The sequence below is a fragment of the Kogia breviceps genome, chromosome 4, assembly GCF_026419965.1.
Source record: "Kogia breviceps isolate mKogBre1 chromosome 4, mKogBre1 haplotype 1, whole genome shotgun sequence".
Taxonomy (NCBI): Eukaryota; Metazoa; Chordata; class Mammalia; order Artiodactyla; family Physeteridae; genus Kogia; species Kogia breviceps.
The window spans coordinates 52,391,105-52,535,283 of NC_081313.1; positions in this window are offsets into that span (position 1 = coordinate 52,391,105).

A 144,179-nucleotide genomic window follows, 5' to 3' on the forward strand; every position below is an offset into this window, starting at 1 on the left:
ATCTCTTCAAATATTTTCTCGGGTCCTTTCTCTCTCTCTTCTCCTTCTGGGACCCCTATAATGTGAATGATGTTCCGTTTAGTGTTGTCCTAGAGGTCTGTTAGGCTGTCTCCATTTCTTTTCATTCTTTAATCTGTTCCGCAGTAGTGAATTCCACCATTCTGTCTTCCAGGTCACTTATCCATTCTTCTGCCTCAGTTATTCTGCTATTGATTCCTTCTAGTTTATTTTTCAGTTCAGTTATTGTATTATTCATCTCTGTTTGTTCTTTAATTCTTCTATGTGCTTGTTCTTTAATTCTTCTCGGTCTTTGTTAAACATTTCTTACATCTTCTTGATCTTTGCCTCCATTCTTTTTCCAAGGTCCTGGATCATCTTCACTATCATTATTCTGAATTTTTTTCTGGAAGGTTGCCTATTTCCACTTCATTTAGTTGTTTTTCTGGGGTTTTATCTTGTTCCTTCATCTGCTACATAGCCCTCTGCCTTTTCATCTTGTCTATCTTTCTGTGACTGTGGTTTTTGTTCCACAGGCTGCAGGATTGTAATTCTTCTTGCTTCTGCTCTCTGCCCTCTGATGGATGAGGCTATATAGAGGTTTCTGCAAGATTCCTCCAAATTTTCTACATCTAGGCAGAGACTTAAAATCTCAGAAGTCAGCTGGGCATGAGGGCGGTATGTATGTGCATGTGTGTGTGAGTGTGTGTGCACACACACACACGTGCATACAGCAGCACTGTATATTTTGGGAGATATAGCCTCATGAATAAAGCACTAGTTCAGGAGCAGTGCATGCTGAGAATTCCAGTCTCTCATGTACTCCATTGGTTCAAGAGTGAGAGAACAAGAAAGAAGAGGTATGAAGTAGATACCTTTGCAGAAAATCAAAGATCATTTTATGAAAACCCAGACAAAACTGAGAATTAATTACCCTGGGAGATTGCATATCACATTCTCTGTTGACAAACTCTGAGGCTAGAAGGATGCTTCATTCAAGGAGGAGATAACAATAACATGAGGCATGTGAAAAAATTGTGCCTAGCAAAGGAAAGGAAAGGATCTGGGTAACTCAGAGGAAAAACATGTCTTTATATATCATCTCCCACAGAACCGAGAAGAAAATTTCACAAAACTTTTTGATATTCAAGAAGACTTGACCTCTATCACGAGAGAAAGCCAGAAGTAAAAAAGAGCTGAACTGAAAAGGCAGTTAAATAAGATAAAAAGGGAGTTAGATAAATTGAGAGAGGATTGCTCACAGAAATAATGCAATTGTGGAATTAACAATTACACTGAAGGAAGCAAAAGCAGAATTGATGTTAAAAAAAGCTGAGTGCAAATGTCCCATGATCCTCTTTAAAGAGAATATGTAATATGAAATTAACAATAATCTGGATTTTAAAGTCCAGATTATATGAAAAATAACCTTAGAGTGGACAGAAGAGAAGACGGAATGTGCTTAATTTCTTATCTCAGGTAGGGGCAACTTAAGAGTTACAATATTGTCTTGGTTCTGATGGGGAAATATAGGCTAAAGTATTATATACAGAGGTATTATTTAGTGCAATAAAAGGCAAACGAATTACAGAACCCTGGAGAAAATAAATCAAAATCACCTGAGCAAACATAAAGGAAACAAACAAAAAGAATACACATAGTAAAAGACATAAAAGTAAATTAGCATCAAGAAAGTATAGAATACTGGGATAAAAATAAGAACAACCAGATCAGTTGAACTAAAAAATATAAAAATGGATAAAATATCTTTATTAAAAAAGGTAGACTCTCATATTGAGTCAAAAAATGGCATCCAATTTTATGCTGTTGAAAAGCAGTAGACCTAAAACAAAGTGAAGCAATGTTTATATGTAAAAGGATAAGTGTAGGTATGTTAGATAATGAAAAACAAAACAAGGGATAATGTAAATATGATAAGGTAGAATTTAAGAAACAAATTAAATAAGATTATGAGATCTTTTATTTTGATAAAATAAATTATTTTGAAAACTATATAGCCATAATGAATCCTTATGAACCAAATAACATTGCTTCAAAGTATACAAAGCATATAATGTTAGAAGTAGAAAGAGAATCTGAACAACATCAATAATGAGGGTTACTTTGATATCTATATCTAAATCTAATCTATATCTATATTTATGTATCTTTTTTGTAGCATCTATGGAAATATTATTAAAATTACCTAAAACAGATCTTAAAGAAAAGTAAATAAATTTTCCAAAAAGAAACTCCAACACACCATCACCACCACCACAATATCCTTGTGATCTGGCATGATGCAGAACTTTTTTGAATGCACACCCTTTCCAGGTCTCCAGTTTACATGGTCCCAAAAGTCCCTGATAGTTTTACTTATTTGTCTTACTTGCCTGGCCCTATACATTTGAATTTGCAAGTTTTGATAAAGGCTAAAAGTTTAATAAGAGGTTCTTACTCTCTTTGTTTGGGTTAAAAGCCATTACACAGGAGTTTATACTCACAGAATGTGCTGGGGGCTGGGCTGGGGCAATCTTCCAAAGTGTAAAATAAGTTTAGTTGAAGCCTGCATTAGAAAGGCTGCAGTGGGCTCTGCCAAGTCTAATAAAGTGTGGCTGTTGAACCTTGATTGAGAGGTGAGTTAACTACATCTTCCTAAAGCAAAATAGGGAAATGGAAGGATGATTAAGCAATGACTGATAACAGTTGTAGATTTATTAGAATGGTTTTAACAAGATTTCCTATAGGCAATGGTATTCTGAAATTTCTAAATATATTTTCTAGGTATATTTAGTTCCTAGGTATATTAGCATTCACTCATTTGTACTTGCTTTAACCTAAAAAGGACTTGAGGAAGTTACAAAGACTGTGACATACCAAGGGTGGGAAGCTGTCTGCCTCAGAGACAAGCAGAAGAGGAGTTTAAGACCAATAATAAAACTGGCTAAAAGCCAGATTGCTTTTTACTAGCACTTATACCAGTATTCTAAACAGTATCAGTGATAAAATGCTTCTTGCCATGATGGACCACTCCATCATTCATTCATTTATTTATGTATTTATCTGGCTGTGTTGTGTCTTCTTTGCTGCATGCGGGCTTTCTCTGGTTGCGGCAAGTGGGGGCTGCTCTTCGTTGTGGTATGTGGACTTTTCATTGTGGTGGCTTCTCTTGTTGTGGAGCATGGGCTCTAGGTGCGTGGGCTTCAGTAGTTGTGGTGCACAGGCTTAGCTGTTCCACAGCATGTGGGATCTTCCCGGACCAGGGCTGGAACCTGTGTCCCCTGAATTGGCAGGCGGATTATTAACCACTGCGCCATCAGGGAAGTCCCTCTATCATTTATTTTGAATACAAACTGTGTTTGCATCTATTTAAAGTAGTTTGTATTTATTTTAATTAATTAATGATTAATTAATTTTTCAATTAAAAAAATGGAGTATAGTTGCTTTACAATATTGTGTTAGTTTATACTGTAAAGTGAATCAGCTATACATATACATATATCATCTTTTTTGTAGATTTCCGTCTCATGAAATAGTTTGTATTTATTTTAAATGGTCCTTCAGAATTGTGTAACATAGCCTATAAATTGGAATAGTGTCGACGCTCCATTTGTAATAAAATTTTATTTCAGTGAAAAAATACATGTGCTGTGCCTATAAAATAATGAGTTGGATTTCTATAGGACTCAGCCTGTGACTTGCTTAGATAAATTGCCTGGGCAAGCTGCCTTTCTCTTCAGACCATTGATCAGTCATTACCATCAGCCTAGTCCTAGTTGCTCAGTTTAAGTCAGAGGAACCAAGAAAAAATAAAATTGTTTGTGTGCGCTAGTGTTTCAGGCCCACATTTTAAAAATGATAGGAAACATCATCCCAGTTTATGTTTTTTTTTAAAAAAATTACCATGTATATTTAGCAACAAGTAGAATGGACATTATGATACACTTAGACTCATAGTACCAGACTGACTCCAGCACTGAAGGAAAAAAGGGAGGTTGGTGGCTGTGAGGTGTTTTGACCTCTGAGCCCTGCACAGATTGTTCAAAAGGGCTTTGGAAATCTTCAGACAAAAATGCTGTGAGAAGGATGATGCATCTGAGAAAAGAGATAGGCGGGGCCGCAATCTCTTATTCTACGGCTTTCCTATTTCCTTCCTTATCTTTTGAGAAAGAAAACTGCATAAAAAGCAGCCATTCTATACCTTGCAGAGGATTGAGAGTTTGAAAAGGACCACAAAGGACTGGCTTTGGGGTATAGAAATGGCTAATTCTCGGAAGGAGAAACAGGTCTAATGGTTTTTAAACATCTCTTTAGGGGATAATTATGAATATGACTTGATCTATTCTTGCAGATATATTCAAATCTACAGCAAAGTTTCTTTGGTCATCTCTCCTTTCTTAATGCTCACGTCAGAGCCCTTGAAAAATTGGTTCCCCAGTGTTGTCATACGGCCAATACTCAGGTAAGTGGAACAACAAGGGTTATATTAATGCAATTTAACCACTGGTAGTACAGGCACCAAACAGTCAAAGTGGAACCCCAATGAATCATTACATATGTGCACAGCTGTGTCAGTGTGTGCTGGCTGAGTGTCAGCTCTGGGGCATGGGCTGAACTTGGAAACTTCAGAATGTCTTCATTGGCTGTCCCACCCCAAGAGAAAACACGCATGTGCATACACACACACAGACACACACACACTAGCAGGAAAGAAGTGAGATTTTTTTTTTTTTTTTGTGGTACGCGGGCCTCTCACTGTTGTGGCCTCTCCCGTTGCAGAGCACAGGCTCCGGACGCGCAGGCTCAGTGACCATGGCTCACAGGCCCAGCCTCTCCGCGGCATGTGGGATCCTCCCGGACCGGGGCATGAACCCATGTCCCCTGCATCGGCAGGCAGATTCTCAACCACTGCGCCACCAGGGAAGCCCAGAAGTGAGATTTATTAAAACCAGATTAAGGCATGCCAAGACAAAAATCTATAATTGGCACCAAAACATCACTGGAATTAAAGGGAAATATTACACCAGTTAACTGAAGGATCCTTACATAACTAAAGTATAAATCCATTCCTGTCATTGAAATAAACAGTACCCTTAAGTGGAAGTATAAGGCACTGATCTATTTCTATTGAGTACTTCTGTACAGGGCAAGATTCATTGTGTAAATGTGGATGGTGTGTTTCTCTGTACCAAACTTGGTAACAATGGCCACAGAACTCAGAGATTCCCAATAGTTTGTCATCGGTATGCTGAGATATCACAAATGGGTACTTGTGTTGCTACAAGACATAGTTACTCTCAGCCTTCAGGTGGCAGGGCAGGGGCCGCAGTGGGAGGAGCTCCTGAGCAGCCTCAGGAGCAGGGTCTCAGGGCTGCTCTGTGGTCCCCTTGGGTGGCAACCCTGCTGAGCAACACCCAGCACTCATGGCTCTAGGTGGCTGTGCTGAGTGAGGTCAGGGAACTCTATTCCCCAGAGACCTACTTCAGCAGCCAGCTGCAAAGTACACTCTGCTACCCACTGTGGATAAGTACCTACCCATGGAGCTGTTGGAGAATCCGTATGTTTGGTGCCCTAAAAGTAGGTGGTTGGGGCTTCCCTGGTGGCGCAGTGGTTGAGAGTCCGCCTACCGATGCAGGGGACACGGGTTCGTGCCCTGGTCCGGGAGGATCCCACATGCCATGGAGCGGCTGGGCCCGTGAGCCATGGCCACTGAGCCTGCGCGTCCGGAGCCTGTGCTCCGCAACAGGAGAGGCCACAGCAGTGAGAGGCCTGTGTACTGCGCAAAAAAAAAAAAAAAGTAGGTGGTTGGCAGTGGGGGAGGTACAGAGGCCGGATAGGGCTCCTTGTGAGCCTAGCTCCTGGTCCTGGCTCTACCTCAGTCTAAGTATGTGTGTTAGTTTTCCATTAATATTGTAACACATGACCACAAACTCTGTGGCTTAAAGCAACACAGATTTATTATGTTACAGTTCTAGAAGCCAGAAGTTTGAGATGGGATTCACTGGAACAAAAATCAAGATGTTTGCAGGGTTGCATTCCTTCTGGAGGCTCAGGGAGAGAATCTGTTCCCTAACCTTTTCTAGCTTCTAGAAGCCACTTGCATTCCTCAGCTTGTGACCCCTCCCTTCGTCTTCAAAGCCAACAGCATGGCGTCTTGCAATCTCTCCCTGACTCTTGTCTTTAGTTTCTGTTGTTCGATCTTCTCTGACTCTGACTCTTCTGCTTCCTACTTTTTCTTATAAGGACCCTTCGAATTACATTGAGTCCACATGGGTAATCAGGAGCATCCTCCCATCTCGAGACTCTTCATTTAGCCACTTGCAACGTCCCCTTTGCCATGTGAAGTAACACATTCAGACGTTCAGGGATCACAATATAGGTATCTTTGGGGGACTGTTATTCAGCCTTCCATACAGATGATGGCTCCCTTGTCTGTTTTGCAGGTGGTGACTGGGTCTGAAGGATGACATTCGTGCCTTCCAAGTTAGGGTGTTATTGTTATTTTGAAATGCTTGATGTAAAAAAGTTCATTGCATCAAAAATCTGTTCCCATCATTAAATACGTCTCAATGTTATATTGCCAGTGAAAAGTGGTTGGATTCTTTTTTTATGAATTTATTTATTTATTTTTGGCTGTGTTGGGTCTTTGTTGCTGCACGTGGGCTTTCTGTAGTTGCAGCGAGCGGCGGCTACTCTTCTTTGCGGTGCGCGGGCTTCTCATTGCAGCGGCTTCTCTTGTTGCGGAGTGCGGGCTCTAGGTGTGCGAGCTTCAGTGGTTGTGGCGCATGGGATCAGTAGTTGTGGCTTGCGGGCTCTAGAGCGCAGGCTCTGTAGTTGTGGTGCACGGGCTAAGTTGCTCTGCAGCATGTGGGATCTTCCTGGACCAGGGATCAAACCTATGTCCCCTGCATTGGCAGGCAGATTCTTAACCACTGCACCACCAGGGAAGTCCCTGGTTGGATTTTTAAAGTACAGTTTTCACTGTCATAAAATTTTCAATGGTTATAAAAATGGTTTTAAAATTTGTATTATATGCATGTGAACAAAATTTCTCATTGATGTAACTCTCACAAATTTCAAGGGTCACCACTGAAAACTCTTGATCAGGAATTGTGTGTAGCCATTTCAGCCTCAAAATGTGATATAAGAAAGTTATTCTTGTTATCTTCATGGAAGCAGGCTCAAGGCTCTCATTAAAAAATGTGAAAAGATATTTGGGGAAGGTTTATTCTAGCTCAATATTCCATATCTTCTCTAATATTTTTTATTTTTATCATGATTAAATATAAAACAAATAAAATGTAATGTTTTTACCCAAGTTCCAAAGAGATGTGCCCAAATCTTCCCCAGATTACCTCAGCATGCCATATAAATATTATCATTTTCTATGTGTGGATAATGTGAAAAACGATTGAGGAGAGTGGATGTGGGTGAACCCATCTTTGTGATTGTACAGGACCAACTCAAAACAATTTCAAAGGAAAAATTACAAAATGATAGACAATTCCATTATAAGATCAATTGCAATGTTTAGAACACATAATAAATCCCTTAATTTGACCATAGATAAAGAAGTATATAATTCTTCCTTGCTGTCCACAGGGGATAGGTTCAAGGACCCCCACAGACACCAAAAGCCAAGGATGCTCAAGTCCCTTACATAAAATGATGTAGTATTTGCATATGAACTACGCACATCCTCTTGTATACTTTATTATTTATTTATAAGTTTATTTATTTATTTTTGGCTGCGTTGGGTCTTCGTTGCTGTGTGCAGGCTTTCTCTAGTTGTGGCGAGCAGGGGCTACTCTTCCGTTGTGGTGCATGGGCTTCTCATTGCGGTGGCTTCTCTTGTTGCAGAGCATGGGCTCTGGGCATGTGGGCTTCAGTAGTTGTGGCATGCGGGCTCAGTAGTTGTGGCTAGTGCAGGCTCAGTAGTTGTGGCACATGGGCTTAGTTGCTCCATGGCATGTGGGATCTTCCTGGACCAGGGATCGAACCCGTGTCCCCTGCACTGGCAGGCAGATTCTTAACCACTGCGCCACCAGGAAAGCCCCCTCCTATATACTTTAAGTCATCCCTGGATTACTTATAATATCTAATATAATGTAAATGCTATGCAAATAGTTGTAAATACAATGAAAAGACTGTGTAAATAGTGGCCCTCACGTTCAGTTTTTGGAATTTTCTGGAATTCCTCCTCCTCCCCTGAATATTTTCCATCGAGGTTGGTTGAATTTGTGGATGTGGAGCCTACAGGATATGGAGGGATGACTGTCCATATGTCTATATATATGTAGATATGTATCTATGTGTGTTTATATATGTAGATACGTGTATATGTATATCTGTGTACACATCCTATATGTGTGTGTACATATTTGTATGTATATACACACACACACACACATCTTTAGAAGGTTCCTATTTCAAGGTCCCAAAGTCTGGCGCCTTGAGGGACTCGCCAGGGGCGTACCCAGGCCTCTCTCCCTGTGGGCCCTTGAATGAGCTAGTTAACCTAACTTGAATGCCCTCTTCCGCCTCACACTTGTCCACCTCGTAGGGTTACTGTGAAGGTCAAAGGAGGTAAAAAGGCACAAAAGTGTCCGTCAAAACCCCAGACGCTCATCGTGATCACTCAATAAAGGTTAACGCCCATCTCCTTTGAACTCTTTGGAAAGAAAATGATTCAGCCTCTAAGTCAGGCCTGGTTTGTTTCCTTTAAGTGAAAGAGATCCATTTCATAAATAGATGAGCTGAAATGGCTGAGATTTTGATAGTTAGGTTCGGAAGAAGCGCAGGCCTCACCACGTCGGCAGGCGCCCCGCCCAGGGCAGCCGTCAGAGTTCTGCGCAGCAGGGAGAGGGGGAAGGCTACACCTTCCTCTCTTTATTCTCTCCCACACGTGCCCGGGCAGTCAGTTCAAACATGTCATTGTCCAGCGTGAAGCGCAGCAGACCGTAATGGCTAAAAAGCCCACGCTGCGGAGTGAGCCCCGCCTTCAGCTTTTCTCACCCCGGGAAGGGCCAGGAGTCACGTGGGGTGGGGAAGCCCAGCAGGAAGGCCAAGGGCACCACCTCCTACGGACCCAGCGGGACCTCGGCATCCCCGCAACCCCGCAGGAATTCAGACGGAAACCAGCACCGGTCGTGACAAATATTTAGAATGCCCCACTCTGCGTCTGGCTTCTGCGTGTAATGAATGAGGTGGCAGAGGGTTTTAAGTTAAAAGGCCTAAAATCTATTTAATGCCTTGGATGGGCATCAGAATTAGGTGACAGGTGAATCAGGCAGAAGTCAAGGCAGGAAACGGCCTCTTGCCGGAGTGAATGCAAGCACTGAGATGCGTCCCGGGATCATTTTTTATACTTTATAGTCACCACGTTTCTGGGGATTCCGTGTGTGCCTACCTGGTCAATGCTTGTTAGTTTATTGTGTGGAGGATTTTGGAGTTACATAACCTGTTCTCTGCTCTAGAAACGTGCAAAACAAGTTATAATGTGGATAGTGTATGAAGAGGTCTGCGTTCGCAGGCTGGGGAGGAGTTTACAGGATGGGAGACAAACGTGTGTGAGCCGCCCCTGTAGGTGAGGCGCAAGGGCAGCCTCTCTTCCCCGGAGGACAGAGCCGTCTGTTTCAGGTCCCGGTGACTTGGTGTCCCCTGAGTGCGTCCATGCCTGGCGAGCCCAGGATATTGTCTACCTTCAGTGTGGGCACAAGTCAGCAAAAGCAAAGAGGCCTGGCTTTGGCATAATCTGCCAGAGGACTGGTGCCTGTCGTCAGGATTTCTAGATTCTTTTTCTTGGAGGCAGTGAGAATGGGCGGGGGAGGGACGAGGGTGACAGTGCTGCCTCTGTAAGTATTCTCACCTGCAGAGTGTCGGGGGTGGTCTGTCCAGCTTGCGCTCAATGCCCCTTTTCTTCCCTTCCCAGGGCTACTTCCTCCCTTGGCTATTTCTCATTTATTCATTCAACAAACATTAACTGGTGCTGGGCGCTATGTAGAGCACTGCAGGGCAAGACAGGCCCTGTCCCCCGTTGGCCCTGACCCCCGTTGGCCCTGACCAACGTGGCCAGCAGAGAGTAGGAGAGACATAACTAAGCAGATGGTTACAGTCTAGGGGGGTCAGTGACACGCAGGCCAAGACCTGAAGGATCTAAAGATGCTGGACAAGGGTCTGAGCAGGACTGGAGGAGGGTGGAGAGTATTCCACAGAGGCCCTCGAGTGGGGGCGCAAGTGGGGCACGTTCTCTCAGGGCTCAAGTTCCTTCTGTTCTCTAATCCATAAAACAGGAAAGGGTACGGTGGAGAGCCATAAAAAGAGCCAAAACAGGCAGGAGAGTGGAGGAGATTCTTTTCCTCTATTATTCTTTCTTGCTTCCTTCCCTCCCTCCCTCCCTCCCTCCGACCCTCCCCTCCCCTCTCCTCCTCTCCCTTCCACTTCCTTCCTTCCTCTCTTTCTTTTTTATTTCGAAACCACTCAATCTATAAACACTTCGTCTAGCATGGAAATATAGGGACTCAAAAGAACCAAACACTCCCCCAGTGGAGCCCTCTCAGACATGGTGGGTAGGGGTACCAGGTGGTCCTCCAATGCTTGCAGGCATCAGGATAACCTGGCGGGCTTGTTAAAAAACAGACTGGGCTTCCCTGGTGGCGCAGTGGTTGAGAGTCCGCCTGCCGATGCGGGAGACGCGGCTTCGTGCCCCGGTCCGGGAAGATCCCACATGCCGCGGAGCGGCTGGGCCAGTGAGCCATGGCCGCTAAGCCTGCGCGTCCGGAGCCTGTGCTCCGCAACAGGAGAGGCCGCAGCAGTGAGAGGCCCGTGTACTGCAAAAAAACAAAAAACAAAACCCAAACAAAACAAAACAAAACCAGACTGCTAGACCCACCTCTGGAGTTTCTGTTTCAGCGCATCTGGGTCGAGCCCAAGAATCTGCATTTCCAGCCTGTTCCCAGGGGTGCTGATGCTGCTGATGCGTGGGCCACACTCGGAGACTCTCTGATCTAGACCCTCACTGCCCTAGCTGTAGTCCCAGACCAGCAGCTGGACCACCACCCAGGAGCTTATTAAACATGCGGAATGTTGGGCCTGAGCCCAGACCTCCTGAAGCAGAAGCCGCACTCTAACAAGACCCCCAGGGGGTTCCCAGGCACGTGGCAGCTGGAGAACCTGCTCTAGACGTCCAGAGCCCTTAGCCCCACACTTTGAGATGCTTCCACTAAGCAAAATAGCCCATGAGCTCTCCCTCCACGTCCTGGCCCTGTGGTGCTGAGGCAGGACAGTGCCCCCTCAGTGGCCTTGGGGACAGGGGAAGGAGGAAGGAGATCCTGTCCACGGTAGGAGAGACCTCGGCCACAGCCTCTGAGTGACGTGTAGTATGGGCACATTTCCACAGCCCCCGTGGAGCTGTCTTTTCAGTGGTGCTGCTGGGTTTCATCCTCCTGAGCTCACAGAGAGGCAGAGGCTGGACCCCATTCTGGACAGGGCTTCCCCTGCAGCACCAGCTGGAGACTCCACCCGAGGTCCTCCACCTCTGTTAGGCCCTCTCAGAAATGTTCAGTCTTGGATCCAAAATATATAAAGAACTTTTATAGATCAATAATAAGAAAAGAAACAACCCAATAAGATGATGGGCAAATGATCTGAACAGACATGTTATGATGGATCATATGTGAAATGCCAATAAGCACAGGAAAATGTGTTCAACATCATGAGTCAGTCAATGAGTAAATGCGAATAAAGCCGTATGGGATACCACTGCACTACACCCATTAGAATGGCAGACAAACAAGTAAAACAAAAATAAAACTACAACAACAAAGCACTGAGCACACCAAGTATTGGTGAAGATGTGAGGCAGTTAGAATCCTCATTCACTGCTGCCGTAAATGTAAAATGCCACACTCACTTTGGAAAATAGTTTGGCAGTTTCTTAAAAAGTTGAATGTATACCTACCATATGACACAGCCCTTCCACTCCTAAGTATTTACCCAAGGAAATGAAAACTTCTGTCTACACAAAGACCTGTACACAACCGTTCATGTCAGCTTTATTTGTAGTAGCTCTGAACTAATAGCTCTGAACTGAAAGCTCTAAAGAATAAAGTCAATTATTAAAAAATTTAAAAACCTATGAGATGGGTATTACCTCATTTTACAGGTAAGGAAACTGAGGTACATACAGGTAAATAACCATGTCCATCTATATGAGCATGGATAGACATACTGTAGTACAGCCATATCACAGAATACCAGTCAGCTATAGAATGAAATGCTCTACTGTACACACAGCAACATGGATGAGTCACAAACTAATTACGCTGAGTGAAAGATCGCAGACTGAGAAGAGCACACACTGCAAGACTCCATTTGCATAAAAACTAGATGTAAAGTCATGCATGGCGACAGAGCAAGTGAGTGGCTGCCTGCCAAAAGGGGTGGAAGGAGGGATGGCAAAATGACACAAGGAACCTTGGGAGGATATGGAAATGTTTGTTTTGGTTGTGCTGCTGGTTTCATGGTTGTATAGGTGTGTCAGGCTGATGGATTGTACACTTTTTTTTTTAACATCTTTATTGGAGTATAATTGCTTTACAATGGTGTGTTTGTTTCTGCTGTATAACAAAGTGAATCAGCTATACATATACATATATCCCCATATCTCCTCCCTCTTGCATCTCCCTCCCATCCTCCATATCCCACCCCTCTAGGTGGACACAAAGAACTGAGCTGACCTCCCTATGCTATGCAGCTTTTTCCCACTTGCTATCTATTTTACATTTGGTAGTGTATATATGTCCATGCCACTCTCTCACTTCATCCCAGCTTACACTTTCCCCTCCTCATGTCCTCAAGTCCATCCTCTATGTCTGTGTCTTTATTCCTGTCCTGCACCTACGTGCTTCAGAACCATTTTTTTTTTTTTTAGATTCCATATATATGTGTTAGCATACAGTATTTGTTTTTCTCTTTCTGACTTACTTCACTCTGTATGACAGACTCTAGGTCCATCCACCTCACTACAAATAACTCAATTTCATTTCTTTTTATGGCTGAGTAATATTCTGTTGTATATAACTGCCACATCTTCTTTATCCATTCATCTGTCGATGGACATCTAGGTTGCTTCCGTGTCCTGGCTATTGTAAATAGAGCTGCAATGAACATTGTGATACATGATTCCTTTTGAATTATGGTTTTCTCAGGGTATATGCCCAGTAGTGGGATTGCTGGGTCGTATAGTAGTTCTATTTTTGGTTTTGTAAGGAACCTCCATACTGTTCTCCATAGTGGCTGTATCAATTTACATTCCCACCAACAGTGCAAGAGTGTTCCCTTTTCTCCACACCCTCTCCAGCATTTATTGTTTATAGATTTTTTGATGATGGCCATTCTGACTGGTGTGAGGTGATACCTCATTGTAGTTTTGATTTGCTTTTCTCTAATGATTAGTGATGTTGAGCACCCTGTCACAAGTTTGTTGGCAATCTGTATATCTTCTTTGGAGAAATGTCTATTTAGTTCTTCTGCCCATTTTTGGATTGGGTTGTTTGTTTTTTTGATATTGAGCTGCATGAGCTGCTTGTAAATTTTGGAGATTAATCCTTTGTCAGTTGCTTCATCTGCAAATATTTTCTCCCATTCTGAGGGTTGTCTTTTCATCTTGTTTATGGTTTCCTTTGCTGTGCAAAAGCTTTTAAGTTTCATTAGATCCCATTTGTTTATTTTTGTTTTTATTTCCATTTCTCTAGGAGATGGGTCAAAAAGGATCTGGCTGTGATTTATGTGTTCTGCCTATGTTTTCCCCTAAGAGTTTGATAGTGTCTCGCCACACATTTAGGTCTTTAATCCATTTTAAGTTTATTTTTGTGTGTGGTGGTAGGGAGTGTTCCAATTTCATACTTTTACATGTAGCTGTCCAGTTTTCCCAGCACCACTTATTGAAGAGGCTGTCTTTTCTCCACTGTATATTCTTCCCTCCTTTATCAAAGATAAGGTGACCATATGTGTGTGGGTTTATCTCTGGGCTTTCTATCCTGTTCCGTTGATCTATATTTCTGTTTTTGTGCCAGTACCATACTGTCTTGATTACTGTAGCTTTGTAGTATAGTCTGAAGTCCGGGAGCCTGATTCCTCCAGCTACATTTTTCTTTCCTAAGATTGCTTTGGCTATTCGGGGTCTTTTGTGTTTCCATACAAAATGTGAAATTTTTTGTTCCAGTTCTGTGAAAAATGCCATTGGTAGTTTGATAGGGATTGCACTGAATCTGTAGATTGCTTTGGGTAGGATAGTCATTTTTCACAATGTTGATTCTTCCAATCTAAGAACATGTTATAACTCTCCATCTGTTTGTATCATCTTTAATTTCTTTCAACAGTGTCTTATAGTTTTCTGCATACAGGTCTTTTGTCTCCTTAGGTAGGTTTATTCCTAAGTATTTTATTCTTTTTGTTGCAGTGGTAAATGGGAGTGTTTCCTTAATTTCTCTTTCAGATTTTTCATCATTAGTGTGTAGGAATGCAAGAGATTTCTGTGCATTAATTTTGTATCCTGCTACTTTACCAAATTCATTGATTAGCTCTAGTAGTTTTCTTGTAGCATCTTTAGGATTCACTATGTATAGTATCATGTCATCTGCAAACAGTGACAGTTTTACTTCTTCTTTTCCAATTTGGATTCCTTTTATTTCTTTTTCTTCTCTGATTGCTTTGGCTAAATCTTCCAAAACTTTGTTGAATAATAGTGGTGAGAGTGCACAACCTTGTCTTGTTCCTGATCTTAGTGGAAATGGTTTCAGTTTTTCACCATTGAGAATGATGTTGGCTGTGGCTTTGTCATATATGGCCTTTATTTTGTTGAGGTAAGTTCCCTCTGTGCCTACTTTCTGGAGGGTTTTTATCATAAATGGGTGTTGAATTTTATCAAAAGCTTTTTCTGCATTTATTGAGATGATCATATGGTTTTTCTCCTTTAATTTGTTAATATGGTGTATCACATTGATTGATTTGCATATACTGAAGAATCCTTGCATTCCTGTGATAAACCCCACTTGATCATGGTGTATGATCGTATTAATGTGCTGTTGGATTCTGTTTGCTAGTATTTTGTTGAGGATTTTTGCATCTATGTTCATCAGTGATATTGGCCTGTAGTTTTCTTTTTTTGTGACACGTTTGTCTGGGTTTGGTATTAGGGTGATGGTGGCCTTGTAGAATGAGTTTGGGAGTGTTCCTCCCCCTGCTATATTTTGGAAGAGTTTGAGAAGGATCGGTGTCAGCTCTTCTCTAAATGTTTGATAGAATTCGCCTGTGAAGACTTCTGGTCCCGGACTTTTGTTTGTTGGACGAGTTTAAATCACAGTTTCAATTTCAGTGCTTGTGACTGGTCTGTTTATATTTTCTATTTCTTCCTGGTTCAGTGTCTGAAGGTTGTGCATTTCTAAGAATTTGTCCATTTCTTCCAGGTTGTCCATTTTACTGGCATAGAGTTGCTTGTAGTAATCTCTCATGATCTTTTGTATTTCTGCAGTGTCAGTTGTTAATTCTTTTTCATTTCTAATTCTGATGATTTAAGTCTTCTCCCTCTTTTTCTTGATGAGTCTGGCTAATGGTTTATCAATTTTGTTTATCTTCTCAAAGAACCAGCTTTTAGTTATATTGATATTTGCTGTTGTTTCCTTCATTTCTTTTTCATTTATTTCTGATCTGATCTTTATGAGTTCTTTCCTTCTGCTAACTTTGGGGCTTTTTTTGTTCTTCTTTCTCTAATTGCTTTAGGTGTAAGTTTAGGTTGTTTATTTGAGATGTTTCTTGTTTCTTGAAGTAGGATTTTATTGCTATAAACTTCCCTTTAGAACTGCTTTATTTAATAACATATTGTTTAGCCTCCATTTGTTTGTATTTTTTACAGAGTTGTTCCTGTAATTGATATCTAGTCTCAGTGCATTGTGGTCGGAAAAGATACTCGATACGATTTCAATTTTCTGAAATTTATGAAGGCTTGATTTCTGACCTAAATATGATCTATCCTGAAGAATGTTCTATGTGCACTTGAGAAGAAAGTGTATTCTGTTGTTTTTGTATGGAATGTCCTATAAATGTCAATCAAGTCCATCTTGTTATAGTATCATTTAAAGCTTGTTATTAACCTTTATGATTTTGACTCTCCCTCTTTTCTCTGACTCCTTTTATGTTTTTATTCTTTCCTCATTTGGAAAGAATATAAAATCATAATGAACTGAAAATATATGTGTAGGTGTCCAGGTTTTCCATGGAGACAGATCTTAGTAATTGTTACTTTGTGGGTTGTTAGAAAATGATCTCCAGTATAAAGTACTGAGAATCTCTGCTTAGTCAGTGCATTTATGCAACCAGTCATGGTCAACGGCTCAAGATCTCTCTCCCTCTAGAGTTCACCCTACCATCCTAATTTCTGCTTCCTCTATGTGGGGTCCACACACTGTGAGATGCAGACACATTGTGAGATATGCTGTGAGATACAGATATAGTACCAGGGGAGAAAGTAGATAAGTAAAGGACAAGGGGACTTATAATACAGAGGACAGTGACTGTGCATCAGTCATTATTATTTACTCTGCTGTGCCCTTTTACTAGTGGGGAAGCTGAGACTCAGAGAAGTTAAGTAATGTTTCCAAAATAAGCATTTAAAACCATAAAGTTTTGTCTTTTCTCTCAGTGCCCTGTTGGTGTCCCATGAATGATGATAATCTTAGCATTTTCTCAGAGATTACTATGTACGAGAAATGGTGCTAAATGTTTATATGTATTGGGTTGGCCAAAAAGTTTGGGTTTTTTGTAACATCTTTTGGAAAAACCCGAACACACTTTTTAGCCAACCCAATATTTCTCTCTCAGCAAAACTTTATGCAGTTGGTGTTGTACCAGTTTCCTGTTGCCCTGTAACAAATGACCACAAGCTTGGCAGCTTAAGACAACACCCATTTATTATCTTCCATAGGTCACAAGTGTGGGCATGGCATGTATGTGTCTTCTGCTCAGGGTCTTATAAGCCTGAAATCGAGGTAACAGCAGGGCTGTGTTCCTTTCTAGAGGCTTTTGGGAAGAAGCCACTTCCAAACTCATTCAGGTTGTTGGTTGAATTCAGTTTATAGATTATGGGGCTAAGGTGCCCATTTTCTTGTTGGCTGTCAGCTAGGGGTCACTCTCAGTCCTCAATGCCACCACATTCTTTGACATTTGGCCCTGATAGGCAGTTCACAGCAGGATTGTTCCTTCTTTCAGGCCAGAGCAGGAGAGCATATCTCTCTGACATCTTTCTTTGTGACCAACTACAGAAAATGCTGTTTTTAAAGGGCTCACCTGATTAGGTCAGGCCCACCCAATTACTCTCCCTTTCTTTAAGTCAGCTGTGCCACATAACATCACCCAACCACAGGAGTAAAATCCATTATATTTATAGTCCCAGGGGTTATGCAGGGCAGGTACACCAGGAAGTGTAGATCTTGGGGTCATCTTGGAATTCTGCCTGTTTATTAACATCTGAAGAAACTGAGACCAGAAGGGTTAAGTAAACTGCCCAAGATTACACAACAGTAATTGGAAAAGGCAGGAATCAAAACTGGAGCTGCCTGCCTCCAGAACTCATGCTCGTAGCCACTCTGTTAACACTGCATCCTGCTGCCACCAAGACCTTTCCCTGGAGACCCCTGGGGCTCTTGAGAAGATCCTGTTCTCCTGACCGTGAGGGAATAAGTAGGGCTGGGTTTGCCAAATAAATCCCTGTTGGAGATGGCCAGCCATTTGTAATCACTGAAGTTTACCCAGTAGCAATATTGTGGCCTATGAGTGTGTTTCTTTTCTTTTTCGTGAAAACATTCTGGGGCCCTAAGGGATGTCATGAATCCTGGAAATTTCAGATAACCTGATGGGCTACTGCAAGAGCTGGTTATGTCAAATGGCCTTTTCAGTATTCCTCAAAAGGTATTGTGCAGGTGCTGCTCTATTCTGCTTCCACACAGGGAGCATGTATGCCCCTGTCTACACAGTTGTCTCTCTCCTCCTTCCTTATCTCTTTTAAAGAGTCACTGAGAGAACAGCAGGTGTCTGGACAGGGAGGGAGTTGCCCAAGTGGAGCTCCTGATTCACAATGCCCCTCTTCATGCGGCCACACACCTGCCATCCGCTGCTTTGTGGCCCCTGTGCCCTCCTGGCTGATGGGGTGGGTCTGGACCTGGATGTTGGGGCTGGGGGAATGCGGGAGGCTGGCCAAATAGGGTTTTTTTTTTTTGCAAGGTGATTTCTGTGAAATAAGCAGGGAAGGTATCATGCTTGCCATTGGCCTCTGGAAGAATTTGAGAGTAGAATGAAATATTCATGATAACCCACACATTGGCTTTAGCATCCATTACCTTGGAGGTGAGCCTTGAATAGCACAACTTTAGCACTTTGGCTTAAATTCCCAAACTTTTGTGCAGATATCAGGAAGAGGGATGTTCTTTGGTTGGAACCCACTGCTGACTAGGGACATGGTATTAGCGTGAGTGTGAGGACGGGCCGGACTCTTCCGGGGATGCCTCAAAGCAGCACGTTCAGGGGGTAAGGTGTATGGTTTGAGCAACCTGCCATCTCTCCAAACTTCCTCCAGGACGTTCCCCTCTCACTCCTTGGAAGGTGATCTCAGGAAAATGAGGGGAAAATACAGAGTCTCTGTTAGCTTAGTAACACTTTGTACGTTTGTTGTAAGAACGCCCAGTAGTAACCAGAGGAAGATTTATTTGATTAGTTTGCTAGGAAGGCTCAAAAGACTCAACCCTGCCCTTCTACCTCCACTGAGGGGCATGCGAGGAGGGGTGCATCACAGGACTGGTTAAAAAAGATGGAGAGTTGGGTACTGGGGAGAGAATGGAAGACCGGTGAAAGAAAAGGGAAGGAAGACGTGCCTGAGAGTGGACTGGCAGGCAAGGTAGAGCCAGTGAGCAGCTCCCTGGAGCGCTCCCTTGAACCCCATGCAGAAATAAGTGTGACTGCCTAGTAGGAGGTCATGCACTCTGGCGTGCCCGCTTTGCAGATGTTATTTGTGTTTTGAGCTCCTCTCCTTGTGTTATGTGGTTCCCTTGCACAACAAGCACACCAAATGATCTTGAACATTCCCAGGCTATTTTGTCATCCCCAATGTGACTCTTAATGGCATGGGTGGGAAAGTGCCACACTCACCCTTCCACATTCTGTCCCTTCTACAGGGGCTTGAAGTCTGCAAACCACACTCCCTCCCTGTTGGGTCTGCCAGTGCTCCACAGAAGGGGACTGAAAGTCAGGAGGAGGAGGGGAGCCGTCAACATCAGTGGTGCCTTTGCCAGCGGCACGTGGCTAAGTGCGACTGCAGGCAGCTGTGGCTCCAGTTGTGTGGTGGTAGCTTCTGTGGCACCAGCAGGCGTGGGGGCTCCTGATCACCGCCAGCAGCAGCTTTGACAGCTCCTCCAGCAGCAAAGCCGAGCCTGCAGGTTCCCATGGTGGGGAGGCGGCAGCACCTCTTTGATCTTTGGGTACCACCGCCTTCTCCTTCGGGCTCCTTCACCCTCACCAAACCTTTTCTCATCTTTTCTTCCAGCCCATGTACCGTCTCTACAGTCAGTTCTGCATGAACTGACTGTAGATCTTTTTCTCCTCAAAATATCCCTGGGGGGGGGTCTCGTTTTCCTGAGTGAACACTGATCCAGGCAGTTATTTTGACCAGTCTTAGACCATTCTGAACCAGGGGCGGAGATCTGTGTGATTTTATGCTCTTAGCTTCCAAGTTTTGTTCAGCATCTCTGTGTACTCTTCTTTTGATGACTAAGGACCATTAATATGATTATTTCAGGGTTAAATTTTTTAAGGCAAACAATCCAGAGATTGGACATATCAATAAACTGCAGTAATTAAGCCCGGGAAGACAGCATAGGACAGTGAACAGTGATGGAGATTTGAACCTGATCTCAGTTGTGACATATACCTCTGTCCTATAAGCAGGAGGTTAGCCACTAGGCAAGTTTTGTCAAAATGTGACTGGATCTGTCCGCTGATTTTATTGTGTAGTGAACTTGATGAGCTGACATCAGTTGCTCTACTGATTTTCCTTAATCTGTACTCTATTTCAAAGTCAGACAGGATGGGTGATATGAATACCATTTACTTTTGGAGAATCAAGCAGGGAATGAGTGATTAAGTGGTAGTTTTTGAATGTACATGTATATATATTATTGTGAGTATATGTTCTAGGTGAGATGATTTTTATTATGAATAAGAATAACAGGGCTTCCCTGGTGGTGCAGTGGTTGAGAGTCCGCCTGCCAATGCAGGGGACGCGGGTTCGTGCCCCGGTCCGGGAGGATCCCACATGCTGCGGAGCGGCTGGGCCCGTGAGCCATGGCCGCTGAGCCTGCGCGTCCGGAGCCTGTGCTCCTCAACGGGAGAGGCCGCGACAGAGAGAGGCCTGCATAAAAAAAAAAAAAAAAAAAAAAAAAAAAAGAATAACAGCATAAAGAACTAAAAAAGACTTAAACAAGAAAGATGTTTATTGGGCTATATAACTGGAAGTCCAGAGAAAGGGCAGGCTTCAGTGCTGGCTTAATACAGGGGCTCTTGCCCCATTTTCCTGAGATGCTCTTGGCTTTGCTGGCCTCTGTGGGTGGGCTTCTTCTTGAGTGTGTAGCACTGGGCTATGTCTAGAGAAAGAGAGCAATGATTGCTTCTGGATACTTGAGAAGCCCCCAGGAAAATCTTTTCTCGTGTTTCATAGGTCTGAATTCAGTCATATGCCCCTGTGGAGCAAATCACTGGAAAGGGATGGAAATGACATTACCTTTGCAACATTCTGAAGCTGGAAATGAGATCAGATTTCCTATATGGGTTGCATGGAGGAGAGGGTGTTTCCTTGAAGGAAATCAGGATTCTCTTAGGGAGGAAGAAGATTAGGGAAGAGATACTTGAATAATGAAGACTATGGGACAGCAAAGGGGTATTTACAGTCATTAGACTGCTCTGATACTGAAGAAAAATCTCTCCATGTAGTTGATTTAACTGATGCCTTACAGTTTTTTATTCATTCAGCTAACACTTATTGACCATTAAATCCGTGCTTGGTACTCTGCCAAATGCTGGCGATACAAAGAATAATAAAAGGAATGTCCTATCCCTTGAGGATTTTACAGTCTAGTGGAGGAGACATATAGGTGAACAAAACTATTATGAAAAATATATGAGACAGTTGTTGAAGAGAGTTAAAGCAAAGGTGTATGACAACTCAGAGGAAGGAGCAACCACATCTCTGGTGAAAGAGGCTGAGGAGGAGAGTAGTAGACGTCTGGGAAGATGGGGCATCCTAGTCAGAAGGAGAAGCATGTGAAATGGTACAAAGGCATGGAAGATGGTGAAATGTTCTAGAAAGTATGGTTACCTGTGTGTGCATGAAACAATGAGCATGTGGGAGATGGTGAGGGAAGAGAGGGCCTAGGGTTCAGGTCTTGGAGAGACTTGGACTTCATCCTGTACATATCAGGACTCAGGAAATTTGGTAGGTAGGAGGGCCATGGGGGATAGGAGCAGAGAGGCTGTTCTGACTTGGTGTGGAGAATAAACTGGACGAGGTGAGCCTGAAGGCAGAGAGGTTCTTTCAATAGCCAAGTGAGAAGTAAAAGGCAATGAGAGCCTGAACCAAGGAAGGGATGGAGGGACTGCAGCAGAGGGAGATGTAGAAGGAAGAACCATGAGATTCTGGTGATGGTTTGGATGGTGAGGGGATGGGAGGGAGAGGGGGTGGCAATTCCAGAGGCAGCCAGGAATATGAGTGGGAGAGGGCTCCAACAGTAAGCAGGACAGGGTGGTGTATTTGAGACAGATGGTCAGGAAAGGCCATTCTGAAGAGGAAACATTCAAGCCGATACTTGAATGGAATCACAGAGCAAGGAATGCAGATTTTTCATGCAAGTAGCTGGCCATTTCTCAGGCTGCTTTTCCTAACAGCTATAAGAGCTATGGAGGCAGGGCTGGGAGGAAGATGCTAACCGACAGGTAAAGGCATAACCTCCCCTCTCGTCCTGCGGTCTGTGGGTAGCAATCTATCCATCTGTGAACTCTGGTGAGGCTTCTGGCCCTGATGGTGAGTGTGCCTCCAGCCATGCCTTCTCCTCCCTCCCACCCTTGATTCTGACACAGAACCCTCTAGGTCTTCCTTAAGGCTTGGCTGTACTTGGGATCTAGCCACAGGGAGTTCCACTTGGTGCAGATGCTGCTTCTGAACACTAGGGGGCTCTCTTGAGAACCTGAATCGGCCTGGATGACATCTAGGACAAGGCATACTCTGAGGTGTCCACATCGTACAGGATGTGATGCAAGGGACTGAAGCATTATCAGCTTATTCAAGCTCAAATTATACTTTTAATTTGAGATCAAAAGACACCTCATCCAATAAATTCAATGATCAAGACAAGAAAATCTCATAAAGGTCTCATTTCTCTACTTTTCTTTACTGATCTTGGTCTTGAATTATTTGTTTTGTGAATGAATGGATGAATGAATACTTAGGCAAAATTCCAGGAGAATTTTCAAAAGGGGGTGAGGATGGGAAGTAAAGCAATTGCTCTTTTCCTATGCTTGAGGCAAGTCCCATCTGAGCCTTACTCTCTGTCTACTTAATGGCTCCTTGCTCTTGTCAATGATGATTTACTCAGAGACTTTCACTGGCTTCTTAATAATAAAAGCCTCCTCAGAAAGAGTGTCTCAGAAACTGAAGCATGTGGCCATTTGAACACTTGGAGTTGTTTTTTTGTTTTGTTTCGTTTTTTTTTTTTTTTTTTTTTTTTTGCAGTAAGCGGGCCTCTCACTGTTGTGGCCTCTCCCGTTGAGGAGCACAGCCTCCGGACGTGCAGGTTCAGCGGCCATGGCTCATGGGCCCAGCCACTCTGTGGCACGTGGAATCTTCCCAAATCGGGGCACGAACCTGTGTCCCCTGCATCGGCAGGCGGACTCTCAACCACTGAGCCACCAGGGAAGCCCTGAACACTTTGAGTTTTTGAAGACATGTTGGAAAGGTATTGTCGTGCTACTTCACTGTCCAGGAAGACTTGTAAGACAGAGTTTATGCTAGCAAGGTTTGGATGATATAATATAAAAGAACAGTAAACCCAATGGGAAAAAGGGAGAAAGGCTACTATTTGGGGATAAAAGCATCTTTTAAAAGTCTTATTATTTTAAAAGGGAATATGCTGTTCATTTTTTGAACAAGGTTATTCTTTGGTGCCACTGTCTCTTTAACATCGTGGTGTGCTAAACCAGGCCTGTACCAGGCAACATGTCTTAGATTGTTGGCCTGCAAATGCTGTATTCTTGCTGCTGCAATCATCTACTGTGTCTTAAGGTAGCAGGTTTAAGTTAGCACCAATTTAAATAAAAAAGAAGAATACAACAGTCCTGAAGACAGTCTGTTCTCCATGACAGTTGTTACCATATTTTGCCATCGGATGTAATTCTTCACATCCTGGTCCATGGGGAATGGGCAAGTGAAGACAAAAGTTGCAACCCTCCCCTGCAAAACTGTGTTCTGGCCAGTAGGCAAATTTGGTTAAATTCATTGTTTTGCCATCCTAAAAATAACACCCATGAAGGCTTTCATATGTCATGCCACTAGATGTCACTAAATGTCAAGCTTCTTAGAACAGTTGCGTTGGAAGATTTACCAACCGTTGCTCCCTTCATTCTATTAATATTTTAAAACTCTATTTGTACTGTATACTTTTTCCACATCATTTTTTTTTTCTAAATCTTTTATGTTTAATGTGAAATTCATTCTTAGGAACACAGCTTCATCCTATTTGACAGTAAGCCAGCTTATTCTTTGGGTAGGAATAACTCCTCTAGCCCATCCTCTGTGTGGCAAGTGGATTCACATTTCATTTGCTATGAAAATATTGTGGTAAAAATGTGCATGGTTCTGTTTTTGACATTGGTGGAATACTTGTTCTCCGATGCATTTTGGTTTTTTTTGTTTTTTTGTTTTTTGTTTTTTGTTTTTTTGGGGGGTATGTGGGCCTCTCACTGTTGTGGCCTCTCCCGTTGCGGAGCACAGGCTCAGCGGCCATGGCTCATGGGCCCAGCCGCTCCGCGGCATGTGGGATCTTCCCAGACCGGGGCACGAACCTGTGTCCCCTGCATCGGCAGGCGGACTCTCAACCACTGCGCCACCAGGGAAGCCCTCCGATGCATTTTGGCTGATCAAGCACAATGTGAAAAAACCGGAAGCTTGATTGCTTGCTTATAATTTAGTCTCCTCGGAAAGCATGAGGCTCTCCTAGAGATCATCGTGGCCATCTGTGGCCTTCCAATAGGGCCACCGTGGAAACCATCTGGGGAGAGGAAGAGCCTGTTCTGGCTTAAAGACTCTATAGAAAAGGTCTTTGCTAAAACAAAACTCTTTTCTTTGATGCCCCTTAATCCCTTTATCTTTCTCTAGGCTTCCTTGTCATATTTTCTATGACAGCTCTCAGTGGACCAAGGCCAGCAGAATTTTCTATGCCTTGGGAATATCTATCCCCATCAGTAATTCAGACAGTAGGAAGGAGAACTTGTCGTGTGTCCTGGGGGATGCTTCAATTGTGCATTTGATGTTGACTTTTTTCTTTGTCCTGAAGAATGGAATCAGGGGTGCATGGATCATACAGTCGGATGATAAAACTTGGGAGTTATATCAGGCTTCACAATTTCCAGAGCACTTTCACATCTATCACCTCACTTTATTCTCGCAACTGTCTGTTAAGGAAGCAGGATGGGTGTTTTTATTTCTGTTTCACAGAAGAGGAAACAGAAGCTCAGAGAGGTTAAATGGCTTGCCCAAGGTCATCCAGATACAAGGCAGAGTTGTAACACTCATTTGCATTTCCAGGCTCCTGGCACACCCCTCCCTCACCCCATCACACCCAGCTGCTCCCCACAGTGGCATTGTCAGGGGCAACAAGAAAATGCAATTCTAGCCAGGCTGCTTCCACAAAGCTGGCAAAGAATCAAAGATCGGGTGCTGGAGATTTCAGGGCAAGAGTGGAGGAGTCCTCGTCCCTCTCCTGCCAACTGCCCCCTACCCAAGGCACACCATCCTCTGAATGCTTGACTGGCACTGCTTGCTGAAACTGCTATTTAAGAGATGTGAAAAAGATGCAGAGTACAGAGGAAGCTTATAAGAATACTTTCACGATCGTAGGGTACTTTGGGAAGAAGAGGGTTCACGATATAGAGCTTATTTCATTTAGAAAAGCAAAATTGAAAAGATAATTTGTATATTGTTGTCAAGTCCAAACCCAGAACTTATCCTCTCCTTGGAGTGTAAGAGGAGGTGGAAAGGATGCAGAAGACGGAGGTAATGGAAATGATACCAGGGGCCTGTGGGATGAATTTCCTGCTTTCCCAGACCATGAGGGTCAGGAGTGGGTGTGGGAGAGGCTCTGGGAGACTTCTTTTGTCAATATCAGGGGTTACTGCTTGACCAAAGTATATCTATAAAGCATTTTGCTAACCTGATGGAAAACACTAGCTAATCACTAAAATAATCTGTTAATCTGTTGAGTGGTGGGGTCCCTTTCGTGATGAATAGAGTCTTCGAAATATACTGCTTAATCAATGATGACAACTAGGCTAATTTTCAGTTGCAGCTGATAATTTACTGAGAGTGGAGCTGTAACGTCCCACTTATAAGCCATCGTTGGAACAAAAGGCACCTGCCTGGTGTTATTTCAGAAAGAGTTCCTACCCGCAAAATCCGTTTGGGAATTCCAAAGCAGCTTGCTTTCAGGGTACGTTCTGAAATACTGGTCTTTCCACCAGATACCTAATTATTTCTAAGGTCCAGCCTGAGTGCCATTTGAAGGCAGCAATGTTTGCCTTTGCTTTCCAAGGTTGGTTTTGCAAGACTAGCCCCTCCGTTCTCATTAGAGCTGGTGCTTCTTGATCTTGGCTGCACATGAAAATTGCTTGGTGAGCTTTTAAAAATTGCTGATGCCCAGGCTCTACCCCCAGATGTTCAGATTTAATTGGTTGAGGTTGAGCCCAGGCACTGGTATTTTTAATAAGTGCCCCAGATGATTGTAATATGCAGCCACGGATGAGAACCACTGTGTTAAAGCATCTCAACTGGAGGAGCTCCTATATAGGAAGCCCATCTCAGGTACGTGTAACTGAGAATCCTGGTTAGCATAGCTTTCCATTCTCCTTTTTTTTTGCATTGTTTCAGTGACAGAAACTTTATCCACTAATGAGTAATTATTTTATTTATTTAAAAGTTCAATCACATTTAAGGACTAAATTGAAATATATACCATCTCCTAGAAATAATTTGTTCCACAATTTAATCCAGTGTTTCTCAAAGTATATTATTTTTGATCATTCATATCAGAATATGGGATGCTTGTTAACATGCAGGTTCCTGGGCCCAATTCCAGACCTACTGAGTGGAGCACTCTGGGTGGAAGCCCAGGAATCTGCATTGTGCTGCATTGTGGCAGTTGTTCCAGGGACTCTTTGTGAGAGTCAACAGCAATAATTAACTGTTTTGTGTTTTTTAAAAAATTTATTTACTTTGGCTGCGTTGCATCTTCATTGCTGTGCGCGGGCTTTCTCTAGCTGCGGCAAGTGGGGGCTACTCTTCATTGTGGTGCGTGGGCTTCTCGTTGCGGTGGCTTCTCTTGTTGCGGAGCATGGGCTCTGGGAGCGCGGGCTTCAGTAGTTGTGGCACGTGGGCTCAGTGATTGTGGCGCGTGGGCTTAGTTGCTCCGCGGCATGTGGGATCTTCCCGGACCAGGGCTCGAACCCATGTCCCCTGCATTGGCTGGCGTATTCTTAACCACTGCGCCACCAGGGAAGCCCCTACTTAACTGGTTTTAATTAATATTAACACTGTTTGTCCTGAGGCCATTAATGAATCTTAGTACTTATAGTGTTTTGTTTTTGTTTTTTTCCAATTGCAAGGCTTCTAGCCCTATAGCCCTCCATCACTTCTCTGTCAGAACCGTAAACTATTTTTCTGTCTAGGCTGTTTGCTAATGAGAGGGATTGCCTGATTTAATCTTTCTGGCATTCCTGACCAGCTAAAAGGTCCCTTGTATCTTTCATCAATTCTGTCACAAAGCAGAAAAAGAAAAATGAAGTAGCAGCATGATGTCACTGGTCTGCTTAAAAACCCCATGATTGTCTATTTCCAATTAGCAGTTTCCCTGCCGGCTGGCCTCTAAGTCTTTCCAAGCTTGCCCTGGTATCAGGTATCCAGCTGCTTAGTGTTTGTTGATTTATTTGCATCAAATAGTCCCTTAATAACTATCTCTCACAGGATCAAACACTTCTGTTTTGGGGCACAGTTTTCTCTCAAGAGTTTGGAGTTACAAAGCCAAGCTCTACCCATGATGCTGAAAACCGATTTTAGAGAACGCAATGTAATTGTAAAGTAGCTGTAAAAGGGTTTCTCCACGCAGATGAAATCTTGCAGATTCCTGCTTTGCTGTTGTCCTTCTCCTGGTTCTGGTCTTCCTAATAGCAAACAGATTCTGGGTGGGTGCCTTACTCATACTTCTACCCTCATACTTTTCTAAAATCAAGCTGCCTTGTATCCAATTCCCAGTTACACTGAAGAATTAATGTGATAATATCTAAATCAAAGAGTCAAACTGAGGACATGCTAAGAGACCCTATTCCCATATCAAACATAGAGAAATGCCAGAAAAAAAATTATTCAAAGTCAAATTAAGAGGAGCCAAGCAGAAATCTTGGAAATGAGAAGCAGAGTCATTGACCTAAAAAGCTCAATAGATGGGTTATAGGATAGTTTAGACACAAATAAAGAGAGAGGAGTAGTATTTGGAGGATAGAACTGACATAGTTTTCCCTGCGTACAGAGAGATCAAGAGGTAGAAATATGACAGAAATTAGGAGACATAGGATATGATGAGACACTTCAACTTATATTGAATAGGAACTCTGTAAACAAAGAATATAACAATGATGGAAAACCAAGATTCAAAGAAGCAATGGCCAAGTCTTTTCTGAATATGAAGATATAACATTTTAGAAAGAAAAAGTCAGAATGCCAAGGATTAAAAAAGAAAAAAAATCCTTCAGTAGATTTCAATTGTGGTAGAATGGCAGAGTATAAAATTATAATATCCACCACAATTACCTACAGGGCAGCGGCCATCAGACTGACAGAAGACTTCTCATCAGTAGATGTCTTCTTCTGGAAGACAATGGCTATTACTCTGGAACACTCGACCTCAGAATTTCATATCCAGCTGTTAAGAACTAAACTAAGCCTATTCAATCACTGCTTTATTCTTTTGATAGAGTTTGGTGGCTTCTGGAAATTAGTGGTGAGTGAGGTCCACTTCTGTACAATCTTGCCACCAAGTAGGATGTTATAATGAAAGCAAGTCTCAGATGGAATTCTGTCCCACTCCCAAACATTTTTGGTGAGCAGGTGCAAATAACAGTCATACCTGTTCTTATAAGGTCCAGGAAATTCTAGTTTGGCATCCTTTAGGCATTTCTGCCAATACCTTGCATAAAATATGTCATGGAGGCAGATGTGATATTATTCTAGAAGAAGGATATTCTTGTTGGATCAAATGACAGAGTCCCCATTAAATAAATGGTGGAACACAGGTCAAAACAGAGAAGGTGCTGGGCTGGTCCAGTTCTATACCCTGTTTACACAGGAACAGAGGAGGTGTCTATGCAATATTTCTAACCATTCCAAGTAGCTTGACCACCAATTATTTCAACAATGAAAAATATTTCTATAAAATTATCATAATTAACATGCTCTCTCTGTGGTTTTGGATAGCAGTCTTTACAAGGCTTGCAGAAGCTGCCTCTGGGGAGTCTTGAATGCAACCTTTTAAATTCAAATTCTCACTAACCACTCTTGGAGTGTTTATTATTGATTAGGGTACTTCCAGTCTTAACCAACCGTGACCATAGATTAAAACTAGCGTACATTCATAGATACATGTCATGCTATTCTGCTGAAACATTTAAAAGTAAATTATAGACTGTATAGCATCAGCCAAATAATATTTTTAAGAATGAGGGCAAAATAAGGACATTTTTAAGCATAAAAGAACTTGGAGAGTTTACCACTTACTGATAGAAAGAACTAATAAAGAATGTCCTAAAGCAGGAATGCAGATAAACCCAGAAGGAAGGTATGGGATGCAAAAGCAAAGCAATTTATGTACTTGTTTAAAAGCAAGTACAATTTTGTAACTAAAATTCTGGTCATAAAGACAACAAAGGTTTGAGACTGGGTAAGTTTGGGAGGGAAGTTAAAGCAAGCAAATATTTGGGAGGTAGAATGTAGATATCAAATAACTCTAGATTTAGTTGCAAAAATATGTATTTTAAAATCTAAGGGTGACCACTGAAAAATAGAAATATAAAGTGAAATCAGGAGTGAAAAATAAAGGATTATGAGTATAAAATTGTAGGAAAAATGGACTGAGTATCTGCTAAACTCATGGTAGTAATTTTCTGGGGGTGAAGGTTGGGGGGTGAGACTAAAGATGAGGGAGATGAGGCTTGTGAAAAAACGAGACAGCAAACAAAATGATTAATTCTGCATGGGGGGAATACAGACTTTAAAATATTACTTGCTATTTTTTGTATTGTTTACGAAACTAAGTCTTAAAACAAGAAAAACACACGTTGCAGCTTTGAATCAACTTAGGTGTAACCGATGGGAGGCAATCAAAGGCTTAGGGGCAAAGGCACGTAGACTGAGCCCCTCAAGGGCAAGGACCCAAGGTTTTAATCATTGTATTAAGCTCATAGTAGGTGCTCAATTAATGCTTATAGGTACAGATTTGACTCTAAATGCTCACCCATTTGAATCCTGGGAATTTCAACCCCCCTGAACAACTTTCTTTCTCAGAAGGTCCAAGGTTGCTCTTGTCACTCTCTGCTGTTGCCTTTCTTGATCTGCCCTTTCTGGGGTCCCTGCCCCAGCACACCCCAAAGTGATTAGAGCTCTTTTTAGCTCATCTCAGAATATCAGGCCTTCGAGTGTTTTCAAATGGTTCATGCCCGCAGAAACTTATAAACCCCTGTATTGAGGACTGTAGAACAAATTCCTGGGAAGATTTGAGGAATGCATCCTCAAAACCGTTCCTCTCCAGTGCTGACCTATGCCTGAGGCGAGGGGTGAGCTCCCTGCCTTTCTAGGTGTTTATAGCAGCCCTCATCTCCCTCTGTAAAAGTGTTGTCATCCTGGTGTTCAAGGGCACTGACCAGGGCTTCCAAAATGCCTTTCTCTGTGACTCCAACAGAACCTTCACTACTGGAGGAAGAATTTTCTACTGCTTAGGGTATCCCACAAAGAAATGAGATACTGCAGGGAGTGAGCTTCAGGTAGCTGTAGGTGGTCAAGCTGGTTGGCCACCTGTGGGAGACAGGGTTAGGCTGGAAGTTCTGGAAGTTTCCTTCTACCTCTGAATTCAAAGATTCTGGGATCATTGGTGCTAATCCCTAGAATCAGGTTTACCTCTAGAAAACATGTTTGTATGTTAATAGATCTCTAATCAACAAATGCATGCCTCATGCAAAGAAGAAACTCTGTCGGTAGTGATTCGGATCCTTGTACTGCAAAACTGACCAGGGACTCCTCTGATGGAAAGCTATTTGCTTTGCAGCTAGCAAAGGGAATGAAATCTTTCTGAACTTTTCGTTGAGCTATCCAGAAATTAAATTATTCCACTGTTCCTTGAAATTTAAAGTCACATGGCATCCATCTAGTATTTATTACATATGCCACCTTGCTTTATGAACTATTTTCAGGTGTCCAGATTTTGTCTCAATTCACTTAAAAACTTCTAGAGGGAGGAACTGTGTCTTATGCTTGGTATCATCCACAGTGTCTAGCAGCTTTTTCTACGCACATATGTGCTCAATGATCATTCATTGACTGATTGGCAAGAGCCAATATAGAACTTGATAGAAAGGGTCAAGGTTAGGCTCATTTTTACGATGACAGTCAGTGTGACTCTTCAACAAGAGCTCTGCTTTTATCTGTCAGTGTTTCTCTGCTCCTGTATCTCCACGGTCCACTTCTGTCATCTCCTGTATCACAGAATTGTATACATGGGCCCATGCAAAGTACAAAATGGGATGATATTCAAGAATGAATTGTGGTAAAACAGCCCTACATCAACCAAGAAGGCAAACACAACACAGAAGGAAAAATCAGAATAAAATTAAATATTCAAAGTAATGCCCCCCAAAGCAGACCCTAAGACAAGGATTGAGTACACATAGTGTATCTGGGAGGTCACCCCAGGTGAAGTAGAACACTGGGGAGGTGGCAAAGGAGGAAAGGAGGGGGTGGGTGAAAGCCAGTCACCAGTGGGGGTACCTGGAGCTCAGTCTTGAAGGAGAACGTGGGAGACAGCATAGGACTTCCCTGGAGTTATCCCCAGGGGGGGCGAGGGAGTTGGTCTTGAGTCACCAATGCCCATCCACACTGGTTCAGCCTCCTTCAGGGGCATTAACTAACTGGCTGGTGCTCCCAGCTTCCCTGGGTGCCAGCTGAGCACGCTCCCAAGCTCAAAGGAAGACCCTCTTCAGTCAGACAGACACGGGTTCCCAGTGAGCAGTGTTTGTCGTGTTGCAAGGAGTGCAGCTGAGGGGGCGGGGCAGGCTCCAACTGGGTCCCCTGCAGGTGTGTGCAACCAGGCTGCCCCAGGAAGTGCTAGTGTGAAGGCGGGGTGGGGGACCCCTGTGGTCTCAGCCAGCCATCCACCGCTCCTTGAACACTTGTTTGTCCCCGTGTAACAATTCCCAACCGTAGCAAGTCAGCCTTGGCTCGGAGTCCAGCTCTCTGTGCTGCCTCTTTCCTGAGTCAGGGCCTCCGGCTGTGCACCTGAGCTCAGCACACCGAGATGGCTGAGAGCAGATACCGAAAGGAAGGCGGTGTGCTCTGACTGGTTGTCACCTCTGCTGAAGTGGTATTTGAGGAGGTACAGTGCCCACAGGCATTTGCATTTTAACAGATGACTCTCAGTCCCGGAAAAGTCTACAGGATTCAGGAGAGTATTTCTTTAAGACGAGATCTGGCCACCTTGAGTCCAGGGGGTGGGGCAGCGTTTGTGGCAGGGGCCGCAGGGACGTCACACACAAGCAGGTGGCCCTGGCTTGAGCCCCTCCTTGGTCCTCCTGATCGTAGCCGCCATCTTCTCAGAGCAGGACACTTTAGGAAACTCTGTTCTCAGACGACGGAGGTGCAAGAGTCCTTGTCCTAGCGGCCCTTCCCCTGTCCCATCAACACTACCACCGCTCTTCTGTGGGGAGGAGGCTTCTGGGAGGAGCTAGGCTGGGTAGGAGCCATATAGCCTAAAGGGTCTCAGACTACTTGGGTTTGCACCCCTGTCCTCCTCCTCACCAGCTGTTGGACCCTGGGTAAGTTAACTTAAGCTCATGCTATCTCAGTCTCCACATCTGTGAAATGGGGATAATAATGGTGCTTACTTCATAGGATTTCTGTGAGAATAAAATGAGTTATTTTATGAGGAGGGCTAAGAACTGCTAGGATTTCCTGGTACAGTATCTGCTTGTCAAATATATAGAATAGTAGTGTGGAGTGAATGACAGGGGGATGGAGGCTCTAAGGAGTAGAGGAATCCGACAGAAGGGGTTCAAACTGTACTCTGCTACATATAGGCTCTGTGTCCTTGGATGAGTTGTTTAGCCTCTTAAATCTCAGTTTCTCATATGTAAAATGGAGAGTATAATACCTGTACCAGGTAGTTGTGAGAATTAAAGGAGGTAAGGGAACTAAAATACTTAGCACAGTGTTTGTCATACATAATAATCTTTCAATAAATGTTATATTTGTAGTAAAATGTCTCACTGAAGATATGTTGTGTTTTTCGTGAGAGGTGAAATCCCTGGGGTGAAACTCAGGCGGTAGCTTTGTCCTTTTTGGGGTGGGAAGGGGCAGGAGAGGAGAGAAGATGGAGTTGGCTCTGGGAAGGGGACGTGAAAGGGGAGCTGGCGGAGTAGGTGAGGACTCAGCTCCCTGAAGACAGTCAGGCCAGCCCTCCTCGATTGTTAGGAGATCCATTGGATTTCAAAGCTGAAAACACAACAACAACAACTCACCTTGCCCTTGGAGGGCATAGATACCAGGGAACTGAAAGGGTCAGAGGGTTCTAGCCACATGAGCTAATTCTGACAAAGAGCTCCTGAGAACTTTGATGTCTGGGGAACAGGTGGAAAGGGAAGGGAGACTATTACCTAAGAAGTGCTGTCCTGGGAACCCACGTTGGGGTGGGTATCCTTTGCTGAACTTGACATTGAAGTCCACTGTCCCCTCTCAGGGGACCAAGGGTATTGGATCAGCACATGGTGGATGGGTATCTCAGGCTGTGGACAATCAGATTTTAACAGCTGCTCTGGTGGCAGCAAGAAGCCAGGGCAGGAGGGGACCACCTGGAGATCAGGGCTCTCCTTGCCCAGCGTGGAAGGCAGACTGGCCATTACTTGGAGGGTATAGTTAGAAAAAATACTGGACTTATTGCTATACGGTAGGTGGGTGATTGAGCCAGTTTTGTATTTATTTCAGAAAAGAGATTGAGGGAGGGAGAGAGCGAGAGTGAGAGAGACGGAGAGAGAGAGAGAGAGAGAGAGAGAGAGTGAGAGAGAGAGAGCGAGCAAGAGAAAGCTGTTTCTTGTTAGTACAGCAGGTCTTTCTTCTTACGTCTTTTTGGAGTAAAAATGGGGGAGTTCTTTACTGCTGCCAGAGTTGCCTCTTCCATGGGCCTTAAGTCAGGAAAGGTGACTGTTCTGTGACAAGAGTCTAGGAGCTGCACCCCTCCTCACATGGGGTACCCACAACAGGAACTTGTAACCACTTTGAGTTTCTATTACTTTTCCCATGTAATTATCACAGCAACGCTGAGAATCGATATTTCTGTCCATTTTACAGATGAGAAAACTGAAGCCTAGGACCTTGCTCCAGGTCTTAGGGGAGGTGGTGCTGTCTGATCCAAAATTCCACATTGCTTCTACTACCCCATTCTCCACCCTGCAAGATCTCTGTCTTTGTGTGACACGCTTCTAACGTTGGAATTGAATACAGTTGTAGTTCTATCACATGAATTAATTTTTCTTTATTGCTGTGAGTCTAGGCTTATTCAAGTCCATAAATAATACATAAATTGGTATGTTGAGCTGATTCCCACCTTTTTCAACAGGGCTTCAGTTCTTCCTGAGATCAATAAAGCTTAAGAGAAAAGAAAAAGCCAGCTCAGCTTGTGTGTGGATCCTGGACCCTGCTCTAATACAGACCCCTTCCCTAGAGTTTCGGAAGTCATGCTTGACAGCTCAGCTTTCTTGTCACTAATGAGTTGGGATGTTATTGTGCATTCAAAATCTAATAAGGACTAAGTCAGTGCACTTGGATCCATACCACTGATTAAACATAGTTGAAAAGAAATTTCTTTTTGAGAGGACGTGTAAGAAGAGAGGCAGAGAGAGGAGTGTGAGGTTTCTTGTGTGTGCAATGCTCCCTCTGAACCATGACTGTGCCAGGGGCTGCCCAACTTTCCACAGGGGACAGCAAAATTCAAATTACATAGATGAAATAAAAGAAAAAAAATAACCAAATACCAGGGGGGGAAGGGTGAGGGAGAGGGATAGATTGCGAGTTTGGGATTGACATGCACACACTGCTGTATTTAAAATAGATAACCAACAAGGACCTACTGTAGAGCGCAGGCAACTCTGCTCAATACTGTATAATAACCTAAGTGGGAAAAGAATTTGAAAAAGAATAGATACCTGTATATGTATAACTGAATCACTTTGCTGTACTCCTGAAACTAATGCAACATTGTTAATCAACTATACTCCAATATAAAATAAAAGTTTTTTAAAAATTAAAAAAAGGAAGGACTGGAAAAATAATAACCAAAGAAGAAAAGAGCAACAATTCCGCACAGTGAGAAAAAACAATAACCTAACCTGACCCACTGGCTCAATTCATCATGTGGAAGAAAGTACCCACTAAGAACCCAGAGATACTGCCAATCCAGATGGCGCTTGGTGCAAAGTGGGAAAAGGCACCCTCTCTAGGCACACGCAGCCCTACGTGGGCTGAATTTCAGGTCCACTTACCTCTCAACCAGGCCCCCTCATGCAGGGAACCCCCCTCATAGCTGTGCACGGGGCCCTGAGTGTCCACAGGTAATCATGTCATATTTCCAGCCATTCCTTTTGTCAGGTTTTCATTTTTTTAAAGGTTCAGTCGGTACTTTTTTTTTAGGGCTATGAGGCTGCGGCCTCTGACATAATATATAGATAAAAGATATCACAGGGATAAGAGCTAGAGAAAGCTTTAATGAGAAGAGCTTAGACCATTTTCAAAGCACCTCCGTGGTGCACGGAGGGGCCCCGGAGCTGGCTGACCTCTGGGTGACACGCTGTGGGTGACACACCGCGGGTGACTCGCCATGGCAGTGGACTCTTGCTCGTTCTAAGGCCTCACTCTGATGAGCTGGGCAATCGGAGGACTGTTTGAACAGACCAAAGAAAAATATCAAAAGGCAAATTGGAGTTAGGGAGGAAATGAATAGCCCATGATCTCCAAGGGAGATTACAGAGGTAATGACAAAGCAGTCAGGTTTTAAAAGGAGCTGTTATTCCAAGAAAGGTAATTTTGTTCAACGTTTTTTTTTTTTTAATGAAAAAGAGGATGAAGAGATCAGCACCAGCTAAATCATCAATGTCAGATAAAAGATAAATCTTTCATTAGGAAACATTTCTCTGTGTGTCCTTTTGACATTGAAGAATATATTTGTTGTAAGGATCTGGGGCTTTATCAAAACTGTAATAAGCTAAAATAAACAAAACCACGATGTGTTGTTTTATTGGAGAGGAGCAGCTGTAAAAAAATGGAAGAGAACTTTCAAGATTAATAGTGTGTTTTCCCTATAGGAGCTTTGTTCTTTTTAATCATTTTTTAAGATTTGTACTTCTGAATGTTTGCACATTCGGCAAACACAGGCTTGGATAACGAGAGGGGCTGCCTTGATCCCCTAGAGATTCAGGTACAGACTCCCAACCAGAGTCTTCCACTGCCTGCAAAGCTTGCTTTCCTAAATAGGTTTCTTGCCCCAGACCACTGCTGAGACCTGGCTTCTGCCTTTGGAGGGTCCATGGACCTCCCACCATTCCTCCCACCACCTTCCCAATCCCCCCGCCCCAGCCAGCCTCCTGCAGGCTCAGGGTGTCCTTCATTCTGGGACCAATGAGGAGGGATCAAAGAAACCCTCCCAAGAAGATACAATTGGCCACTAGTCCTGCTGGCACCTGGGGCTTGGGCTGTGTCATGACCCCTACCTCTGATTTCCCTAAGGCTGTCCCCAAATGTCCCCAAATGCCCCCCCCCCCAAGGGCAGCCCGTTCCCATCCCCCTGACAAGAGCTCTGTCACTGGACAGGATCCCACTCATGACCCGGGCCGTAATTCTGTGGTCATCACTGTTTCAGCCCCCAGCTTCTCGGCACGCTGCTGACCACTGGGTGTCCTCCTACAGTCTCTAGCTGTGCTCATGCCTCCGTATCTGTCCTGGTCTCATGGACAAATGTGTTCCCTAGGTTACCAAGCCCCTGGTCTCACTTATAAAACTCTGCCTCAGTCGGGGAGGTCATGGCTCATCGTTTTAGAGCTCTGCCATTAACACAGCACAGACACACGCTCTCTGTGCACCTGCTCCGCTCTCTGGTGGCCTAGACTTCTCAGCCTTCACTCAGTGTGTTTTCTCTACCAGCATCTCCATTGTGTCCTCCCTGTCCCTCTCTGTGTGTCTCTTTCTGTCTTTGTGTCTATCTCTCTCTCTCTGTGTCTGTCTCTGCCTCTGTATGTCTGTCTCTCTGCCTCTATATATCTCTGGAGAGAGACATGTATAGACATTTGTTTATATATTTATATAAATAAAAATATGTATTTACACAGACGATCTATAGAGACATTTCTCTGGTGCTCTGGTACTACCCCTGGGCCTTACCCAGATCCCTAGTACTGGAACCATCCCCCAGCTACCGTGAGCATTGCCTGCTAACTAATAGTTCCCCGCTGCTCCTTTCTCTAGAGCATTATCCAAGGCCGTTAGGACGGCAGATCCTCCCATCCCAGGGGAGGCCCATAGCCAGAGCCCTCCAGGCCAAGGCTAGACTTTTCTTGAGGTCATAGCCTTTCTCAGCACCTTCCTCTTTTCTGTACCGCTTCACTTGCTCCCTCATAAGTTTTTCTTGAAGCACACTCCCTCAGTAAACCATGTGTGCCTGAATCTGTGTTTCAGGCTCTGCTTTTAGGGAACATGACTTAGTCAGAAACCCAGTTTACTTCTTTGTGAAGTCGGAAGCTGGGTTAATGAGCTCTGAGGTCCCTTCCCACGCTGATAATCCTTGGTTCTTTTCCTGTGCATTGTCTCACTTCTATTTCGAAAACAGACAAGGCTTAGAAGAAAACTAGCGATAAAACTGGAATGGCTGTGTTTCTGTGTAGCTTACAAGATAACTGACATACGCTAAGGGATGTCTTAGCCAATTAGATTACAGCACTTACTTTGGTTGCCTCTGGCAATAGGATTTGGAGAAGTTCCAGGGGTGACCACCATGGAGTGTTTTCATCAGCATGGGTACTGTGTGCACATGAAGTTCTTGACTTGCTGAGCCATGCAGACATTTCAGGGTACAAATTCCTGGAATGTGGACTTAGGCAGTCACTGATATCCGCCTGACTCGGTGCCTGGCGACAGCTAGGCAGACATTTGAAAGTCTCATGTAGTCTTCACACGAGCAATCTGTAAATCATTCAGAGCAATAGGCAGGCTGTGTTCCAAATTATTTGTATCTAGAAAATGTTAGTTGCACATGATTGTATTATCAACTATTTTCAGTCTTGGCCTGGGTCATGGAAAAACTGAAGATGAATTAGATCATCCAAGTTATTAACACAAACAACCTTACAAAAGAAAGGATCTTCCCCCAAATTAAAATTCTTACAACATTGTTCCTCCAGTGTGACTGTTCTAACCATACAGTGTCTCCCTTTTTTGTCCTTAAAAGTTAACAACATCTGGAGACTTCCCTGGTGGTCCAGTGGGTAAGACTCCATGCTCCCAATGCAGGGGTTCGATCCCTGGTCGGGGAACTAGATCCCGCATGCGTGCTGCAACTAAGAAGCCCTCATGCTGCAACTAAAAGATCCCGCATGCCACAGCCAAAGCCCAGTGCAGCCAAAATAAATAAATAAACATTTTTTAAAAAGCAGTTAACATCTGCCTGAACTTTATCACGTGACCATTGTCAAGTAGCCATGAGCGACTTTCATTTAGGGAACCTCATTAAACTTATCTATTGGACATATGTTTTTTGGCCTGGAACTAAAGACCTGACTGCTCTCTTGTCTACTGACTTGACCTTATTAGCATACCAGGACACTCAACACTCATGTGGCTGAACAGTCTTGAGTCATCAATGGGAGATAATAATTATTCCCCAAAGGTTCAATGAGAGTTGCTTAGGGAACACTTAGAAGGTGCCTGCCACACCTCCGGTAGGGCTCCAAGCCAGTTCACAGTGTCCCCTGAAACACACACACCTATCCGGGATTATGGCAACATTGAATTCAGAAGTAAGTGGTTCTCTGGAGCTTCTTGCTCCAGATCTGAATACAGTCTGAGGCAGAGACCTCCGTGGGAGATTGTTTTGCTTTGCTCTGTACTTTGAGCTCATGGGCGACTGTGGTGGAAGAGGAAGGACTGTGAAGAATAAATATCTCCTTAAGGGCTTTATGCTAATAGCACTGCCTTTTGCCAGAGGGAGCCAAGGAGTAGACTGCAGGCTCCTTTTACCCTTTGCTATGTGCCCGCTGAGTTCCTTTTCCTAATATCCAGAGCCATCTGTCTCCTAGGGTCCAGGACAGTTGGTCTGGAAGGACTCAGTGGAGCTAGGCCCTGGAGGCAGAAGACCAAGCTCTAAAGATAACTGTGAGCTTGGCCAAGTCAGCCTGCTTCCCAGGACATAGATTTCCTCATCTGAAACAGAAGAGGTTGAGGGAAAATGTCCCTTTGAATCAGAAAATTGTGTCATTTTAGACAAGGTCAAGCTCTGGAACCCAAGACCAACTTCCTTCTTGATGAATGAAGAAACAGAGCCCAGTCACTTCTCCCAAGTCCCACATCTGTGCTGAGAGTCACTCGGCAGTGCAGCCAATTATCCCCATCACTACTTACTGAGCACCTACCAGGCTTGGTGTCCCTGGCCAGCCTACCCACCCTCAGCTTTGACGATGTTGGCAATCCAGAGTCAGTTTCAGGATTTAGTTTGAAGGTCAACTTTGGGGCTCTCTGGACAGTTCCTGGCACCTGATTTGCATGCATTCCTTATGTCCAGTGTGGGTGGAGTCGGGGTGTAAAGGGAAATTAAAAATTTTTAGAGTTCCGAGTTCCTCGTATACCCGATACTGCAATGCTCAGTTGGATTGGGGTGGCGATGTGTACAGGTACCCCGGGACACTTGGCACTGGGCCTGTGCCCTGCTCAGGTCACAGTGTGATGCAGACGAAGGGGGCGGAGGAGTGTGACACCAGGTTGCTGAAAGAAGGGTATTCGGTGTTCCTCAGCATACTTTCTAGTGACACTCTCTTTAAAGGGCTGTAGACCACTTCCTTAAAAGAGTTTGGTGACCTCTAGGCAGAGACGCTAGAGTGAGTTGTCTTTCAGAGATGAGCTGAAAGAATACTTAATAGGCTTACCAGGATGGAGTTAGAACACAGGGACCCAAGGGAGAACATTTCCAAAGCACTTGCTGAACATCTCTTTGGAGTATGGGGGTGTGGAGAGAGGAGAGAAAAATAGAGAAACAGAAACCCAGAGGCAGAGTTTGAGGAGACCTTCCTAAGTGAAGCTTTCCATCATCCCTTGGTAAGTGTGTCCCTTTAAGAGAGAAAGAGGCTAGCTCCCTTTTGAGGTCTGCACACCTCTGGGAGAAAATAGAATTTTCTACCAATAAACCTCGGAATTTGAAGATTCCTAAATTCTAAGTGGGGAAGTGAATTCATAGTCAAACCCTTGAACTGAAACTTGAGTCTGAGTCAGGATGGGTGGGTTGGGTGAGGAGTGAGAATGGCCTGGATGTCTCACCTGAAAAAATGAGTTGTGGAAAAGAGCTTGAATCATCCAGCCCCGCCTCCCTTCCACCAGAGAAACCTCTCACATGACAGCTCAGACAGATGAGCATACAGCTTCTGTTTCAATTCTTCCACTGAAAGGAAACTTTCTCATCATACCTCTTAACAATGATAGACTTGAATATTCCATTGTGGGACAGCCTTAATTGTTGAAAACTGCTTCCTTGTGTGAAATTAAGTAAGTATCCCCTTGGTCATAGTTTTGTTCTCTAGATCTAAATGTTCAAAGGTACTGACTTTCAACATACTGTCATTCAAATTCCTGAAGAGGGCTATTAGCTCTCAGCGTCCACCTTTACTCTTCCCCCACCAAGCGGCTGACTATCTTCAGTTCATTCAATGGTTGATCATATATTACACAACTCTAGACCCCTTCCTGTTTCGCTTGATGTCCTCTGGTTTGTCAGTGTGAGCCGTGGGCTGTCTCCTTTCTTTTCTCTGCAGTCCAGGTGGGTCATAACACTGAGCTTTCCTGTGTGTGGAGTCTGGGAGTCTGCTGAGCCTCTCTGAAAGATTTTCTGGTGTGGTCTGGCTTGCTCTGTGCCTAGCGAAAACCTGTGGCTGCTCAAAGGCAAGGGGCTTTGCCTACGTGGGAATGCTGAGGTCTGGGAAGTTGGATGTTCCCAACAAATATGGGACAAAGGAGGTTGGTAAAGACTTGCCTGTTCTCTTTGAGGATCTGCCCACTCCCCAGATCTCATTTTCTCCCAGATTATGGTCCCCTAAAGCCCAAGGTTATAGCACAAAATTCTTTGGTCCTAAAGAAGTGTGGATAATGATCTGACATCCCTTACCTCTCTCTACCCATCCATCCACCCATCCATCCACCCACCCACACATGTAATCTTTTATCAACATGTATTGAGCACTGACTATATCAGGCCATTTACTAGGCATGGTGATAGCACCCGTGGGATGTTGGTTTGTGCCAGCTAACCTCTCTTCTCTTCCTGAGCCCCACTTCTCTGAGTAGCCGGAGACCCAAAGAAGACTTAAGAATATCCAAGAAGATTAAGACAGTGCCTCAAGAAGGTCACAATCTAAAATAAGTTTAAACTGAATATTTCCAGTTGGGGGACAAAAAGAATTTCCCAATTAAGGACACATTAGAATCTCAGGCAGTGGGGTGGGAATGGGGGTAGGAAAATTGGGGACAGGGAGAAGTAGCGAGCTGAGTTCAAAAAGGATATGCTTAGATCACCATTACGCCTTCTACGTAATCGAAGTTGATGTACTTAATTTACTTGACGTTTATACGACTCTAAAAGAGGATGAGAGGTTTTCATATTTATTACAGTGAGGCATGGATTTTAAAAAATGCCAAGAGCCCCTGGCTTAGAGCATATTTGGAAGGGCGGCCTCTTCCCTTTATATGTTTTCTCTCTTCCTCATGAGATGGATGTAGCTGTTTTTACTCTCACTGCTGTGGCTTAGTTCACTGATCCCGATGAATCGGGAAACTTTTCTTGGCACATCCTATAGATCAACTTCTGGGACCGTCTCTCCTTCGGGCCTCTGTGCTGCTCAGAGGTGGGACTCTTACAGTGGAAGAGAAGAGAGGTTAGTCAGCAGGAGCCTGCATCTCCCTCCCCCGGCCCGGGCACTCTGTCCACTATCTGACCACTCTGCAGACCACTTTCTTCAGGATATCCTCACATTCTTGCTGCTTCTGTGCCTGGGAATGCCCAGGGCTCTTTGGCCACCCCACTCCTTTCCCACAGGGGAAGTGAGTCCAGGCAGATGACACCCCGCACCCCAAACCACCGAGCTGAGATTCCCGAGGACCATGCCTAGGGACGCAGAACACCTGGCAGTAATGCAACTCATAGAGGGCAGGACACTTTTTTTTTTTAATTGAAGAATAGTTGATTTACAATGTTGTGTTAGTTTCAGGTGTATAGAAAAGTGATTCAGTTTATATCTTTTCAGATTTTTTTCCATTATAGGCTATTATAAAATATAGACTTGGGCAGAACAGTTTTTTCTCTTGTTTTTTTAAACATCTTTATTGGAGTATAATTGCTTTACAATGGTGTGTTAGTTTCTGCTTTATAACAAAGTGAATCTGCTATACATATACATATATCCCCATATCTCCTCCCTCTTGCATCTCCCTCCCACCCTCCATATCCCACCCCTCTAGGTGGACACAAAGAACTGAGCTGACCTCCCTACGCTATGCGGCTATTTCCCACTTGCTATCTATTTTACGTTTGGTAGTGTATATATGTCCATGCCACTCTCTCACTTCGTCCCAGCTTGCCCTTCCCCCTCCCTGTGTCCTCAAGTCCATTCTCTATGTCTGCATCTTTATTCCTGTCCTGCACCTAGGTGCTTCAGAACCATTTTTTTGTTTTGTGTTTTTTTAGATTCCATTTGTATGTGTTAGCATACAGTATTTGTCTTTCTCTTTCTGACTTACTTCACTCTGTATGACAGACTCTAGGTCCATCCACCTCACTACAAATAACTCAATTTCATTTCTTTTTATGGCTGAGTAATATTCCATTGTATATATGTGCCACATCTTCTTTATCCATTCATCTGTCGATGGACACCTAGATTGCTTCCGTGTCCTGGCTATTGTAAATAGAGCTGCAATGAGCATTGTGATACATGATTCCTTTTGAATTATGGTTTTCTCAGGGTATATGCCCAGTAGTGGGATTGCTGGGTCGTATGGTAGTTCTACTTTTGGTTTTGTAAGGAACCTCCATACTGTTCTCCATAGTGGCTGTATCAATTTACATTCCCACCAAGAGTGTAAGAGGGTTGCCTTTTCTCCACACCCTCTCCAGCATTTATTGTTTGTAGACTTTTTGATGATGGCTATTCTGACTGGTGTGAGGTGATACCTCATTGTAGTTTTGATTTGCATTTCTCTAATGATTAGTGATGTTGAGCATCCTTTCATGTGTTTGCTGGCCGTCTGTCTATCTTCTTTGGAGAAATGTCTGTTTAGGTCTTTGGACAGGACATTTCTTAACAGCAGGCGGGGAAACATGACAGGGTTTGCATCATCTCATCCAACTGGCTTGCCTGGCTGCTGGAGTTGGAGAGAGCACAGTCCTACGCCTGTGTTCTCATGCCTATTCCAGAATGTGCTCTTTCTTCTCGGTAATAGTTTCTAGGTCAAATGGCCCAAAGATTTATCTTACTCTAGGTATTGGGGAACATTGTTCCTTTAGCCAAGCACCTGTCAGTTCTAGGTGGGGTTTGCATGTGGCCAGGAAGACAGGGTTCAGCTGGGCTCAGCTGAGAAGTGGGTACATGGTAGGTACTCAATAAAGTTTGGTTGAATGGAAGGCTGATGGGGCTAGACACAGGGATGGTGGTCTTTGCCAGGTAGAATTCTTGAATTCTGGAAATGGTTTTCATGGAGGGGAACATTTCCTTGTGTTTTGAAAGTGATGACCTGGTACAGATCTTTTACCCACTCAGTTACCCCCAGAGAAGCTGGGGTGTGTCATGTGGATTAGGAAGTCTGGAGCTGAGAAGGAAAACCTATCCTGCAAACTGGAATGGTAGAGGGGCAGCGGGGTCCGCCCAGTTTGGGAGGCCCTGAGAAGGGGGTGGGCTGCCTCCGAGCTGCAGTCAATTAAAACCCTATCAGTCGGGAGGAGCAGGGCTGGCCACACAGTTTGCAGGGCCTAGTTAAAAATGAAAATGCAAGTCCTCTTGTTCAACAGTTATTAAGAATTTCAAGGTGATGACAGCAGGGCACTAAACAAAACACAGACTCTTCTAAGTGCAGGGCCCCATGTGGCCACTCCGTCGCACACCTGTGAAGCCTCCAGAGTAGGAGTCATTGCCTGTCCCTATTTCAAAAGCAGTTAAGTCTGCTCCCTGTGATGCATCTCTTTTCTCTCTCTCTCTCCCTGGCCCATCCGCATTAAGCCCGCTTTACTCTGGTTCTGGATCCACTACGTTTGTTCTGTCTTATTCCCTTGCTCAGTTGTTAGCTGCCTATGAGTCTGAGGGTCTCCACAGCTAGTAATGCTGTTGCCGTTTATCAAGGTCACCATGCCCCTGGCAGAAGTGCTTTGTAGACATTATCTCTACCAGTTCAGAAACACTTGGTGGTAAGTATTGTTACCCCCTTTAATAAGGACGCAAAATGACTTGGCCAAGGCCACAGAATTTATAATTGACAGAACCAAGATCAGGACAGCTTCAAAAACCCACGCTCTTTCCTCTTACCACCTGGTCTTTGAGGGCACAATTGTGTCTTGTTGATTTTTGTGTCATCTGCAGGGCCTTGTCCATTGCAGGCCCTCAATAGTATGCGTTTTTTTGAGTGCCAGGCTGTGTGGTAGGAGAAGCAGTCACACGTGGACTTGGGAGAATTAGGGGTCTCAACTCCAGGCATTGCTCTGCTTCCCACACCACGGTGCCATCCTGTTCAGGTCTGAGGGCAGTGGAAGAGAGGTGGCTGCCTTACGCTGGGGATTTCTGGCTTCCGGGCTCCATGGATGTTAGGGCTTCCCTGACTCAGGCCTGATTTGCACATCTTCCTGCCTCCCATAGGCCCTGAGCTCATTCCAGCTGAGTGCATCATTCTCCTGGGTCATCTGCCTAAACCTTATCTCTTCTCTGGCCAGGGATGTGGGCTGATAAGGTAGAAGTTAAGCAACTTCCCCTTGTTTCCCAAAGACTCGGCCAGTGTGGGTCTGGAACAGCCACTCTTTGCTCCCTTCCCCCGGGCTTCACCCTGACCGCTCTCAACCTCCCAGAGGGCAGTCCAAGCAGAAGCCTTCCCAAGCAGAAGGCAAGCCCAGTCACTATCGTTTTTCCAGGAAAGAGAGGAAAGAGTGAGCGAACACATGAGCAAGGAGGTTTTCAGTGATTCTGTGATTCCACTCCCCACCCTTGCGAGGCAGGAGGGGCACAGGAGGTGAGCAGTATTCTAGGTGAGGCCGTTTTGCACATGGTTGAGGCCTCATCTTATGTTTAATCGGAACATTTCCCATTGGGGAGCCTGCAGGAAATTGGAATGGTGGATTTGGCCAACACTGTAGAAGTCACGTAACATAAAGCCTCATTGCCCTCCTGCTTTCTAAAGCAAAACTCACATGGCGCCCTTCACTGTGCTTGACACTCATATCCCACCATGGACAGGTAGTGTGGCCTGAGAGCCTTTGCTTTGTCAACCTCCATCGCCCACCCGCCCCAGGCCCTGCAGCCCGGATACCTCATTAGATCTGGCTCTTCATGACTTTGCTCTGATGGTTGCCCTGCCTAACTGAGCTCCCCCTAGTATCTGAGTTTGCCCACTAATTTAAAAGTGCCCGGTTCACCCTCTCATCTTGTTTTCCTCTGGATGAGATTAGCTTAGTGACTTTGTGCAGCTTGGGATCTCACTTAGCTGAGTTCTTTCCCCCCTGGCTTATAATGAAGAATAAATTGAGAGGACTCATAGGGATATTCTGCTGATTCTTACTGTTTGGGGAAAAGGGGGTTGTGTTGGCAAAACTCATTTGGAAACAGTCACTTCTCTGTCTGGAATATTCAGCAGGACAGGTTTTTACATAAGTAATGTGGACAATTGATTGTATGTGCCTGCTGGGCCATAGGGGATTTCCTCTTTGGAATCACAGTTTAAGTGATGAGATTCCGAGAACACTGTGCTAACTGGAGTTTCCGTTTGGAAGATCCTGTTCTCTGAGTCCTTCTGCGTGAGCTGGTTCAGGTTTCATGCTGTTTTGCTCATCTCTGTTCCCAGATTTAGTAGCAGCAGAGGAAGACAAAAACCTCCTCCTCTGATGTTTATGTGACTATTGAGGCTAATTGTTCATTTGCTGAAAGGGTCTCTAAGACGTTGCTTGGTGTGCGGGGGGTGGGGGTGGTGGTGAATATGAGTGTTTTTGTGTGGACATGGATATACACTTGCTTCTGTGTGTTAGAGAATTAGATGTGAGCACAAAACTGAAAATAAGGACAGGAACATTTTGTAAAGAACATTTCCCCTTTTTTTTTTTCCCTTTTCCCCCCAAAGGTGCCGCCTTTCAGCTGTAATTACACCTTCTATTTACCGCTTGCAGCGCATCTGTTACACATGTCCGTGCAAACTGTTGCATCATCATGTTTATCTTTTGATATACAATTGTGGTTGATAGGCACAAGGCATGATGGGATTTTAGGAGGAAGAAGGAAGCTGGAATCTGAGATCACAGCTCTCTGTAAATGTCTGACCAGGGAAAGAGCATTCTAACTCCCGCGGACAACGCCTCAAAACACAGGCTGGCATTTGCGGGCCATTCGAAAAGCCATTTCCCCAGAACAGGGAGGATGAGGAGGGGGTGATAAAAGACTGTCTGAGACGGGGCCACCAGAGGCTGGTGATGAAAACTGTGCATACCTGAAAGAGCGAATCACCCTCATTCTTCAGTGATTGCGCTGGATTTTGGAATTAAACCCAACAGGGAGAACATACCTGCCTGAGGTCAGGAGCAGTGCTGGGCTTGTGGGCTTGTGAGCTGAGAGCATCTATTTTTCAAGCTCTGGAGCTCTATTCCTGCCCTGACATAGCTTCCATGTGACAGATCTCCATATTGGTGATCTCTTTTTAGCTCTACTTTAGGCAGAGAGGAAGCAGATTTTACCTTGGAAGTGAGTTGGGGAGAGAAAAGGGGTGGTGGCTCAGGTAGTAAATCCCAGCCCCTTCTTTTTTAAAAAATTAATTAATTAAATTTATTTATTTTTGGCTGTGTTGGGTCTTCGTTGCTGTGCGCGGGCTTTCTCTAGTTGCAGAGAGCAGGGGTTACTCTTTGTTGTGGTGAGTGGTCTTCTCATTGCGGTGGCTTCTCTTGTTTCAGAGCACGGGCTCTAGGTGTGCGGGCTTCAGTAGTTGTGGCACGAGGGCTCAGTAGTTGTGGCTCGCAGGCTCTAGACGTGCAGGCTCAGTAGTTGTGGTGCACGGGCTTAGTTGCTCCGCGGCATGTGGGATCTTCCCGGACCAGGGCTCGAACCCGTGTCCCCTGCATTGGCAGGCGTATTCTTGACCACTGCGCCACCAAGGAAGCCCCCAGCCCCTTCTTTTTGTTTCCACATCTGGGAGGTATTTGTCCTACTCCTCAGGCTACGCTTAGGGGGGATTTAAACCGTCCAAGCTGGTCCAAAGACCAGCTCTCAGAAAGCCTTAGAAATGTCTAATTCAATTAGAATTTACTCAGTGCTAAACAGACAGGGGTGCTGGGGTGTCTCCTTTTTAGTGAGGCTTGGCTTCCAAAGACAGTGTGGAGGGTGAAAATTGCACGTAGTCAAATTTATGCCTGAGGTTCTCTTAACTGACCTGCAAATATGCTTCAAGATGTTCAGACCAGGCAAGGCTGGGAAAGTGGCCCCGTTGGAGGGACAGGCATGTGTCACCCTCTCCTCTAGAGCTTAGGTTGGGGCCTGTGCTCCCTGATAGAGGGAAGGGAGGACTTGTAGTGTTGAAATTGTTCTCCCCAGCCTCATCCAGCCGGGTGGGCATTCTTGAATTTACTTAAATTAAATCCATGTAGGATGTAGGTTCATTGCACCAATAAGTGGTCCAAAACTATGCATTTGCCTGTGTGGAAGAAAAGAGAAGTGAAAAGAAAGAGAGAGAGAGAGAGAGAGAGAGAGAGAGAGAGAGAGAGAGAGAGGAACATGGGTCTTAATAGCTCCAGGTTGAGCTCAGGTACCCTCTGGTTGCACTGTGACACGTTTACAGGGCCTCTAGTTAATAATAATAGCTAATATATTGTGCTGAAAAATAATAGCTAATATATTGCTAGGCACTGGTATGAGAACTTTTCATATGTTAACTCTTTCAATGCTCACAATAACTCTATAAGGAGGAACTTAATTATCCCATTTTATAGATGAGGAAACAAAGTCCTAGGGCCCATTCACAGTTTTGTCCCTACAGTAGCTTAAGATGAAGATGGGTGCAGGAGCATGTGGGCAGAGCTGCTGAGAGGAGCTGGAACTTTTGTTCTTTCATGGGGAGCAATGAGGGTGCTGCAGTGGGAGGACCTGCCCTCTTGTGCTCAGTGATGCATCCAGATTCAGCTGCCCTGTGCTCTGTCTTCAGGCTTTTGCACGGGCTATTTATTCCCTCTCCTCCTTTTGCAATGGGGACTTTTACTGATGCCTCCCTCGCTCAGGGAGCTGGATTAGGGTCCTACTACCTGCCCCTCCCCCCAGCCCCCACTCACTCTGCTGGCCCTCTGACCCCATTCCAAGGCTCTTCAGGACAGGAACGCTGGCTTCCTCACTGTTGTGTCCATAGCCCTCAGCACGATGCCGGGCTCACGGTACTCAGGCAGTGTTTGCCGAATGGGTGTCCAGTAATTACAGGGCTACAGGGCATCACTTCCTATCCAATTTCTAAAATACAGGCTCCTCCCACTTAACACCAGTAATCTGCTTCTAAAAGTCAGATGTTCTGCACAAAAACGATAACCAGAGCCTATTTCCTATTATCTGAAGTGGAAAAAATTACACTGCATTACATATCAATTCTAAATCCCCATGCAATTTCCTAAAACATAACTGAAACATAGTAAAACACCTACATGGAACTAAAAGACTCTCCTATTAAGATGTAAAATGCTTAAAACAGTCCTTGCTAATCCCAGACTATTAATGTGGTTGTTGACAGGCATCTTCTCTGTGTGCAGTAAGATTTCCTCTTCCAATGTCATGGCTTTCCTCTCCTCTCCAAGTTTTTCTTCAACACTTTCTCAAATTTGGGAGGACTTGTATAACACTAAGCAAAAATCAGGGCAGGTCACCCAAGTCTTGTGGAAATACAATCAGGGCAAGGACACAACAGGCAGAGAATGGCTCACACTGAGTATGAAGTCTTACCAATTGAATTTGGGACGTTACTTAAGCCTTTCACTACACATTGTTTTGTGGAAAATGATGCATTGAGTTTGGGGGATGTAAATATAATTTTTTTTCTAAAATTCATACATTGAATGAAAAGTATTTGATCAGAGCCAGTGCCTACCTGCTTCGCTTCTTTCCTTTTCTCCTCCCTCCTTCTTTCTGTCTAAGTAATTTATTTTATAAAATTTGTTTATGACCTATGAAGGGGTCCAGAATATACCACTGTGGCATAAGGATCATATTGAGCTAAAGGCATTTGAAAATCAACAGATGCAGGAAGAGGCTTTCTCTGCACTCTCCGTATATGCTAAAAAGCAGAGACTTCCAAAAAAAGTCAAATGTTATCAATCCCCCTTTAAGGGAGGCTTCCCATACCAGGTGTAAGAGCAACTCCTCTTGTTAGAGATGAGAAGTCAGTGCTGGATACATAAACAGACCTTAGTAAAACAAACCTTATGTTCCATTAGTTGCCACATGTATTTCTCAGTATTTATTGTCTCTTGGAATCCTAAGCCCCTGCTCTTGGTAAGATGCATGTAAACTCCAAATTCTAACCACTTCTTTGAGCCACTTTCTTTGTAAGCATCCATATAGGAAAGTGAATAAACTTGTCTTTTCTCTTGGTGATCAGTCTTGTGTTAGTTTAATTTGCAGTCTCCCTAATACTGAACCTAAGAGGTAGAGGAAAAGTTTTTCCTTCTTGATACTAAGAAATGTTCTATTTGGAAATTGTAAATCAGGGATAATCCTGCAGTGTGTGCCTTTATTTTCAAACTTTAAAAAGGTCCACATACGCCTGAGAAGGACAGAGCACTGTCTTTTCTGAAGTTTGCCTGAATAGTGATGCCTACATGGTTTAACTGTTAGTCCTCTAGGGGCCCTAGACCTGCACTAACTCTGAGGCCATGGCCTTGAAGTGGGGTCGAATCCCACTTAAATCTTCCTGCATGGCTCTTGGATCCTGGCTATCCCTCCATCTCTCTGGTCTATGGAGATGCCCCAAATTCTTACCTCATCAGTTTGATTAGGACACCAAAGCCTTTGTTATAGAAGCAAATATCTTATGATAGCGGAGACACTAACATTGGTTTTCCCCTTCTTTCAATTGGTAATAGAACCCCTGAATTTTTACTGGGAATAGAATGAAGACTACATTTCCCAAGCTCCCTTGCAGATGTGGCCATATGACTAGTTCTCACCAATGGAACGTGAATGGAAGTGATGTACATCACTGCTGGGGTGGTGATATCGTTTGCAAGCCAGGAGGTCAACAAAGATTCCCAACTTTCTCGTATAAACACTTTTGCTCGAGATGGGCCCTGTGCAAACTACCAAGAGCTCAAAGTTGCACAGCTCACTTTTAGTGAAACAAGGACATGTTCAGCCCAGTGTATGGGAAGAAGTAGGTACTCAACAAATACATACATATTGAGTGAATGAACAAATAAATAAATGACTGGACTACATAGAGATCTAAGTGTTCATGCTGAAAGGTTGTCATTCTTCATTATTCAGGATAGACAACTTATGAGCCAAAGATGGTCTTAGTTCAGCTTTCAGTGCCCCCCCCCCCCTGACGCTACTGCTGTCACCTGCACCTCTCCATCACCTGTCTGAGATCTCTCTAATCAGTCTTGGTAGCACCCTCCTTACTTTGCGTGCCCATCCTACCTCCTCGTAATGTTAGAGCGGCCCATCAAGGAACAGGGTTGAAACCAAGGCATGCTATTTTGTGGAATTTGCCAACCTGCTGTATATTATAGCCAGTTTCTTTCTTTTAAAACTTTATCCCTGGACCCAAGCATATATTATCAAACAAAGGAACAGAAACTCATTTCTTGTGTAGCAAGAGGTGAGCACAATGTCCTGGGGGGGGTGGTAACAGCCTTTTCCCACACAAGATAAAGTCTGCAGGCTCATTTCCAGGGCCAGTTACCAAGAAGTGAGGGAGTTTTCAGATGTTAATTTCCTTATGTCGGCTGGCTGAACTTTGCTCTTGATAGAATCAGGCCTTAGGGTGAGCCAAACCTCCAGCACAGTGGCTGCAGCCATCCAGGGAGGGAGATAAGCCTGATGCTCATTAAAGGAGGCCCTCTGAGCTGCTTGCCTACATCCTTAGCGCTTTGCCCTTGGATTTTTATCTTTTTGTTTGGAAAAATTATCACAAGGACATGGGGCCTAACAGCATTGATTGTCTTGATAGTTTGTTGATTAAGTCCAGGAGATGCTGGCATCTGCAAATACATCTTATTAGGTGTGATCAGGCAAGTAAATTGTCCCTGCCCTCCAGCATGCTGCAATAATTAACTCTAACAACCAAAAGTTAATCACAGCAGGTGCAAAGCTGGGCTCTCGTTGTCTGCATGCAAAACCTCTTTCCCACCGTGGCTTCAAGGTGCTAGCTCTGAGACTTGGAACATGTTCTTTGAAAAAGAGCCCTTCCTTCCAGTAAAACTGTTCCACATATTATTATTTTAATTTAATTAGGTTTTAAAAAGGTTAACCATGACATTTTAATGGCTTAAGCTCACGTCCATATTCCAAGAACACTGTTTAGCCCAACCACTTGTGATTCAAAAGGATGTTTTTCCAGAAAAGGAATTGGCTTTTAGGACAATTACTGAAAAATAACTTTCATTTGATTAAGATGGGTATCTTGCTATTAAAAGACAGTTATTGAAATAAAATACATAAAGACATTGAAAAATGTTAAAGCCTTAGCTTGGCACTCTATATCTAGGAGAAAGGGAGTCTGGGCAGTGTGTTTATGGAGATTATCCCAAAGGTGGCTGATGTCCTTCGGCAATGAGCAAATTAGCAAACTGTGCTTGTGATGTGCTGTGTGTTGTCAACCTAATGTTTTATTTATTTGCCTGAGAGCTGCTATCTTCATTAGGGAGTTTAGGGAGCAAAACGAGATGATATTTATTAGCTTGGCAAGCTAATAAACTCTGCCCATGTTTCTTCTTTTGCCATCATGGCTAATCGCTGGTTTTGAAAAAATAGCATATCCATTCGCATATCGAATGGATCCTGTGGGAACAAGAGTCGACCATCCCTTCCTGTAGAGAGAGACAGCAAGCAAGAGTGCAGTCTTACCTGTGTGCATGGTCGCCGTGTGCCAAGCACTGCACTCGCTCTGGGGGTACAGGGATGCCGAGGCCACGGGCCAGCCCTCCAGACGTTCACCGTTAGCAGGGAGCTGGCATTGATTACACAGCTCACTCTCATTATACTGTGGAATAGGCGCTATTCTCTCTCCAAAGAAGCACAGGGGACAAGTAATTAGTTCAGCTTGGTGGGATTGGAGATGGCTGCAAAAAGTAGGGAGGAGCTGGGGCTTGAAGGACTAGAAAGATTTTGCCAGGAGAAGGGAAATCATGACAGGCAGACTACTGCTTACCATGGTGGTTCTGGAAGTGCAATCTCCCACCAGCAACATCGCCATCACCCGGAACTTGTTAGAAATGCACATTCCCAGGCCTCTCCCAGGACCTGCTGAGTCAGAGAGTGGACAGGAGAGTGTGTGTCAGGAGTCTGTGTGTCTGTGTTTTTTTAAATTTATGTATTTATTTTTGGCTGTGCTGGATCTTCGTTGCTGCGCGCGGGCTTTCTCTAGTTGTGGCGAGTGGGGGCTGCTCTTCATTGTGGCACACGGGCTTCTCATCGTGGTGGCTTCTCTTGTTGTGGACCACGGGCTCTAGATGTGCAGGCTTTAGTAGTTGTGGCACGCGGGCTCAGTAGTTGTGGCTTGTGGGCTCTAGGGCACAGGTTCAGTAGTTGTGGTACACGGGCTTAGTTGCTCTGTGGCACGTGAGATCTTCCAGGACCAGGGCTGGAACCCATGTCCCCTGCATTGGCAGGTGGCGTCTTAACCACTGCGCCACCAGGGAAGTCCAGGAATCTGTGTTTTAACCAGCTTTCCAGGTGATTCTGATCCTCCTAAAAGTTAAGAACATGTATGTTCATAGACCCTCTGGTCCACCATGAGAAGTTGGACTTGACCAGAGCTTTGAGTTTGATGGGGGGGTGGGGGTGGAGAGATGGGGTAATAGGCAATGCAGTTGGAAAAATTAATTGGGATCAATTATGAAGGAAAGAAGGGGGAGGATATTAATATTTGTATTAGCTGTCTTTTTTATAATAATGATGTTTCTCGAGCCAGGTGACAGGACCTAACTTGAGCTAGTTTAAACAAAGGAAATTTATTGAAAAGATATCATGCTATCTCATTGCTATACAAGGGAGAATTCAACAACCAGGGGTCAGGAAAGATATATATATATATTTTCTTTCTCTGTTTCATATTATTTCCTTAGGATAGATTCCCTCCCAGATGTAAGGTTACTGGTTCAGAGAGTGTGAACAATTTCACGGCTCCTAATAAGTATGGCTAAACAGCTTCTAAATGGTTGTAGCAGTAGACATGGCCACCAGCGTGGAGAATAAACACTAGTTTTACTGCATCCTTATCACTTCAATTCTATAGTTTCTAACTTGATGGAGGAAATGACACACCATGGTTGTTGTCTGCAATTAATTGACTATTAATGAAGTCAACTATTTAAAATTGTGTTTATTTACCAATTGTATTTGTTATTTGAAAGGAGTTTTTGTTCTTATTTTAGCAGGAGAGGATCTCTACTCCTGTCCAGAGATTCATGATAAAGATAAGCCTAGCAAAATAAAGAGGAAATCATAGTAATTTTGGTTGCTACAGAGGCTGTCAGCTTACCACTGGGCACACCCTCATTACTGTCCTCACCAGTGGCTGAAAGGTCCAAGGGGTCGAGAAACCGTGTCCAAATCCCAGCTCTGCCACTTGCTGGCCTTGTGATTTGCTGTGAGTTTTTGCACTTCTGTGAGACCCAGTTTCCTCATCTGGAAAATAGGACAAGTCTGTCCTACCCACGTACATGGTATTCCGAAGCACAGAATGAGGTCAGGTCCTAGGAGATGCTTGATAAGCTACCAAGTACTGTAAACATATAAGATATCACTGTTGTAACACTGGCTTCCCTAAATGAATACTTTCCATGGGGTCATGCCGGGTTGGAACTTTGGCTGTTGACTTTTGTTTTTTGAGCCAATAAGACTTTATTTATGGACACTGAAATTTAAATTTCATATAATTTTCATGTTGTCATAAACTATTATTCTTTTCACCTGTTCCTCCATTAAAATAATTTTTAAAAATCAGATCATGGGTCATACAAAACAAGTCAGTGAGGCTCTGGCCATGAGTCATAGTCAAGATTAGTCTGCCTCAAGGTCAGTGGTTCTTTGAAAGTTTAATGGAATTCATGCATAAGCCCAGGTGACATTAAATAATCAAATGTTGCCAAATTTTCTAATTCTTGAGTAATATGTTCAGTAATGTTAGCTCTTTTAAAAACATTATTTTCAGACATTGAAAAGTTACCATAGGCAACTCTGACTGAAAATAATGCATAGAATGAAGCTAAGAGAAGCGGGATATTAGATCAGGAACAGGAGTTTCAAGATAGTCATCGAGGCTTTGCCTATTTTAGTTTAAAACTTGATTCCATAATGTTGAGTCAGTATTGTGGCTTCACATTTATCTGCATAAAGTGTAAGGTGCTGTGACCTTGTTGGTGAGAAAATTACATCTGACAACAGTCTTAGAAAATGTGTAGAGAACATGGGTGAGGAGGCCACCTGGCTGTTGACTTTTAAATAGAAACATCTCTGGTTCAGTTCTAGACTTTTTCACTTTTCACACCAGTGGGACTTAATTCACAGATGCAGATTCGGGAGAGACATGGGTGGTGTTTCAGGTGTTCTTCCTCTAACCAACAGGTAACAGGCATCACAGCCGTGGAGAGGACCTGAAGTTTCATACCTCCTGGACGCATAGGCTCCTTCCTCCTTCCCCTCCTTCCGCTCCTTCCTTCCCTGTGCTGAGTGAGGGGAGTAGGCAGTGAGTTAGAGCTACCCAGCCCTCACTCTGGGGGCACTCGGTTGTTCATACAGAAAGGCACACTGCCCTTGACGGGGGTCTTCAGTGGGCTGAACAGTGCTTTACAGTTTATCAGGTTTGTTTATAGCAAGGCACACATTTGCCACTTCCATCATGAGGAAGGCTGAGAGGCACGATCCTTCGAAGTCGGGGAGGTTAGGTGACTTGATCACGTGGCGGAATAAGCAGCAGGACCCGGCCCTGTGCTGGACCCCTGGGTGCCTCTCTGAGTGCCTTTCTCCGGCACCACACTCACCAGGCCTTTTCGTGCTCGTGTTTACAGTGGGTTCAGCTTAGTTCTGCTTTGATGAGGGAATGGAAATGAGGAGATTCCCCCGCGGAATCATAACTCACCTGAGAACTGGGTTGGCTTTAGTGTGTGAAATGTGGTTCCACACATTCCACACGTAATTAAGAAAAGAAAGCCCGACAGCCAGAAATTAAAAAGCTAAAGGAGAACAAGGTACCGTCTGGGAGGTCCCCACTGACCTAAAAAGCCAGGCAGTGGGTCCACTGGGGTCAGAGTGGCTGCAGAGCAGAGTAGGGGCTGGCAGGAGAGGGGGCAACGGCTCAACTCTGCTTTCTGATGGAAAACAATGTCCCCTCCAGTCAGTGGCAAGCTGGGAAATGGTTCCGAGGGATAAAGGGAGATGAGTGAGCCAGATAGAAAAGCTTGCAGAAAATTGAACAAAAGCAGGAGAAGATGAGATGGGCTCAAAAAAAGCAGCTCAGGGAATCTGGGTAAGAGAAGCCACTGGTGATCCTGAGCTTGTCTTCGTGTGGAGGGAGAGGAAAGGTCTCGTGTTAGCCGGCAGTCTACACAGCCCATCAATCAGAGGGCACAGTCAGTCTGAGACTCAGGCCAGGATGGGCAGTTTCACTCCCCCTCCCGAGCCCCTCTGTACCTGGTGTCTGTACAGCAGGTGAGTTATTCACCTGACCGTCCCCTCCGCTGGACTGGAGGGCAGAGCTGCAAAGTTCAGCTTTTTCCTCCCGCCCACGGTGTGGTGGCCCTGAAAGGCCCAGGTTAGCAATAGGCGTCATGGGACTGTGCTAAGCAGGGACTGCCCCATTCCTGCTTAAGATGCCAATGGTTTCAAGCCCCTGAGATACTTTTCACACAAAATTAAAGATGCTATTATATCCCAAATATTCCCTGACCCACATTAGGTAAGGATCTTGGAACTGGACTTGGGGAATTCTTCTGCAGCATGAATCCACAGGTGAATCAGAGAGGTGGGGCAACTACCCTATAATCCAGGCCAAGGTGATTTTTAAACAATCCAGATTTCTGAGAAATTGCTTCATTCTCTGCCTTAATCTGGAATTAGAATGCTTTAACTGTTGGCTCTTCAGTCTTATATGGGCTGTATCATCCTGCCTTCCAGTGGGCAGAAATAGCCAGCTCTCTGGCTTCACCTTCTGACACCTGAAATAGGAGAAGAAAAGAAAGAACCTCCTTTCTGTACCTGGTTCTCTACTCCCCTCTTCGGCCTTCCCTCTCCCCCAGCCCTATCCATCCTCTCAGGCTACAACGGTAAGACTTTAGAGACCTGTAACCCAGATTGTCAGCTGTCTGAGTGTGTCCTATTTCTTCAGTGTTTTGGGGCCACACTTCTAGTTAGCAGCCCAGTAGAATGATTTGAGCCTCCCTCTCCTTGGGAAGCCCAGTGTTCCCTCATATCTCCAGGAATTGTAGATAGCCCTCTGTTTCTTCTCTAGCTCCAAGTTCCTGCTTCTGGTGAATGTTTTCTTGATCTCTTCTCCTTGTCTTTCCTCCTGTACACACTGTCCCTTATGCATATCATGTCCCCCACATGGGCACCATCCCCTTTTCCTTCAGTTCACCAGGGCAACCATGCACACAGGGCCATGACTTTATTGAAGGACCATGGGTACTGAAGCTGGTTACGTTGACATATCACTTAGATGATTTTCACAAAATCAAAAGGAAAAATTGAATGTTAGATACCCCGTTGTTGGAATGTCCTCATTTTCACTGGCTCTGTTCGCCACTGTGGTCTTCTTTGGTCTTGCATGTTCTTTCTCCTTCCTGACATCTCTCTTTTCCCTACATCTCTCTTTTCCCTGTCCCCATTCGCTTTACTCTACCCTTGCAGATCACCTTTGGAAACCGACTCCCAGGAAAAAGAAGGTGAGAGACATTGAGCTGAGCCAGCCCCAATTATTCTCCTGAAACTTACCCATCATGGGATACATTTGGGAAGAGAAACTCCCAGGAGAAGGAATAAAAACCAGGGTGGGGAGAGGCCAGGATAAATTCTCATCTTGGAAATGATCCTAAGCCTGTTGAAATTTGTTAGTTTCTCCTTCTCTCTTCTCAGCCTAGCCTGACTAGCTTTCATATCTAAATGTAAAACTGTGGCCAAAAACAGTCTGTGGTTCTCAATGCTTCACTGACCAGATAGCTTCAGCGTGTACTTTTTCTGCTGTTTAACTGCCACCGTACTTCTTTAGATGTGATGTACCACATACCAACCAGAAGACATCTTGAACCTTTACTGTGTTTTTTAAAATTATTTTTTATTTTTTTCCTGTTTTTTAAATCTATTTTTTCTTCCAGTTTTATTGAGATATAATTGATATACAGCACTGTATAAGTTTAAGGTGTACAGCATAATGATTTGCCTTATATCATGAAATGATTATCACAATAAGTTTAGAGAATATTCATCATCCCATATAGATATAAAATTAAGGAAATGGAAAAAAAGTCCTTGTGATGAGAACTCTTAGGATTTACTCTCTTAATAACTTTCATAGGTAACATATAGCAGTGTTAATTATATTTGCCATGTTGTACATTACATCCCTAATACTTATTTATTTGAACTTTTACTGTTGACTTTTGTTTTCCTCTTATTTCATGATGGCTGTCATGTAAGATCAACATTTATTGAGTGGTGAAATACATAAATATAATTAAGACATGCTTCCTGCCCTCAAGGAACTCATGATCTAGTAGAAAATAAGTATAAAGTATGCTATAACCTTTAACATGCTTCTGAAAATATTATCCTACAATACCTGTGAAGTAGGGAAGGCAGATGATGATCTGACATGAAGAATGACAGAATATAAACTTGGAGATATTAAGTCCAGACTTGCATAGCTAATAAGTGATAGACCAGAACTGGAACCCGGGATTTTATTCCTGGTCTAATCCCCTTCCCACTTCCTACACCCACACTGGGTACATCATTCCCACTCTAAGCACATTCCCAGAAAGAGGAAGTATTCTGAAAATGATTGGATTGGTTCTAGGAATGGAGGAAACCCATCAGCTCTTGGGAAAAAGAATATGTTGTGTTAGGCAATAGCTTTCTTCTTTATCTTTTCTTTTAAAAGGCAGTGTCCAAATCTCTGTCAGCCCCATAAATTGTATCAGGATGATTTTCAGGAGGATTGTTCTCCAAAAGATGTTTAGGTTAGGTTTCTTTCAGATTAGCTAGATGTAAATTCTTATTTTGTGAAAGTTGTTACCCTATTCTTGGGTAGATTTTTCAGCAAATATTATCAACACTTCTGAGAGCTGAATAACTGTTGACACCCCTAAAGCTCAGTAAATGTTTACTGAAATCACATTGTGCAAATTATATGATAAAATCTATTTAGACACAATTCACTATTTTTAAAAGCTTATGTTGACTTTTCCTGGTAGGAGAAATCCAATGAGGAAGATATGAGACATGAATATACAAAGCCTGCAAGGTGGTGTAATCCTAGAAAATAGAGGCAGCAGAGCAGACCCTGAATTGCTTTTCAGCCCTTCCCAAATCAGGTTTCCATAGCACAGCTTCATTTTCTTTATTCAAGGCTTTGTACACTCCAGAACAGCCATCAGCCATATTGAAGTGTATGTGTCTGTACTTCTGTATCCAGAGCCACAAAACAAAGAAATGGAGAGAAACTTTACATTGTTGGCTGCTGATCAAACAGTTCCTGAAAACTGCCCTACTTCTGGCCTTGCTTCCTTATTGTTGGGTCAGATTGATTTGAAGCTTTCGATTATTTGCACAAAACCCAAAACAGAACAAATAAGAGAAAACTTATCTACTATTTTGGATTATCTGTTTTACTGTACTCTCCCCTTTGTACAAATAATTGAGAGTTGGATGGTTCCAGGATTTCTGATTTAGTTATTTATTTTTAAACATCTTTATTGGAGTAAAATTGCTCCACATTGGTGTGTTAGTTTCTGCTTTACAACAAAGTGAATCAGCTATACATATACATATATCCCCATATCTCGTCCCTCTTGTGTCTCCCTCCCACCATCCCTATCCCACTCCTCTAGGTGGTCACAAAGCACCAAGCTGATCTCCGTGTGCTATGTGGCTGCTTCCCACTAGCTATCTATTTTACATCTGGTAGTATATATAAGTCCATGCCAGTCTCTCATTTCATCCCAGCTTACCCTTCCCCCTCCCCGTGTCCTCAAGTTCATTCTCTACGTCTGCATCTTTATTCCTGTCCTGCTCCTAGGTTCTTCAGAACCTTTTTTTTTTTTTTTTAGATTCCATGTATATTTGTTAGCATATAGTATTTATTTTTCTCTTTCTGACTTACTTCACTCTGTATGACAGCCTCCAGGATTTCTGATTTAGACAGTGCTGAAGTTCTGTAGTGCTGTGTACAGATTATCAAAATATTTGGAGGACCTTTCTCTGCTCTGGTCACAGACAAATGTTTGAACGTTGTGTGTGTGTGTGTTAGATTGTGGCAAAAAAGTCATGGTGGTTGATATAAATGTAACCAGCCCCTGGCACGGTGCTTGGCATGAATGCTCAATAAATATTTGTTGACTGTCTAACTATAGGCTCAATATATATTTGTTGACCAATGATGTAGTTTACATTATCATTTCTGTCTTGAAACCATTACCATGAAATTAAGTACTTATTCCCATATGGCCTGAATATGTCTTGACATATTACTTGGTATTGTTTGATAAATAATAACATTATTGTTTGAGAAGAATATTAATGGTTACCATTTATTGTTTTCTAGGTGCTAAATCTGTGTTAAGTGTTTTATATGTGTTATTTCATCTTGCTAGAATTCTATAAGGTATTATCATCCTCACTTTATAAGTGAGAAAATTGAAGCTGAAAATATTCTTATATTCTGATAAAAATATTGTTAACTTTAATATACTTAAATTAATTTATCTTTTATTTATAAACAATGCTGTATGTGTCTTCTTTAAGAAATCTTTCCCTATTATAAGGTCTAAAATACATTCATCTAAATTTTCTTCTAAAAGTTTTAATGTTTTGTTTTTGACATGTAAGACTTCATCTGAAGTTGATTTTTATGTATGGGATCATTTAGGGATTCCGTTTTATCTTATCCATATGGAAAATTATTTTATTTTCTAGAGCTATTTAGTTGAGTTTCTCTTTTCCCCACTGATATGTCCTGCTAACTCTGACATACATCAGTGATCCACATATGCATTCACATAATGAGGTATCATACAGAGTTTAAAATACATTACCTATATTCAGCAAAATGAATGAATCGTTGCAATATGATGGATTAATTATGAGCGTGTGTCATGAACTAAGGATTGTGATGGACTGAATTCTGTCCATTTGAGGTCCTAGGGGAACAAACAAACAAACAAACAAACAAACAGAAGTTAAATGCTTTGCCCAAGCTCACTTGGCTGGGAAAGTGGTAAAACTGGAACTCAAAAACAGTTCATCCAACTCCAAATGCCAAGCGTTTCCATTAGACAGTGTGGTACAGTCAATTCACAGCCTTTCTAGAAATATATCATTCCTTATTGAGACATCAGCACTTAATCACCTGTTATTCCTATTATCTCGGCACTTGAGATACAGCTATTATTCCTCCCGGTAAACAGAATACCATACAAAGTTAGAAGGCTCTAGGTCTTGCTCCCTTCCTGGGTCCCTGAGGTCCTCAAACCACTAGTTATCCCCACTCTCCCCTGCATATTCTGCCTCTCTCTCTTCTAGGCTCCTTTCCATTAGTGAACAGGCTTGAGTTCTTGAGTTGGCTTGGATATGCTCATGTCTTTGCATCTTGATTGAAGAAGCACAAAAAGGCCTTTGACCACATCCACATCCCCTCTCAGCGCTCAGTACATCCCGCCATAGTCCTCAGCTGTTAGTAGCCCTCTGTACAGAAAGCTCTGCAGGAGCAGGGTCAGGTGTCTCATTCACTGTTGCACCTAGTGTCTAGCCCCCTGACCAGCACATAGTAGGCCCTCAATCAATATTGGTCTAAGGATTGAAGAAAGGTGATATACTTACAGACTTATAATTCAACATTTCTAGTTTCTGTTTCCCCCAGGCTCTTGGAAGAGTCCTGTTTTGAGGTGAGGGAATTTAAAGTTAATTTAGATGGGTAGCTGATGATTTAATAAGCCAGCATTGTTGACAAGCACACTGTGACCATGTTTTCAGTTCCAGTAACTGGGTTCTTGCTTCATTTCTAGTTAATAAGCTTCTGCCTTTGATCTCAGTTCCAGTAAACAGATCCCTGCCCAGTTCCTCTGGCAGCTCCAGGAGATATAAGCCCTGCAATGAGCCGTGGTCCTCTTGACCAAGACCCTGCTGCCCTCACCACATGCCCGTGCGGCAGTTCTGGCTTCAACCTTCAACCCATGGATTTCTCTCTGCAGCCCCAGCACTGACTCCCTGACACGGTGACCTCATCCTTATTCTTGTCTCCTGCTGGGGCCTTGCAGAGAGCTGCCCTACCCGACACGTGTCCAGCCTCTCAGTCCACTCACCCTTCCCCATGCAAGTGCCCATTCTGAGACGTGCTGCTGAGCCCCAGAGGGGCCTGGCCACCATCTAGAATGTCTTTAGAGTCACCTCAGGCAGAACCACGGATGCGCAGATTCTTGTGTTCCATGAAGGTGGAGGGACAGGAAGGCAGGAGAGAAGCAGAGAGGAAAGTCCCAGGAAACAGGCAGTAGCTAGTGTTGCTCTAGGTCCCCCACACTGACTGGAGAGAAGATTCTATCACAGTGGGAGTGGGTGGCCCAGCTGAGGAGGGTATGTGCATGTGTTGGGAGGGGGAGCATAACTTATTTGTCTTCTTATCCCCAACATCTGCCACAGTAGATGTTACGGACTGGCATGAACATGTTCCAGCCCAAGCTGTGTCCCTAACACCATGTGTGACATTTAACTAGTTATTTCACCTCTGAGCCTCAATTTTCCCATCTATTATATGTGGATCATAGTGACACTCATATTTTTGTTTCAAGGAAAAAATAATTTGATGCATTTGGGGCTGTGACATCAATAGCCTCCAATATTTTTTTAGCATGCCCTCCTATTAGTAGGAAGTTAATAAACATGCATTCCATTATATATGTATGTGTGTGTATATATATATATACACATATATTCTGTACACATAAATGACACATATGTTCTATATATTTACATAGTATATATTTTTAATGGATGAGACAAAAATAAATAGATATTCTAATAAATTCTTCCTGTAACACAATAAATAATCTTGTGTACCCTTGGTGTATATTTATCTTCTTTGGAGATCATGACTTTAAAGTCTGATATATACTTAAAGGGGAAGAGATAAGACCTTGAACTGTTCTTACTCACAACACTTCTGACACCAAATGCATGGTCTCTTTTCCAACACGACTTCGACCCTCTGACACCAGCTGGGTGTCCCACAATTCCATTCCATTTTGATAACTGTCTACCTGGAGTTAGTGTCAGATCCCATAAGTTAAGGGCTTAGTCCCTCAAGACTGGCCCCACTTCAGATGCCAGTCACAAATTCCAGACTGTCACTTCTGACCAATCAGCTATAAATTCAGGGGGTGCCCACAGCCCCCTCCTTAGGTTTGATGATTTGCTAGAATGACTCACAGAACTCACGAAAGTGCTTTACTTACTCTTACTAGTTTCTTATAAAGGATACAAGTCAGGAACAGACAAATAGAAGAGATGCATAGTTTGAGGAATGGGGGAAGGGGCACAGAGCTCCCATGCCCCTTCCAGGCATAACAACTTCCCATCACCTTGATGTGTTCACCACCCTGGAAACTCTCCAAACTCCACTGTATAGGGGTTTTTATGGAGGTTTCATTACATAAGCATGATTTATTAAATCATTGGCCGTTGGTGATTAAATTCAATCTCCAGCCACTTTCCCCTCCCCAGAGGTGTTAGTGGAGCTGAAAGTTCCAACCCTCTGATCACATGGTTGGTTCTTCTGGCAATCAGCAACCTGAAGCTATTGATATCTAGGGACCCATCAAGCATCACCTCATTACCATAAACTCCCAGTAAGTTTGGAAGGGGCTTGTTATGAATAACAAAAGACACTCCTATTACCTCTACCATTCAGGACATTCTGAGGGTTTTAGAAGCTCTCTGTCAGGAACCAGGGACAAAGACCAAATATGTATTTCTTATTATGTCACAGACAGCTATGAACTGCTGTTCATATTAGCATTTTAGTGGCTACAACGTAATGTCTACTGCCCACTGATATATGTCTGGTCAATAAAGTACATCATTGCAGTGGTAAAAATACACACCAATTCTTCCTCCCCATAGGATTCAGTAAAGTCACTTTCATATTAAAGTTTTAAATGCCGATCATAAACATTTGTATTTTTCCTGAGTTGGCTGTCAAGCAGAAAGTGTTGCTCACCACTAGTTTAATGTCACTAGTAACCACATGTGTTTCTTGGCGATGTAAATTTTTGGGCTTGTTAAGGCAAAATGTTCCCTAGGGTACTCTAAACAGATGTTGTAGAGGCATTACCCACATCAACAGAGAAAACTTCACTCTTCTTCTTGCTCCATCAAAGAAGTTACCTTGGCAGTAGGCTGGTTCACTCATTCCTTCATTGAATGAATACTTATTGAGTGCCGGGCACTGGGCTAGTCGTTGGAAAAAAAAGATTCAATAAGAGTGATGTGGTTTTTACCTCCACAGAGTTATAACACACTCACTGAGGTGGAAGACAACAATAACAGCAAAGAAATGGAACAATCACAGATAGGGTGAGTTCAGACCGGAAGTCCTCTCAGTGTTGAGACAGAGAACTGGGGGGTAGGAGTAGGCATGGAACCTCCTGGGAGTCGAGGAAGTTTCTCCGAAGAAGGGCTGTGTCAGCCTGTCCGAAGGATGAGAAGCCTTAGGACGAGTGTGTAAGCAGCCACGGGACAGAGTCTTGGAAAGCACGAGGTGGGAGAGGGGTTAGCAGGCGTGAGAATTGAAAGAAAGCTATTGTGGCTGGAGAATGTGAGCTGAGGGGAGAGGGGCACGTTGCACAGATGGAGAGGGAGGTAGAGACTGGACGATGCAGGAAGGTAGGGACCACATCCTGGCTTACCTTCTGAAGTGATGGCAGGAAACTGGGATTTTAGTTTAACCGCAATAAGAAGTCACTGTGCTGTACACCTGACACTAACGCACCATTGTAAATCAACTATACTTCAATAATAAAAAAAAAAGAGGTCATTGAAGGGAAGGGGAGGCAGTATGCAGGGAATATGCTGTGAATAAGGAGTTGCAAGATGCAACTGGGGAGACATTATGCCTGTGATTAGTTGCAGTGGGTACGGGTCAAACCTCGACACGCTGCAGAAATGTAACGTAAAATCTTTTTTTCTTCCTAATCAATTTAGCTTTCAAAATCCCATTCTTCTAGGTAGTGGAAACTTTGCCTAGAGTCTAGACTGTCTAGACAATTCAAGATAAACACAGTGTCTTCAGTGTTTCCTTTGTCATTTTAAGATTTTTGCCCTTCCTCTTTCTCCTCCTCTTCCCCCTGGGGGTGCACCAAGTTCTGGGGTTTATTTCCACACCCTCCTGGCCCCAAGGAACTGGATTCTGCCCCACGGGCCTCATCAGCCTCTGTACCCAGTGGCTTTCTTGAGATGAATAGTCCCTCTTGGACTTTTATCATCTTTTCTCACCCTTGTCAGGTTCTTGCCAATCAAAACTACCTTGGCTGTTGAGACTACCAGCTCTACCATGAAATAAAAAAATACCTACTTAGAAACTCAGTTGAAGTCTGTCTTCTCCTCTCACTGAGGTAGCTGCGAATGCCTGCCACTCAGAGCCATGAGTGAGTGCCGTTGCCTCTTTGGGCACCGGGGTCAGGAGAGGAAGAAAGGCATGGGGCAGATGCAACAAGAGAAAACAGGCTAATAGTCCCACATTTTCTCTCTCTCCATTTTCTTCTAGTAAAGCTTTGAATAGCTACTTATGTCCATTTCCCGGTCACCTCGCCCCAATCTCAATGTCTTCATTGTCTGCAGCAGGCAGCTGGGCCAGAAAACTAGAAAAGACATTCTTTTTGTGGATCCATTCTTTTCATGAAAATGTTCCTCAAAGGCTTCTGTTGCATCAGGGCGATAAGGACATTATACCAGGAATGCAAAGAGAAACAAGTTGCCCAGGTTCTGTCATGGAGTACCAAAATAAGATCCTGACCATCAAGACAAGTGTGGATGTCTGGAGAGAAAAAGATGTTTTCAACATTTATGAGCTAAGATCCTGGACTAACCAAGGGGCAAAGAAGATGGATCAACAAGCTCTCTACCGCCAGAGATGAGGTGTTTTCCAGGCTACAAGAGCAGAGGCGAAGAGTGGACCAGTGGCCGCTCACAGAATATGGTGTCATTGTCTTACAGAAGAAAGCAAGAGAAGGAGGTAAAGAATAAAGCCTAGTTTCCTGTCAGGGGAAATGGTATTTCCTTCATGCACCCTTACACCCTGAAGTACCAGGGTGTGGGGAAAAGGACAAAACCCAGGGGAAAACGAAAGAGGTATCCTCAGGTCAGAGTGAGGTTTTAGTTCAATCAAGAGGCAGAGTGACTATTTAGTGAAAAGGGTGAGGCCTGGGGGATTTGTGTTTCACCGTGTATGTGTTCTAGGAAAGCTTGGGAGTCAGCCTTGTGAGAGGAGATCAGGAGAAATGAAGCCTAAAGTAGGTAGATAAGATAGGTAATCAGAAGGACTTACGTCTTGGGTAGGGACCAGGCCACAGAACTGGCAGGCTTAGTGGGTTTGCGTGGCCAGGCGGCTCCACCTTCAGTAGCTGGGAAGGACTCGGGCCTCCAGACTAAGCCCTGACCAGAGAACCAGGGATTCCCGCCAGCAGCCTCTTGTGACTAAAGGAACATTGATGAGACTGTGGCTCGTGGGATCAAGACAACTGTCACAGGCAGTGTCAAGCTTTGTATCCCTCAGAGCACCTTCTGCTTTACCCAGCCCCTACGAGGTGCTTAGGAAATGTGTCACGAATGAATAAAAGTGTGCCTTCCCATTGCATTGGTTTGCTAGGACGGCTGTACTGGGTGGCTTAAATAACAGCAATTTGTCGCATAGTTCTGGAAGCTAGAAGTCCGAGATCAAGGTGTCCATTGGGTTGGCTCTGTATGAGGGCTCTGAGGGAGAGTCTGTTGTGTACCCTTCTCCTAGCTTGTGGTGTTTTGCCAGCAATGTTTGGCGTCCATTGGCTTGTAGGTGCATCACCCAGATCTCTGCCTTCACGTTCATTGACATTCTTCCTGTTGTCTGTCTTCCCAAGGTTGTCTTCTTATAAAGACACTAGTCATATTGCATTAAGGGCCCACCCTACACCAATATGACCTCATCTTAACTAACTACATCTGCTGTGGCCCTATTTCCAAGTCAGGTCGCATTCTGAAGTGCTAGGGGTTAGGACTTCAGCATATGAACTTTTGGAGACCACAATTCAACACATAACACCCATCTCTTTGAAATCCAACCCATCACGGTGTCCCCAGACTACTGCCTCTGAAATATGACTTAAAGCCACCCACTTCTCCCCAGCTCCTCTTCTACTCTTTAATCCAGGCTGCCATTAGCACTCACTCAAACTACCGCTGTAGCCCACTGAGCTGGATTCACACTTCTCATGCGCGGGAATGTAAGTTTTCCTTTAGCTTTACTGAATTTCTTTCTACCTCGAGTCACCAGAGTGACCCATGCAGGAAGCTCAATCTAGTCACGCCCAGGTCAACTCAGGGAAATTCAGTGATTTCTTGGTTTTCTTGGGTTTATGCTCAGTCGGGTTCAAGTATCAATATTTCTCCCTCCTTACCTCTTTTTGGCAAGGCACGACTGTTCCTGTTGGGGGGGATACAGTGGTGAAGTGACACTAAGGGGGCAGGATTTGTGGTCACTTGGGGCTTGCTCAGCATTCTATAGTGTGGTCTGGTCTTGCCTATTGGCTTCTGGTGAAGACTCCCCGCTGGGATTTGCCGGAGCAGACTGGGCCCACATATCAGGACCATGCTGCCATCTCATCCTCCTGATTGCAATACTCTTCTAGCTCTTTCCCTGGAACCTGGGAGGATTTGTTTGCTGTTCCTACAGCTGCTGGGATCTACAAAACCCTGGAAGGCTGACCCCAGAACCAGTGGCCTGGACACCTTGAGCTGTGCTTGGTCATCTGTGGATTTATCTCCATGGTTTACCGGTGTTCCAGAGCTCCAGGTAGAAAGTCAGCACCAGCCTCTTTTATTCCTGGATTTCCTGAAACCTGTTTGAGGGTTCAATTGTCTGTTTTCAAAGGATGCACTGTCGATTGAGTGTAATTTCCTCGTCTGTCTTTAGTAGGCTATAATCCTCCTGTTCACCTTTGTATCCCCTGGACTTAGCACAATGTCTGACATAGTGTAGGTGCTCAGTAAAATATCTGCTGAATGGCTGATTCTCCAGCTGGCTTCTGGAGAGAATATGTGATACCTCTGGTAGATGACATGCCTTAGGAGTTACAGTGCAGTGGGTAAACTGTGGGCTTTGAAGGCAGAGCAGACCCTCATTCAGGTCCCAGCCCCGCCGTTTGCTGCTTGGGCCACCTTGGGCAAGTGACTTTTGCTCTATAAGCCTGAGCTTTCTCAGACATAGATGGGAAACTACTTCACAGGTTGAGATTGGGTGAAAATTAGATAACGTATATTAAAGCACTTAGCATGCCTCCAGCTGCTTAAGTAAGTGCACTACAAATGGCTTTTATTATCACTGTGCTTTCTTCAGCTTCTGTGAGCCCCTCACAACTTGCAGCTAAAATGCTTTCTGTGAGCTCTGAAGGAGGGATCAGTCCTGCTTGGCCTCGAATCCGTACTTGGCTGATGGTGGGTTGAGTTTTCGAAGGCTCTGGAAAGGAGGATGTGACAGCAGCCAGGACTGACACCTCCACGCCGGGCCCCCTGAGAGGGGTGATTGCCCTGGGTTTGACCCTTGAGTGTCAGCTGGAAGGTTGCATGACTGTGGCAGCTGTTTATGTGTTCAGATAGAGGGATGAAAAGCTACTGTGGTTGAAACATGAAAACCACTTCTTTTTCCTTAGAAGGTGCCAGATGATGGATCTGAACTTCAAGTTCCAGAAACAGAGATAGATCGCGAGGTTCTAGACTGTGAGGGGAGAAAGAGATGTATTTTCTTGGCAGGAGTTCCTTTTGGGATTTAGGGTGGGAGCTACTCTGTGAACATTGCTCATGTGCTCTAATTACAGCAATAAAACGGTGGGATCTTGCCGCCTTCTCTTCTCTCTGTTCTTTACTTCACCAGCTGTGTTCAGAAGGGCCACTGTGGGGCAGGGAAGTGGGGACATCACTGGTGTCTGTCTCTAGGTCAAGTGGGTGCCAACTTGAAGGCTTGCTCCTGTTTTCCACAATTAGGTCCCTCTTCGTTGGGGAGATTTTTCCAATGTGCCATTCTGTTTTGAGTCCTGCACTTTTATTTTTACGGAGGAAACCAAAAGGAGTCTAGCGAGTCTGAAATGTATGTGAGTTGGCAAGGAATACTGACCTCCTTGTTTCAAGATGCACCAGGGGAAAATAAAATGATGCACGAGTAGTAACTACACACCGAAAATCATTCTAATGTTCAGAGTGGAATTTAATGGAATAAGCAGTAAAACAGAGGGTTGAGTTCCAGACACAGCTCCAGCAACAACTAGCTGCCTTGGTTCACTTGTTTGTAAAACGGGGACAATAATAACGATGAAATCATCGGCAATTAACTAAGCTCCCGATAGCAATAATCGATAGCATTTTTTTTTAGCATGATGTGCCAGGCGCTACAGGTCTAATTAGTTTCATTTTACAGGTAGAGGAAACCGAGGCAAAGGGAAGTTCAAAAACTTGCCCAAGTTTGTGCAGCCAGGAAGGGCAGAGCCAGGACTGGGGCCCAGGTGGTCTCGCCAGGTCTGCCTGGTGCTAACGATTCTCCCGTCTGGCCTTGGTCGCGAAGACCTTCACAGGCTGCTGGTGAGCAGCGTGAGGCGGTCCTCTGCTAGGAGCAAAATGAAGTGATGGTAGAAAAGTACATGTTTTGATAAGGGAAGTTTACTCTGTTAGGGTCTAAATCTAATGTTAGCCTTTTTTTTTTTTGCGGTAGGCGGGCCTCTCGCGGTTGTGGCCTCTCCCGTTGCGGAGCACAGGCTCCGGACGCGCAGGCTCAGCGGCCACAGCTCACGGGCCCAGCCGCTCCGCGGCATGTGGGATCTTCCTGGACCGGGGCACGAACCCGCGTCCCCTGCATCAGCAGGCAGACTCTCAACCACTGTGCCACCAGGGAAGCCCTAACGTTAGTCATTTGATGAAGTGTTTCCACAAACATCTCTTTTCCTCTCCTCTTAAATAGAGTCTAGAAAAATGGCATATCTGTTTACACCCTAACATATTTAGCCCAACCTGCATATCATGTGCCAAAGCTGTTGCAAGCGCTTTGCCTGCATTATTGCACGTCAGCCCCCTACCAATAAGAGAGACAGATGCTGAGAATGACCCGTTCTACTGATAATGAAACTGACACACAGAGAGGTTAAGTGACTGGTCCGGGGTCACAGAGCTAGGGCTGAGCCTGGATTTGAGCTCAGGCTCTGGCCCCAGGGCTGCTCTTACCGACCAGGAGTTCTGAGTTACGCCCCAGTGGACCACGCAGGGCCGTATGACAGGAACGGGCATCTTTGTGTTTACTGATCCCCGAGTCTGTGCCACGCACTGTGCTGGGAGATTCACAAGCCTTTGCTCATCCAGTCCGTTCCACAGACCAGGAGTCAGGTGCCCAGTAACCCTGTTGTATAGCTCAGGGGACAAAGATGTAGCGAAGTTAAGTAACTTGCCCAGCGTCACATAGCTAATAAGTGGGAGAGCTGAGGTTCAAATTCATGCTCTGTTGCAGAAGGCCTGAAGTTCTCCATCTGCCCAGTGTGGCCAAGTAAAGAAGTCAGGCTCGTTAGTGGGTGTGTGTATGGGGGGTGTGCTATATTAGGAACTCATTTGTCTGTAGGCCCTTTGCTTTCTCCCACTAGCTTCATCCAATACGTAAAGAAGCCGATATCATGAGCTGCGTGTCTTTGACTCACGTGCATATTTCTCAATCGATTCCAAAATCAGAGGGCAGGGGTGTAATCTGTTGTTTTCCTTAAGTCCTAACACAGGATCAGCACCGTAACAGGGAGCAGTGAGACCAAAGAGGGAGGTCCTAGCAGGAATGCCTTCACAGAGGAGGTGGGACTTGAAGGGAAGGGCATTTGCCAGGCAGAGACCCAGAGGCTCCACCGCCTACATCTCATTGGCCCTTGACCCCGTCTCAGCCTTAGCACAGGGCAGGGCTCCCAGCAGGGTCTCTGCACCTGTCTGAGGGATGGAGAGATGATGAACCCTGGCCCATGACAGAGCTGCAGGTGAGCAGATGCCTGCCAACGGCTGGGAAAGTAGGAAGGCAGAGATAAGAGGATACAATGGTGGGGTGTGAGGAGAATCTAGGAAGAGTTTAGAAGTCAAGAAAACTCAGGAGCTTAAAGCACATGGCGTTTGAGGTTATGTACTTCCTTGGAAGAGAAACCACGACGAGCAGTTCAGTTAGGTGAGGGGCAGTTCACACTTTTTCTAATACAGAGCACCAACTTTGCGAGAGGGTTTTTTCTGTGAGTTGACGGCGGGTAAAAGCATTCAGGGACTCCAGGAAAACCCAGTGCACAGGCAGAAAACCAACTCTAGCTGAAAATAAAGGACTGGAAAATTATTATTGAAGAATTGTTTTTCTGTGGTTAATCATTCCACATCTGAGAGTTGGATTTTTTTCATTGAAATAATTAGTGATTACATTTTCTACAGGACATTTTTCATGTCAAGCAGACAATGGCTCCAAAGAAGAGGGAGGGTGGGCCTTCACAGAAAGAGAAAGAAGTGTCAGGTTGCTGTGAGGGGGTGAAATTGGATGCAGCAAAGGCACCCTGCTTGCACCATGAGTTACTCCCAAAGCATCAGCAAGCATGAGCTAACTTTTGAAGTGTAGTCGAAACCCTGTGATAATGCACCCCTTGAGAGCTCCATGTGATTTGGCTGTAGTGGAGTTTTGCTGCTTCGGTTCAAGTTCACTTAATCTTTCTATCTTGCTCTCTTTCCTTCTCCCTCTCTCCCCCCTTCTCCCCTCCCTACCTCTCCCTCCCTCCTCACCTCCCTCCCTCTCTCTCTATCTCTCTCTCTTTCCCCTCTACTGGGTATTAGAAATACTCAGATGAGTAAGAGATAGCCTCTATCCTTGTAAGAGAGAGAAGTGTGAGTCAACAAGCACAGAGCAGTGTGGTAAGTGTTGTGAGACGAATAAGAACAGGATGCCAGAGGACCACACAGGAGGATCATCTATCCAAGCCTGGAAGAAGGTCACCCAAGGCTTTCAGAGAGGCCATAATGTCTGAGATGAGCTTTATGGGAGGAGTTATCACGGTTAATTACTTGGTTGTGGCTGTTAACATCTTCCTTGGAGCTAATGCTTCAAATCTGTTCTTTTTATTTCACTCTCTCCTTGGGAACCTCCCTTCTAGATTTTCGCTTTGGACCCCTGCCTTCCTCGTCCATTGGAACTTCATCAGTATGTACAACCTCCTTGGCTCCTACCCACTTCCTCACCCACGATGATCCCAGCTGTGACAGCTGACCATGGTTATCTGGTTTGCTCTATGGTCTTGCTGTCCTGGGTCCCTGTGTATCAATCAGGCTTCCCCAGGTTTGAGGATGAAAGCCATGCTCCAGAGTGGGGAGGAACTGCAAAGGTCATTGGAACGAGGGCAAGGCAAATATCTCAGCAGGTGTGCGGTCAGGACTCCTGGAGATCTGGACCATGGTCTGGAGTGGGCAGTGTGGTCTCCCTCTATCATAGGCGTCTGGCTCCCAGCTCAGGTGACTCTCTTGTGATGGACATTCAGCCTCTCTCATCTCTGAGTTATCTACTGCCCCTCCTGCTGCTGTTCTCCCCTGCTGCTTCTTCCCCCTGCCTCCTGCGTTTAAGCATCTTCAAGGAACTTCTTCTCCAGTTCTGGGTCTAGTCGGCATTTCTTGGGTAGCACCTTTTCTTCACACAGATATGACAGTGTATGTGCCAGGAACCACCCAGCATCTGCTTTGCCTAGAGCAGGGCCTGGGCATGACAGAAACGTAGGTCTCCACTGAATGGCTGGTATGGGGGTGAGTTTCCATTCCTGACCATGACCTCAGTCCCAAGCTTCCAAGTGTTCTGATCTTAGCCCCCTAGGGTCTAGCCTGGCACTAGGGTTCCTGCAAGAATCGACCTCATGCTCCTCGTCTTGATCCTACCCTCACTCTGACATCGCAGCTCACTGCCATTCGTGTTTTACCTTCTCAAACTATTATTGCTTTGAATAATGTCATCATGCCTTAAGATGGACCATGAGGGCTATTTTTCTGGGCTTGGGGAGTGACCAGTCCTGCTGCAAAGGCTCAAAGTCTGCAGGTGCATGAGCTCAGCTTTGCCTCTAGGATGCCCAGGGCACTGACTGGCTGCTTAGTGCTTTCTTTTGCCTCAGCAGACTTCATTTTATTCCCATCACTCCACTTGTTACAGGTCTAGATTATATTCCTTTAAAAGTGTTTCTTTTGTGTCATATCACTAGCTATTATTTTTAAAAATGGGGAACAGGATGCCCCAGGTTATGGGTTCAGACCAGGTTCAAAGAAGGCAGACCAGCTCCACAAACACCCTGATCCCCTGTAGCGTCTCCTGACTGATTCCTGGAAAGCCATTGAGGTCGCAAAGCCAGCCCTCTGGGGAAGGTCTACAATTCCCCCACACCAAATGACCCTCCCTTTGAGCACTGTGCAGAGCTGAAGAAGGAAGATTCCCTCTAGAGGACTCTATGTTTGGCCTCAAAATAACCCAGGAGAGCTACTGGGTTAAGGGTTTTTTGTTTGGTTTTTTGTTGTTGATGAGCTAAGTTCTCTCTTTATTAGGAAAATACCAACACTACATTCCTGGAAATTACTGGAAGTTTATTTGCCTCAGGCTTATGACTTGCAACTGAAGACAATGTGCAAAGAAAGCAAAGATTAAGTACACTTTAGGGAGAAGGAGAGGATACACATTGGTAACACAGGAGGTCAAGTTGACAAGAGAAATCCATCACACTGTACATTAATAGATTGCAATATTCAATAGCAATTTCAACAAAACTTTTTTTAAAAAACCAAGAGCAAAAAAATTAGCAATGTTTACAGTAGACGTAAATCTCATACAATTCAAAAAGCATTTTTTTCAGATCATAGAGCATAAAATGGAAAAATGTCTATGTAGGTGAAATCTTAATTACTGTACATCACTGGACATTGGTGATTTTTATGAGGTCATTCAGAGTATATGCTAGTGACCATAATCCAACCTTCTGCTCTTGCAAGATCTGCCAAGACAATATATATTATGAACGGAGAGGGATAAAGGCAGAGTTTCTCTAATTTCAGTCTTTCATATGCTCATCTTCATCATTTTGACTTTATATCACATAGACTACTATTTACTTAACTTCTGTAAATCAACCCAAACAAGTAAACATAAACACCTTAATCTTATCCTAGTCAAGTATCTGTGAAATCATATTTTTGTTTATTACTTATATTTTTCCTACTTAACATTAAATAAATTTAGAATAATTATAATAAAATATTTGCTTGTGTACAAATTAAATCCCCTTACATACCTGCAGCAGCACATATACCACACTTTGTAAAGCACAGACATAGAGGAGATTTAAGTGACTAGAATTCCTTTATGTCACAAGAAACTATTCTATCCAACTGATCCATCTTCGCTCAAGATAGGGCTTAGGATTCTCCTTGATGGAGCCATTCCTGATGCTTTATATTGTGGAAACCAAGGTCACTTTCACCAGGAACTTTAATTCTTCACAAATGACTGAAACTTCAAACTCTCTCAATTCAACAAATATTTGACTACTTCCAGTCCACACAGTGCCATGTGAGTGAGGCACTTTGGGTGGGGCACTCCTGGCCTACCTTTAAGCAGCTCTCTTTCCCCGTGAAGTTACAGAGGATGATGGCAAAGACATGCAAAGTTCCATTGACTATTATGTGGTGTAATGCCAGAAACCCCAGTGAGGAAGTCTCTGGCCTGGGCTGGAGGTCTAAAGGGAACCTCTCCCTCCTCTGAAACCCAAGCCATTTGACCGCTCATCAGTCACATCAGGGGACAGAAAATGAAGCAGATTGGAGAGCCTGGGGAAGAAGAAAAGAGAGAGAGCTGGATGGCCAGACTTCCTCGTACCCATCTGCATCTGCCATGTGCAGAGAAAAACATTCACGGGTAGGAGCTTTGAACACGCTGCAACCTCATCCTTTGTAAACAAGGTCTAGTCACATCCTGGAATCCCTAGTCCAGGGCCTTCTGTGATCCCTGCATGGGGAACAAGAATGGTTAACTGAGAGGCCTATGTAGTGACAGTGGCATCAAGACAGATCCCTAAAGAGTAAGGTTGTCTCCGAATGGATTTGTAGATTTACAGTTCAATTTGGGGACAGAAATGTTGGTTTTTTTCTGCCATCAGCTCTCTATGGCCAGCCTCCATTCTGTATCCAAATACAAATTAAATCCATAACTATCCACAATAGGAAATTATTATGGTAGGGATCCCTGGAATAACCTCCCCTATGGCCTGGGTCCCTCCAACAAAATGCCCCTGTATGATGAAACTTTCTGTGGTCACCAGTCTGTCCTAGAGAGTAGGAAAAGCATATAGTCTTAGATATGAGCCTGGGTGATGCACATTGATTGGATACTGCAGTTTGAATTGAAGTGTCAATGCCGTGATGGACATATTGCTGTGTGGTTGTCTTTTAGCTGTATATATGTTTTGTAAGGCTGTACTTGAAAGTGGCCCTCAGCAAGAGTCAGGACCAAACTCAGCTGGTCCCATTTGATAAGAAGCCCAGCGCCTATCCCATGGGGTCAGCCTAAGTTAGCAGGAACTGTACTGGGTCCCTGCCCCAGCTCTTCTTCCTGCTGGTACGCTATAAAATGTTGAGATGGCACCAGTGCCCCTTTCTGCCATCAGTATGAACATAATTCTGCCTAGAGTGGTGAGAAATTGTAACCCTGAACTCCCCACTTCATCCAGGGACCCGTCCCTTTCCTCCCCACTGGATCTGGGGCCGATAGGAGGCAGAAGAAAAGCTGTCTTGGGTTTTAGCCATGCTGTGAGTCTGGCTCTCTGTGCAAACTCCCGTTAGTGTAGAAGAAAAAGAACCCACTTTATTTCTACCGCAGAAATGAGTAAATTAGTTTTTAAACAGATGAATGCAACATCGACTCTGCCACTAGCTCACCAGGTGTATAAAGAAAGTGGATGACTCTTTAGACAATAGCAACAGCACATGGCACTTCATACACTTGAGAGAGACACCACTTGAAGGCGTCTGCAACCTAGCAATTGCTAAAGACCACTTGAGACATCTGTCTCTTGAAATAGACAGTCTAAGGGGCATGCTCTGTGTCACTTTCACTCCATCTTCTAACCACCCTCTGTATATTACTTCAGATTTCCAGGAAACAGCACACGAATGCTTTCAAGCCCCTTAAAGAAAGGTCTAGCAGGAGAGAAGACTGATTGTTATGTCTTTGTAAGTCCTGAGAATTGATATAGCAAAGGGTCCTTTTTGCAAGTGTTTCTGTATCTTTTGTATGTCTCTCTCTTTTTAAAAAAATATAAATTTATTTATTTATTTTTGGCTACATTGTGTCTTCGTTGCTGTGCACGGGCTTTCTCTAGTTGCCGCAAGTGGGGGCTACTCTTGCGTTGCGGTGTGCAGGCTTCTCATCGTGGTGGCTTCTCTTGTTGCAGAGCATGGGCTCTAGGCATGCGGGCTTCAGTAGTTGTGGGACGTGGGCTCAGTTGTTGTGGCTCGCGGGCTCTAGAGCGCAGGCTTAGTAGTTGTGGCGCGTGGACTTAGTTGCTCTGCAGCATGTGAGATCTTCCCTGACCAGGGCTCGAACCCGCATCCCCTGCATTGGCAAGCGGATTCTTAACCACTGCGCCACCAGAGGAGCCCTGTATGTCTCTTTTTGAAAGTGTCATTCATTATACAATTCATGTAACTTTTGCTGAAATTCATTGCTAGGAAAAAGCTTCTTTGGTCAGATTAATTTATTAATTCTCCCAACAAACCTTTATTGAGTGTCTGTTGTGTGCCAGGCACTGGGCTAGGTATTTGAACACAGGTGAACCAGTATGTTTTCTTTTATTTGTTATAAGCACTATGGAACCCAAGGTATATTCAGTTTAGCTAGATCTGGCAGGAGCATCACACTCAATTGAGTGCTCAAGTACCTTGACTGCTTCTTTCCAAGTGGAACTTTTTTTTTTTTTAACATCTTTATTAGAGTATAATTGCTTTACAATGGAGTGTCAGTTCCTGCTTTATAACAAACTGAATCAGTTATACATATACATATGTCTCCATATCTCTTCCCTCTTGCATCTCCCTCCATCCCACCCTCCCTATCCCACCCCTCTACGTAGTCACAAAGCACCGACCTGATCCCCTTGTGCTATGTGGCTGCTTCCTACTAGCTATCTATTTTACATTTGGTAGTGTATATATGTCCATGCCACTCTCTCACTTTGTCCCAGCTTACCCTTCCCCCTTCCCGTGTCCTCAAGTCCATTCTCTAGTAGGTCTGCATCTTTATTCCCATCTTGCCCCTAGGTTCTTCTGACCATATTTTTTTCTTTTTAGATTCCATATATATGTGTTAGCATACAGTATTTGTTCTTCTCTTTCTGACTTACTTCACTCTGTATGACAGACTCTAGCTCCATCAACCTCACTACAAATAACCCAGTTTCATTCCTTTTTATGGCTGATTGATATTCCATTGTATATATGTGCCACATCTTCTTTATCCATTCATCTGTCAATGGACACTTAGGTTGCTTCCATGTGCTGGCTATTGTAAATAGAGCTGCAATGAACATTTTGGTACATGACTCTTTTTGAATTATGGTTTTCTCAGGTTATATGCCCAGTAGTGGGATAGCTGGGTCATATGGTAGTTCTAATTTTAGTTTTTTAAGGAAGTTCCATACTGTTTTCCATAGTGGCTGTAGCAGTTTACATTCCCACCAACAGTGCAAGAAGGTTCCATTTTCTCCACACCCTCTCCAACATTTATTGTTTATAGATTTTTTGATGATGGCCATTCTGACTGGTGTGAGGTGATACTTCATTGAAGTTTTGATTTGCATTTCTCTGATGATTAATGATGTTGACCATTCTTTCATGTGTTTGTTGGCAATCTGTATATCTTCTTTGGAGAAATGTCTATTTAGTTCTTCTGCCCATTTTTGGATTGGGTTGTTTGTTTTTTTGTTATTTAGCTGCCTGAGTTGCTTATAAATTTTGGAGATTAATCCTTTGTCAGTTGCTTCATTTGCAAATATTTTCTCCCATTCTGAGGGTTGCCTTTTGTTCTTGTTTATGGTATCGTTTGCTGCGCAAAAGCTTTTAAGTTTCACTAGGTCCCATTTGTTTATTTTTGTTTTTATTTCCATTTCTCTAGGAGGTGGGTCAAAAAGGATCTTGCTGTGATTTATGTCATAGATTGTTCTGCCTATGTTTTCCTCTAAGAGTTTGATGGTGTCTAGCCTTACATTTAGATCTTTAACCCATTTTGAGTTTATTTTTGTGTATGGTGTTAGGGAGTGTTCTAATTTCATTCTTTTACATGTAGCTGCCCAGTGTTCCCAGCACCACTTATTGAAGAGGCTGTCTTTTCTCCATTGTATATTCTTGCCTCCTTTATCAAAGATAAGGTGACCATATGTGCATGGGTTTATCTCTAGGCTTTCTCTCCTGTTCCATTGATCTATATTTCTGTATTTGTGCCAGTACCATACTGTCTTGATTACTGTAGCTTTGTAGTATAGTCTGAAGTCCGGGAGCCTGATTCCTCCAGCTACATTTTTCGTTCTCCAGATTGCTTTGGCTATTCGGGGTCTTTTGTGTTGCCATACAAATTGTGAAATTTTTTGTTCTAGTTCTGTGAAAAATGCCAGTGGTAGTTTGATAGGATTTGCATGGAATCTGTACATTGCTTTGGGTAGTAGAGTCATTTTCACAATGTTGATTCTTCCAATCCAAGAACATGCTATATCTCTCCATCTATTTGTATCATCTTTAATTTCTTTCATCAGTGTCTTATAATCTTCTGCATACAGGTCTTTTGTCTCCTTAGGTAAGTTTATTCCAAGATATTTTATTCTTTTTGTTGCAATGATAAATGGGAGTGTTTTCTTAATTTCACTCTCAGATTTTTCATCATTAGTGTATAGGAATGCCAGAGATTTCTATGCATTAGTTTTTTTTTTTTTTTTTTTTTGTGGTATGCGGGCCTCTCACTGTTGTGGCCTCTCCCGTTGCGGAGCACAGGCTCCGGACGCGCAGGCTCAGCGGCCATGGCTCACGGGCCCAGCCGCTCCGCGGCATGTGGGATCTTCCCGGACCGGGGCACGAACCCGTATCCCCTGCATCGGCAGGCGGATTCTCAACCACTGCGCCACCAGGGAAGCCCTATGCATTAGTTTTGTATCCTGCTACTTTACCAAATTCATTGATTAGCTCTAGTAGTTTTCTGGTAGCATCTTTAGGATTCTTTATGTATAGTATCATGTCATCTGCAAACAATGACAGCTTTACTTCTTCTTTTCCGATTTGGATTCCTTTTATTTCTTTATTTTCTCTGATTGCTGTGGCTAGAACTTCCAAAACTAGGTTGAATAAGAGTGGTGAGAGTGGGCAACCTTGTCTTGTTCCTGATCTTAGTGGAAATGGTTTCAGTTTTTCACCATTGAGAACAATGCTGGCTGTGGGTTTGTCATACATGGCCTTTATTATGTTGAGGAAAGTTTCCTCTGTGCCTACTTTCTGGAGACTTTTTATCATAAATGGGTGTTGAATTTTGTCAAAAGCTTTCTCTGCATCTATAGTGATGATCATATGGTTTTTCTCCTTCAGTTTGTTCATATGGTGTAGCACATTGATTGATTTGCATATATTGAAGAATCCTGCATTCCTGGAATAAAGCCCACTTGATCATGGTGTATGATCCTTTTAATATGCTGTTGGATTCTGTTTGCTAGTATTTTTTTTTTTTTTTTTTTTTTTTTTGCGGTATGCGGGCCTCTCACTGTTGTGGCCTCTCCCACTGCGGAGCACAGGCTCTGGACGCGCAGGCCCAGCGGCCATGGCCCACGGGCCCAGCCGCTCCGCGGCACGTGGGATCCTCCCGGACCAGGGCACGAACCCGTGTCTCCTGCATCGGCAGGCGGACTCCCAACCACTGCGCCACCAGGGAAGCCCTCTGTTTGCTAGTATTTTGTTGAGGATTCTTGCATCTATGTTCATCAGTGATATTGGCCTGTAGTTTTCTTTCTTTGTGACGTCTTTGTCTGGTTTTGGTATCAGGGTTATAGTGGCCTCATAGAATGAGTTTGGGAGTGTTCTTCCCTCAGCTATATTTTGGAAGAGTTTGAGAAGGATAGGTGTTAGCACTTCTCTAAATGTTTGATAGAATTCGCCTGTGAAGCTATCTGGTAATGGACTTTTGTTTGTTGGAAGATTTTTAATCACAGTTTCAATTTCAGTGCTTGTGATTGGTCTGTTCATATTTTCTATTTCTTCCTGGTTCAGTCTCAGCAGGTTGTGCATTTCTAAGAATTTGTCCATTTCTTCCAGGTTGTCCATTTTATTGGCATACAGTTGCTTGTAGTAATCTCTAATAATCTTTTGTGTTTCTGCAGTGTCTGTTGTTACTTCTCCTTTTTCATTTCTAATTCTATTGATTTGAGTCTTCTCCCTGTTTTTCTTGATGAGTCTGGCTAATGGTTTATCAATTTTGTTTATCTTCTCAAAGAACCAGCTTTTAGTTTTATTGATCTTTGCTATAGTTTCCTTCATTTCTGTTTCATTTATTTCTGATCTGATCTTTATGATTTCTTTCCTTCTGCTAACTTTGGGGCTTTTTTTGTTCTTCTTTCTCTAATTGCTTTAGGTGTAAGGTTAAGGTGTTTATTTGAGATGTTTCTTGTTCCTTAAGGTAAGCTTGTATAGGTATAAACTCCCCTCTTTGAACTGCTTTTGCTGCATCCCATAGGTTTTGGGTCATCGTGTTTTCATTGTCATTTGTTTCTAGGTATTTTTTGACTTCCTCTTTGATTTGTTCAGTGATCTCTTGGTTATTAACTAGTGTGTTGTGTAGCCTCCGTGTGTTTGTATTTCTTATAGATTTTTTCCTGTAATGATATCTAGTCTCATAGTGTTGCTGTCAGAAAAGATACTTGATATGATTGCAATTTTCTTAAATTTATCAAGGCTTATTTTTGACCCAAGATATGAACTATCCTGGAGAATGTTCCATGAGCATTTGAGAACAATGTGTATTCTGTTGTTTTTGGATGGAATGTCCTATAAATATCAATTAAGTCCATCTTGTTTAATGTATCATTTAAAGCTTGTGTTTCCTTATCTCTTCATTTTGGATGATCTGTCCATTGGTGAAAGTGGGGTGTTAAAGTCTCCTACTCTGATTGTGTTACTGTCGATTTCCCCTTTTATGGCTGTTAGTATTTGCCTTATGTATTGAGGTGCTTCTATGTTGGGTGCATAAATATTTACAATTGTTATATCTTCTCTTGGATTGATTCCTTGTTTATTATGTAGTGTGCATCTTTGACTCTTGTAATAGTCTTTGTTTTAAAGTCTATTTTGTCTTATATGAGAATTGCTACTCCAGCTTTCGATTTCCATTTGCATGGAATATCTTTTTCCATCCCCTCACTTTCAGTCTGTATGTGTCCCTAGGTCTGAAGTGAGTCTCTTGTAGACAGCATATATACAGGTCTTGTTTTTGTATCCATTCAGCCAGTCTATGTCTTTTGATTGGAGCATTTAATCCATTTATATTTAAGTTAATTATTGATGTATGTTCCTATTCCCCTTTTCTTAATTATTCTGGGTTTATTGTTGTATGTCTTTTCCTTCTCTTGTGTTTCCTGCCTAGAGAAGTTCCTTTAGCATTTGTTGTAAAGCTGGTTTGGTGGTGCTGAATTCTCTTAGCTTTTGCTTGTCTGTAAAGCTTTTAATTTCTCCATCAAATCTGAATGAGATCCTTGCTGGGTAAAGTAATCTTGGTTGTAGCTTTTCTCTTTCATCACTTTAAATATGTCCTGCCACTCCCTTCTGGCTTGCAGAGTTTCTGCAGAAAGAAAGAAACCCTACGGGGATTCCCTTATGTGTTACTTGTTATTTTTCCCTTGCTGCTTTTAATATTTGTTCTTTGTATTTAATTTTTGATAGTTTGATTAATATATGTCTTGGCATGTTTCTCCTTGGATTTATCCTTTATGGGACTCTCTGTGCTTCCTGGACTTGATTAACTATTTCCTTTCCCATATTAGCGAAGTTTTCAAATATAATCTCTCCAAATATTTTCTCAGTCTGTTTCTTTTTCTCTTCTTCTTCTGGGACCCCTATAATTCTAATGTTGGTGTGTTTAATGTTGTCCCAGAAGTCTCTGTGCCTGTCTTCAATTTCTTTCATTCTTTTTTCTTTACTCTGCTCTGCAGTAGTTATTTCCACTATTTTATCTTCCAGGTCTCTTATCCATTCTTCTGCCTCAGTTATTGTGCTATTGACCCGTTCTAGAGAATTTTAAATTTGATTTATTGTGTTTTTCATCTCTGTTTGTTTGCTCTTTAGTTCTTCTAGGTCCTTGTTAAATGTTGCTTGTATTTTCTCCATTCTATTTCCAAGATTTTGGATCATCTTTCCTATCATTATTCTGAATTCTTTTTCAGGTAAACTGCCTATTTCCTCTTCATTTGTTAGGTCTGGTGGGTTTTTGCCTTGCTCCTGCATCTGCTGTGTGTTTCTCTGTCTTCTCATTTTGCTTAACTTACTGTGTTTTGGGGTCTCCTTTTCACAGCCTGAAGGTTCATAGTCCCCATTGTTTTTGGTTTCTGTCCCCAGTTGCTAAGGTTGGTTCAGTGGGTTGTGTAGGCTTCCTGGTGGAGGGGACTAGTGTCTGTGTTCTGGTGGATGAGGCTGGATCTTGTCTTTCTGGTGGGCAGGACCGCGTCTGGTTGTGTTTTTGGGGGTGTCTGTGGCCTTATTATGATTTTAGGCAGCCTCTGTGCTAACGGATAGGGTTCTGTTCCTGTCTTGGTAGTTGTTTGGCATAGGGTGTCCTGCACTGTAGCTTGCTGGGCGTTGAGTGGGGCTGGGTCTTGGCGTTGAGATGGAGGTCTCTGTGTGATTTTCGCCATTTGGTATTACTTGGAGCTGGGAGGTCTCTTGTGGATCAGTGTCCTGAACTTGGCCCTCCCACCTCAGTGGCACAGCCCTGACACCTGGCTGGAGCACCAAGAGCCTGTCCTCCACATGGCTCAGAATAAAAGGGAGAAAAAATAGAAAGAAAGAAGAAGATAAAATAAAATAAAATAAAGTTATTAAAATAAAAAATAATTATTAAGAAAAAGAATTTTTTAAGTAATAATAAAAAGAAAACATACAGACAGAACTCTAGGACAAATAGTAAAAGCAAAGCTATACAGACAAAATCACACACAGAAGCATATACATATGCACTCACAAAAAGAGAAAAAGGGAAAAAAATACACATCGCTTCTCCCGAAGTTCACCACCTCAATTTGGGATGATTCATTGTGTATTCAGTTATTCCACAGATGCAGGGTACATGAAGTTGATTGTGGATATTTAATCCACTGCTCCTGAGGCTGCTGGGAGAGATATCCCTTCCTCTTCTTTGTTGGCACATTTCCCGGCGTTCAGCTTTGGATTTGGCCTGGCCTCTGTGTGTAGGTGTCCTGAGGGCGTCTGTTCTTCGCTGAGACAGGACGGGGTTAAAGGAGCAGCTGATTCGGGGGCTCTGGCTCACTCAGGCCTGGGGGAGGGAGGGGTACGGATGAGGGGCGAGCCTGCGGTGGCAGAAGCCAGCATGACGTTGCACCAGCCTGAGGCGCGCCGTGCGTTCTACCGGGAAAGTTGTCCCTGGATCACGGGCCCGTGGCAGTGGCGGGCTGCACAGGCTTCTGGGAGGCGAGGTGTGGAGAGTGACCTGTGCTGGCACACAGGCTTCTTGGTGGCGGCATCAGCAGCCTTAACGTCTCGTGCCCGTCTCTGGGGTCCGCGCTGATAGCCACGGCTCACGCCCGTCTCTGGAGCTCCTTTAAGCAGCGTTCTTAATCCCCTCTCTTCGTGCACCAGGAAACAAAGAGGCAAGAAAAAGTCTCTTGTCTCTTTGGCAGCTCCAGACTTTTTCCCGGATTCCCTCCCAGCTAGTCGTGGTGCACTAAACCCTTCAGACTGTGTTCACGCAGCCAACCCTAGTCCGTCCTCTCTCTGGGATCCGACCTCCAAAGCTCGAGCCTCAGCTCCCAGCCCCGCCCGTCCCGGAGGGTGAACAGATGAGCCTCTCGGGCTGGTGAGTGCTGGTCCGCACCGATCAGAGGATCTCTCTGCTTTGCCCTCCGCACCGCTGTTGCTGTGCTCTCATCCATGGCTCCGAAGCTTACCCGCCCCACCCAACCCCCGCCACCCGTAGTCTCTGCCCACGAAGGGGCTTCTAGTGTGTGGAAACCTTTCCTCCTTCACAGCTCCCTCCCACTGGTGCAGGTCCTGTCCCTATTCTTTTGTCTGTTTTTTTCTTTTACCCTACTGAGGTACGTGGGGGAGTTTCTTGCCTTTGGGGAGGTCTGAGGTCTTCTGCCAGTGTTCAGTAGGTGTTCTGTAGGAGTTGCTCCACATGTAGATGTATTTCTGATGTGTCCGTGGGGAGGAAGGTGATCTCTGCGTCTTACTCTTCCGCCATCTTGAAGCTCCTCCAAGTTGTACTCACTCTATTGTGTTTAATGAAGTCATATCTCTGACGGCATCCCATCATCACCAAAACTGGCCCCAGGTCCCAAGGACTTTCGCGGCTTTGGCTGGTGGGGCCCCTCCAGAGCCAGCAGCCTCAGTGAGGCCGCCCTCCCCTTGTGCTCCAGGGCAATTTAGTCCCAAGTAGACCTCTTTAATACTCTTCTTATTTTTATTACTGATTAAAGCTGTATTATAAAGAGATATATTCTCATTTAAAATTTTTCCTATTAGTACAGAAAAGTTTATAAGTTGTCTGCTCTTCAAACATCCTCCAACTCTACTCCTAGATGTGACCACTATTAACTGTGTGTTGTATATCATCCAGCTACTAAGCGCAAGTTTGCCTGCACGCGCATGCACACACGCATGCCAAGAGCAAGGAGATTGGACTGGTCCACCTCAGGTGCAGACAATAAATAAGTGCATTGTTAGAAGTGTAAAAAATAATGAAGCCTCCTAAAAGTCTGCTTTTTATTAGCACCATATACCAGCAATTCTAAACAATGTTAGGGATAAAATACTCTTCCTTATGGGGTGGACTGCTCTCACCAGCTCACCTTCCCTATTGCTATAACACTGAACACGCACACATGTAGCAAATGTATATGTATACACATATATATGCAGACAGATGTACAAGTATGTATTTGTACAACATATAGCCTTTGCAAAATACAAACGGAATAACATACATTGTTCTTATAATATTTTTCTATTAATTTATTTTGGATTTCTTTCCACGTCATTTCTTACATATCCAGTTCTTTCTTAATGACTGTCAGATATTCTGTGATATGAATGTGTCATAAATTTTTTATCCAAGCCTCTTTTGTTTTCACTAGTAGCAGGCTAAATAGATGAGTTTTGCTAATCCAGACTGATAGTCTTTTTCTTTTATTATGTAAATAGATCTCATTTACATTTATATTTTATAATATATATTTGTTGCACTTAATTTTATCACAGTATATTTGGTTAGAGTATACCTATGTTTTCTGTTTATATTGTTGCTGCAAAATTTATTTTGGCAATTTGTTCTGTGCATTCTTTGCTTTGCTTTGTCTTCCCACTTCTAATAATAATATTTAAAACTTTGATTGTTAAATCTCTTTTTCTTTATAAATGTTGGACAGATTTATACCTCATCATGAAAAAAAGGAAAATTTATATTTCACACTTCCTCCCAGCTTCTTCCCGTCATTTCACTTTTTTATTATTATTATTTTTTGTATTACTGAGATTTATAACTTATATAGAACTGAGCTGTGGGAATGTAATGACACACTCAGTGGTCACCAACAGTCCTTTCATCCATGACTTTACTGTTCATAACATGACTTCAAATATTTTTTACTTATCTTTGGGTTGGTTGGATTTTGTTATTGTGTCTTTTTTAAAAGAAGGGCTCGTAAGTACTATGTTATCAGATTCTTTGCATTATTAAAATTATCTTTAGACATAAAGCATATAATTCTTGAGCCACACATTTTCCCCATCAGAATTCTTTAGATATGGTTCCACCTACTTCTTGCATTGAATGTTGGTATGGAGAAGGCTGAGGTCAGCCATTTTCTCTCTTTGGGAAACATGCTTTTAATTTCTGAATGCCCATAGGAGTTTGTTTGTTTGTTTTATTCTTGAACTTCATGGTCTCCACTAAGATATTGCTCAAATTTGAGACTGTATTTTTCCTTGAACAAAAATTCTATTTTCTGCAGATTTTAATCAGTGGATTCATATTTTCCTTTATTTCAGAAAACTTTTCTTTTTTGTTATCTTGAATATTTGTTTTCCACTTTAGGAATATCAGTTATACACATGATGAACCCCCTCACCCACCTGCCATCTTTTCTATAATCTCTTTTCTTTTTCATTCCTTTGTATACAAATGTCTTAAGCTATATCTCTACCTCCATACCGTAGCTGTGTTTTCAGTATTAGCTATTCTTCTTGCTGCTCCTGTTGTGACTTTCATTCCTATGCTTTTACTGTTATCTTAAATTTTTTCCAATGCTACTTCAGTTTATATTTAAATTCCTTTTGTTGTTTCATACTCTAATCTTTGATTGTCTGGTTTCTTTTCTTTTCTCTATCTGTCTCTCCCCAAAGAGCCTAAGTTCTCTTTCTTTAAAAATAGAGATAAGTATATGAAATTTTCTTCTCATTTCTGAAGTGATTCTCTTTCTGAATGGTTTTCTAAAAATCTGCTGTTATTTGGTAGGTTCGTTTCTTACTTGTTAGGTACTATCTTTTCATGGATCCCATTTTGCATTCTTTGTGCTAATATATGAAAGAGACAAGTCTATACAGGTAGATAGTAATAGGGGAAGTCATGAATGTCAATCTGGGGAACATCTTCTCAGAACTCTTTCCAGATTTCTCTTTTTCTGCCCTGAGGGCTCGTATCTCCTCAGTTTTCTGCTTTTCCTCATTTGGGGAGAGTAGATCACCCAAATGGGAGGTCACTGTGGTTCCAAGTAGAGCCTCTACCTCACAATTGATTGTTCAAAAATTCTTTATAAAAAATTCAAACTACAATAGGATATAGGTTGAAAAACAAGTCTACCTTCATATTTAACCCTTTCTCCTGAGGTAACCACTATTACTAGTTTTGTATATGTCTTCTGGATCAAGAGTCTATGCATATACAACTCTGTAAAATAGTATACACATGCTTGAGTTTTCTTACTTAACAATATATGCTGGCAGTTGTTTCATACTAGCATATATTATTCTACTTCAGTCCTGTTAATAGTTGCAGAGTGTTCTTTCAGACTGACACTCAGGGCATACTGAATAATTCAGGCTCTTTCAGCCAGCACATAATTTCTGATAATGACGAGGGAGTGCTTTCCTTCCTTTTTGTTTCTTTCAAGTGTTCTGCCACCTCATGGGTTGCCTGAGTTGTCAGGATCCCCTGAAGGCCTAGTTAGGACAGGAGACAGAGCCAGAAGGGATCTTGTTTGTTGGAGGTGAAAGGACAATCAGTGATTCCTGCTCATACCTATATCTACCCAACCTTAAAGTACAGGACTAGGAGAAACATGATGGTGACAATTTGATAATACAGGCATTAAAATAAGAAAGAAAGTTATGTAAGTGAAAATGGTATTTGAGATAATCTTCATTTTCTCTCTAGTTCCACTTCCTAGAAGGAATGAAAACCCAGAAATACAAAAGTTGTTTAATTTTGGCCTGTCAGAGTTTGGCTTATACAGCTGGCTTCACTTTACTTAAAATGTTTTCCCTAAAAACAATATAGTTATATCTGAGATTGGGATAAAAAATAAGTAACAATATCAGGTAGTTAAACAAACAGGTTCAAGAAAGGTTGAGATAAATCACTGGAAGTTTTAACCTCAATGAGAGAAATTATTAAAACACAAATCTTGGGTCTGATCTCCCAACTTGTATTTATTATCTTCCATTCATGAAGACAAATAGAGATTTCTCCAGGGGGTTATTTGGAATGCTTTCCCTGGTGAGGTAAGACTCTTTCCTGCGGTGCTTTCAACTGGAGTAGAATTCAGCATAAGCAGAGTTCCCACACAAACCCTCTACACAGCCCTATATATTGCAGATCTGTTGGTTGCAGTGGGAGTGGGGAAAGGGTAGGGCGCTCTCAGTTAAAAAAATCCTTGAAAAATTTATTATATGTGCTTATCACATGCCTGGCACTGTGCTGAGCATTTTATGTGCATTATCTCATTTAATTTTCACAAACCACATCATGAGGAAGGTGAAGTCATATTCCTAGGATCAAATTCCGACTCTGCCAACTCTAATTCTTAGCAAGATCATTTAACTTCTATCTGCCTCTATGTTTTCATGCATAAAATGGGGAGTAGTGATAGCATCCACCTCATAGGACAGTTGTGTGGATTAAATGAGGCAATGTAAGGAAAGTTCCCAGCAGGGTACCAGGGAACTGATCAGTACTCAAAAAATGTCTGATTATATTCATACTATTACTCTTAGTATTCTCATTTTATAAATGAAGAAACTGGGGCCCACAGAGGGTGTGTCTCTTGCCATGTAATCCAACCAATAACGTGGAGCCAAGACCCAGACCTGGTTCTGGCCGACTGCAGAGACTGAGCTTTTAAACATGGAGCTCTCTGGCCTCTTCATCACACCCAATGTTGAAGTGCAAATATGGAGCTCAGAGCTCTTTGGGGATACCAGGTGTTCTAACAGACAAAATGCCTTTGAACTTCCATATATAATAGGTGTATTCCTGAAAACTGTGTTCGTGTCGAATCCTGTTTTTCCTTGGCTTTCATTACAGGAATAATTTTATGATTGTGCCTTTCTTTCTTGCTCAATATTTTCATTCAAGAAAAAGACTCATTAACACATTGAACCCCAATTTACTCTCTGGAATCTTTATAATTCTTTCAGAGTTTTCATCCATTTACTACAAAATTAAGCCCTGGCTAAAGTTATTCATAGGAGGAGCTCAGTAACCATTTGTTAAATGCCATTAAGAATCTCACTAATGTGTTCCTTCATCAATGAGTGAGTGCATTCCTAAAATGTTCTGCTTAGAACAAAAGATTGTTTTGTGTAAGTCCATGTTGATATCTACATGAGAGAGTTGTTTTTGTTCTGCTTTTCAGAGTGTAGAATTATATATGGAATTAAGAATATAGCTTTTGTTATTTTAAAATCTTTTTTAGAAGATAAAATCTTTTTTGAGAATCTCAAAAATAAATGGAAGCACAGTTGATTCTTATTATTTGTGGCAATTATATTCTATGAAGTCTCTGCAAACACTGAATTAGTGAGTATTGAACCATTGCTCTTAGGGGAAATACAGGGTTAGGTTCCTGTGAGCCTCTGGTCACATTTTCATCTGATCAATACATAACCTTGTTTTATGTGTCTGTCTGCTTAAAAACACCTTATTTAATATATATTGTTGACTCATTAACATTGAATTCATGATCAACAGCAGTGTAACTCATTCCTGAACAAAGCTTATGTTTTTTCTCCTTAAGGCACATCACAGCCTTCCCGTGCTTGGGAACACCAGATAGCACTTCAGCACTACACTGGGGGGACATTTTAAACAGTGAAGTCACCAATATAAAGGACAAAAAAATGCCAAAACCTTGGCACTAAACATACCGTGAAAAGGACACTTGCTTGCAGTGTGAGAGCCAAAACAAGAGGGCAGAACATCAACTTGTTCAATTTCAGAGCATCACCTTATTCGATCTCATCCCAGTGCACGTATGCATCTGGCAACTCACAGTTTCCACTGCTCTGTGCATGTACAAGAACGACTATGAAAGTGCCCCCAAGTAATGAGGTTGAGGTTACAAACAAATTTTAGCAAGTAAGCAAATTCTCAAATATAGAATCTGCAAATAATGTGGAACAGCCATGCTTTGCTTTCAAATGTCACTTTTTGCTCATTTTCAGGTTTTAATTTGTGAACTATGGTAGATTGATTGCATTTATGGCCTCCATATTGGTCTCCCAGTATCAGGCTGTCTGCCCTGTAACTCTTGGTCCCCTCCTACATTAATTCCAGGCTTAAACATGTGACTTGGCTTGGCCAAGGGCATGTTACCAAACCTGGTGCAAGCAGAAGCTTGAGAAGCACATGTGCATTTCCTCTTTTCCTCTTGGACCCCTGCCACCATCATGAGAACATAGCCTACACGAGGGCTGTGAAAGATATGTGGAAGAGAGCAGAACTGTCTCATGCAAGGCCACTTAGACCAGCTAGCCCACTAGCTGACCACAGATGCATGAGAGAGCCCAGCTAAGATCAGCCAAACCTGGCTCAGATCAGACAGTCTGCCAACCCAATCCATAGACGATGAGAAATAATCAGTAGGTTTTTTATTTTAAGCCACCATATTTGAGGGTGGTTTGTTATACATCATTAACTAACTGATACAGGGACTTGAGAATCTCCAGTTTTAATTTGGGGACTTTAGCATTCTAGATCCTCTAGAAGAGCATCAGGCAACTACTTCAGCTGAAGATTGATGCCTGCCTGTCTGTCATGTGGAAGGTGGAAAAGGAGATCAGTCATTTCAACATAGACCAGGGAAGAGAGAAGGGAAATAATGATCAAGAGGGAAAGACATTAGACTGGCGTAGAACTGAGAGTATAGTTTTTCACATCTACCTTCCTAGGTCTTGATGAGTATCTTCCAGTTCCTTTAATTTAACTTAGGCTTGGCTAAAACATGACCTGTTAAGCTTCTTTTTTTTCTTTTACTGGTAATGGTGGTTATTTTATTTATTTTGCACTGAAAGGAAAAAAAGAGGCAGCCAGGGAAAAGGAGGGGTAGAGGTGGAAAGAAGGTAGTAAATTATGTACAGAAAATAGTTTCTCCTGTTTCAGTCTCAGAACATGAAGGGATATTCACAAGGGGTACAATACATCAGTAACTATACTGTGTTCCTCCAGAAAAGCTACTGGCCCCAAGGCATAATAAAAGTTACACTTAAGAGTACCATAAACCTTTTAAAAGTCACATTTTGAATCAAAATAATTTTCTTATAAAATATTAATTCTCAAAACGAGTTGTAAAATATGAACACAAAACAGCTTAGGCGATTTGTATTTCTGACAATAAAGCTAAAATATCTTGGAGAAAGTGACAGCTACTAGAAGGTAGTTCTCAGAGTCAATGAATGAAAATATGAGTCTGAAATTCCCTCGGATTCTATTCAGTCTTTTAGTTCTCAGTTACTGGGAAGGAACCAGGATCTGTGCTACGTTCTGTAGGGATCTCTAGGCCAGGCTGTCAGAGGGAACTGTCAAAACACAGTTGGAGCTCAAAATGCAACTTAAGGGTAACTCATCACCCTTTGGTTGGTCTGAACTTATTTCCTGGACACTGGCTCTTTAAATGAAAAGGTAGATCTGAGCTAAAGACACAAATCAAAGGCAATTATTCTAAAATGCAGAAAAAAATTAACTTACTCACTTACTGAAGGACAGCTCTGAGTGGGAGTAAAAATTCTGTAAAATAATTAACTGAAAATTACCTTACGGAAATTTATGCTAATCTAGTACTTTATAGCTAATGTTAAAAGGATCAGTTCCCTGATTTAAAAATTTTACTGTTGGGATTTTTGGTAGAGCAAATATTGTTTTATGACATATTCCTGTGATAACAGGGGTCTCTGGAGTCAGACTCCTTGGATTCAAATCTTAACTTTACCATTTGCAAAATCTGTAATTTTAGATAAATTTCTTGACCTCTGTGTGCCCCAGTTTCATCATCTATAAAATGGAGATAATAATATTACCCGTTTCCTATGTTTGCTTTGTGATTTAAATGAGATGATGTGTGAAAGGGGTCATTCTATGTCAGCTATTAATAAATAAACATTAGTGTCAACTAGGAAACCCAGGCCTTCATCTGACATTTCCCCAATCCATTCCCTGACCCATCCTGAAGGTAGGTTTCAGTTCTACCTACATTCATGCCCTCCTCCTCTTTTCCCCAATACTAGAGGAATTTCAGATATTACTATGAGAGTCCTTTCCCACCAGGAACACTGCCCTCCCCTGAAATGTAAAATCAATGTAAGTACTTCCACATTTGGCTGACTACACCTAATTCAGCTTGTTTGTGTGGGAGATGAGATGAAATGGGGACCAACTTGCCTCAAGACTCTTCAGAGAACACCATTTCTATGCTGAACCCCTAATGCCACTTTCCTGTCCTCCCAAACCCTGCCCATCACCTCCTGCCTCAACTGCCCTGCTCATCCGCTACAACCTAGAAATTCCCTGGGTCTGAGAAATCCCTGCCCTGTCAGGGCTTGGCCCTGGCGATGTCGTTTTCTGAGGCTATTTAAAGCATTTGTTGACATTTTTGTTGGATGTCTACGTGCTGTACTTGAATGTAACTGAACTATAACTCTTTACAAATTTGCTCATTCATATTTTCCCTACATTAAAATGACCTCCTTATTTACAGCTGCCAATCTCTGAGGATTTCCTGCTCAACCCTAGGAAATCCGATGCATCTGGTGGACTCCGAGGCCCAAATACACTTGAGTAAGCTGAATGTACATCCCCGTTTTCCTCCTAACACTTTTTTCAAATCTGTTTAAATGAAATTACAGTCCAGAGCCTCTGGCAACTCCCTCCCAGTCTGCCTGAGCCAACCCCCTGATTGACTGTCGATAGATCAATTCTCATCTTGCATTATTTAACTCATACACTCTCTCCAGCTGCTGTTACACAAACACACAAAGTGCGGGAGATAAGAAATAGTTTAGAGTCCACGACGAGGTGCAATTTGGAACGGCCTGACTTCAGCGGACCCGGCCTCCAGCCTTAATTCCACATCGCCATCCATGCTAACCTTCATCAATCTTCCTTCTTCCAGTTAGCCCCCTTCCCTAAAGAAAGTGACTTGCTCACAGTTACAGGGCATCCAGTAACATAGTTAATTAGAAGTTAGGTCTCTAAGTACCATCTCCTTTCCTTAGGAAAAAATTCCTCCTGTTTCCAGAAAATAGGGTTTGAAACCAAGCAAAACAGAAAAGGCCATGACTGAGCATAATGATGTCTCTGTGATGTGGAGCCATGCATGCAGCATGTTTGCCTGGGGGAGAGAAGACTGAGGCAGACTGTGTCCTATTATTTAACTAATAATAATAACAATCATGGCTAACATTTATTAAGCATATATAGTATATCATGCATCGTGGCAAGAGATTTCCATGTTTTATCTCATTTTGATTCCCATGACACTGCTATTATTCATCAAAAGGCCTATATGCTTACCATGTGCTCAATAAATAAAAAAGAATATAGGTGTGATAGGGATAATACTTTCAAAATATTAAGCCAGTGCATTTTAATTTTTCTCCCGCACAGTGCCTGGCAGCCATTCCTTCCCCTGTTGTATCTGGGAAAGGGAAGCAGGGCTGTGGGATATGCGTTGTGGGTATATGGGAAGGTCAAGTATAGAAAGGGAAAGGAAGTGGAAATCCTGTTCCTGGGGTTGTGGGAAGAAGAAGGGGATAAAATATGGGGGATAATATATGAACCACAACTTGGGGCTGCCAGGCTGCGAAGCAGAGAGGAAGACTGAGTGCGAACTCTAGAGCCTGAATGGGACGGAATAAATATACAAGTTCCTATAGGTCAGTGGTGATGGCTGGCTATGTCCCAGCTTTTTACTCCTTTGTCTTCCAAAGTAACAGAAGCCTACTTTGGGGGCAGAAATTCATCCAGTTGAAGGACTGCATTGTAGCTAGATATGGCCATAGAACTAAATTATGGACAATGAAATGTAAGCAAAAATTTGAGTAGAACGTCTGGCATGGCTCCTTAAAGGAAGCTGACCCATCAGAGAGACACTCCCCATTAGATTTTTTTTTTTAAGTGAGAGAAATGTAATCTTAAGAGAGATTCAGAGCCTGCTTAGTCAGACTGAAGAGATTGTAGGAGCAGATGGGAATGAGGAGATGGATTCACAGTGGTTGGAATGAAGTGAAACTGCAGCTGAGGACTATGAGGCTGGCGGCTTAGTCTGAGGATTGAATGGGAGTCACAGTCAGATTTCAGGGGTTCACAGTTCCAGCAAGGGCCCAACTGAGTTCACATCAGCCAAGAAGTTCCACTAGCCCCTGATTTAGCCAAGAGAATAGCCCAAAACATGAGAGACAGATAGGGACAGATAGCATTGTTGGATGGCAGCAGGCCACCCTGCATCCAGGTAGATAAGGGAGACCAGAGGAGTCAGTAGATGGTACAAGGATGTGCCCAGAGGGATATTAATTACCCAGGAAGTTCACCAAAGGCCAGCTCTCACCATGGGGAGGAGGAACAGGAGGGAGTGAAATGCTGTGAGTTGGGTATTAATCTGGAAGAGACTGAATTAATAAAAGAAACTCCTTTAAGTGTTGGACTGGGCTGATTGTCACTGGATTCGATTTATTTACTTATTTATTTACTTATTTATTTATTTTTCACTTACTACCCAGTTGACAGTGCAGGTTGTGAGGAGGATTAGATCAGATATAGGAAAAAAAAAAGATACTAGCTTTGTTTGCTTTACAGATGCCTGAATTGACTTTATCATGAACATGTCTATTTTTATCCCCATTTTACAGATGAGGAAACTGAAGCTTGGAGAAATTCCATGACCTTAAAGTCACATGGCTCTAATTATGTTTATATCTAACAAATTTTAGGTGTAGGCTCTATTTCCTTCAATCCAAGACAGGAAAGACTGGGTAGCTGCTGCAGCCACAGTTTACTTGTTCTGTGTGTTCAGTGCTGGGGAGTAGATCAAACCAGAACTCATTTTCAGAGCCTTTCCAATTTCCAAACTCCTTTCTGCTGGATCATGAGGCATTAGGAGCTGAGTGATCTTGATCCAACTCCAAAATATACCAGCATATGGATATTAACCTATCATTCTTGGCTACTGAGACTGTCCACATATAATCAGTTTTTGAAATGAAAGCCCAAAGCCTATAGATCTATACATAAAGTGGCAAAACTGAGTCTAATAGATCTAAAGGACACTGATTCACCAGGGTGCAGCTAAAAGGAGATGGAAATGGCCAAACTTAAACCACTGATCTTGGATCCTTGAGCAAGTCTTCATAGTTATATCATTCATTCATGCATGTACTCATTCATTCATTCATCAACTATTTTTTGAATGTCTCTAACAAGCCAGGCACAGATTGAGGGGGGAAGAAAATATTGATTTGACCAAAAAGTTCATTTGGGTTTTTCTGTAACATCTTATGGAAAAACTTGAACGAACATTTTGGCCAACCCACTGGGAATAACTAGGTAAGATTGATCTCTCACTCCTCTGTTGTCCTTTTATTAGTCTGCAACATTTCCTACCTCAGTATTTCAATTATTCCAGAAAATTCTATTTAACTAGAGGCCATCTAAAACACAAACACCTTGAAACTAAAATGTGTGGGGTAAGTAGAAAGATGTGAAGAGTGTATATGCAGCTATTCCCAAAGGATTGATACTTTCACCTGTTAATGCCCGAAGTTTAGCTCTGCAAGCTATTGATAAGATTTATATTTATGATGTACTCTATCTAGCTGTATTTATCTATAAAAATGTTAAATGAGCCTACCTTTGACCCAGCAATTCCACTTCCAGGAATTTATCCTGTGGATATACTTGAATGTGTGCTGAAAGACATATGTATATTCACAGTAGCATTGTGTCAAATAAAAAGAGTCTGGAAACAACCTAAATGCCCAGGAATATGGAACTGATGGAATAAATTATAGTATAAAGTGGAACACTGTGCAGCCATTAAAAAGACTGAACTAGAACTGTCGATCTATTTCTATAGCTCTAACAGGGAACCATTCCAGCATACATTGTTAAGTGAGAAAAATGCAAGGAACAGAAGTATGAATACAATGCTACTATTTCAGTAATAGCCCAGTGGGTAGAAAAAATTATAGAGGAAACCAAAAATGAAAGAAAACATTTCTTCCTCATAATTATTGAAAAGCATGTGCTAAGTGGGAAACCCTGAAATTGTGCAGCGTGCCCTGAGTGTGAGTCTAAGAGAAAACTGGCTCCTTATAATACTGGGTTGGCCAAAAAGTTCGTTTGGGTTTTACCGTAACATCTTACGGAGCTTCTTGGCCAACCCAGTAATATAGATATTTATGTTCACCTGAACGTTTCAATGCTCATGACACGGCGGAGGTAAGCAGGGCTTTAGGTCAGGAGTCAGCGAGACCCTGGGGTGACTGCCATATACTGTCCTTGCTTTTCCTTGGATGAGGCAGGAAGAGGTCTGGGGAAAGCAGAGGGGAGTTAAAATTTGGAAACCAAAGTGGGAAAGGGGACAGGGAGGGGCAGTGGAAAGCCAGGAGTTGAAGGCCCTGCACTCTGGAGGGTAGGTGGGCAGCAGCCTTTCTTTCTCACTTCTTTTATCGTTTCTTTCCCTGATATTCTGTCAGTGGGGAGAACTCCCCGTGGAGAAGGGCTGCCCCATCACCCACGTTTGGAGATGACTTGCTGAAGGAGGGAGAGGAAGGAAGCTGTGACTCTGCACCAGAGCTAACTAAGCAGCGTCTCTGAGGGCGGGTCCCCCTGGGCGTTCCATGGTCCCAGCCATCTCTCTGTACCTGACATGAGGAATTCGTTCATGAGTCAAATGGACAGATTTGTGGTGGGCAAACACCTCTGTGTCACCACTTTCCTTGGGAATAGAATGTGAACAGAATAAAGTATTTGTAAAAGCTGGGTGACAGATGGACTGTTTGGAGCAGTCTCATTTATGGTCATTAAATGGGGCCTTTTGAAGCAGAGCACCTGGGATGTTGGTGGTCCTTTTCCAGGAAGGAATTGTAAACCCCACACTATCCAGTGTCGGGTTCCATATGTCTCCCCAGAGTTCCAAGTGACTTTTCCACCCCCACAACCAGGTCCCTGGGTCTCCCCTTCCCTGGGGATGAAACCACCATGAACTCTGGTGGTTTCTTCCTCTCCCCATCTCAGCATCATCAGGGACTCACCCCATACTGCTGTGGTCCTTCACTGGTGGGGAGCAGTTTTCAGTTCTTGGAGGACACATACTGGGGGGTTATGGCTCTAACACAGATGGAGATGCCTAGCCATCTCTGCCTTAGCCTGGTCCATTCCCAAATCTTCTTTCCTTTCTAATTTTCTTTTAAAAATAAAGTACTAAAGTGGAAATATTGATATGTGTTTCCTGTGCAGAAATTATAACCAACCAGCCCTCAGGAAGGCTGACATGCATTAGGTACTGTGGGTCTAGGGATGCCCCCAGAATCCCGGAATCTGCATGTCCCACTGCAATGGACCATGGAGGCCCAGCCCTACCCGCTGCACGTTTGGGCCCCGAGTACCAGAGTTGTAAAGTGCCTTCCTAGGTCGCAACAGCTGGGTTTCCTCACAGCTAAACTAGCAGCCATTTCTCTCGATTCTGCAGGGTGCTTGTTCCCATGTTGTGAAGGGGCCTCCTGGGGCCAGAAAGTTACTGTTGGACAAGTGCCTTGACTTCCTGCCCCATGACACCTGCTTTCCCTTGGACTCCAGTATTCAGGGGCTCCCCTGAAGCATGTGAGTCAGGCATCAGAAGGTTCAAGGGGAAGCTTGGGTTGTGACATTCTACTGAGGAGCTCTCGGGGCAAAGGGAGACAGGGCTGATGCACTAATTCAGAGAGTGAAGTGCACTAATTCAGGTAGGCAGGGCTGATGCACTAATTCAGAGAGTGAAGTGCACTAATTCAGGTAGGCAGGGCAGGGGCATCTCCCAGGCATACATTGGTGATAAGGAACTTTGGCTGCTTTGGGTGAGCAAGACCATGGACCATGAGCCAGGAACAAGGTCACGGTTCGGAGCTTCTGCCAAATTCCTGCCTACTTAGCATCGTAGACTCTTAGTGTAAAGAAAGAGTGCAGAGAACAAGACCCAATCTCCCACTCAGTATTCCACATCCATGACCTGTTCACTCAGCACCTGCTTGTACACATCCAGTGACAGATATCTCACTACCCAGGGAAGAAGTCCATTCCATACTGGATCCCTCTAGTGCTATCAGCTGAACTTTATCTCCTTGTGATATCTAGTTGATTCAAGGTCTACTCATGGAATAACACGGAACAGTTTCATTTATTTTTCCGGTAATAACACTTTAAATATTCAAAGGGAGACATCCATTTCCTCCCTGTCTGCCTTCAGTCTGAAGTCGGCTCTAGGCTCTGCATTTTTAGTGTCTTAGACACTCTTGTTTAGATTTACTCCATTTATCAAGAGAGTATAATATAGTGGACAAAGCATAGGCTTTGAGTTAAACAAGGGTTCAGTTCTGCTGGTACATTAACTTTGGAAACTCAGCATCGTCATCTGAAAATGGGGAGAAAGTGCTATAATGGGGGAGTTATTATTGTACAAGCTCAGGCGTTCTCCACTGGTTCAGATTATTCCCCACTGGTACAGGCATGTGGGAGCCCTACCCCACTCGTATTATGTCCAGTATGAATCAGCCCTCCCCTGAGTAAGAAAGAATTCTTCTTGCTTAATTGCCTTTGGGCTGGGATATTGGGTTTTCCCCCATTCTTTGGACTCCAATTGAAACATTGGCTCTTTCTGGGTCTCAAGTCTTCCAGCCTTCAGGCTGGAACCACATCATTGGCCCTCCTGGTTCTTAGGCTTTCAGATTCTGATGGAACTAAATCGTCAGTTCTCCTATGTCTCTGGCTTGCTGACACACCCTGCAGATCTTGGGACTTGTTGTTTCCATAATCATGTGGGTTAATTCCTTATAATAACTATCTCTCTCTAATTTATACATGTATAATTTATATATGTGTATGATTTATACATATATAAATTTTATTTGTTTTTCTATATGTATAAATTACACATTTATATACACCGAAATCATATATGTTTGCATACATATATGAATTATATATATAAAATTTATAATATAAATATTTAAAATATATGTACTATCAGTTCTGTTACTCTGGAGAAACTTGACTAATACACCGGGAGAGGTTGCCATCTGCATTGACTGAATTTCATCAGTCAATCCACTAAAACAAGAGTCAGCAAACTATGGCCCTCGCCTGTTTTTGTGAATAAAGTTTTACTGGAGCACAGCCATGCCCATTTGCTTACGTACTGTCCGTGACTGCCTTCACACTACGTAGACAGAGGTTAGTAGTTATGGCAGAGACCATCTGTCCTGCAAGGCCTGAAACATTTACCTTCTGGCTTTTTCAGAAAAATGTTTGCCAACCTCTGCTCTAGGATATAGTTGTTCAGTCTACCTCAACCTACTCACACTTCTTTTCTTCTTCTTAACTTGCTTCTTTTCTAAATTGTCCACCTCTAAAATGTGGGCCATGTCCATCTCTAAACTTGGAGCCTTTAGCTCCAAGCTGGTTTCTGCCATGCCGTCTAGGAACTGCTGCATTAGAGATGGACTGCTTCTAGAGCCATTTGTTGAGTGGTCTAGAAGTCCTAGTTCTGCCACTATCAACTATAGATGGAAATATTTAGGTGAGATGTCAGAAAGGACTTCTCAGTGTTGCTGGTACCTATGGGCATTGGTACCATCAGAATTTTGGGAACTCTACCCAGAGAGCCTAGAGAATGGAACAGGGTAATCTGATCATTTAGTTCAGGTGAAATTCTGTTCTGAGCTGGGAGGATAGATTAGATCCGTGTTTTCCAAAATGTGATATGGTTTGCATCTAATGAAGAGCATATAAGATAACTTTAGAGAATACATGAATCAACATTTCTTATTTTAATATTAATCTCCTAATTTTAATTAATTAAACAAACATGCCCATTTTAATGTGTGTTTTAAAAAAGTATAACCAGCACATCTAAGCTCAATTTTATGGTTATTATTGCTTAGGTTAGGGCTAAAGAAAAGCAAATCAGTATAGTGTTGATCTAAGGAAAATGTTAAACGAATAAAATTACAGATATTATGCAGCAATGGCGGGGAAAACTCTTGACTCAGTGACAGAGCTGTCGCCCTTGTCTCTCACTGCCATGACCTTTGTAAGAGTTTCAACACAATTTAGATCTTTAAGGTCTCTTTCTTCCAACCACCGTTAGTGTGATGGGAGAGATTTTGCCGGGCTAATGTGATTTTCAGGTATTTGGTGTAGAGGCCCCGCAGCCCGACCTGGGTAATGAAGCGTTCCTCTCCCTGGCAGTCCAGGCAGCTTATCATCTACACATGATGCATGGCCACTGATGAAGATGGAATGGCTAGGCCGGCGATGTTATTAACGCCAGCGCCGCATCTGTGAACACCTGCAAGTGAAACAGAGTGAGATAACCTTCACTTAGGCCCACGAGGATAGTGAAAGCCAGCATGCCTCATGGCTGGGAGCCAGCAGCGGGCCTGTTCTCAGAGTAAAGAAATTCATTAGAGGAGAGCTTGTACCAAGGACTGAAGAGAAAAAGGAAGAGGGAGTGGGTGTTGATGGAGCAACAGCAAATTAAAAGACACCGCTCCCAAGACGTGGGCCTTATTTACTTTCTAGAGTCAGAAGGGAGGGCTGCCAGGACACCTCTGTGTAGATGGAAGAATTCTGAATGGGAGGACGTGCTGCCAACAGACGAAGAAGGTCCCTAAAGTCCAGAACAGAGAGTAAAATGGTAGTCTGCGACCTAGATGTTAGATACCTGATACAGAGTTTGCAAATTTAAAAGGGCAAGGCAGGTCACATAAGCTGAAGTGGGCCAGGAGCATGTGGCAATAGGAAGAGGTGGAGCCCACTGCAGCCTGGGAGCCCCATGCCCCATTTAAAGGAGGTGGGCACCAGCCTTTGTTTTGATGAGGAAATCCAGGCCCTTGTTTCTAGGTCTCTGAGGTTTCTAGATATGGATATTTTAAACATTTACAGAATCTCCCAATTTAAAAACATTTAACTTAAATTTCTAAAAGAAGTTTTAAAAATATTTTTTTTAAGAGGAAAGAAAAATAAAACACTAGGCTGATAAAACCCATGGCCTGTGGGTTTCTGTGGTAAGCAGAATAATCCCCCCACAAAGATGTCTATGTCCTAATTCCCAGGACCTGTGAATGTGTTATGTTACCTGGCAAAGGAGAATTAAGGTTGCAGATGGAATTAAGTTGCTAATCAGCTGACTGTGAGATGGAGAGACCAGCTTTGATTATCCTGGTGGTCTCAGCGTGATCACAGTTGTCCTTAAAAGAGGACAGAGGAGGCGGAAGAGTCAGTGTCAGAGTGATAAGATATGATAATGAATCAGTGCAGTGTTGCTGCTTTGAAGATGGAACAGGGCCACTAGGCAAAGAGTGTGGGTGGCCTCTGGAAGGTGGAAAGTTCGAGAAAACAGATCCTCCCCTAGAACCTCCAGAAAGGAAATCAGTCCTGATGACCCTGGATTTTAGCCCAATAAGACCCATTTCAGATGTCTCAACTACAGAACTGTAAGATGAGAAATTTATGTTCTCTAAGCCACCAAATCTGTGGTACTTTGTTACAGTAGCAAAAGGAAACTAATACAGCCTCTATTTTCAAACTCCAATCTAGAGATTGAATGGGAGAAAGGTAAGTACAGTGAAAGTGGAGAAACACTGTGGACCTCTGTTTGCTCTTTTATTTATTTATTTTTTAACATCTTTATTGGAGTATAATTGCTTTACAATGGTGTGTTAGTTTCTGCTATATAACAAAATGAATCAGCTATACATATACATATGTCCTCATATCTCTTCCCTCTTGCATCTCTCTCCATCCCACCCTCCCTATCCCACCTCTCTAGGTGGTCACAAAGCACTAAGCTGATCTCCTTGTGCTATGAGGCTGCTTCCCAAGAGCTATCTACTTTCCATTTGGTAGTGTATACATGTCCATGCCACTCTCTCACTTTGTCCCAGCTTACCCTTCCCCCTCCCTGTATCCTCAAGTCCATTCTCTAGTAGGTCTGTGTCGTTATTGCCATCTTGCCCCTAGGTTCTTCATGACCATTTTTTTTTAAGATTCCATATATATGTGTTAGCATATGGTATTTGTTTTTCTCTTTCTGACTTACTTCACTCTGTATGACAGACTCTAGCTCCATCCACCTCACTACAAATAATTCAATTTCGTTTCTTTTTATGGCTGAGTAATATTCCATTGTATATATGTGCCACATCTTATTTACCCATTCATCTGTTGATGGACACTTAGGTTGCTTCCATGTCCTGGCTATTGTAAATAGAGCTGCAATGAACATTTTGGTACATGACTCTTTTTGAATTATGGTTTTCTCAGGGTATATGCCCAGTAGTGGAATTGCCGGGTCATATGGTGGTTCTATTCTTAGTTTTTTAAGATATCTCCATACTGTTCTCCACAGTGGCTATTATCAATTTACATTCCCAAGAACAGTGCAAGAAGGTTCCGTTTTCTCCACACCCTCTTCAGCATTTATTGTTTGTAGATTTTTTTAAACATCTTTATTGGAGTATAATTGCTTTACAATGGTGTGTTAGTTTCAGCTTTACAACAAAGTGAATCAGTTATACATATACATATGTTCCCATATCTCTTTCCTCTTGCAACTCCCTCCCTCCCACCCCTCTAGGTGGTCACAAACCACCTAGCTGATCTCCCTGTGCCATGCAGCTGCTTCCCACTAGCTATCCACCCTATGTTTGGTAATGTATATATGTCCATGCCACTCTCTCACTTTGTCACAACTTACCCTCCCTCCTCCCCATATCCTCAAGTCCATGCTCTAGTAGGTCTGTGTTTTATTCCCGTCCTACCCCTAATCTCTTCATGACTTTTTTTTTCTTAGATTCTATATATATGTGTTAGCATACGGTATTTGTTTTTCTCTCTCTCTTTTTTTTTTTTTTTTTTTCAGTACAGGGGCCTTTCACTGTTGTGGCCTCTCCCGTTGTGGAGCACAGGCTCCGGACGTGCAGGCTCAGCAGCCATGGCTCACGGGCCCAGCCGCTCCGCGGCATGTGGGATCTTCCCGGACCGGGGCACGAACCCGCATCCCCTGCATCGGCAGGCGGACTCCCAACCACTGCATCACCAGGGAAGCCCCTGTTTTTCTCTTTCTGACTTATTTCGTTCTGTATGACAGACTCTAGCTCCATCCACCTCACTACAAATAACTCAGTTTCATTCCTTTTTATGGCTGAGTGATATTCCATTTTATATATGTGCCGCATCTTCTTTATCCATTCATCTGTTGATGGACACTTAGGTTGCTTCCATGTCCTGGCTATTGTAAATAGACCTGCAGTGAACATTTTGATACATGACTCTTCTGAATTACGGTTTTCTCAGGGTATATGCCCAGTAGTGGGATTGCTGGGTCATATGGTAGTTCTATTTTTAGTTTTTTAAGGAACCTCCATACTGTTCTCCATAGTGGCTGTAGCAGTTTACATTCCCACCAACAGTGCAAGAGTGTTCCCTTTTCTCCACACCCTCTCCAGCATTTATTATTTCTAGATTTTTTGATGATGGCCATTCTGACCAGTGTGATATGATATCTCATTGTAGTTTTGATTTGCATATCTCTATTGATTAATGATGTTGAGCATTCTTTCATGTGTTTGTTGGCAATCTGTATATCTTCTTTGGAGAAATGTCTATTTAGTTCTTCTGCCCATTTTTGGATTGGGTTGTGTGTTTTTTTGATATTGAGCTGTATGAGTTGCTTGTATGTTTTGGAAATTATCCTTTGTCAGTTGCTTCATTTGCAAATATTTTCTCTCATTCTGAGGGCTGTCTTTTCATCTTGTTTATGGTTTCCTTTGCTGTGCAAAAGCTTTTAAGTTTCATTAGGTCCCATTTGTTTATTTTTGTTTTTATTTCCATTTCTCTAGGAGGTGGGTCAAAAAGGATCTTCCTGTGATTTATGTCATAGAGTGTTCTGCCTATGTTTTCCTCTAAGAGTTTTATAGTGTCTGGCCTTACATTTAGGTCTTTAATCCATTTTGAGTTTATTTTGGGGTATGGTGTTAGGGAATGTTCTAAGTTCATTCTTTTAAAGGTAGCTGTCCAGTTTTCCCAGCACCACTTATTGAAGAGGCTGTCTTTTCTCCACTGTATACTCTTGCCTCCTTTATCAAAGATAAGGTGACCATATGTGCATGGGTTTATCTCTGGGCTTTCTATCCTGTTCTATTGATATATATTTCTGTTTTTATGCCAGTACCATACTGTCTTGATTACTGTAGCTTTGTAGTATAGTCTGAAGTCAGGGAGCCTGATTCCTCCAGCTACATTTTTCTTTCTCAAGATTTCTTTGGCTATTCAGGTTCTTTTGTGTTTCCATACAAATTGTGAGTTTTTCTGTTCTAGTTCTATGAAAAATGCCAGTGGTAGTTTGATAGGGTTTGCATTGAATCTGTAGATTGCTTTGGGTAGGATAGTCATTTTCACAATGTTGATTCTTCCAATCCAAGAACATGGTATATCTCTCCAACTGTTTGTATCACCTTTCATTTATTTCATCACTGTCTTATAATTTTCTGCATACAGGTCTTTTGTCTCCTTAGGTAGGTTTATTCTTAGATATTTTGTTCTTTTTGTTGCAAAGGTAAATGGGAGTGTTTTCTTAATTTCACTCTCAGATTTTTCATCATTAGTGTATAGGAATGCCAGAGATTTCTGTGCATTAGTTTTTTATCCTGCTACTTTACCAAATTCATTGATTAGCTCTAGTAGTTTTCTGGTAGCATCTTTAGGATTCTTTATGTATAGTATAATGTCATCTACAAAGAGTGACAACTTTACTTCTTCTTTTCCAATTTGTATTCCTTTTATTTCTTTTTCTTCTCTGATTGCTGTGGCTAAAACTTCCAAAACTATGTTGAATAAGAGTGGTGAGTGTGAGGCACCTTGTCTTGTTCCTGATCTTAGTGGAAATGGTTTCAGTTTTTCACCATTGAGGACTATGTTGGCTGTGGATTTGTCATATATGGCCTTTATTTTGTTGAGGTAAGTTCCCTTTATGCCTACTTTCTGGAAGGTTTATATCATAAATGGTGCTGAATTTTGTTGAAAGCTTTCTCTGCATCTATAGTGATGATCATATGGTTTTTTTCCTTCAGTTTCTTAATATGGTGTATCACATTGATTGATTTGCATATATTGAAGAATTCTTGCATTCCTGGGATAAACCCCACTTGATCATGGTGTATGATCCTTTTAATGTGCTGTTGGATTCTGTTTGCTAGTATTTTGTTGAGGATTTTTGCATTTATATACATGAGTGATATTGGTCTGTAATTTTCTTTTTTTGTAGTATCTTTGTCTGGTTTTGGTATCAGGGTGATGGTGGCCTCATAGAATGAGTTTGGAAGTGTTCCTCCCTCAGCTATATTTTGGAAGAGTTTGAGAAGGATAGGTGTTAGCTTTTCTCTAAATGTTTGATAGAATTCGCCTGTGAAGCCATCTGGTAATGGGCTTTTGTTTGTTGGAATATTTTTAATCACAGTCTCAATTTCATTGCTTGTGATTGGTCTGTTCATATTTTCTATTTCTTCCTGGTTCAGTCTTGGCAGGTTGTGCATTTCTAAGAATTTGTTCATTTCTTCCAGGTTGTCCATTTTGGGGGCATATTGTTGCTTGTAGTAATCTCTCATGATCCTTTGTATTTCTACAGTGTCATTTGTTACTGCTCCTTTTTCATTTCTAATTCTATTGATTTGAGTTATCTCCCTTTGTTTTTTTTTTTTTTTTTTGATGAGTCTGACTAATGGTTTATCAATTTTGTTTATCTTCTCAAAGAACCAGCTTTTAGTTTTATTGATCTTTTCTATCATTTCCTTCATTTCTTTTTCATTTATTTCTGATCTGATCTTTATGATTTCTTTTCTTCTGCTAACTTTGGGGCTTTTTTTGTTCTTCTTTCTCTAATTGCTTTAGGTTTAAGGTTAGGTTATTTGAGATGTTTCTTAAGGTAGGATTGTATAGCCATAAATTTCTCTCCTAGAACTGCTTTTCCTGCATCCCATAGGTTTTGGGTCATCGTGTTTTCATTGTCACTTGTTTCTAGGTATTTTTTGATTTCCTCCTTGTTTTCTTCAGTGATCTCTTGGTTATTAAGTAGTTTAGCCTCCATGTGTTTGTATTTTTTACAGATTTTTTCCTGTAATTGATATCTAGTCTCATAGCGTTGTGGTCGGAAAAGATACTTGATATAATTTCAATTTTATTAAATTTACCAAGGCTTGATTTGTGACCCAAGATATGATCTATCCTGGAGAATGTTCCATGAGCATTTGAGAAGAAAGTGTATTCTGTTGTTTTTGGCTGGAATGTCCTATATAAATATCAATTAAGTCCATCTTGTTTAATGTGTCATTTAAAGCTTGTGTTTCCTTATTTATTTTCATTTTGGGTGATCTGTCCATTTTGAAAGTGGGGTGTTAAAGTCCCCTACCATGATTGTGTTACTGTTGATTTCCCCTTTTATGGCTGTTAGTATTTGCCTTATGTATTGAGGTGCTCCTATGTTGGGTGCATAAATATTTACAATTGTTATATCTTCTTCTTGGATTGATTCCTTGATCATTATGTAGTCTCCTTCTTTGTCTCTTATAATAGTCTTTATTTTAAAGTCTCTTTTGTGTGATATGAGAGTTGCTACTCCAGCTTTCTTTTGCTTTCCACTTGCATGGAATATATTCTTGCATCCCCCCCACTTTCAGTGTGTATGTGTCACTAGGTCTGAAGTGGGTCTCTTTTTTTTTTTTTTTTAACATCTTTATTGGAGTATAATTGTTTTACAATAGTGTGTTAGTTTTTCCTTTACAACAAACTGAATCAGTTATACATATACATATGTTCCCATATCTCTTCCCTCTTGCATCACCCTCTCTCCCACCCTCCCTATCCCACCCCTCTAGGTGGTCACAAAGCACAGAGGTGATCTCCCTGTGCTATGCAGCAGCTTCCCACTAGCTATCTAATTTACATTTGATAGTGTGTATATGTCCCTGCCACTCTCTCACTTCGTCTCAGCCCACCCTTCCCCCTCCCCATATCCTCAAGTCCATGCTCGAGTAAGTCTGTGTTTTATTCCCGTCCTACCACTAATCTCTTCATGACATTTTTTTCCCTTAGAGTCCATATATATGTGTTAGCATACGGTATTTGTTTTTCTCCTTCTGACTTACTTCACTCTGTATGACAGACTCCAGGTCCATCCACCTCATTATAAATAACTCAGTTTCATTTCTTTTTATGGCTGAGTAATATTCCATTGTATATATGTGCCACATCTTCTTTATCCATTCATCTGTTGATGGACACTTAGGTTGCTTCCATGTCCTGGCTATTGTAAATAGAGCTGCAATGAACATTTTGGTACATGAGTCTTTCTGAATTATGGTTTTCTCAGGGTATATGCCCAGTAGTGGGATTGCTGGGTCGTATGGTAGTTCTATTTGTAGTTTTTTAAGGAACCTCCATACTGTTCTCCATAGCGGCTGTATCAATTTACATTCCTAGCAGCAGTGCAAGAGGGTTCCCTTTTCTCCACACCCTCTCCAGCATTTATTGTTTCTAGAGTTTTTGATGATGGCCAATCTGACCGGTGTGAGATAATATCTCATTGTAGTTTTGATTTGCATTTCTCTAATGATTAATGAGGTTGAGCATTCTTTCATGTGTTTGTTAGCAATCTGTATATCTTCTTTGGAGAAATGTCTATTTAGTTCTTCTGCCCATTTTTGGATTGGGTTGTTTGTTTTTTTGTTATTGAGCTGCATGAGTTGCTTATAAATTTTGGAGATTAATCCTTTGTCAGTTGCTTCATTTGCAAATATTTTCTCTCACTCTGAGGGTTGTCTTTTGGTCTTGTTTATGGTATCCTTTGCTGTGCAAAAGCTTTTAAGTTTCATTAGGTCCCATTTGTTTATTTGTGTTTTTATTTCCATTTCTCTAGGAGATGGGTCAAAAAGGATCTTGCTGTGATTTATGTGTTCTGCCTATGTTTTCCCCTAAGAGTTTGATAGTGTCTCACCACACATTTAGGTCTTTAATCCATTTTAAGTTTATTTTTGTGTGTGGTGGTAGGGAGTGTTCTAATTTCATACTTTTACATGTAGCTGTCCAGTTTTCCCAGCACCACTTATTGAAGAGGCTGTCTTTTCTCCACTGTATATCCTTCCCTCCTTTATCAAAGATAAGGTGACCATATGTGTGTGGGTTTATCTCTGGGCTCTCTATCCTGTTCCATTGATCTATATTTCTGTTTTTGTGCCAGTACCATATTGTCTTGATTACTGTAGCCTTGTAGTAGAGTCTGAAGTCAGGGAGCCTAATTCCTCCAGCTCCATTTCTCGTTCTCAAGATTGCTTTGGCTATTCGGGGTCTTTTGTGTTTCCATACAAATTGTGAAATTTTTTGTTCTAGTTCTGTAAAAAATGCCAGTGGTAATTTGATAGGGATTGCATTGAATCGGTAGATTGCTTTGGGTAGTATAGTCATTCTCACAATGTTGATTCTTCCAATCCAAGAACATGGTATATGTCTCCACCTATTTGTATCATCTTTAATTTCTTTCATAAGTGTCTTATAGTTTTCTGCATACAAGTCTTTTGTCTCCTTAGGTAGGTTTATTCCTCGATATTTTATTCTTTTTGTTGCAATGGTAAATGGGAGTGTTTTCTTAATTTCACTCTCAGATTTTTCATCCTTAGTGTATAAGAATGCCAGAGATTTCTGTGCATTAATTTTGTATCCTGCAACTTTACCAAATTCATTGATTAGCTCTAGTAGTTTTCTGGTAGCATCCTTAGGATTCTCTATGTATAGTATCATGTCATCTGCAAACAGTGACAGCTTTACTTCTTCTTTTCCTATTTGGATTCCTTTTATTTCTTTTTCTTCTCTGATTGCTGTGGCTAGAACTTCCAAAACTAGGTTGAATAAGAGTGGTGAGAGTGGGCAACCTTGTCTTGTTCCTGATCTTAGTGGAAATGGTTTCAGTTTTTCACCATTGAGAACGATGCTAGCTGTGGGTTTGTCATATATGGCCTTTATTATGTTGAGGAAAGTTCCCTCTATGCCTACTTTCTGCAAGGTTTTTATCATAAATGAGTGTTGAATTTTGTCAAAAGCTTTCTCTGCATCTATTGAGATGATCATATGGTTTTTCTCCTTCAGTTTGTTGATATGGTGTATCACGTTGATTGATTTGCGTATATTGAAGAATCCTTGCATTCCTGGGATAAACCCCACTTGATCATGGTGTATGATCCTTTTAATGTGCTGTTGGATTCTGTTTGCTAATATTTTGTTGAGGATTTTTGCATCTATGTTCATCAGTGATATTGGCCTGTAGTTTTCTTTCTTTGTGACATCTTTGTCTGGTTTTGGTATCAGGGTGATGTTGGCCTCAGAGAATGAGTTTGGGAGTGTTCCTCCCTCTGCTATCTGTTGGAAGAGTTTGAGAAGGATAGGTGTTAGCTCTTCTCTAAATGTTTGATAGAATTCGCCTGTGAAGCCATCTGGTCCTGGGCTTTTGTTTGCTGGAAGATTTTTAATCACAGTTTCAATTTCAGTGCTTGTGATTGTTCTGTTCAAATTTTCTATTTCTTCCTGGTTCAGTCTCGGCAGGTTGTGCATTTCTAAGAATTTGTCCATTTCTTCCAGGTTGTCCATTTTATTGGCATACAGTTGCTTGTAGTAATCTCTAATAATCTTTTGTATTTCTGCAGTGTCAGTTGTTACATCTCCTTTTTCATTTCTAATTCTATTGATTTGAGTCTTCTCCCTTTTATTCTTGATGAGTCTGGCTAATGGTTTATCAATTTTATTTATCTTCTCAAAGAACCAGCTTTTAGTTTTATTGATCTTTGCTATTGTTTCCTTCACTTCTTTTTCATTTATTTCTGATCTGATCTTTATGATTTCTTTCCTTCTGCTAAATTTGGGGTTTTTTTGTTCTTCTTTCTCTAATTGCTTTAAGTGCAAAGTTAGGTTGTTTATTCGAGATGTTTCCTGTTTCTTAAGGTATGATTGTATTGCTATAAACTTGCCTCTTAGAACTGCTTTTGCTGTATCCCATAGGTTTTGGGTCGTTGTGTCTCCATTGTCATTTGTTTCTAAGTATTTTTTGATTTCCTCTTTGATTTCTTCAGTGATCACTTCGTTATTAAGTAGTGTATTGTTTAGCCTCCATGTGTTTGTATTTTTTACAGATCTTTTCCTATAATTGATATCTAGTCTCATAGCGTTGTGGTCGGAAAAGATACTTGATACGATTTCAATTTTCTTAAATTTGCCAAGGCTAGATTTGTGACCCAATATATGATCAATCTTGGAGAATGTTCCATGAGCACTTGAGAAAAATGTGTATTCTGTTGTTTTTGGATGGAATGTCCTATAAATATCAATTAAGTCCATCTTGTGTAATATATCATTTAAAGCTTGTGTTTCCTTATTTATTTTCATTTTGGATGATCTGTCCATTGGTGAAAGTGGGGTGTTAAAGTCCCCCATTATAATTGTGTTACTGTCGATTTCCCCTTTTAAGGCTGTTAGTATTTGCCTTATGTATTGAGGTGCTCCTATGTTGGGTGCATAAATATTTACAATTGTTATATCTTCTTCATGGATCGATCCCTTGATCATTATGTAGTGTCCTTCTTTGTCTCTTGTAATAGTCTATTTTAAAGTCTATTTTGTCTGATATGAGAATTGCTACTCCAGCTTTCTTCTGATTTCCATTTGCATGGAATATCTTTTTCCATCCCCTTACTTTCAGTCTGTATGTGTCCCTAGGTCTGAAGTGGGTCTCTTGTAGACAGCATATATATGTGTCTTGTTTTTGTATCCATTCAGGCAGTCTGTGTCTTTTGGTGGGAGCATTTAATCCATTTACATTTAAGGTAATTATCGACATGTATGTTCCTATTACCATTTACTTAATTGTTTCGGGTTGTTCTTGTAGGTCTTTTCCTTCTCTTGTGTTTCTTGCCTAGAGAAGTTCCTTTAGGATTTGTTGTAGAGCTGGTTTGGTGGTGCTGAACTCTCTCAGCTTTTGCTTGTCTGTAAAGGTTTTAATTTCTCCATCAAATCTGAATGAGATCCTTGCTGGGTAGAGTAATCTTGGTTGTAGGTTTTTTTCCTTCATCACTTTAAATATGTCCTGCCACTCCCTTCTGGCTTGTAGAGTTTCTGCTGAAAGATCAGATGTTAATCTTATGGGGATTCCCTTGTGTGTTATTTGTTGTTTTTCCCTTGCTGCTTTTAATATGTTTTCTTTGTATTTAATTTTTGACAGTTTGATTATTATGTGTCTTGGCGTGTTTCTCTTTGGGTTTATCCTGTATGGAACTCTCTGTGCTTCCTGGACTTGATTGATTATTTCCTTTCCTATATTAGGGAAGTTTTCAACTATAATCTCTCCAAATATTTTCTCAGTCTGTTTCTTTTTCTCTTCTTCTTCTGGGACCCCTATAATTCGAATGTTGGTGCGTTTAATGTTGTCCCAGAGGTCTCTGAGACTGTCCTCAGTTCTTTTCATTCTTTTTTCCTTCTTCTGCTCTGCAGTAGTTATTTCCACTATTTTATCTTCCAGGTCACTTATCCGTCCTTCTGCCTCAGTTATTCTGCTATTGATCCCATCTAGAGTATTTTTAATTTCATTTATTGTGTTGCTCATCGTTTCTTGCTTCCTCTTTATTTCTTCTAGGTCCCTGTTAACTGTTTCTTGCAAATTGTCTATTCTATTTCCAAGATTTTGCATCATCTTCACCATCATTATTCTAAATTCTCTTTCAGGTAGATTGGCTATTACCTCTTCATCTGTTAGGTCTGGTGTGTTTTTATCTTGCTCCTTCATCTGTTGTGTGTTTTTCTGTCTTCTCATTTCGCTTATCTTACTGTGTTTGGGGTCTCCTTTTTGCACGCTGCAGGTTCGTAGTTCCTGTTGTTTTTGGTGGCTGTCCCCAGTGGCTAAGGTTGGTTCAGTGGGTTGAGTAGATTCCCTGGTTGGGGGGACTAGTGCCTCTGTTCTGGTGGATGAGGCTGGATCTTGTCTTTCTGATGGGCAGGTCCTCGTCTGGTGGTGTGTTTGGGGATGTTGGTTACCTTATTATGATTTTAGGCAGCCTCTCTGCTAATGGATGGGGCTGTAGACCTGTCTTGCTCTTTGTTGGGGATAGGGTGTCCAGCACTGTTCTTTGCTGGTCCTTGATTGAAGCTGGGTCTTGGTGTTGAGATGGAGATCTCTGGGAGATTTTCGCCATCTGATATTACGTGGAGCTGGGAGGTCTCTTGTGGACTAGTGTCTTGAGGTTGGTTCTCCCACCTCAGGGACACCGCCCTGGTGCCTGGCTGGGGCGCCAAGAACCTTTAATCCACACGGCTCAAAATAAAAGGTAGAATAAATAGAAAGGAAAGAAAAGGAAGGAAGGAGGGAGGGAGGGAAGGAAGGAAGAAAGGAAGGAAGAAATGAAGGAAGGAAGCAAGAAAGGAAGGAAGGAAGGTGCAGAGGAAGAAAGGGAGGAAGGAAGAGAGGAAGGGAGGAAAGAAGGGGGGAAAGAAGGGAGAAAGGAGGGAAGGAGGGAAGAAAGGAAGGAAGAAAGGGAGAAGACAGAGTAGTATAAAGTATAGTTATTAAAATAAAAAATAATTATTAAGAAGAAAAATTTCCTTTTAAAAAAAAAAAAACAGAAAAATGGGTCGGTCTAACCCTAGGACAAATGGTGAAAGCAAAGCTATACAGACAAAATCTCACACGGCAGCACACACATACACACTCACAAAAAGAAAAAAAAAAAGGGAAAATAATAGTATATCTTGCTCCCAAAGTCCACCTCCTCAACTTGGGATGATTCGTTGTCTATTCAGGTTTTCAACAGCTGCAGGGCACTTCAAGTTGATTGTGGAGCTTTAATCCGCCGCTTCTGAGGCTGCTGGGAGAGACCTCCCCCTCTCCTCTCTGTTCGCACAGCTCCTGGGGTTCAGCTTTGGACTTGGTCCCGCCTCTGCGTGTAGGTCGTCCGAGTGCGTCTGCCCTTTGCTCAGACAGGACGATGTTAAAGGAGCAGTTGATTCGGGGGCTCCAGCTCACTCAGGCTGGGGGGAGGGAGTGGCACGGGGGCGGGGCGAGTCCGCGGCGGCAGAGGCCGACGTGACGCTGCACAGGCCCAAGGCGCGCCGTGCGTTCTCCCGGGGAAGCTGTCCCTGGATCCCGGGACCCCGGCAGTGGCGGGCCGCACGGGCTCCCGGGAGGGCCGCTGTGGAGAGTGACCTGTGCACAGGCCTCTTGGTGGTGGCAGCAGCAACCTTAGCGTCCGACACCCGTCTCTACTGTCCGTGCCGACAGACGCGGCTCGCGCCCGTTTCTGGAGTTCCTCTACACGGTGCTCTTAATCCCCTCACCTCACACCCGAGGAAGCAAAGAGGCAAGAAAAAGTCTCTTGTCTCTTCGGCAGCTCCGCGCCCGCCCCTGGGGCTCCTTCAAGCGGCTCACTTAATCCCCTCTCCTCGCGCCCAGGCAGCAAAGAGGGAAGAAAAGGTCTCTTGCCTCTTCGGCAGCTCCACACTTCTCCCGAACTCCCTCCCGGCCAGCCGTGGCGCACTAGCCCCCTTCAAGCTGTCTTCACTCTGCCAACTCCAGACCTTTCCCTGGGATCCGACTGAAGCCCGAGCCTCAGCTCCCGGCCCCGCCCGCCCCGGCAGGCGAGCAGACAAGCCTCTCGGGCTGGTGAGTGCCGGTCGGCACCGATCCTCTGCGGGAATCTCTCCGCTTTGCCCTCCGCACCCCTGTGGCTGAGCTGTCCTCCGCGGCTCCGGCGCTTCCCCCTCCGCCACCCGCAGTCTCCGCCCGCGAAGGGGCCTCTAGTGTGTGGGAGTCTTTCCTCCTTCACGGCTCCCTCCCACTGGCGTAGGTCCCGTCCCTATTCTTTTGTCCCTGTTTATTCTTTTTTCTTTTGCCCTACCCAGATATGTGGGGAGTTTCTTGCCTTTTTGGAGGTCTGAGGTCTTCTGCCAGCGTTCGGTGGGTGTTCTATAGGAGCAGTTCCACGTGTAGATGTATTTCTGATGTCTCTGTGAGGAGGAAGGAGATCTCCGCGTCTTACTCTTCCGCCATCTTTTTCACTGATCTCTGAAGTGGGTCTCTTGTAGACAGCATATATATGGGTCTTGTTTTTGTATTCATTCAGGCAGTCTATGTCTTTTGGTGGGAACATTTAATCCATTTACCTTTAAGGTAATTATCAATATGTATGTTCCTATTCCCATTTTCTTAATTGTTTTGGGTTTGTTATTGTAGGTCTTTTCCTTCTCTTGTGTTTCCTGCCTAGAGAAGTTCCTTTAGCATTTGTTGTAAAGCCAGTTTGGTGGTGCTGAATTCTCTTAGCTTTTGCTTGTCTGTAAAGCTTTTAATTTCTCCATCAAATCTGAATTAGATCCTTGCTTGGTAGAGTAATCTTTTTTTTTTTTTTTTTTTTTTTTGCCATACACAATCCTCTCACTGTTGTGGCCTCTCCAATTGAGGAGCACAGGCTCCGGACACGCAGGCTCAGTGGCCATGGCTCACAGGCCTAGCTGCTCTGCGGCATGTGGGATCTTCCCGGACTGGGGCACGAGCCCGTGTCCCCTGCATCAGCAGGCAGACTCTCAACCACTGGGCCACCAGGGAAGCCCTATAGATTATTTTTATCACATAACAAAACAGACTCTATCAATTATGGTCTAACCAGAAAAATAAAAATCCTATAAATATTTAAAGGGAAGAGAATTTAATGCAGGGAATTGATTACAAAGGTGAAAAGCACCCCTACATTGGAGAGGCAGGCCAAGGAGACAGTATCACCAGAGTCACTTAAGTACATGGTTTGTCTGTCTCGTGGGAGCTGAAGCCATGGAGGAGTTGCAGCCATTACAGAGATGCCACAAGAAGCAGGGTGAGGCAGAGAAATAGCTTCGCCTTCTCTCCTCCTCCTACCATCCAGTCTTGCCTTATCATAACTTATTGGTTATATCTACTCAGAAGCCAGGGGGAAAGAGAGCCTGAGAAATGTCGTTCCCTGAAGTACAGAATAGAGCAGAAGAGCACAGGGAGTGGCTATGAAAGGAAACAGGCTGTTGACCTATACACTCTATCCCTTTTGCAACCTGGCATCCATTCTCATCTGCCTGACATGAAGCATGTGTCATATAAGCCAAAAATGTTCTCACCCTCTCAACAAGGGGAGACCCAAAGTCCCTTCATTGTCATTATCCACTTCAAGTGCATAACTTCCGGTTGATATGATCCTTCCCAAAGGTCTGGATGTGGCGTCTCATAGTCTGGTGGTCTACTGATGTAGTTGTAAACTTAAACACCTCTGACCCTTAGTGTAAAAAATAAGAAAAGAGAACAGAAAAAAGGAAAAAAAATTGAACGATAGAAATATACAAAATATTCACAGCTGCTAAAGCTATCATTTCTGTCACTGGTCATGAGACACAGTTGATATTTATCTCTTCCTCCTTCCTCCACCCATTCCCTGTCACTTTGCTGTTAGCCAGCGTTCCACTTGGTTGGGGTTCTTGACCCACTGGGGTGAATAAAATCAATTCCTGGAGGCTCTGAGTACTTAGTGGCTATGCCTTTCTTGGTTCGCTCTATTCTATTGATTTTTATTTGGAAGTAATAAGAGGCACCTAAGATTATCCCTGAGCTCCAACGATGGCCTCTTTGCCTCCACTGTGTAGTAGCAATCCAATTTCCCCTTGATAATTAAAATCACCCCCCTTCTCTGTTGATCCAGTAACATGTGGAAATCCCACTAGCTAGCTGGCAGTCTCGCCTTCCTCTTCCCTGTGGAAGCAATCATCCCTTGGGAACACCTCCAAGATTGCAGGGACGGTAAGCAAATCTTTGAGAATGGGTATCATAGTGAATGGGGCCAGACCTCATCTCTTGGTCCCCAGACCCGTGTGTTCTGACTGAAGAAGAAAGCACTGACCATTTATTTGAGTTTAGAGCATGTATTGCATCCTATAAGATGGTACTTAGCCTCACAGGGTGTGATCTCCCATCTGGTACTGTGATGGGGTCTCTAACAAACCATTTTATCAGGCCAGCTACTTCAGGGCAATTGAGGTATGTGTCAAGGCCAGTGAATTCCATGAGTGTGAAGCCACTGCTGTACCCCCTTCATGATAAAATGTATTCCTTGCTCAGAATGTTGTGTGAAATACCATCACGATAAATAAGGCATTCCCTAAATCCATGGACAATGGTACTGACAGAAATATGCAAAGTTCATTATAGCAGGGAAGTTTGGGCTTCTTGATGTAATTGAATGTAAGCAGTTGAATCCAAGGCTAAGTCAACCAATCAAGGAAACTGTTGAGGCTATTTCTAGCTGCATGAGCTAGAACATTGTCTGGAATCTTGAGTAAGTGTATCCTTATTGACAAATTCAACCTCATCTAATTTTATTTTCTATTCTTAGGCTTAGAATCTGCTTGCACAGCTGTTTTCCAGGTTCCTGCTTATAAGAATTAGCAAGAGCATATACTTCCTTTGGTGTATAGGATGTCTTTTCCCAGAACACACCTTGCAATTCTCCCCCTACAGTGGGATCGGATTCTATTTATTGGTCCAGAGGCAATAAGAACTAGTAGGAATGGGTCTTGAGAATAGTATCCCATTGCAAAAGTTGCCTAAGGTAGGATCATTACATTACATTACACTGACTTTAAGCAAGGGAAGTCTAGTTTCCAGAGATAAGGGAAGACGGACTGCCTCCAAGGTTCTAAGTGTTGTCAGACCATTCAAATATCCCCCTCTCAAGGCTCAGGATCCCACTCCTTTGCAACGAATGCCCTGACGTTAATATATGAGACATGGCTAGGTTTTGTACTAAGCTTACAATGTTATTCTGTAATGTGTACTCTTTGATTTGGGACAAAATCTTCAGACATGTCTAACTAGTGGCTAAAGGAAATAAGAGATGTTTTTAAAGACATCAAAGCAGCTCAGTGGTTCTGTGCCTGAGCTTATAGTTTCCTTCCTGAAAGTTCTTAGAACCTTTAGAAGCAGCTGGCCACCTAACAGCTTACACCAATTGAGTGCAGGAGTCAATTGATTTCCCAAAGCCTTGTCTTAACTGGCACATGATCCCAGGAAATCTTCAGGTGATAATTTAAGTGAAGATGTTGCCACTGCATGTGAGATATGACTTCCATTTGCAAGGAGATCATCAGTATATCCATGCTCTAATAGGCTAGCAACCAAAACCAGAATTCTATTTTGGGAACCTGTTTTTTAAAACTATTCCAAGAGCTATATCAACCAGGAGAATAAGAAACTTCTCTAGAACTTAGAATGAATCTACAATAAGGTGAATATGCTTGATGCTATTGAACTGTACACTTAGAAATGGTTAAGATGATTTTATGAGTGAACCTAGTACAGAGAATTGGTTTCAGGAGATGGAAGAACAGAGGAGCAAACAGAAGACCTTGAGATCATCTAGTCCTTAGCAGCAGCAGGAAGCTGCCACCATTCCTCTGCTAGAGGGACAAGGAGAGAAGACAGTACTGATAGGCCTTCAGAATCAGGGTCATACTCCAGGGATGAATCTGGGAGACTTGTCACGTGAGTTCTGAGACTATGGAGGAGATGCCACAGGAAGCAGACAAAGGCTTCTTCCTGCTTCCTATCCTCCAGTCTTCCACCAGAGCCTTCATTGGCAAAGCTTCCCACAGGTACAGAGGCAGAGCGGGGGAAGAGAAAATGGGCAGTTGATCTGCATACAGGCCTCTTTGCAGGTATGTATAAATGCGCAGGAGAAAGTATGGAAGCATATAGTCCAGTAACAGAGTAGACTGCATCACTCAGGAAGACACAACCACTTCCAGACAGCACCTCCCCTGGAGCAACTCCTGCCTTTGAGGAGAGGACCTCCCTGAACACCAAGAGGAGAGGTAGCTCTGGGCAGACAGATGCAGTCAGCCAACAGCAAGTGGTGAGAAAACCTGGTTCCTCCAGTCAAATGGGTCATGACACTGTCTTCTGTGATCCAGCTCTGCCCCAGGAGGAGCAGGGTGGGCAGGCCAACAAAGCCCAAAGCAGAAAAGGAAGGCGGCTCTGCTGAATGGTGAATAGTGGTTTTACGGGAGCAGTGGCTGGGAGAAGAGTGAGGGCTGGAAGGGGTGTGGGGTGCGAAGGCTGAACATAGACCCACCCCTGTTAGTGCATTGAATCCTCAGGAGGAAACAGGCAGCGGGGAGGCGGGGCAGGAGTCCGGAAACCTCAGAATATTTTTGGCTCACCTTATATTTGACTATGTCAGTTCCAACATGTTCACTTCAATCTGGCAGTCGACAGTGCTTTTCACAGCCACACAAATCAAATGTTCTATTGGGTCGACGCAGAGCAGTTATGAAGGGGCCCTCCTCGGGGAATTGGATGCATCACTGTTGTCAAATTGGTGCTTTCCTGTCAAGTAGGAACCAGTCTGGCCACAAAGGCTCGGTTATTTCATGACCCAGACTCGACCACGAGGATAGTGGCAAAGGTGCCCTTGTAAACTCCAGCCTTTGTTCTGTGTAGATCAGCACTCTGCCTTCATTGAATTACGCAAATATTCATGTTTCTGTATAACAATGAGACAATTGCTTAAATAGAATATATATATATATATATATATATATTTTTTGGTGGCTCTTTGTCTGCTGTATATAAGGGGTCAAGAGCAAGGCAACCCTCAAATACTTTGCAGTCTTGGGAGTGCCCAGTACAGGGGAGGGTCTGAAGAGCAGGAAGGACTCCCCTCACTTTGACAGGCCTGTGAGAGCCCTTCAGGGGCTCAATTACTCTGGCTCTGCACTCCTCTGCTCCTGGCCAGGAGCTGAGGGGAGCGCAGATGCTTACACGGCCTGGAGGTGTGCCTTCCCATCCTAGCCCCACTTTGGAGGGGCAGCGGCTGGTCCCTGGGCCCCTGGAAGACCAGGAGAGGCGTGGCCCAATCTCCCCCAGCGCATAGTGCTGGGCCGCCGAGGCCAGCCACCAAGGCCTGCCCATCTGCCACCCTGCTTTGGTTTTAATGAAAACTGTCCATGTGTTCCTGCTCATTCCTAATTATCTGCCCTGGCCTGGTTGGCTGACATGTTTATTTTGCGGCTGCCAGACTGGTAGAGATGGCCCTTTCATAAAGAATCACACCCCTTTCAAGTTGAGTTTCCTTTTTGCCCATCATTTGTTTTTGCAAACATTTCAGGATTAATTGAACACTCTTCCCCCTTCCAACCAAAACACATGCTCGCCTTCCCTGCGCAATATGGCAATCTTGGCATTTGATCATCTCTGCACTCTTTCCTTTCTGAGTCCCCAGTGTTGACAAAAGACTGGTCTCAAGTAACCTCAGGCCGCTGTCTTGGAGAAAATTGAGTTTCATTTCAGATTAGCCTCTTCAGTTTCTGTCTCTGAAAAGCTCATTTTCCATAAATCTAGGTTTGGGTATCTGCAGGCTTACCTCAAGCCCACAACTGCATATCTTTTGCTCGTCTTTTTAATTATAACTATGGGTTTGGAAGCGTCATAGAATATGTCATGTTTTGAGTAAGGGAAGAAGAAGGAAAGAGTCAGCTCTGGGCAGACTTCAAAAAGTATCAGGTAAAAATTGTTCTTCTTTAACATGATTTCACTATTAAGACTCCAGTAGGAAAAAACAGTTAGGAATTGAAATGATTGTCTTCTTTATTTCTACTACTGCACACCTCATTTTTAAAAGCAAAACAAAGACAAAAAATTCTTTTTTTTTTTTTTTAACATCTTTATTGGAGTATAATTGGTTTACAATAGTGTGTTAGTTTTCCCTCTACAACAAACTGAATCAGTTATACATACACACATGCTCCCCCATCTCCTCCCTCTTGCATCACCCTCTCTCCCACCCTCCCTATACCACCCCCCCAGGCGGTCACAAAGCACAGAGGTGATCTCCCTGTGCTATGCAGCAGCTTCCCACCAGCTATCTAATTTACATTTGATAGTGTATATATGTCCCTGCCACTCTCTCACTTCGTCACAGCCCACCCCTCCCCCTCCCCATATCCTCAAGTCCATGCTCGAGTAAGTCTGTGTTTTATTCCCGTCCTACCACTAATCTCTTCATGACATTTTTTTCCCTTAGAGTCCATATATATGTGTTAGCATACGGTATTTGTTTTTCTCCTTCTGACTTACTTCACTCTGTATGACAGACTCCAGGTCCATCCACCTCATTATAAATAACTCAGTTTCATTTCTTTTTATGGCTGAGTAATATTCCATTGTATATATGTGCCACATCTTCTTTATCCATTCATCTGTTGATGGACACTTAGGTTGCTTCCATGTCCTGGCTATTGTAAATAGAGCTGCAATGAACATTTTGGTACATGAGTCTTTCTGAATTATGGTTTTCTCAGGGTATATGCCCAGTAGTGGGATTGCTGGGTCGTATGGTAGTTCTATTTGTAGTTTTTTAAGGAACCTCCATACTGTTCTCCATAGCGGCTGTATCAATTTACATTCCCACCAGCAGTGCAAGAGGGTTCCCTTTTCTCCACACCCTCTCCAGCATTTATTGTTTCTAGAGTTTTTGATGATGGCCAATCTGACCGGTGTGAGATGATATCTCATTGTAGTTTTGATTTGCATTTCTCTAATGATTAATGAGGTTGAGCATTCTTTCATGTGTTTGTTAGCAATCTGTATATCTTCTTTGGAGAAATGTCTATTTAGTTCTTCTGCCCATTTTTGGATTGGGTTGTTTGTTTTTTTGTTATTGAGCTGCATGAGTTGCTTATAAATTTTGGAGATTAATCCTTTGTCAGTTGCTTCATTTGCAAATATTTTCTCCCACTCTGAGGGTTGTCTTTTGGTCTTGTTTATGGTATCCTTTGCTGTGCAAAAGCTTTTAAGTTTCATTAGGTCCCATTTGTTTATTTGTGTTTTTATTTCCATTTCTCTAGGAGATGGGTCAAAAAGGATCTTGCTGTGATTTATGTCGTATAGTGTTCTGCCTATGTTTTCCTCTAAGAGTTTGATAGTGTCTGGCCTTACATTTAGGTCTTTAACCCATTTTGAGTTTATTTTTGTGTGTGGTGTTAGGGATTGTTCTAATTTCATACTTTTACGTGTAGCTGTCCAGTTTTCCCAGCACCACTTATTGAAGAGGCTGTCTTTTCTCCACTGTATATCCTTGCCTCCTTTATCAAAGATAAGGTGACCATATGTGTGTGGGTTTATCTCTGGGCTCTCTATCCTGTTCCATTGATCTATATTTCTGTTTTTGTGCCAGTACCATATTGTCTTGATTACTGTAGCCTTGTAGTAGAGTCTGAAGTCAGGGAGCCTAATTCCTCCAGCTCCATTTCTCGTTCTCAAGATTGCTTTGGCTATTCGGGGTCTTTTGTGTTTCCATACAAATTGTGAAATTTTTTGTTCTAGTTCTGTAAAAAATGCCAGTGGTAATTTGATAGGGATTGCATTGAATCGGTAGATTGCTTTGGGTAGTATAGTCATTTTTACTATGTTGATTCTTCCAATCCAAGAACATGGTATATTTCTCCACCTATTTGTATCATCTTTAATTTCTTTCATCAGTGTCTTATAGTTTTCTGCATACAAGTCTTTTGTCTCCTTAGGTAGGTTTATTCCTAGATATTTTATTCTTTTTGTTGCAATGGTAAATGGGAGTGTTTTCTTAATTTCACTCTCAGATTTTTCATCATTAGTGTATAAGAATGCCAGAGATTTCTGTGCATTAATTTTGTATCCTGCAACTTTACCAAATTCATTGATTAGCTCTAGTAGTTTTCTGGTAGCATCCTTAGGATTCTCTATGTATAGTATCATGTCATCTGCAAACAGTGACAGCTTTACTTCTTCTTTTCCTATTTGGATTCCTTTTATTTCTTTTTCTTCTCTGATTGCTGTGGCTAGAACTTCCAAAACTAGGTTGAATAAGAGTGGTGAGAGTGGGCAACCTTGTCTTGTTCCTGATCTTAGTGGAAATGGTTTCAGTTTTTCACCATTGAGAACGATGCTAGCTGTGGGTTTGTCATATATGGCCTTTATTATGTTGAGGAAAGTTCCCTGTATGCCTACTTTCTGCAAGGTTTTTATCATAAATGAGTGTTGAATTTTGTCAAAAGCTTTCTCTGCATCTATTGAGATGATCATATGGTTTTTCTCCTTCAGTTTGTTGATATGGTGTATCACAAGCAAAACAAAGACAAAAAATTCTTTATCAATTCCATTATCATCCTCTTTCTCCCTCTAGGGTTGCTTAATCCTGGCTGCTCAGAAATCACTTGGGGTTTAAAATTTTGCCCATATGTGTAGTCATAATAACGGCCTCCCAGAGATGTCCATGTCCTAATCCCTAGGACCTGTTACCTTCCCTGTGATTAAGTTAAGATCTTGAGGTGTGGAGTTGTCCTGGATTCTCCAGGTGGGCCTCAGAATATAATCATGGGGGTCTTTAAAGGTGGCAAAAGGGAGGCAGAAGAAGAGAGTAACTGTGGAAGAAGCAGAGAGAAACAACATTGCTGGCTTCAAAGATGGATGAAGGGGGCCTTTAGAAGCTGCAAAAGGTAAGAAAACAGATTTTCCCTGGAATCTCCAGAAGGAACAGAACTCTGCCGACACCTTGGGTTTAGTCCAATGCGACCTCAGAGGACTTCTGACCTACAGAACTGTGAGATACGTTTGTGTTGTATTAAGCCACTAAGTTTATGGCCATTTGTCCAAGCAGGAAGAGAAAACTATCACATCATGTAAATTTACCCTTGGAGAGGTGGCCCCAGGCATCGGTAAATGAAAGGGCTCTGCAGGTGGTTCTCATGCCGTGGGATGGAGTGCCCACGGGCAATGCTGTGTCCATGTCCTCACACCTCCTTGACCATTGGCCCACTGCAATCTGGCCTCTATTCCCATCAATCCTCTGGACTCTTCTCACACACCAGCCACCTCTTGTTGACAAATCAAGTGGATTTGTTACCTCCTTATGTTACTCAGTGTTTGACAGCACTGGCCATTTCCTCAGACACCACTCATCTGTTTTTCTTTCTTACCTCATGGTCATCCTCGTGATTCTCTTGGCTACTGCTGTTCTTCATCTCAATCCTTAAGTGTCGATGCTGTGAGGGTTCCGTCCTAGGGTCTACTCTCTTCTTGCCCTGTATACTATTCCTGGGATGTTTCACCTATGACTTTGGCCTCTATATGGTGATGGATACCTAACCTAAATCTTTTGGCTATTTATCTTTCCTAACTTTCAAAACCATATATTCAACAATCTACTTCAAACTCAGGATGTCCAACATCAAACTCATTTCCCCCACCTTAATTCCCTTCCTCTGTATGTGGCATTCTTTTTTTTTATTTATTTAATTTATTTATATTTTTGGCTGCGTTGGGTCTTCATTGCTGCGTGCGGGCTTTCTCTAGTTGTGGCGAGTGGGTCTACTCTTTGTTGTGGTGTGGTGGCTTCTCTTGTTGAGGAGCACGGGCTCTAGGCACACAGGCTTCAGTAGTTGTGGCTCGCTGGCTCTAGAGTACAGGCTCAGTAGTTGTGGTGCATGGGCTCAGTTGCTCCGAGGGATGTGGGATCTTCCCAGACCAGGGCTCGAATCCGTGTCCCCTGCATTGGCAGGTGGATTCTTAACCACTGTGCCACCAGGGAAGCCCCTGTATGTGGCATTCTTAGCCATGCAGCAACTAAAGCCAGAAACCTGGGAATCATCCTGTCTCCTCTCGGTTCCTCACCTCTTCCTCTCCTAAGTCTAATTAATCACGTCTCTCTATCTATTCAGTATCATCCTGGTTCAGGCTACTTTGATCTCTCCCTGAATTACTGTGATGGCCAAAGCCACTTCTCAAAAATAAAAATGTCATAACTCTACATAAAACATTTTAACATCTCCCTCATCCTCAGGAATAAACTCCAAGCTTTTCACTTGTCTTCAAGACACAGTGTCACTTTATTCCTGTTTTCCTGTCTAACACCATCTCCTCCAATTCTTGGCCTCTTTATCCCCACCCAACTCTGTGCCCCAGCCATTGTGAACTACTTTAGTCATCTAGATTCAGCACACCTCCTCTTGTCCCAGACTTTGCACATGCCTGTCTCTCTTCCTAAACATACTCTTTTCTCACTCTGAGACTAGCTACATCTTCCCCATGCCTCAGTCTTGGCTTAGCTATTGCCATGGACGTTGGTCATTTTTTGGCTGTGTTCACCCTTCCTTTAGTATCTTGATTGCCTTCTGGAGAATTAACCTTTTTTTCTTCTGTGTATCCTTGGCTAGATGGTAAACCCAAATGTCTGTCCATTATGACAGAACCTAAAGCGTGTTAGCTCCTTTCTCTCATGGCCTTGGTACAATCAGGTAGATGATCTGTGACCTAAGCTGATCAATCAGATGCTTTTTTCCAGGACTTTGAATCTCGAATAAGTAGTGCCAAGATGAAAGAAATTTGGATTCCTCCATGCCAGGAGCAGGGTTCTGACTGGACTGTTCTGGCTCAGAGACCCTGCCTGGGTTCCTATTTCCTGACCCTTCAAAATTGCCCTTATTTCTGTCTCTTTATAAGCCTGTTTCTTCAGCTTTTCCATTGATTCTATTGGTATCCCATATCCTTTCACTAAATTTCTTTATTTTTTAAGTTAGAAAGAGTTCGTTTCTGTCCTTTTTTATCTATAAAGTTATTCTATGGCTCCTCAGCCCTCGTCTGGTTATATTCTTATTATAGTAGTTACTACTGTACAATGTATTAAAATATCACTTCTCTGTTTCTCCTGCTAGATCATAAACTTCTTGAGGGCAGGGACAATACCTTGTTCATTATTCTACACCCAGAGCGAAGCACAGGGTCTGGTACTTAGTAAACATTTAATAAGCAATGGAGGAATGTGTGAATGCAGTTTCATTCTCTGATAAGAATACAATAAATGTGGAAAAGGCTTATGGTCCATCAATTCTAATGTTTCCCAAACTATTGCCAGCTAATATAAATTATCACCAGGAAGTTTCATTAATGCTTTCTCTGCCCAATGACAAAAACATACAGATCATTGTGCAAAGCCCAAAACAAACTAAAAATACCAAAACAAGGACTTCCACTTTCAGGAAGATGAACTAGACATACTTTTCCCTTTTCTCCTACCTAAGTACCACAAAAATCCTTGGACAAACATCACTCAGCAAAACCACAATGAGGTATTATCTCACACCTATTAGAATGGCTATTATCAATTGGGATTGACATATATACACTAATAGGTATAAAATGGATAACTAATAAGAACCTGCTGTATAAAAAACTAAATTAAATAAAATTCAAAAAAAAATTACCTTAAATGTAAATGGACTGAATGCCCCAATCAGAAGACAGAGTGGCTGAAGGGATACAAAAATAAGACCTATATATATGCTGCCTATAAGAGACTCACTTCTGATCAAAACACACAGAGACTGAAAGTGAGGGGTTGAGAATAATTACTCCATGCAAATGGAAATCAAAAGAAAGCTGGAACAGCAATACTTATCAGGCAAAATAGACTTTAAATCAGACTGTTACAAGAGACAAAGGACACTGCAAAATGCCCAAGTGATCAATCCAAAAATATATAACAATTATAAATACATAAGCACCCAACATAGGAGCACCTCAATACATAAGGCAAATATTAACAGACATAAAAGGAGAAATCAACAATAACATAATAATAGCAGACTTTAACACCCCCACAAAATAAAAACAAACAAACAAGAAATAACAAGTATTGGCAAGGAGGTGGAGAAAAGGGAACCCTTTTGCATTGTTGGTGGGAATGTAAACTGGTGTGGCCCCTGTGGAAAACAGTATAGAGTTTCCTCAAAAAATTAAAAATAGAAATACCATATGATCCAGCAATTTCACTTCTGGGTATATATCCAACGAAAATGAAATCACTATCTCAAAGAGATATCTGCACTTCCATGTTCATTGCAGCATCATTCACAATGGTCAAGACATGGAAACAACCTAAGTGTCTATCAAAAGATGAATGGATAAAGAAAATGTAGTATTTATGTATACAAAATGGAACACTATTCATCCATAACAAAGAAGGAAATCCTGCCATTTGCAACACCATGGATGGACCTTGAGGGTGTTATGCTAAGTGAAATAAGTCAGAGAAAGACAAATACTATATGATCTCACTTATACGTAGAATCTAAAAAAACCAAATTTATAGAAACAGAGATCAGATTTGTGGGATGAGGGCTGTGGGAATTAGAAGGTGATCAATAGGTACAAACTTCCAGTAGTAAGATAAATAAGTTCTGAGGATGTAATGTACAGCATGATGACTGCAGTTAATATTACTGTATTGTCTATTTGAAAGTTGCTAAGAGAGTAGATCTGAAAAGTTCTCATCACAAGAAAAAAAAGGTGAGGTGATTGATGTTAACTGAACTTATTGTGGTTGTCATCTCCCAGTATATACATATGTCAAATCATTACATTGTACACCTTAAAATTATAAAATGTTAGGTTTAAATTATATCTCATTAAAACTGGAAAAGAACGTTATGAAATAACCATAAAATGTAACAGTATACATTAAAAATAATGTGTAATTAATCATCAAGAAAATGCAGAGCCATAATGCAACACCACTACACACCCACCACAATGGCCAAAATGAAAAAGTGTTGATAAGGCTATAGAGGAACTGAGATTCTCATACATTGCTGATGGGAGTGTAAATTGATACAATCACCATTGAAGACAGGAAGTTTCTACCAAAGCTGAATATATACATAACACTATGACTCTAAATAGATGAAGAGATATACCATATCTGTGGGTTGAAAGAATCAATATAATGAAGTTGTCATTTCTCCTTAAAATGATTGACAGGTGTCACGCAATTCCTATCAAAATCCCAGAAAAGGGCTTCCCTGGTGGCGCAGTGGTTGAGAATCCGCCTGCCGATGCAGGGAACACGGGTTCGTGCCCGGGTCCGGGAAGATCCCACATGCCGCAGAGCGGCTGGGCCCGTGAGCCGTGGCCGCTGAGCCTGCGCGTCCGGAGCCTGTGCTCTGCAACGGGAGAGGCCACGACAGTGAGAGGCCCGCGTACCAAAAAAAAAAAAAAATCCCAGAAAAATATTTTATAGACATAGACAAGATTATTCTACAACTTATATGGAAAGGAAAAGGGACTAGAATAGCTAAAACAATTCTGGGAAAGGATAAAGTGGGAGGAATCAGTTTGCATGATTTCAATATTTATACAATTATAGGAATCAAGATTGTGTGGTATTGGTGGAAGGATAGACCCATAGATCAGTGGAACAGAACAGAGAACCATATAGCCTTTCCAACAAATGGCTCTGGAACTTGGACATTCATAGGCAGAAAGAAAGAAAGAAAGAGAGAGAGAGAGAGAGAGAGAGAGAGAAGGAGGGAGGGAGGAAGGAAGGAAGGAAGGAAGGAAGGAAGGAAGGAAGGAAGGAAGGAAGGAAGGAAGGAAGGAAGAAAGAAAGAAAGAAAGAAAGAAAGAAAGAAAGAAAGAAAGAAAGAAAGAAAGAAAGAAAGAAAAATGGAAGAGGGAGGGAGAGAAGGAGGAAGGAAGGAAGGGAGTAAAGAAGGAAGACCCAAGTCTCACATCTTAATTCAAAATGGATCATGGATGTAAATATAATGTGTAAAACTATAAAACATTTAAAAAACAAGATATCCCAAAAGTCAATAGGTAAATTAAAATGGAATAGTAAAAATATTCAAACAATCCAAAGGAAGACAGTTAAGAAGAAATGGAGGAACAAAACAGGTAAGATAGAAAACAAATAATAAAATGATAGCTCTAAATCCAACCATATCAGTAATTAGGTAAAGTGTAAATTATCTAAACACATGGAGAAGCCCACTTTAAATATAAAGACATAAATAAATTAAAAGTATAGAAAAAGAGATATCATGCAAACAATAATCAAAAGAGAGCTGGAGAGCTGGAGTGACTATATTAATATCAGACGAGGCAGACTTGAGAACAAGGAACATTATCAGCAGTAAAGGGTTAATGATAAAAGTATCAATTCACTGGGAAGATATGATAATTCTAATTGTGTATTCAGGATTTGTTACAATTTGACAAAATAACTAGTTAGTTTTTTTTTTTTAAACAACCTTGGCATTGTAGCCAGAGCCTATAAAAATGAGTGTTGTGTTTATCAGAAACATAAAGTCACATTTATTGTTTCCTGCAATAATTTCCAAAATGAATTCTTAGTTGTTTCTCAATCAATGAAACATCCCTTGGAAGTGTGTATTCTTCTGCCATTATACAGGGGAGGAATCTTGAGCAAATACGACAAATGGCTTCTGACAGGCTGGCTCCTGATAACTCAGGCCTGGAGTGAGCAATCATAAATGACCTCACACTTGCTGCCCTCAGTCCCAGTTTGCAGCATGCTGCCTTTCTACTTAATGAAAAACACACCTCTGGAAACCAAAGCAAAGGCCTTAGAAATTCTCTGAGATCCCAGCCCCCATAGCCTGCTCCTTACTGGCTGCAAGAAGCCTTGGTGGGTGGGTCTTCATCTAACCTGCCACTAGGAGGTGTTTCTTGAGTTTCCTTCCTTTACTGCATGGAGAGTCATTACCTGATTCTGATTCCTTCTAAATATATTTCCTCACAAGGTAAGCGAGAAGTTATAGGCCAGTCTAACTACTGGATTTCGACCCATCAGCCAACTGTTTCTTTAAATCACAGAATAGAATATATGAAGGGAAATAAATAACCAAAAAGATGTTGATAGATTGCTGCAATCACATAAACCCATGAGAGGAAATTATCAGGAATAAACATCAAGTCCAATATTTATGTTTGAAAGATCACTTTTATTGTAATCAGCATACAGGAGGCTATTGTAAGGGACCCTGAGGATACTGGTAGCAAGGTCATTATCTGAGAGTGAAGCTGGTAAAAATTGATTTAAAATGGATGAGGACAAAGAGTACACATGTACGCATACATCCACGTGAGCCTACAGACCAATTTCACTCATGACAATCAATGCAGAAATCCTAAATAAAATATGTGCAAACAGACAGCATATTAAAAGATTAATATTACATGACCAAAGGAATTTATTCCATAAATGCAAGGATGTTTCAGTATTTGTATATTTATTAATGTAGTTCCCATTAATGGATATAAATAGCAAAATTATATTATCATTTTTATGAGTGTTATAAAGGCTTTTGAGAAAATTCAATGCCTATTCTCTATTTTTTGAAAAGTTTTAATAGAATGGGAATCAGATATTATTCTGTTGTGCCAAACCCAGCATTACACAAAACAGGGAAAGAATAAGAGCATTCCTGTTAAAATCAGGAACAAGGAACGGCCACTCTATCACTGCTATTATTTTTCATGGTCTGGTGGTGTTCTTCAGCACAATTAGAGAAGAGAAAAAAAAGAATGGCTTAAAAATTGAAACAGAGGACATAAAATTCTAATTATTAGCAGATAATATAACTATTTGCCTCAAAAATCGACGAGAGAGTAAGTTGAAGTACTGTTACAGTCAGGGAATTCAGTAGGATAACTGAACATGGATCATATATGGAAATCAATAGCTTTCATATATGTGAACTATAATCAATCAGAACAAGAGACCCCCAGAATAAATGCAAAATGTATGAAATACTTATGAGTAAACTTAACAAGAAATGTTCAAGATCTATAGAAAGAACATTTTAAATACTAGTGAGGATCACAAAAGGAGACTTGAACAAATGAACAGTATAATGAATTAATAGGGAATTGTATCATCAAGAAATTAATTCTCCCTAAGATATGCTAAAATTAAAATACACTTTCAATAAAATGCGAACTGAAGTTTTTTGGAACTAGGCAAGCTAAATTTATATGGAAAAATAAATAACCCAGGAAAGCTAGAAAAATTTTAAAAGGAAACATGAGAGGAAATTGTCTTTACTAGATATGAACACATAATATTCAAAGCAGTGTTAACACTAAACAGTAAATAGACTAATGGAAAAAGATAGAGAGTCTAGAAATAGACCCTCACATGTGGAGAAATGTATTGTGTGATAAACATGGCTTTTCAAATCAGTGGGTGGGCTGATTTTTTGGTTAGCACTCAGTTCCATTCTTAACCTTCCATGCTCTCATGAGTTACAAGGGTGCTGGCTGAAAGCCAGTATGCTATTTTTCTAGATTTCCTCATCAGCTTCCTTTGGTCAGGTTCTGTGAATGGGAGGCATTGGTTGGGATTGAGGTGTGAGAAGTAAGAAGGAGCCATTTTTATGCTTCCAGCGCCTCTTCCTGCAGCAGTAGTAGTATTAATGGCTGGCAATTAGGGCTCTACCAGCATTAGTGAGAATGGTAGTGATTTCAGCACCATCATGAAAGTTTAAGTTTCTGGGTTTCTGCTCAGTGTAGACAGTGAGATTCCAAAAAAAAGCAATGACCATGCTGCCAGCAGTTCAGTGTTGAGCACCGGTGGTTTCCAGCTGGGGGTACTAGCGGCTTCATGATCACTGAATAATATCACTTTCTCCCTTTGTTCCTTTAGTCCAATGTCTTTGTCACTAATTCATTGCATTGAATTCCCCTCTGTTTGAAATATTTAGAGTGCTTTCAGATTTCCTGACCAGACACTAATTGATGCAAGGAGAAAATAACAGTTATTCAATAAATGATATTAGTGAAACTAGGTAGTCAGCCTGTGGAGGGAGGGAAATAAAGTTTGGTTTCCTACATCACACCTTATAACAAAATACATTTTAAATAAATCAAAGATTTGAATGTAAAAGAAATAAACCATAAAAACACAGAAGAAAGCATGGTGGATTTAAAGAAATCTCAGAGGGCAGGTCTTTCTAAGGTGTTCCAGATAAAAAACATTTGAAAAATTTAATTCCATAAAAAATGTTGGCATGACAAAAAAAAAAATTCCCAGCACATAGGAAATAAAAAAACAGGAAAAATATTTACAATGCCTATCCTTAGACAGCACCAAAACCCCAATAGAAAAATCAACAAAGATCACAGATAGAAATTGTACAGAAATAATATATGAGTGATTCTTTAAAAACATACTCAGAATTCACTGGTGAAACCATCTGATCATGGGCTTTTCTTTTCTGGGAGGTTTTGATTACTGATCAATAGCCTTACTTGTTATTTGTCTGTTGAGATTTTCTATTTCTTCACAATTCAGTTTCCGTAAGTTGTACGTATCTAGGAATTTCTTTCTTCTAGGTTATCCAATTTGTTGGCATGTAATCGTTCATAGTAGTCTCCTATGATCCTTTTTATTTCTCTGGTATTAGTTGTAATATCTTGTCTTTGATTCCTAGTTTTATTAATTTGATTTTTTTCTTTTTTCTTAGTTATTCTAGCTAAAGTTTTGTCAGTCTTGTTTATCTTGGAATGTGTTGGATATGTCTTTTATCTTGATTGTGGTGATAGTGTCATGAGTGTTTACAATTTGTCCAAACTCATCAAGTTATATATATTTAATATGTATAGTTCTGTGTTTGTCAATTTTACTTCAATGAAGCTTTTACAAATACTGTCTCACTCATAATAAGGAAATGCACATTAAAACCTCTATCTCTCTATCTATCTGAATCACTTTGTTGTACACCTGAAACTAATACAATATTGTAAATCAATAATACTTCAATTTTAAAAGGCATAGATATCATCAAAAATAGAATGCATAAATAAATTGTGATGCATTCATTAAAAATCCACAGTAGATACCATTTTCACTTACCAGATTGGTAAAAAAAAAGAAAAAAAGCTTGATAACTCACTGTGGTGATTTAAACATATATCCACAAATTCTCTGACACTCTTCCTCTTTAAGAGAGGAAACAATTTTCCTCTGAGTGTGGACTGGACTTAGTGGCAAACTTTTAAAGAACTGCCTAGCTTTGCTCCTCTTAAATTTCTGTCTCACAGAAACTGTGAGATAATATACGTTGTTTTTGGCTATTAAGTGTTGTGGTAATTTGTTACACAGCAATAGATAACTAATGAACTCGCTCTGTGGTGAGTGTGTGGGAAGAGGCGCCCTCATAAATTGCTGGTAGGACTAAAATTTGGATCAGTGCCATGGAGACATATTAGGCAATATCTATTACAGTAAAAATGTAATTCCACATCTATAAATACATCCAAAGATATACTTGTACAGGTGTGAAATGTTAATTAAACAACTCTCTTTATTGCAGTGCTATTTGTAATGGCAGACTGGAAGCAATCTAAATGTGTATTGTTATTGGGACTAGTTAAATAAATATGATAATCAATATAGTGGACTTCTATGCAGCTGTTCAAAAATAATTCCATAAACAAGGAAAAAAACAATGTGCATAGTATACTACCATTTATGTAATGCAAAAGAAAATAATATGTATATATTATCTTTGGATGGATGCACAAGAGACTGATAACAGATTGGGGAGGAGATTGGGGGTCAGGAGTGGGAGAGAACGTTTCACTCTATATCTTTTTTTTTTTTTTTTTTTTTTTTTTTTTTTTTTTTTCCGGTACGCGGGCCTCTCACTGTTGTGGCCTCTCCCATTGCAGAGCACAGGCTCCGGACGCGCAGGCTCAGCGGCCACGGCTCACGGGCCCAGCCGCTCCGCGGCATGTGGGATCCTCCCGGACCAGGGCACGAACCCGTGTCCCCTGCATCGGCAGGCGGATTCTCAACCACTGCGCCACCAGGGAAGCCCTATATCTTTTTTTGATATCCTTTGAAAAAAATGTCTTTTACCATGTACATGCATTACCTATTCAAAAATTTTAATAATTGGAAAACTAAAATAGATGAAAGGTCATCCATGTTAAGAGATAGTTTCTAAATGTGTAGCTGATAGAGAACTGGTAATCCTTCTACTACAATCATGATAGCTACAATGTCTTCACGCCTGGAATATACCTTAAGAAGGTTATACCCCAAGCCATTTTATTTTTCTCCTATTTAGAGAAAGAATAGGTTTATAGGAGGTGAGTGGTCTGCTTAGAGTCTAGATAAAGAGAAATTAGATAGTGTGGATTTGTCAATATTTACCCAAACCAAAGAAGAAAGACAGTATTTAGCAGATGTGAGTACTTTCCTTCTAGGAGGGAATCTTTTATATAACACAAGGGCATTAAGTTCTCTTGGTTTGGATTCTGTGCTCAGTTGAGCAAACTTTTAATTACTAATTGGGCTTCCCTAGGTTTTTACAAGCAATCCCTTTCATATTAGACACAAGTATTGTAGTCACTGTAAAACTATAGCCCCCATTAGAAATTTTAAAAGAGCACTTTAGTTTATATATCAGTCTTTCAGGAGTTAGATTTGTGTGACTCAGGCCCAAGAGCCTGAACAGCAATGACTGCTGTGATATGATGAGTTTCTCGGCACACAAAGCTGAGGAGCAGTGTCTACTACCTAGGTCCCATCTCCCTCTGAGGCCAGTGGAGTAGCCAGCCAATCTCTCTTGGATAGATGAGTGTCCTCTTCTTATCTGTGTTAAGCATAAACAAAGCATGAGGGAGAGCTTACTGCAGAGCAGTTCCTATGAAAAATCCCTGTGTGATCTGATGGTGTGACCAGCTAAAGAAAGAAGGCTGATGAAAGCTCAGCTTCCACAATCATCAGAGGGACCAGATAATGGAAAATCATCAGCCCACTGGATTCTTTGTTAGTACATTTGGAAAATCTTTCACCTTTATAACTCAAGAGGAATCTGACCACAGATCCTTACAAATTCCCAGAATTTCTGATACCATGATAGAGTATCATTTGCACTATAAAACACATGCATAGGGCTTCCCTGGTGGCGCAGTGGTTGAGAGTCCGCCTGCCGATGCAGGGGACACGGCTTCGTGTCCCGGTCCGAGAGGATCCCACATGCCGCGGAGCGGCTGGGCCCGTGGGCCATGGCCTCTGGGCCTGCGCATCCGGAGCCTGTGCTCCGCAATGGGAGAGGCCACAACAGTGAGAGGCCTGCGTACCGCAAAAACAAAACAAACAAAAAAAACCATGCATAATAAAAGTCAAATTGAGATTTGGATGTTGGAGCATCAGCTAAGTACCCTCACTAGCTAAATAATTTAAATGGCTTAACTGTCACACCAACCTGGTGGCATCAGTTCAGATTTTTTTTTGCCATAACCCAATGACATTTGTACAGGTGTAGGCCTTTAGAGTCATTGTGACTAGTTAAAACTGCAAATGTTATCTTCGTGATTATGAAAAGTCAGCTGTACTGAGGCCAGGTCTAGGCACCCTACTTAAAGAGGATTGTTCACTAACTTGAGAGTATGGGAAGGTTAACATCTGCGTCTACCCCTGCATTTATTCATTTATTCATTTATTTAGCTTACATTTATTGAATGCTCCTATTTGCCAATAGCTATAGTATGTTTTGGGGTTATCTGCTACGAGAAACAGCTGAGGGAACTTCAGCTGTACTACCAAAAGGGAAGACTTAAAGGAGACATGACAGCTGTTTTCAAGCGTGTGATGAGGGATGAGGCTTATCTGTGTTTTTCCAGAGGACACCAGTAGGGAAAGTGAGTAGGTGATAATGGGTGTCAAACCTGGGCATAAATTACAGAAGAACCTTTTGACTTTGGAATGAGCTGCCCAACAATGGAATGCCCTGCCTTGCAAAACAGTGATCTTCCGACCAGTCAGGGGAACTGCCAAAGCACAGATAAGGAAGATGGGGCCCAGAAAGAGTAAATGACCTGGACAAGAGTGCATAGCCAGTTAGTGTAGGGGTCCTGGCTTGGTACCCAGAATTCTAGTCAGCCTAGGCCAGTCAACCCACCCTTGGCATGTAAAGATTTAACTTTGTTCTTTCAACCTCAAAGCTTCATGGTGTGTTGTAATTTATAATTTTGATGAAACACATGCTCCAAGGCTAACGTGTGGGAGTGAGTCCCTGAGCTCTCAAGCAAATTCCCACATCTCAAACAGTCTTTGAAGTTCTTTGCTTGCAGAGAACACAGGAATTCTGGTGATGTGTTACAACTTCTTTTTCATTATGGAAAGTATTAGTTAATGCGCAAATGAGAAAAAAGTTAAAAAGTCATGAGCAAAAAAATAAAGATAACCAAGAAAGTGAAGGTTCCTATCAAAATATGAAGTTTTAGATAAATTCGAGTGGCCTGTGAAATTGGGTGGTGACGTGAATCAGCGATGAGAAATTGTTTCACGGAGTGTTCCATGGTTTCAGCAACCTGCCCCAGAGATGTTTGGGGAAATGTTCAAGAAGAACAGGAGTATTCTGTACTCATTCCACTGTATTTGACAGTGTCCCTTGATCTTTTGCTCTAAATCATCTGAGCAACACTGATTATGAGGAAGGAGAGAGGATCCCTAATTAATCTTCCCATTCAGGTAAGAGGTGTGGGAAAGGAATTGTTCATCGTCTCTGGTATGGCTTCCCTGCAGGTCCATGCAGGCCATGGGAGGACCTGGATCCATGCGACTTAGACGTTCCAGGTTGATGTGATACCAAATAAAGTCCCACAGTACGCGTACGAAGTCCAAGATGTCTCTGCCTTTCTCTTCAAGGAACAGCCGTATTCATTCCTGTCAGCTCTGGTCCTGAGGGCATTGTTTCAGAGGCAACCACTCTCACTTTTCCCCAGGATACCAAAGGCAGTTTAGGCTTAAATATTGAAGGCAGAACAGGACTTTCAGGGAATGCCCCAGCCCCCTAGTTTTCCTAACATAGAATTCTCCAGGTGCAATCTCTTGACCAGCAGCATTTGCATCACTTGTTAGCACTTGCTAGAACTACAACTGGAACTCCTTAGAAATGCAGATTTTTCCCCCCTCCCTCCCCCTCTAGAAGCACTGAATGGTAAACTCTGGGCGTAGGAGGGGTCTAAGCAATTAGTGTTTTAACAAGCCCTGCCAGCGATACTGATACTTGCTGGAGGCTGAGGACCGATAGAAGACATTCAGGAGTGGGAAAAGTGGCTTGGGTTTAAAGGTTGGTTTGATGTCCAGCCTTGACTGACTGCCCAGCCTCCTTCTCCCCAAAGAGGAGAGAACTTATGGAAGCCAGCGCTGATCCACGCCATCTCTGTCTGCATCCAGAATCTACAGGGTTTGCTGGGATTTCCTGGAAGACAGAGCAGTAAGTAGAAAATGCTGTTAGATGCTTTCTGTTTGGCTTCTTGAGGCCTTGCCAAGGTTTAAGTGGCACCCATATTTTTCATAAATGAAAAATGGAGATGTCAGCACATCCATGATATGCCATGAACAGGGATTCAGCTTGCAGAAATCGTCCCGAGACCCCCAAAGCAGCAGCTTTTTGAATATTTCTACCTGCAAGGCTGTCAACACAGCAGTTTTGCCAGCTCCAATTTTACTGGAGAAAGCCGAAGCCCAACCATTTATAGGATTCATCTTTTATGACTAGAACTTTACCAAATTAAATGTTTAATAACCAAAGTAACAAATTATCCGCTTGCATATGTGTGTGTTGTTCACCCAGTAAATATTTCAGTCTCGGGTATTTCCCCGCCCTGTTTAGTCACTTGGTTCTTGTTTTTCTTCTTTATGGCAGGCTTGTTTATGTGACAGCTGTTTTACATTGATATAAACATGCACCCCACTCCAACTGAATCAATGTCAGGAGCACAGCAGGAAGCCTATTTCTTCCTGTTACATCCTATCACTGCTGTAAATATGTGTGCCGGCTAATGACAAGTAACATTTGCAGAGTCCACACCTGGAAGCTAAGAGGTTGTCCACATTCCAGGAAGAGTCCAGGGATGAAGGGGTCTGAATTAAAAACCCCAGTGGACCTGCCATGACAGGGCTTGATCCCACCCACTCCTTGTTTATATTCATAGTGTATTTATGGGGTTAATAAAGAGGGTAAATAAACAGACTGCTGAGAAGCAGAGGAAAGTAGGAGAAAACAAAGATCTGAATTTGTATTGGCAGCCCTGTGTAGCAACACCACTTAATTGAGTGGGTTGTCTGGAGAGACATCACTACCACTTCTGGATCTTACCTGTTTAAAAAACATAATATATCTGTCAGCTCTGAAGTCTCAGATTTCCAGGTGGTGCTCTGGTTAGCAGATGGTTAACTGCTTAATGAAGTCTGTTCCTCTTTTCATTCATGACAGCTGATTTTAGCCCTTCACCCTGAGATCTCTGCTCTCTTTCTTATGGTCTGAAGGATGGAAAGAGAGAAAGAAGGGGGAAAAATTTAGATATTTTGTTCAGAAATTCTAATCATGGGGTCCTGAAGACATGTTCTCATTGGAAAATTAACTTTAAAAAGGTGAGATGTGGTTCCCTCTGGCTGGCAAGAGGGAGGCTCCTCTATGTGCCACCCCCTTTTCTCCTGGCTGAGGATGCTGGGGGCCAAGTGAGGAACTGGCCCTGGTTCCACTACTTCATTAAGTCCTGTATAAAGTAATTCAGGGTTTACGGATGGAAGTGGGCCTCTTCCTATAAACCTCTTTCTAGTAGTTAAAGAAAGGGCAATCTTTCGTGAATAGACCAACCTGGGTTGGCCTTTACCTGGCTGGCAGAATGCATTCTGGTAGCGTGCGTGTTTTTATACAAAACCTCTGTGTGCTAAATAAAGGTCAAGCGAACAGTAGGCAGCCTCTTTCATCCCATTATGTCTTTGCCTCATCACAAGCCAGTTTAGCCTCCAAACCTTCCTGACAATACGAGGCTTTGCGGGTGGCTCTGTGTCCCGTTGTTCTATTTACCCTCATTGTTCTCAACAGCGTTCAGGATCCTGGTGGAAGCTGGTGTGGGTGAGGCTGTAGCTCAGTTGTGGGGCAGGGACTGACTCAAGCTCTTGGAGGGTCTTGTGCCTCCACAGGCATCCCTGACATGAAAACTGCCCCCTCCCCAAACGAAAATCTGGGAGTGGGGAGGTAGGCAGGGAGTTGGTTGGAGGAAAGATCCAACACAGTATATGGGTTATAAATTGGAACATTCCTAAAAGAATGGGGGCCCCAGAGCAAATCAATGTGTTACCCTCCAAATATTTTACCACGTACAGTCACATTAGAATGAATTAGAAGAGGCACCCTGAAGGCAATGTGTATTGAGCACTTGCTGTGTAGTGGGCATTGTTCATAATATATGGTGTGAATTTTCTCTTGTGGATCTACATAGGATGGATTCTCTCATTTAATCCTCATCATAACCTCTGATGCAGACAGCCTTATTGTCCCTAATTTCACAGATGAGTGAAGGCAGGTTAAGGACCATGCCTGGGGTCACACAGATGGTTTAAGTGGAGAATCAGGGATGCTAATTCAGATGCTATAAATCCAGCCTCTGCACTTAACCGCTGTAAGAAGGAGTCTCAAATGCTAATGAACATATGAATCACCTAGAGTTCTTGTGAAGAGCAGAAACTGATCCCATGGGTCTGAGGTGGGGCCTGGGAGTCTGTATTTCTGACAGGCTCCCGGGAGCTACTGCCACTGGTGGGCTGTTCCAAGCTTGTGGCTGCCCCCGGGGAGGAGGCAAAGGATTTGCCTAAGAGCCCAGGGCTTGGTCTCGCATCTCCGAGAAGCACGCTTCACGTGGCACCATCTGCCCCGGCTGCCATCCTCTCCCTGTTAACCCAGGAAGAAGACGGCGTAGGGATTTCTGGAATTCCCACTGTGACGCTCATTCCTAGGCTGCAGAGAAGGCCTTTGAATCCCCACCCTCGCACCTATCTCCTTCCTGTTCTCAGGGCCCCCAGGGGCAGGGTGTGCAGCACCAAGAACCTGGGAGCCGTGCTGTTCAGAGCTGTGGCTTCACATCCTCCACCCCTGCTCTCGGCTCTGTTCTTATATTCTGAACCCTGTCTTATTGCCACAAGAAGGCCTTTTCGTCCATCTCTCATTTGTACCAGTGGAATGGAAAATAGCCCTGGACTGGAAGGCAGGAACATGAGTTCCATCCACAACTTACATCTTGATGTGCTCAGTGACCAGAAGCTAGAAACTTAACCTTTCTAAGCCTTCCTTTTCTCTATCTCTAAACGGAGCTAATAAAACTAATCCTCAACCTGCAGTTTAGAGAAATACCCCCAAGATTAAGAAACTTGCATGTATAAAACAATTTGAGCTCCCTTGGAACTAAGTTCTCATTATGGAAATGTATAAATAATAATATAATTACGGCCAAAGTCTGTAAACACCTTCAATGACATTCAGCCACTCACGAGGCTTAGTGACCAGCTCTCCTCTTTGGTTTTAAAAACCTCTCTTCATGACCGCACTTCCCTGAAGTACTCAAAGGAAATGGCCTGCTTGAAATTCACATTCAATTTCACCATCAGTTAAACCCCACTTAAGTGCAGAGACACTGCATTTCCACAGGCCCGGCCCAGGCTGGAGCGGCATGTGGTTGGGTTTCTGTGTGGAAACAGTCAAAAATGAGACAGCTCTGCTAGACACACTCGATACAGACATGCAGATGGGCTGCAATGCAACCCAAACTGTTTCTTTGTTTCTTTAAGAACAACCAGTCCCTTGGTGAGTTCCAGGCAGGTTCCTATTACCATTGCCATTTGTGGGGCTGGATTAGATGGAATAGTAAGAATTCTCTCGGCAGGTGTCCAGAGCCTGGGATGGACGGCGGCGGGCTCTGAGACCACGTCTGACAGGTGCTTTCAATCCCGTATCCAAAGTGCCACTTCTCACTTCCTCTGCAGTATGCAGGGAAGTTGTTGTTGTCTTAGGGCGAGATCGCTTTATTCGGAAAGGGAGGAGTTCACCTGGCGTATTATCTGCCAGGGAATCAAGCAATCACGTTGTTGAGATGATGGTTTATCTTGTACCTGGGATGTTTTCACAATCGTTCGATCACTTTATTACAAGGTTATGTCTTTGCTTCCCCCGTCTCTTGGCAAGCAGCATGGAGTTCTCCTGCCTTTTCCCATTTGATTTTCATTTGTTCTCCTGCTGCACGCATTATGAAGCTAGGGGTCTGCATTGCTGGTGACGAGACTGGGGGCTCAGAAATCATTTCTAAGCAGCTGGGGCAGGGCTACACAAATCCAAGTGCGCTCAGAGACCCAGAGGGTTTGTTTTTGTTCATTTCCCGCCAAACAAATTATATTTCATTTTCATGTAAAGAGATGAAAAGGAGGATGGAGCCCACAGTTCTCCAAACGCCTCTCAATCTAATTCATCTCCCCTCACACGGACCCTCTCCTGAGGCTGGTCGCTCTGGCACACTTCTCTCATTGGTAGTTTGAATTATGTCCCCTCCTCTAGGTCTCCTCTTCTTCCCCTTCTCCCCACTTTCCTCTTGTTTTGTTCTTCCAAGTCCTTACTCTGTCTCTGGGACAGCTTCCCGTTTGCCTTGCCACCTTACCTGAAACTCTGGTTTCCAAATTGTTTTCCTCCGGTAAATCTCACCAAGTAAACCTAACTCATTCTGTAATCCTAGCATGACCGCCTCAACTTCCCTCTCCCCTTTAGTTTCCCATTAAATCTTTAAATGTCGGAATTGACTGTTCCCTTTCTTGGTAGGTTTGAATACATCATAGTGTCAGAAGTATGAAAATCTGCCTACAGATGCTGTGGGAACAAAACACGACCCCTCACATGGTGCCCAAGTATCATCTGTCCTCAGGCTGTGTTCTGGTTCTGCCTAGTTGACCAGGGCTGTCTTCTACCCTGTTAATCTCCTTGTTCTCTCCAGGGAGAGAGATAATTAAGGTTCTGCGGGGAACTGACTTATCCCAAAGTTCAGGATAGCCTAGATTTTTTTTTTTTTTTTTTTTTTAGTGGAACAATAAGGAGTGCCTTTTATTTAGATTAGTTGTCTCCATTTATTTAATTTTTTAAAAAATTTTTATTGAAATATAGTTGATTTACAATGTTGTGTTAGTTTCAGGTGTACAGCAAAGTGATTCAGTTATATATATAGGTATATAAAAATATATATATTCTTCTCTTACATTCTCTTCCCTTATAGGTTATTGTAAGATATTGAGTATAGTTCCCTGTGCTATATAGTAGGTCCTTGTTGGTTATCTATTTTATATACAGTGGTATATATATGTTAATCCCAAACTCCTAATTTATCCCTCCCCCATTTTCCCCTTTGGTAACCATATGTTTTCTATGTCTGTGGGCCTATTTCTGTTTTGTAAATAAGTTCATTTGTATCTTTTTTTTTTTTAGATTCCACATATAAGTGACATGATATAATATTTGTCTTTGTCTGGCTTACTTCACTTAGTATGATAACCTCTAGGTCCATCCATGTTGCAACAAATGAAGGATAGCCTAATCTTCACGGCAGACCGGAATCGGACTCTCTTGTTGAAGTCTTCTCAAGCTTCTGGCTGCCACATGGGAGTGTGGCTTTCACCACCACATGGCTCTACTTCTCAATAACTGTTTGACCTTGAGTTTTATATCCCCATCTGAGAAACAGGAGTGATGATATGTACCACATGGGATGATTATGAGGCTAAAAGCAAAAAACTTAAGTAAAATATTTAGTATGGAGGCTGGCATACATTATGAAAATGATAATTAATTCCTTTAGTCATCAAATACCTACAGAGCATGGAAAGGAATTCCATTTATGCTGTAAAACTACCTTTGTTCCTCCTCTCCCCACACAGTTCTTCATCACTTTATACTGAACTATTTCGATGTTATACAACTTAACCCCTAGAAGAAAATATCTTTTTCCTCAACAGAACTTTTTTCTGCCAGTGAAGAACCATAATAGTCATCATTATTATGACGTGAACAAAAGCTCCCTCGTGGATTTTGCGGAGGGCTTCGTCTATGTGGTTTTAGAATGCTCTGTTTTTACACTTAGAACCACAGAGAGTTGACATCAAGCAAACAAAATGGTTCACATTTTCTTCATATTAAGAGACCTTTCTCACTTACCTAATTCAGTGCATTTGGTAAAATATATTTTCTACAGAACTTTTCCAACAGTGGAGCCAGCTGCTAGATATTTTATATTTTTTCCTCATAAAAACATCCAGGATACTATGCTGGTCCCTCATTTGTTTGTTGCTTCTGGTAATACGCTTTAGAGACACCATTTCATTTTCATTTTAAGTGCTCCGGATTTTAGGGAATTGAGTTTTGTTTGAATTTGTTTTAGAGGGTGTGTGTGTGTGTGTGTGTGTGTGTGTGTGTGTGTGTGTGTGTGTGTGTGTGTGTGTGTGTGTTTTACTACCTGCCAGTCTCCCTCCTTCCTTTCTTCCTTTTTATCTATCTTTTTCTAAGACTTTCTTCCCAAACTAATGAATGATACCTATAAGCTTTTCAAATAGTAAGATTCAGCACCTATTAAACTCTAGAAAGTTCTTCTTAGTTATTTAAAATAAGGATGCAGAGAGTGTGGTCTAGTGTTATGAGTTCTGTCCAAGCTCTAAATCAGGTGATTCAAGGGTCAGTATACTGACCACTTGCAGGTCAATTGCTCCATAATCACTAAGCCCCTGATTGGATTTGACTTACCTAGATTGACCATTTTGCCTCAACAACCTAATTTTTCTGCAATATAATATATTATTTGTTTTCTATTATTACTATTAGTTATTATCAGTTATTCTATTATTAGTTATTATTATGACTGTGAAATCAACCAAGTAGAAAAGAAAATTATGAAAGAGGTGTACCAGGAAGACAATTTTCAACCTCTCTGTCTAAATTAAAGTTACAGTTAGAACAGGTCTAAACTATGGCTCCAAATGAAATTCCTGGGTTGATCAGTTTTTGATTGTACTGCTTAATTTGATGAAAATCCCTATCAAATCGATCAGATGCCAATTAGACTGATATATACACATGGCACAGAATTTACACAACAGCTTTATTCAGAATAGTCACTACAGCAACTGCATTCACTCATTCATTTACTCATTCATTCGACACAAATGCCTGAGCATCCTTCTGTATTCTCAGTGTTCTGGGAACTGGAGATACAACGAGGAACAGAATAGTCCCTGACCTCATAGAGTTATAGTCTAGAGGAGAAATAGACATAAGCAAGAAAGCAAGCAATCTACTTAACAGAAGTGCTGTAAAGAAAATGAAAGCAAGAGATTGAAGAACAACAAAGGGGATCATTTAATATTGAGGGTTAAGTGTGAGCCAGGCTGCACAGGTGACATTTGAGCCACCACCTTTAACGATGGTGAACCCATTATGCTCTTCTCCTTCTCTTGGTCTGTCCCCACTCTTCTGGGAGGAAACCTGGAAATTTTCATTTTTAATCAATTACCCTACAATCCCCAAGAAACTACTCCTAAGCTGGCCCACCACTGTGGTTTCTCAGAGCTTTCAATTCTGTAGGATTTTACAAACCGTAGAAGATAGTACAGACAAGCAGATTTTTCTGCAAGCCACAGAGAACATTTTATGATCTCTTCCTTGTTCCTTCAAACATATCTTCTCTGATTTTTTCTTTGATTTGTGATTTAAGAGCTCTTTTTATTTTCCCACAAAATAATGACCCCTGTAAACGGAACTTAAGGAAGTACTCTGGCAAAAGTCCATCTCAGGATACAGAGATGAAACAGTTGTACCGCAGTGTCTCTTCCCTTCTGAATTCCACTTCTCAAATAGCATTTTAGTCAAAACCCCCAAACCTTGCTCCAAAAAACAAATGCCTTTGAAGTTCTTGTAGTTCCAACCATGAAATGTGTCTAATGTGAGTTTTTGGTTTCATTTCAAAGATTTTTTTCTCCCTTACTGATTTCATCTAACTAAAGTATCTGAAGCAGTTGGGATTTTTTCCCACATTTTGTTTAGTTGAACTAAAGATGCTAATTGAATTTAGGAGTTTGTCCAAGAGGAGATCATGGTTGCATGAATGCATCATTGCCTGTGCATATGGATTCAACACATCTGAAAGAGCAAGACTCAACTCTGTGGGTTTGGGGAGGCTGATTTCCCCCAAGGCCTAGGTCATTTTCCAGAAATAATATTAACAACTAACATTTTTTAGTGCTCTCCACATGGCAGGCATTGTTCTAAAAACTTTTTAAAAAACATCTTTATTGGAGTATAATTGTTTTACAATGGTGTGTTAGCTTCTGCTTTATAACAAAGTGAATCAGTTATACATATATACATGTTCCCATATCTCTTCCCTCCTGCGTCTCCCTTCCTCCCACCCTCCCTATCCCACCCCTCTAGGCGGTCACAAACCACCTAGCTGATCTCCCTGTGCTACGCGGCTGCTTCCCTCCAGCTATCCACTTTACGCTTGGTAGTGTATATATGTCCATGCCACTGTCTCACCTCGTCACAGCCTCCCCCTCCCCCTCCCCCT